Here is a 114,943-nt window from a genome sequence, read left to right as displayed (position 1 = left end):
GATGCTGTTGGTGTTAGTGGTTGTTTGTTTGTGTGTATGTGTGTTTGGAAGTGAGGATCCGGATGAATGGAAACACGAATGCGTGTATGCATGTTGATTGACATCAGTTGACGAGTGGATTGGTTGAGGCTGATGAGACTGTAAGTGACCTTGGAAACCGTGGTACCTGTGTTGTGATGTTATCGGATCCACAATTCATAATGGGTTGGATCGATCGTTTGGCGAGACATTGAGCATGGCAGTATGGAGAGATGAAATGATCACATGTGAATACCTGAGAGCAGTATGAACACGAACGTATGCGTATTGGGTGTGTCACAGTTTTAACATAACGAATTACCGATTCGCAGTTTACATACATATTAACAATTGCACTGAGATTATATCTATGTCAATTCACCAAGTCAAGTTGGCGCCGATACACACATACATACATATATACATAAGCACGTACAATCACACATGCACGCACAGCAGATTCCATATAGTGACATTGTGTGACAGTAACTATTAACTCGCATTCATTCATTGGTGGAGTAATAAGATGCATGTTGTGTTTGTTGGTGTGGAATCAGTGTACCTATGTGAGACTGGTTATTTGAATTTCCGTTTGTAGGCCAGCTGGATTGGTAGGGTCAACACTGCCTCTCACCTCAATGAATAAGATGATGCCTAGTGATATGTCGAGATTGGCAACAGCAGTCCCTGCATCGTGAGTCATGCTCCCATTTTTGCTGCCTTACACATGTACCACTCACATGGCTGTTTTCTAACACACTTTGGTTTTTTCTGAAAACTTCACGCTTTACTGAAGACGGATCACAATGTATGGTTGTAATAATTAACATGATTACTGTTGTAAAAAGTAAGGTTGTCTAATGGAATCTAATGATGAATAAGAGATGTTTGTAAGAGCTGAGTAATTTGGCGTTGAATCCGACTGTGCTGTTCGGTGGTTCCGAATATTGTGAGTCAGTGGCCAGTTGTTTGTTACACTGATTTGTAGATCAGTGTATGAATGAGAGCTCGGTATATAATTGAGTAATTGGTGACAACGATGGTGAGGGTGATGCTGTTGGTGTTAGTGGTTGTTTGTTTGTGTGTATGTGTGTTTGGAAGTGAGGATCCGGATGAATGGAAACACGAATGCGTGTATGCATGTTGATTGACATCAGTTGACGAGTGGATTGGTTGAGGCTGATGAGACTGTAAGTGACCTTGGAAACCGTGGTACCTGTGTTGTGATGTTATCGGATCCACAATTCATAATGGGTTGGATCGATCGTTTGGCGAGACATTGAGCATGGCAGTATGGAGAGATGAAATGATCACATGTGAATACCTGAGAGCAGTATGAACACGAACGTATGCGTATTGGGTGTGTCACAGTTTTAACATAACGAATTACCGATTCGCAGTTTACATACATATTAACAATTGCACTGAGATTATATCTATGTCAATTCACCAAGTCAAGTTGGCGCCGATACACACATACATACATATATACATAAGCACGTACAATCACACATGCACGCACAGCAGATTCCATATAGTGACATTGTGTGACAGTAACTATTAACTCGCATTCATTCATTGGTGGAGTAATAAGATGCATGTTGTGTTTGTTGGTGTGGAATCAGTGTACCTATGTGAGACTGGTTATTTGAATTTCCGTTTGTAGGCCAGCTGGATTGGTAGGGTCAACACTGCCTCTCACCTCAATGAATAAGATGATGCCTAGTGATATGTCGAGATTGGCAACAGCAGTCCCTGCATCGTGAGTCATGCTCCCATTTTTGCTGCCTTACACATGTACCACTCACATGGCTGTTTTCTAACACACTTTGGTTTTTTCTGAAAACTTCACGCTTTACTGAAGACGGATCACAATGTATGGTTGTAATAATTAACATGATTACTGTTGTAAAAAGTAAGGTTGTCTAATGGAATCTAATGATGAATAAGAGATGTTTGTAAGAGCTGAGTAATTTGGCGTTGAATCCGACTGTGCTGTTCGGTGGTTCCGAATATTGTGAGTCAGTGGCCAGTTGTTTGTTACACTGATTTGTAGATCAGTGTATGAATGAGAGCTCGGTATATAATTGAGTAATTGGTGACAACGATGGTGAGGGTGATGCTGTTGGTGTTAGTGGTTGTTTGTTTGTGTGTATGTGTGTTTGGAAGTGAGGATCCGGATGAATGGAAACACGAATGCGTGTATGCATGTTGATTGACATCAGTTGACGAGTGGATTGGTTGAGGCTGATGAGACTGTAAGTGACCTTGGAAACCGTGGTACCTGTGTTGTGATGTTATCGGATCCACAATTCATAATGGGTTGGATCGATCGTTTGGCGAGACATTGAGCATGGCAGTATGGAGAGATGAAATGATCACATGTGAATACCTGAGAGCAGTATGAACACGAACGTATGCGTATTGGGTGTGTCACAGTTTTAACATAACGAATTACCGATTCGCAGTTTACATACATATTAACAATTGCACTGAGATTATATCTATGTCAATTCACCAAGTCAAGTTGGCGCCGATACACACATACATACATATATACATAAGCACGTACAATCACACATGCACGCACAGCAGATTCCATATAGTGACATTGTGTGACAGTAACTATTAACTCGCATTCATTCATTGGTGGAGTAATAAGATGCATGTTGTGTTTGTTGGTGTGGAATCAGTGTACCTATGTGAGACTGGTTATTTGAATTTCCGTTTGTAGGCCAGCTGGATTGGTAGGGTCAACACTGCCTCTCACCTCAATGAATAAGATGATGCCTAGTGATATGTCGAGATTGGCAACAGCAGTCCCTGCATCGTGAGTCATGCTCCCATTTTTGCTGCCTTACACATGTACCACTCACATGGCTGTTTTCTAACACACTTTGGTTTTTTCTGAAAACTTCACGCTTTACTGAAGACGGATCACAATGTATGGTTGTAATAATTAACATGATTACTGTTGTAAAAAGTAAGGTTGTCTAATGGAATCTAATGATGAATAAGAGATGTTTGTAAGAGCTGAGTAATTTGGCGTTGAATCCGACTGTGCTGTTCGGTGGTTCCGAATATTGTGAGTCAGTGGCCAGTTGTTTGTTACACTGATTTGTAGATCAGTGTATGAATGAGAGCTCGGTATATAATTGAGTAATTGGTGACAACGATGGTGAGGGTGATGCTGTTGGTGTTAGTGGTTGTTTGTTTGTGTGTATGTGTGTTTGGAAGTGAGGATCCGGATGAATGGAAACACGAATGCGTGTATGCATGTTGATTGACATCAGTTGACGAGTGGATTGGTTGAGGCTGATGAGACTGTAAGTGACCTTGGAAACCGTGGTACCTGTGTTGTGATGTTATCGGATCCACAATTCATAATGGGTTGGATCGATCGTTTGGCGAGACATTGAGCATGGCAGTATGGAGAGATGAAATGATCACATGTGAATACCTGAGAGCAGTATGAACACGAACGTATGCGTATTGGGTGTGTCACAGTTTTAACATAACGAATTACCGATTCGCAGTTTACATACATATTAACAATTGCACTGAGATTATATCTATGTCAATTCACCAAGTCAAGTTGGCGCCGATACACACATACATACATATATACATAAGCACGTACAATCACACATGCACGCACAGCAGATTCCATATAGTGACATTGTGTGACAGTAACTATTAACTCGCATTCATTCATTGGTGGAGTAATAAGATGCATGTTGTGTTTGTTGGTGTGGAATCAGTGTACCTATGTGAGACTGGTTATTTGAATTTCCGTTTGTAGGCCAGCTGGATTGGTAGGGTCAACACTGCCTCTCACCTCAATGAATAAGATGATGCCTAGTGATATGTCGAGATTGGCAACAGCAGTCCCTGCATCGTGAGTCATGCTCCCATTTTTGCTGCCTTACACATGTACCACTCACATGGCTGTTTTCTAACACACTTTGGTTTTTTCTGAAAACTTCACGCTTTACTGAAGACGGATCACAATGTATGGTTGTAATAATTAACATGATTACTGTTGTAAAAAGTAAGGTTGTCTAATGGAATCTAATGATGAATAAGAGATGTTTGTAAGAGCTGAGTAATTTGGCGTTGAATCCGACTGTGCTGTTCGGTGGTTCCGAATATTGTGAGTCAGTGGCCAGTTGTTTGTTACACTGATTTGTAGATCAGTGTATGAATGAGAGCTCGGTATATAATTGAGTAATTGGTGACAACGATGGTGAGGGTGATGCTGTTGGTGTTAGTGGTTGTTTGTTTGTGTGTATGTGTGTTTGGAAGTGAGGATCCGGATGAATGGAAACACGAATGCGTGTATGCATGTTGATTGACATCAGTTGACGAGTGGATTGGTTGAGGCTGATGAGACTGTAAGTGACCTTGGAAACCGTGGTACCTGTGTTGTGATGTTATCGGATCCACAATTCATAATGGGTTGGATCGATCGTTTGGCGAGACATTGAGCATGGCAGTATGGAGAGATGAAATGATCACATGTGAATACCTGAGAGCAGTATGAACACGAACGTATGCGTATTGGGTGTGTCACAGTTTTAACATAACGAATTACCGATTCGCAGTTTACATACATATTAACAATTGCACTGAGATTATATCTATGTCAATTCACCAAGTCAAGTTGGCGCCGATACACACATACATACATATATACATAAGCACGTACAATCACACATGCACGCACAGCAGATTCCATATAGTGACATTGTGTGACAGTAACTATTAACTCGCATTCATTCATTGGTGGAGTAATAAGATGCATGTTGTGTTTGTTGGTGTGGAATCAGTGTACCTATGTGAGACTGGTTATTTGAATTTCCGTTTGTAGGCCAGCTGGATTGGTAGGGTCAACACTGCCTCTCACCTCAATGAATAAGATGATGCCTAGTGATATGTCGAGATTGGCAACAGCAGTCCCTGCATCGTGAGTCATGCTCCCATTTTTGCTGCCTTACACATGTACCACTCACATGGCTGTTTTCTAACACACTTTGGTTTTTTCTGAAAACTTCACGCTTTACTGAAGACGGATCACAATGTATGGTTGTAATAATTAACATGATTACTGTTGTAAAAAGTAAGGTTGTCTAATGGAATCTAATGATGAATAAGAGATGTTTGTAAGAGCTGAGTAATTTGGCGTTGAATCCGACTGTGCTGTTCGGTGGTTCCGAATATTGTGAGTCAGTGGCCAGTTGTTTGTTACACTGATTTGTAGATCAGTGTATGAATGAGAGCTCGGTATATAATTGAGTAATTGGTGACAACGATGGTGAGGGTGATGCTGTTGGTGTTAGTGGTTGTTTGTTTGTGTGTATGTGTGTTTGGAAGTGAGGATCCGGATGAATGGAAACACGAATGCGTGTATGCATGTTGATTGACATCAGTTGACGAGTGGATTGGTTGAGGCTGATGAGACTGTAAGTGACCTTGGAAACCGTGGTACCTGTGTTGTGATGTTATCGGATCCACAATTCATAATGGGTTGGATCGATCGTTTGGCGAGACATTGAGCATGGCAGTATGGAGAGATGAAATGATCACATGTGAATACCTGAGAGCAGTATGAACACGAACGTATGCGTATTGGGTGTGTCACAGTTTTAACATAACGAATTACCGATTCGCAGTTTACATACATATTAACAATTGCACTGAGATTATATCTATGTCAATTCACCAAGTCAAGTTGGCGCCGATACACACATACATACATATATACATAAGCACGTACAATCACACATGCACGCACAGCAGATTCCATATAGTGACATTGTGTGACAGTAACTATTAACTCGCATTCATTCATTGGTGGAGTAATAAGATGCATGTTGTGTTTGTTGGTGTGGAATCAGTGTACCTATGTGAGACTGGTTATTTGAATTTCCGTTTGTAGGCCAGCTGGATTGGTAGGGTCAACACTGCCTCTCACCTCAATGAATAAGATGATGCCTAGTGATATGTCGAGATTGGCAACAGCAGTCCCTGCATCCTAAGTCAGATTCCTTTTTTTATTTTTGTATTTCTCTTTTCGATTAGCGAATTTTCTATGCATTACTTTCATGGATCGACATACTTTTATGTAATCGATCATTTAAGCAATGATGTTTATACTTTAATAATGAGAGTTTGATTGTAAGCCAACGCTCCATAGCAAATATACAATTAATGTCACACTAATATTTCTAGAACTCAGAGTTTGTGAATATTTTACAGTCTGAATAATATTTTCTTGACCACCGCTGAGAACTAGTTGCCTCTGGAAAGCGCTCGCTTTCTGGTATGTACTTCCTCTAAAATACGCATCCACAACAATAAATCAGGGTATACTGGGAACAAACATCTGTTACGTGTTTTCCATTTTCTAGCTAAGTTCAGTATGTGATTTGAACTATACGTATCCTTCAGTCTTAACCAACTATCTGATATCAATCATGTGCTCACTTGTCTCAAGATACAATTCCTAGAGCTCTAGTAATAATCTCTTATCAGTGAAGTTCAACGATGTCGAGTATGGGACAGTTATCTAAGATAGTCGATGGAAAACGTTCACGTAATATCATGATTTGAATGGATTCATACCCAGTGCTTTTGTAATTAAGCGCTGACGGACAGAACTCATGGTCCTGAATTTCAGCCTCGGGGACTTCGTGGATACGCAGTGTTTTGGAATCTTGTAAGAGCAAGTAATAACTGTAGGTTGTTTCTTAATGGTGATTTACAAACTATGCAAATCCAATTAGGCTGACTTACCGGATTATTAGGTATGTTCATATAAATCACGGAATACTAGACAAGTGTTTTGACGTAATTTGAGACTCTTCAATAAAGCATACCATAGATCCAATGTTTAAACGAGTATAGATTTTATGAGTATAATTGATGATTGTTAAATGAGCATAAAGAACCATCTCGCCGTTTACTTTTATAATACGTCAAAAAGGTTTAGTTGATTGTTACATTCGTTCCCACAAACGAAAGTGACTACTGAGTGTACACTGTTCAACTGCTTTAACACTTTAATAATATATTGATCCATAATGATAAAGTGTTGTTACTGCAATTCAGCAGAAATTTAGATCATTGACAACTTTTTTGAGGGATCCATTTCCTGACATCTCTAGAAAGAAATCAACTAACATTGAGCTTGATGGTAAACCATATTATTATTCCATCGACTTGTATAGAATGCAAGACAAAATGACCATTCACCGTTTACCTTAACAGTAACTGTTTAGGACTGGTTTCTTTGTGGCTAATGCTGAAATTTATTGCTATTTATTTGAATATAAATTCGACTGTTTGGAATAACGATAAATTCATGAATAATGATACGATATCTAGAGAAATCCAATCTTTTCAACTATCGTCCTCAAAGAGAATTGATCAGTTGTTTCTTTACTCTTCCATTGATGCCTTTATTATCAATACTTACTTCAATTAATTGTTGCTCTAGTTGTCAGAAGGGGCATCAACTTCATGACTTCTAAATGAACTCGGCTTTCACTAAGAGGCGTCATAACTCTTCTAAATGAAGGCTTTCTAACTCCCAGGGCAAAACTTAAATGGTTTGAATTATTTTTTCTGATTAGTATTTTACGCGATGGGGTCGCTAACCCCATACCCAACCCTCCTCCTTCATCCGGGCTTGAGACCGGCAGTAGCCCCAGAAGGGTTATTCAGTAAACCTCACCTTTCCCCCTATCTAATTTACTTATAGTCGTGGTATTCTCTTCTGTAAGATTTATTAGAATGTTCAAATGCTTCTTGATTAGTTATACATATATAAAATACTTTTGTATAGCTGGCAGCTATCAGTTAAGATGATTTTAAACCTACCTAGTTCTTAAATTAAAACAAAACACTTTTCGAGTATATGATAATTTGGATCAACTCCTAAACTTGAATCTATTAGGTAATTCCTTTCATAACTAGAATTCAACTGTAGTGTGTGCTACTAATGTTGACAGATATAAGTAGTATGTAACATCAATCGAAAGTGAAATACCTGGTGACAGAAGGTTAAGAAGATCGAAGAAAAGAGAATAAGCACAGAGAATGATTGATGTGAAAATGAAGGAACACTCAATTCAGAGACGATTGATTGACATTTTGCAACTGAAGTATTCATTGTATGATTCTCAGATTGTACTAAGGAGATTCTGTAGTTTTGTATTCAAATTACTTTCAATTGTCCCCATTTGTGTTCTTATTCACTAAATAACTTGTTACTTTAACTAGTGAATTTGAATATATTCCATTCAAATATGTGTATACATTAAGGTACTTAGTATACTCTTAAGACAATTCAAACATTTTACTCTTATTTTTGAAATGGTTTCTAACAATTTCGCCTAGTTGAACAACAGAAACTATTTAGCTGTTGATGAGAATGGAACGATTGTTAATATAATTCTATCTGAAATAGCATTTACGTCTATATGAACTAGATGATTATCATATTCTCCAAAGTTACAATGAAAGCTCAACAAATCAACTATTTAGCTCTAAGAATTCAACACTATAAGTTATGTTATTTAATAAAATACCAACATGTATGTACAAAGAGATTATTATGTAAACAACTTCAAGTACTCGTCAGTAATTTCGTAGGATACTTACTTACGCCTGTTACCTTTTATGGAGGAGCATAGGTTGCTCACCAGCATTCTACATCCTACTCCATCCCGGACAATCCTTCCCAGTTCTTTCCACTTACTATTCATTTCTTTTCACATCTGCTTCCGATTCTCGATGCCGTGCATTCTTCAGCCTTCCTATTTTTCGTTTCCCTTCAGGATTTCATATTAGCGTTGTCTCGTGATGCAGTTTGATGATTTTCTCAATGTATATCCTATTCACTTCCAACGTATTTACCTAATTTCCTCTTCAGCTGGAAGTTGGTTTATTCCATTCTCACAGTAGGTGGTTGCTGATTGTATCTGACCAACGGACATCGAGTATATTACGTAGACAATTGCTTATATATACTTGTACCTTTTTGATGTTAATAGTTAGTAGAATTACCATTCAAAATTTTAAGATGGTAATATAATAACTTTTGCTATATGATTTCAGTCAAATGTTATTAACAAACATGCAAATTCCTAAATCTCCAGTTATAACCAACATGTTAACCAATGCATCAGGCAGTTTACCACAGAATTCTATGATGTAAGTTATAATTTAATGGTCATCCTTGTATTTACATTCAAATAACATTGTTGGCTTTTCTATTGAAATGTTCTTTCTACTCATTCTCAGAGTTACGTTACGTTACTTACTTACTTTACTTTACTTCCTTACGCCTGTTACTCCTAATGGAGAATAGGCCACCAACCACCATTCTACAACTCACTCTATCCTTAGACTTCCTTTCCAGTTCTATACAATTGTTGTTCATTATTCTCATGTCTGTCTCCATTTCTCGACTTAATGTGTTCTTTGGTCTTCCTCTTCTCCTTTGGCCCTCAGGATTCCATATGAGGGCTTGCCTTGTGACGCAGTTCGGCGCTTTTCTCAATGTGTGTTTTATCCACCTCCAGCGCTTCTTCCCGATTTCTCCCTCCGCTGGGATCTGATCTGTTCTCTCCCATAGTAGGTTATTGCTGATAGTGTCTGACCAACGGATCTGAAGTATTTTGCGTAGACGGGTGTTAATGTCAAAGCTTTCTTGTGGTCAATGAAGTTGATGTAGAGTCATTAACTCCATTCAACTGATTGTTCTACAATGATCCGTAGTGTTGCGATTTGGTCTGTACACGATCGATCCTTACGGAATCCAGCCTGTTGGTCTCACAGTTGGGTGTCAACGGAGTCCTTCATTCCGTTTAACAGTAGGCTGTTGAAGACTTTTGCTGGTACTGAGAGGAGAGTGATGCCTCTGTTGTTATCACACTTGCTGAGATCACCTTTCTTTGTTATCTTGATCAGGTGTCCTTCTTTCCAGTCACTTAGTACATTTTTAAATAAATTTAATGGTAGAAAATAATTAAATTCACTTGGTATTGTTTACGTGTATTTTCCCATTGATGTTTGGGACTGATAAATCTCTTATTGGCATATCTGATTTGTTTAAACGAAGATGATCATTTACAATGGAAATGAATTGCTTCAATTTTTATATCCTAATTGGATTATTACCAGAATGGGGTTTCGTTAATAATTTAGTAATTTTTAGTGGTTAAATTGATGAGTTGAATAAAGCTAAACCACCATGGAATATCTGGAAGCACTAGATGGACGTTTCGTCCTAGTATGGGACTATTCAATAATAGTGATCATCCACGATCCCGCTAGCGGGACTCGAACTCAGGACCTACATGAGGTATTTCTTGGAGTTCTAGTGAGAAGCCGTGATCAGTGAAGTTCAACCGTGTCTGTTTTTGAGACCACTGAAGACATTGGTGGACGGTCGCGCAATATCCTGCATTGGTTAAACGTAGACATTAACAGCGTTGGTTCCCGGCTAGCTCAGTGGTCTAGAGGTTAAACATTCGCTCGAGGAACCAAAGTTCCTGTACCCAAAACCCGCGAGTGGGATCGTAGATGCGGACTACTACTGAGAAGTCCCATACTAGGATGAAACGGCCATCCATTGCTTCTAGACTCTACATGGTGGTCTAGCTTTAATCGACCCGTGAATTCAACTAATTGGATTAGTTGATTTGTTCCTGTCAATGAGAAAACTTTACACTACGAATAGATATCATAAGTCGTAAATCTAGTAATGATAGGAGTTATCTTAATCTCTTATATTCTAGTTAATTTCAAGCATAAAGTATATAATAACTATAAAGCTTATAAATCTAAATATCAGATAATAAACTAATTTTTTTTAAGCAAATATAGATAGTGGCTAGCAGTAGAATCCAAGACGTGCATTTCGTCCTATTTTGGGACTCGTCAACTGAACATATCTGCATATCAGAGTTGATAGTCACTCTGAGACTTGAACCCAGTATCATCGCGTTATTCACTTAGTTACTAAGTTCTGATAAACCTTTATATATTACTATGATTGTTAAACAAACCTTCCTTTTCTATGATATTTTTTTATTATTTTAGTCCTTCAACAACAATTCCACAGAATAATCCATCAACCAATTCGAATATTTTCAATTTTGAAAATTTAGATAAAATTTGAAATGATGATAATGTAATAAGAATATTCATCTTATTGTTTAGTATTCAAAGTTCAATGACACTTTCTATTGACTCTATAACAGTAAACATTAAACACAGATACGATGATAAGTTTATTTTTATATACATACATATACACATTATATATATATATATATATATATATATATATATATATATATCACATTTTATTAAAAGCATGAGTATAACTATCAGTGTGCTTGTGCGTGTGTGTGAGCGCGCATGATTACCCATTTATTGTTACACATTCATTTTATGTTATCTATGATGATAAAAACTAACAATAATAATAGTTGCTAATGCATCTTGTCATTTGAAAGTGATAATACCTTGAATAAGTTTCAAGTTTTATCTCACTTGAATGATAATTTCAGTGTAAAATATATCAAATATATATGTGCACCATACAAGTCACTTGATTTGTATGTGAGCTGTGATACGGTTCAAGGGCCCAAAACAGAGGCAGTTAGTCTACTTAAGGGGTAAAACCCGGAGTCTTCGACCTAAAGATCTAATCCATAAGGTAGTGGAGCAACCTCAGGAGATGCAGTCTGTATGTAACCAGTGATCAACGATTGGTTCATACGTCATTTGTACACTCAGGATACTGGAGCCTAAGTGTGCCATTGGTTTGTAATTAAGGTTTCCCAACTCCCCTAGGTGAACTCTCCGTGTCTACCAACCTGGTTAAAGCGCAGGACATTCGCTTTTTGTCCTCTAAATTTCGTAAACAACACCCTAACCGAACGAAATTAAAAAGTTATTCATATGATAAACAAGAATCTGGTACATTAATTTTGATTTATTGTAAGGCAAAGTTAGAATTGATTGAATTTATAAAATAAGTAGGTTTGCTAACTTACGTGATATTTAAGACAAGTGAAATGTTTATTGGTCTATCTATCTTTGGATGTCGTCCAGAAATTGATTGTACTCAGCGGGAATACGAATCAAGTAATATTGAAGTATGTTATTGAGATTAAATGACACTCTTTGACAAACATGATGATTCCTAAGAATGACAGAAATACGAAAAAAAGGACTTATTTGACGTTATGATTCATGGTGGATTCCCGCAAAAGACGATGTTTCATAACCAAAGTTCATATAACAGCTAAAACTCTAGTCAGTAGAATATTTCGAGAGTGAGATAAGAAGATGAAGCTGATCTGCTTTTCAGTCATAAATTAAGTAAAAAGAAGTCAATATCAGTTAGACGTTTACATTTCATTAATCAGTTTAAATCGAACATTATTAGGATGAATAGAATTATAAGATGGATAACGATCTGTATTCCTCATCTACACGAATGGGACGCTAATTTGCCTTACACATATATCTATACTACATACCATTCCAATGTCTACTCTACAGGACTTCAATACAATTCAGATCAAGAACACTTGATTGGCCGAACTAGAACATAAGTATATTTTAACACCAAAATCCGACAACAATCACAATAATAATAATAATAATAATAATAAGGGTGGGGAAATATCGAACTCGTCTAATAAATATTAGACTATCTCTACTGGTCTGATTAAGCAAACAACCAATTGTTATCTAATGACAAATTGTTTCAAAGATTATTTTTAATAATTTCATCAGGTGAGATCAATTGAGTCAATTGAAGCTAGACCACTATGGAAAACCTGGAACCACTGGACGGCCGCTTCATCCTAGTATGTGATTCCTCAGCAGTGCGTACCCATGATCCCGCCACGCACATATATGCGTTGGTCAAACTTGCCATACCGCATTAGCACAACATGATGAACACTGGATTCATAAACAGAGTGTTTATACACCTACACCATTGTGATCGATTCTCAACCATGTCACCCACACTCTCCAACCATTGGTAATGATAGTCACCTGGACCCCAACCAAGTAGTCTGCATCTACCAACATGAGTCAGACTAGAAGTTACCATCATTCCCTAATACCCTACGTCTAACCTCACTTTTACTTACCCGGTGATCCCAGCAGATGAGAGCAATACTTCTAAGACATCTGTGGTCAAACACTAGTAGCTTACGAACATTTTCTACTCCTAATGGTCACGTTTCGCAGCCGTTAAGTAGAACAGAACAAACTGCCGCGAAGTACACTCATCCCTTAATCTATAAACGGATATCTCGCCTTCGTCATAGGTCACGTAATTTGTCGAAAGCCAAACGAGCCTTTCGAATCCGTGCTGAGATTTCGTCAGACACCAACCCATTAGGGTTGATCAGAGTTCCAAGATAAATGAAGTTGTCAACGCGTTCGACTACTTCACTCCCTATCCCTAGTTCAGGTGTTGACGCAGACCAGTCCTGAAGCAACAACTTGCATTTCGAGAGAGAGAGAGAGAGAGAAACACATCTCAAACATTCTGCCATTATTGCTCAGTGTTATCAAAAGACTGTGCATTTTATCAGCGTCTTCACCAAACAGGACTATATCACCTGTGTATTTTAAGTCGATGAGTGGACCTCCTGGTAAGAGATCGATACCCGAAAATTCAGTTGGTGAGAGTATTATTTGCATCAGTAGGTCTGTGACGACGTTAAAGAAAAATGGAGAAAGTGGACAACCTTGACGGACACCACATGAGGTTGTAAAAGCAGATGACGATTCCCCATAAGCACTGATCTGACTAGTAGTGTTCGAGTAACAAGCCCTCACAAGTTTTATGTATTTCTGAGGTATACCTTTCAATGACAGACAATGCCACAGAATTTCGCGGTCTACCGAGTCAAATGCTGCTTTTAAGTCAAGAAAGACCATCATTGTCGACGCCGGTAAGCATGCATGTGTCCTAGAACCTGACGAATGGTGGACATGTGGTCGATGCAGTCACGACCAGGGAATGAAGCCAGCTTGATTCTATCGTGTTTGCAGTTCACGAATCTTAGTTAGGCGTCCGATAATTATTGAGGCCAGTATTTTAGATGCTATGTTGGTCAAACTAACCCCTCTACGGTTATCACAGTATGATTTTGACCCTTTCTTATATATCGGACAAATTAGTGATTACGACCAATCAGATGAAATTACGTCTAACTCTCAGATTTTAGATAAAATATTAGTTAACCTAATCGCTAAAACTAGACCACCATTCTTAAGGGCATCTGAACCAGCTGCTCATCCTCGTTTCAGATTAGCTATAGCTTTCTGAACCTCAGCTAGCGTTGAGAGACCTACTTCAATGTCCCAGTCACGCTCTCTGGGAATGGTAGGTAGTTGTTGAGTAACTGAAGGCCAGTTGAACTGCTCCTTAAAATATTCCACCCATCGTTCTAAACGTCTGGACTTGGAGTAGATAAGTGTCGTCTCTTTCCAAAATAGTCTCACACTTGACTTCTTAATTCGTTTCTTTTATCAGTCTGTAGAGCTGTCATGTGCTAACTACAGCCGCCGCCTTTTCCATCTCTTTTGCTTTCGTTGCTCACCACTGCTCACGGTTGTTCCTTAGACTCTTGCTTAACCTAGATCTGATTTGTTTTCGCTCTTCATCGTGTTCAGAGCCTGATGGGATGAGTTTACGAGAACCCATCAGTGCAATAGACTTAGTAGAAATCCATTGATTTTTTTGTAACTCTTTGGTTTAAGTTACTAATAGATGTCACTGCTGTTTCTACAGCTGTTTGTATAGCTTTCCAAACGTCTGGGTCAGCCTCGTTTCCAGGAATACCAAAGTATGACCTCAGTTGTTCCTGAAACCTACTTTTGGTTTTTTCATTACTCAATTCAATTTTAATGGATCTTTTTGGTATGGCTTTTCTGCATCCAGTGAGGCGCAAGCAGATGTGTGCTCGCATTAGAACATGGTCGGAGTCCAAGCAGGTATTCCAGAATGAGCGGCAATCTTCTATCGACCCTCTCCAACGATGACTGATGGTAATATGGTCTATTTGAGTCCATCATTGGTTTGGTGCACTGGATCCGCCATGTTAGACGATGTCTCTCCTTATGCTTAAAATTTGTGTTTGCTAAAAATAAATGATTGTCTGAGCACAGTTGCAGCAGACGATCACCATTATCTGTTCGTTGTGCCGGAATACTAAAATACCCACCTAAATGCCTTTCTGTTTGGTTTAAACTACCTATCCAAGCATTAAAGTCACCCCCTACGAGTACTATGTCTGAACGTTTAGCTTTCTGAAGTTCAGATAGCTTTCTGTAAAATTCATCTTTCATTTCATCTGAGCTGCAGTCGGTGGGAGTGTAGGCAGAAACGACAAAAGAGCAACGACATGTGTCCCTATCCTACCACAATCATACGGAGCCGTTTAGCCGAACAGCACATAAACGACTGTTAACGGGGATCCACTCTAATAGTGCTTGTTGCGTCCTCGTACTTAGTGCTATGCCTACACCTGCCAGTCCACGAGAACTAGCCATCGGGACGTCAGATACACGGAGGGCTCTCCGTTTTGCCGAGGTGAGGTCAAGTGAATAACCACACTAGGATCCTGTATGCGTGTTTCGGAGACACAGCATACATCAATGGTACGAGATTCTAGGGTTCTAGCCAAGGAAGCCTGCTGAGCGATTTGACATAGGGTGCGTACGTTGAAGACTCCAATGTGCAGTTTGGAGCCAGGTTTCAGTAGACCTGGGACAGTGATTTGCGCACTAGAATCGTTGGCTATGGTGACACTTGAGAAAGAAGCAAAAAGAGGAAGTTTAGAGTTGAAATTCGATGTAGGAGGAATAATAAGAACTAAAAAAGAGGTTGATTATAAATATAATGGTCTCGAGTGCTGTTGGAAGTATGAGGGCGGTTATCACTTCCCGGTTGCGCACACCGTGGAAGATTCCTTCCGAGGGCACCGGAAAGGGAAATTGGATTAAATGTGAACTTAAAGACCTGAGGTCGGTCACACGAGACCTTTCTATGAGTAATTCTTGTGTTTGCTTCGTACTTGTTGTGACCTTATCGCCGAGGACGGATATCCGCGGGATAAGGCGTTTTTTGCATTTTTGGGTCGACATTTTCTAACCCCACCCGTCCTTGTGAGAAGGCAGCATCACTGTCATGCTGGTTGTCTGAAGGAAACACCTTACTGCTGTCACATCTCTGTACAGTCAGAATTACGACTTCGCCATCAGATCTTTGGTTCGCTGCTTTTTATCTTACCGTTCTCTGGCATGGTAGGACCCTGGAGAACGATTGTTCCAGCTAATATAGCTCGATTGGTTCGTCACAATAGGCAAGCCCGACCACCACATCAAGGTAGCAATAACGGTTACATAACTAAGAATCCATGTTCTAATTTAATTGATATGTCGATTAGCGACAAGAACTAGATGAACACTAATCTGTTTTACTTCGTAGCTGAGTTTTACAAATTAAATGCTTTTTTCAATAAAAAAAAAGTACAAACGACAAAATATCACTCATTTGAACATTGAACTCATCAAAAAAAATAATGCTGAAAGAAAATTATAATTAGCAAAAACAAGAAAAGCATATGCTTAAATGCAGAGATAGAGAGAAGAAGAAATAAATAAATTATTGCACAACAACGATGGCAACAATGACGACAACAACAACAACGATGATAACGGTTGAAGATATATCGACATCAATAATAATAATAATAATAATAATAATAATAATAATAATAATAATAATAATAATAATAATAATAATAAAAGAAAGACACAAAAAGGTCCTTCATTGGAATTGTGCTCTTTTATCACAAATATTAAATTGTTTTATCAAATTGATTTATCATTGACAATTGGTGTTTAAGTCAAATCAGTACTAATCTGATTAGTAATAGACAAAGTGATAGGAAATAATCTATGCACAACAGATGAATATACTTTAGATAGTGTAAGTTCGTGAATACTCAATGTTAAAATGTTTTATTTGAATGTATTGAGAAGATTCACTATCATATCATGATAGTAAATAGAATTAGAATGAACAGAAAATATATTTGTATCAATTATATTGTTGTTACGAGAAATTATCCTATAAAGCACGTTGAACTACTTTTTAGTTTTTTAAGTAGTATAAAGCTGAGAAATAAAGAAAGTGTTTTGATCAAGATAAATTGAGAACAGTGATAATTTGAAATATTCCCATATTGTAAATTTAGAACAACATATATAAGCGAACAATATTGTTTTCGATTAGATCCTCATCAGGCTTTACTTCTAATATACAGTAATGTATTTATATGCATATATGAAATTATTAAAACAATCAAGGTAGTTTATGATAACCGGTGCACTTGTTATCACACTATCAATTTATACTTTTCACTTATTATGTAATCTATTCCATTATTATCATTGACTCATAAACTACCTTGATTGGTTTAATAATTTCGTATTTGCATATAAATACATTACTGTATATTAGAGTAAAGCCTGATGAAGATCTAATCGAAAACAATATTGTTCGCTTATATATGTTGTTCTGAACAATGATTATTTAGATAATTTAATGGGATAAATCGGTTAGTCTCCAAACAATGGCATGAGCACCTGAACCCATTTGACGTGAACGATTAACACGAATCCTCATGCTAGAAACTGTATAAATATAGAAAATAAATAAGAAATGATGTTTGGTTAACAAGATAAATTTGTTAGAAACAAAACTATAAAACTATAAACTATCAGTCTGATCAGATGTAGTTATGAAATAAGTTATAGTTACACATTATCCTTTACTGACTCACGTTGAATGATACTTTATGACGTGAAAAGAAATGTTTCTCGATAAGCCACTTGCCTACCTACCTACCTAACTGCACAAGAACAAGAGAACATGTATATATTGATCGATCAAAGTAACGTGTTCTCTCCAAAGGATGGGCAACATGCAGAAGACAGTTTAAAATGTCTGTAGAGGTGTTACGTATAGTGCTTGGTGTGGTTATTTAGCAGCTTTACTTCTTATGATTTTGTCGAAGTCATCACCGTTGCATTTAAGTTTATGTAGTATCATATTTAGTATATTCGTGACGTTCATACCATTTCCTTCAGTAAACCATTAAGGATGGTCATTATCCATGAAATCAACTGTAATATACAGAATTTGCTGTTCTATTTTGTTTCCCGTGAATATTTATGTGATTCGTCGAATGAGCAGTTTTTTTAATGCAGTAATAGTCTTTGTGTAGCACATACCACCCAAAACTCTGATAATAATTATGGTGATTCGAAGTCTCAATGAGTTAGATTTATCTAAAGTGTCATCATATTTGGCGTGCGCCTAACTGTGTAATAGAAACCGACCGTTTCGTCCTGTCTGGGATTCATCAGTGAGATGTAATGAATTTCAGAGTTGATATTCATATTGAAATACATACCCAGTCCATTCCATTTCAAACACCCTCATACTCGTTAAGCACATAAGTGACTATCTGGACTTAATAGCTCTGTAGATAATGCGTTGGGACTTTGAAGCGAAGGGCGATGGTTTCGAATCGCAATGTGAACATTAAAGTTAGGGTACAAGTACATCCAACAGAAAAGTTTCAAATAGCATTAGAGCTTGCGAAGGATGCGCATAGCTCAACAAAGATGGTTCACAACGAGTTTATTGTATCCCGAACCACTGGACATATTTTCGCTAATTTAGTAGACAAATATTGCACAATAAAGTGTAATTTCGATGACAGACTTCATTTCAAGTAATGAATTTCACTGGGTTTTTTTTTTGTTTCGTCATACATATTGGCTTAAGATACACTAACTTATTCATAATAGGCAACTACGAGTAAATTCAGACATGCTACATTCACTCACAATATGAACAAATTGGCAGAAAGTCCTGGATATAGAAAAGTACAGTTATTGAACATTGAAAATGATATAAAGAATTTTAAGCCAGGAAATTAAAAGTACATTAGTACAACGTTACAAAATTGAAAAAATAAACTTCATAAAAGAATTACTTTGATCAACTGGAAAATGAGTTTGTTGTTCATCTTTCTGTTCATATTGTTCTTGAAATTGTCTCAGATCAACATAATCATGTCCAACTGATACAATTAAATAACTCAAATCTTCATTGTTAATCGCTTTTTGACAAACTTGAAAATGATTTGAATATTGAAAACAAGAAAATATTTAAACAGTTAAGAAGATATTCTCTATTGTATAACTTAATCTTTCAATCAATAGGTTTTTAACCTCACTACATCGAATTAAGTAACCAACTAGAGCTACTCAATATTACATATACAAACAGTAAGGCTCATAGTTAGATAAATAAACTTGCAACTAGTGAATTAATTGTATTGCAACGATTCAACATCTTGCTCTTTAACAAACGTACATCTATCTGGGGGCTGAACAAGAACAATATTATCACAAAACATTACTACGTTCCATAAACAACGAAATTTCAAGTTTCATTAGAGGTGCGTAGATGGTTCTTACCCCCGGATTACTCACAACATAAAAGAGTACTTAATCTTTAAGGTGACTGAGAAAGAAAGTAGGGTAGGAATGTTCTAACATGAGAAAGGCCAGTTACACACGTCCACTTTGTCACTTTGGATATATGTGTTTTATACTTCCAAGTTATTGCTGACAGATACGAAAATAAATAAGATGAAGGTGTGTTAAGTCAAGCCACGAGCTTTTCTAATTAGCTCTATCCTTTATGAATACTTGTCTCACAGAAACAAATTATTGCTGTTACAGTTCTGTACAACTGAGCGCTTAGATTCTACATTTACTGCTTTTAATCCTTCCCCATTCAAACCGATCTACCTATCACGGAAGGACCTAAAACAACGAGTGTCCCGGTCAATATAACTCGATTAAGTCATCAAGACAAGCTTTAATCCGACGTGAAACACCTAGGCAGTAGTTATGATCAAATTTCAAAGGATCAATATTTGTTGTTTTAGTAAAAATCAAAATAATATTGATCATTATTTTCATTAAATAGTGTAAGTAGTACATACTTTGATGAATTAATAGTAAATTGCATACAGGACGTCGATAACCATGACAACTGATTGTTATTGAAGAAGTTTTGGACAATTCAACCTCATTTGATGAATGTTTATATTCTACATAATTATAAAATTATGAAAGAAAATTTATTAGTTTATACTTAAATATCATATTCATGATGTTACTTATTAAAATGTGAAAAGAGTTAACCATAGTAACTGGCTATTCAAAATAACTGAATCATCAATATCCAAGAGACAAATTTCTAATCTTTTAAAGGTAAAACAATTAACTCGCACTAATTATATAATGGGCATGAATACAGATTGTGTGTTTGTTTTAATTTCACTAGTACTTTTAAATATGAAAAATAATTAATCAAGAATAGAAATGTACTGATATAACCCCCTTGTGATGAAATAAATGAAAAGTCAACTTCTACATGAAGTAATAAAATGAAGTTGTTAAGACTGATTAGTAAAGTTGCGCAAGTAAACAATTGTTTATCTCAGATTTAGTACAATATCGTATTAAAAAAAACAACTAGATTTCAATTCTTTGTAAAGTTACATAGTAGTGTCGGTTACTATGTTAAGTCCAGATAACATATTCTAGTTTATGGACAGGTCAACTTATCCATTCTTCCTGAGTTACGCTTTGACTCTGTTAATTATTCACTTATCAACCTTGACTGTTTTTCTATGAGCGCATATGTTTGTACACTTCTTATTCTATTCATTACATGTCTGTAGCTTATTTTTATCTGGCTATAAATATAGATTAACGACTTAATTAAATGGAGTTGGTTCACACGCCTTTCCTGTGCGTCAGTTCGCTTCGTTCCTCTGAATATCTGTCCAGGACAATAATTGTACAAAATATACGTATTCGAAATCCATTCTCGTCTTTGATTTATTTAATTCTGTTATTTACTATCGCGGTTTAAGTCGATGAAATATACGAGAAATTATGATCAATCATTTTGGTGGAGTTTTGTTCTCTGAGCTGGATGGTTTGGTCGTGGAGCTTTCATCGTTCTTCTGAACAACATCATCAGCACAAACTTCAGATAGAAGTGAAGTGTTTGAATTCCTCCATATGTGTCTCAAAGCTTGTTCTGTGCACCTCGACGTTGATTGGTTCTTATTGACCTTAAATTTGTCGTTGTTTACTTCTTTGTTTTGGTTGTGTCTCCCATTGGTTTGATTTTTGTTCTTATGTTTGTGCATGATTTTTCTGATTGGCTGATAAATTGGATTGATTTCAATATGCTTGTTGATTGCTAATTGACCTGAGTGCCAGGCTTCTAAAAATTCTCTGGTGTTTTTGGAGTTTCCTCTGTCTAAGATTTCCACATTTTTCCAATCGAATGAGTGTCCGCAGTTGTCCACGTGTATTGATATAAGTGAAGAGATATCATGCCGTTTGACTGCTAATTGATGTTCATCCCTGCTGCTCAACAACGACACAAACCTCACCAAATACACGAAGCTTCAAATTCAAAGTCTACAGGAACTCATCAATTTATGCCTAACAACATACTTTCAATTCAACAACAAGATCTACGAACAAACGAAAGGGACACCAATGGGATCACCAGAAGAAGAACGATGAAAGCTCCACGACCAAACCATCCAGCTCAGAGAACAAAACTCCACCAAAATCATCCACCTGAGCTACAAATCTTCTCCACCATCTCTATGATCAATCATACAATCTATTTGGAATCAGATCCCGGGCCACTAAAGCATCACTGGAACCTATTCTAGCTTTAAAACGTAATGCCTGTCCAAGAATAAGCATTCGACAATAAATAGTTGTCGACCAAAAATCGGATCAATACAAAATGTTGATATTCGTTCATTTATTCATATAAAGTTGAGAAATATTATAACATGCACCTTGATAGATTTCAAAAATGACACACATAGAAAAGACATTTCCGAAATTCTGGTGAAAATCTGTGACTAATGGAGTTCAACCAAGTTGAGTGTGACAAAAATACTCTCTGAAGATAGTGAAAAGTAGTCGTGTAATATTCCACCAATGTATCCCCCCATTCAGAGTTCTACAGGTTAAGTGTCAAAGCATAGGCATGGTGGCCCTAATTCAGTTCCCGATTGTTGGTCATAAGTGTATATCACTAAGACGCAACGAGCGTTTAGTTCTCCCAGCTTTCTAATGGCTCTATAACCTAGATAGGTTTGTAAACATAATGAAATTTGAAATTTTATTTTGTTATAAAATCCTTATGACATCAAACATACTACTATCAGTTCGCTAATGCAACTTAGTATATCGACTGTACTAAAGTAAACAATTAAGTTGCAATATGACGAAGACTAGGAAAGTATGACCTTGGTCACTACACAACCAATTGTAAATATTCCAGTCCTACAGAAGGCCAGAATAATTTAACGATACAGTCTCAGGTTGTGAAGCTAGTCAACTCATGTGTTATTCATAAAAACAGCACCAGTTCCTGTAAGGTAGCAGATATACTTTGCTGATGACAGCCACGAAAACCAAGTCCATACAGGATTTCCTGCCAAACGCCATTAATCACTTAATAAACGATTAACTACTTATAGTTTTGTTTTTGCTCGCTTAATAATTTTAATAATTATCCAATTCTGTTAACATGATTCATCGATAGATAAAAAGTCAATAAATAATTACTGGAGTAATCCAAACGTAAACGAGCAATAAGACCAGAACGAGTAGCAAACCATATTTCATGATCACTAGTCAGTGGTATAATAAGTAGACGACATATAGTTAAATCAATCGGATCTGTAACATTTTCCATATCTATAAAGAATTAAGAAAAAAACGCATTATAAACAGATAATAGTGAGAATTATATTAACTCCACCTGGAGTCCCTCCGGGGGCTACTGCCGGTCCCAAGCCCGGATAAAGGAAGAGGGTTGGGCATGGGGGTTAGCGTCCCCATCCCGTAGAAAACAAACTCGCTAAAAAAACGTTAACCAGAAAATGTACTACTCATAAGTAACTAGTATTTCATAGAACAATTCGTCATGAACATCTCATTGCTTGATTCGTAAACTAACAACTGATTTATTTTCTTACTGATTGATGCATAAACTTTATCTCTGTTGTCTGTACTGAGTGTTGACTGCTGTTGTCAGTTTGAATATGAATTCTTTTTTGCCTTGAGTTAACTGTTATTTACTTTAGCAATGAGTTTAATACAGAAAACAACTATCTAACTTTAACCGACCTAAAATGCAATCATTCACATAAATCTCAATAACAAGTGAATTACTTTACGCTCATCGATGATGTTAATCAATAAACGTTTCCAGCTTCCAATCATTACCGGTTGAAAACTCTAATCCTGATCCATCTACAAACCAATCTATTCATTCATCTACAGTAATACCTACTTTTAAGTAAATAAAGTATGTTGCTCATGTTCGGCAACATAAATTTGTACTTTATTATTGAATTACAATATGACAATAAAAGAAACGTATGACCGAACCACTTGACCAACTGTTGCACATAATGAGAACGATTAAACCTTTAGAATATGGTATAAAATAACACAATGGAAACGGATGTATGAAAGAATACAGAAATTCAAGATTGAGAGGAAGAAAAAAAGTTAATCTATCTGCATCATTCTGAACGATTCTAAGCCACAGTATCCAGCATCACAAACGGTCAATGATTATGATTATCAGTTTGACCACAACCAGATATGTCTGCATCTACAAAACATGGCTTAAATCTACAATGCAATGATAATTAAACTATGTACAGAATAATAATTAATAATTTACCCCAAGCTTACCTAACATTGAAGACAATGAATTGGTTAAATCAATTTGACGTAGAATACACTTTTGTTTAGGACAACATCCTAATAGACGTGCCATTCCAACACTTACTCCACTATTTACATTATGTTGACACTTTTTCTGATTAACGATAACATCATCATCAATGTCTTTATTATCAATATTACTACGATTACTATCGGTTGTAGATGTTGAAATTTTCTCACATGATGCACAAATTGTAGGATTGCCAGATACAGCTAACCAAACAATGTCGGACAATCCTGTTGTAGACGGTTTAATGCATATTGCATGTAGACATGGAGTTTCATTTGGTAATGCTAAACTGTACATGTTAAAAATATTTATGAAATAATAATAATAATACATATATTTCTGTAAATTAAGAGTAGAATAAGGAAAAATGTAAAATATCACCAATAAAAAGGAACTCTGAACTGAGTTACTCCGATATAAGGTGGGTATCTTTTCTCAGTGCGATAAATTATATGAAGAGTAAGATGGAAAAGTATAATATAGTGAGTAAAAAGATTATTCACTGAGTCAGTCAGTCATTTAGCTACAACGTAGGACCAGACACATATGTACATCAGTCTAAGTTGCCACACCTCATTAGCACAACAACATGAACACCGGATTCATAGAAGTAGTCACTTCAATGGTAGTAATATTTAAATGAAAAATTGTGTATAAGGAAGAAAGAATTAGTTCGTAAAAAGAAAGATATAAAGTAGTTTTAATCTCACGGTATAAGGGAAGACAAAGAGTGTATACACCTACGCCATTGTGATCGATTCTCAACCATGTCACCCACACTCTCCAACCATTGGTAACGATAGTCACCTGGACCCCAACCAAGTAGTCTGCATCTACCAACATGGTTCAGTATAGAACTTAGTGACTTCAAGCACTGATGCCATGTTTTGGTTTGGCCACCCCTAACTTTCTTACAACCATCCCCTACACTAGTCAGCATTCCGCATCGTGGTAATCGGTGTTCAGGCATACGCAACACTTGGCCCAACCATCTCAGTCGGTGAAGATCCACAACCTCATCAACTGATTTACCATCATTCCCTAATACCCTACTTCTAACCTTACTATTACTTACCCGGTGATCCCAGCAGATGCGAGAAATACTTTTAAGGCATCTGTGGTCAAATACGAGTAGCTTACTGTTGATATGCGTCTATCATTTAGTAATCTCTCCATATATATATAGAATCGTCTGACAGAATTTTTTCATTAAAATAAGATTAAAATGTAAAAATGAGAATTTGCACATGCAATGAAATCAGTTTATGCTACAAAGATGAACAAATTATTACAGGCAACAAAATGTTTATTCATTATCATATGAGCACAAACTTTCAAAAGCAGGTTAACTAACCACTTATTTGAAATCATGAGTCAATTGAAGCAAGACCACTATGGAAAACCTGGGAGAACTGGACGGCTGTCTCATCCTAGTATGAGACTCTTCAACAGTGTGCATCCACGATCCCGCCCCCCGCGAGTTAAGGGCCCAGGACCCATCGGTCTCGCGCACGAGCTCTCAAACATTAGACCACTGAGGCGGCATCCAACGGTGTCAATGTCTAACTTCAACCAATCCACTTAATTTCTAAAATCTCCACAAAACCCTTTCTGATAATAATCACTTATTTCTCAATTTTTTTAACCATACCGAAAAAGTTTTTATCAATAAGGACGTCAGGAAACCCAATAACCGTGCAATGATGGCCACACTATAATTACTTACAGTAAAAGTAGAAACTAAAATATGATTTGGAAGGCAGGAGGTAAACCAATACAGATCTACACTGATAGTAAACTTGAAGAATTATTTCATTTAGCGTACATCACAAGTAAAAAGAATACGGAAAGGCAAAATTATAATGTATAGACGAACCAGTCGTATTTAAAATTGAACTTTGGAGTTTTGGTGTGAAATTCATTCATCCATATGACTAAATTACACTTGAGCATTATAGCTTATATCAATTCGAGATGTAAAGCTCTAATTCTTAACCGCAAATCAATTCCTTACACTAATTTGTAATCTCAATAAGTGATTAAATTTTCTCGAAACCACTACTTAAGTATTGCTCAAACGTCATCCATAAATTATAGTCTCGCAGGGAGAGACGATATAAAAAAAAAAACAAATACACATACATAACTAACCTTGTTATAAAATCACCAGATTGGACGGCTAAACAATAACAATGACCACCACCAGCTGTACCAAGCCAAATATAGTCATTTATTGAAATATTATTCTCAATCACAGTAGAACAAGGATTAGAAGAAGACAAAGTGGAGGATGAAAACGAAGAAGCCATAATTAACGGACCAGTTGATAAAGATTCATACGGTAAATTAATGAGTTTATGTTTTGTTTGTATTTTGTTGGATGTAGAAGTAATCATTGAAGATGATGTATTTACGGTATGATTATGTTGATTTTGCATAAATGTTAATGGCCATTGAAAGCAAACAATATGAGTTGTACCAAGTGAATTGAATAGACCAATACACACATAATTATCACGTGAACTATAGAAGAATGATATGAATGTACAGAGTGAATAAACGTGGATGAGTAAGAAATAAGTAGGTGGGATAAAGAAGGAAGATGAATATAAAACAATTCGATCGACGATGATAAGAATAACAGTAAACAACAATCGATCAGAAGTGAAGAAATACAAATATCATAGCATAATGGATGAACCCTTATATACAAACCTGACTTATAATAAAAATATGCTAACATTCATGACCGGATTAAATATCCGAATTATACAGAAAAAAGCCTTCGTTAGGATTAGACAATTGATTCATCTGAAAATATTTATTTATTTATTTTAACACAAACAGTGGCACAATGGAGCACCAAAATATATATGCGCCGCACAACATCCATGAGGTTGTGAAGTGACAGAGAAGGTGAAGTGCGTAATATAAAAAGAACAACAACGAACAGAAATTAGTGTACGAGAGGGAAATAATAATAATGGGAAGAAAACAGTTCAGTTAACAAAATTATAATCAGAAAGAATCCTTTCAGTTAAAAAAAAAAGTTACTGATTGAGATTATGAATCGATAAATTTTAGACCACCATTGAAAACCTAGAAGCAATGGACGGACGTTTCGTCCTAGTATGGGACTCCTGAGCAGTGCGCATCCACGATCATGCAAGTGGGATTCGAACCCAGGACCTTCAGTATCGCGCTGGCACTGTGGTCTCGAGGTAAGTTTCCCTGAGGTGATGGAAGTTTTACAACACATATCCTGAATAAATAAACTTTAGAGGAGATCTTGAACAAATTGTATCAACATGGACATTTACTCTATGTATTAGCATCGGTTAAAGAATAGATACAAACCTTTAACTTTCGTTTATCTTCATGGCATCAAGAAATTGGATCGAGAGTTTTCTAAAGTTTATTTATGTTACTTATTTAAACACAGAAAAACTGGTACAAAGGGGCACCAAATATAAATTCGCCACACTTTATCATTCGATTTTTGTGAAGACTAGGATACTGTCCGGACGCCCAAACAGAAGCAGGTTGTTTTCTTAGGGTGCCACATTCCGAGACTTTGACCTAAAGGTCTAGTCAACAAAACAGTGGAACAACGTAAGAAGAAATAGTCTCATCGAAGCCGGTAACCACCAATACGTTCATACGTCATCTGTTCCCTCACAATTCTCGAGCCAATGTGCACAATTCATTTGGAATCAGAATTTTCCAACTCTTCCAGATGGCTACTCCATACCCAACAACGCGGTTAAAGCAACGGACACTCGCTTTTCGTCCTCTCAATTTCATAAACAACACCCTCGCCACGAGAAGGCAGTGAGTAAGATTTCCTTGGCAGTGGCTATGTACGCGTGACCGTGGGAAAGCATTTAGAGAGAGAGTGAGAGAGAGGTCTCTTCTCACTCTCGGCCATACCAGGCCATTTGAGGGTTTAGTTTAAGTTCGTTTAATCAGTAATGTACGTTGAGTACACACATGTCGAAGTTTATTGTTGCCTTGGTATTTCGATTTATACACATAGAACGCGTCATCAGAAGGCCAGATTCGTTCGATTTCGCTATTTTCTAAAATAAGTAACAATAATTATCAGTAGATTTCGATAAAACGTAGATAATCACAGGTACCCATTTGACATCACTTCATCGATTTCAAAGAAGTTTAAAACAAACCCAATTGTTGTGTGAATCAACTACATTAATTTTGATTCAACTGCAGATCAACTGATTTCATGACAAACTTTTCTTTCGACCGAGTGAGGTTACCTTATCATTATTACTAGTTTAGATTATAATACTAGAAAATATCCCATTCAATATGTTATATGATTCATTTACGTTGATTCTTACTAGTTTTAGTCAAACGGTTGTATTTCTTAATATCATTGATCAGTGTTGAACGAACATATAAATGTATGAAGGAATAAAATTATGACGTATTTTGTTAGTTAAATGAAGTTATGTTGGGTTTATTTTGTACTAAATTATTTCTGTAACAAATGACCTATGGAAGTAAAAACATAGATAGGTTGAGGGCTTTTTGATCATACATAACTTTGACGCATGGCTCGTTTTTCGTGGAACAACTGAGTGAGTAATATTGAGGTCAAGCATAATGTACTAGGCAAAGGTGGAAAGTCGGTTGATGAAGTTTTATACTTTCATCAACTTGGATATGGTGTTATGTTTTCCAGAACACAATATTCGTTGAAGAGTGAAGTTGACTGAAGTAGAAGCAGGTTGGAAGAATTTGTAGAGTAGCCGACACTAAACGTAGTTTCAGTCTATAAAGTCAATGAATGTTGATGCGAACTATTCCGATAGATGCAGAATACCTGGTTAGGATCAGTGCGATAACCGCGATTAGTAATTGGAGACTTTAGGCGAAAATGCACAAAATTGTTCACAATGGAGTAGATGTATTCACCATTTATCTGGCTTCTGATCTAAAATTTCAATATGCTTTCATAGATTCTTATTCACTATGTCTTTTAAAAACATACTCCCGATATCTAGTCTCTTTTATTACCATTGCAACTTTGATCTCTTTTATTCCTTATCTTGTTATTTTCATCTCATCATTCTAATTTAATATTGGCAATTCGAACCAACGTCCATTGATAACAGGCATTACGCTGAAGAAGACTGTACTCATAATTTAACACTCTTAATCGTAACATTAATTATTAATTGAAAACAAAACAAGCAACTCATCATCAAATTAACATAACTTACATCATTCCATTAGCCACTAAACCTTGACTATTTGTTTTAAATCGATATATTAATTGTGGTAAGCCAACAACATTGAAATGACTTGAAACAATTTGCTCACTATAATTACTATTATTATTGTCATTATTTCCGGCCACATCAGACGAACTGGTTGACTTCATGCTATAACATAATCTATAAACTAGAAATCGTCCATCATTTGACGCTAAAATTACGCAACCATCTGAGAAAAAACAAGTTTTTAAAAATGTAGAAATTGATAGAAGGAACTTGTTCAATGAAAGAGAAGAATTACAGAAACATGAAAAAGCAACGTCAAACTAACAAAGATTAAATGTGACTGAAAAGGTTTTTGTGTACATTGTTTTAGTTTAAAGATTGTATTCATCAAAGCAAAATTTCAATTGGGGTCGTCCCATTAAAGTGCAGAAGGCACCAGACAACTGCTTCATCTTAGTATGAAGACTCTCTACCTTAGTAGCATGCACACACGACCCTGCTAAATATCAAAAGTAAGATTCATCAGTCTTATTCATTATTATTCTAATTGTTACTTGCCATCAAATCCTACAATCATTTAAAACGACTGTTCATTTACCCACTACAGGTAAAAATCAAAATCTAATCTTTCATACTGTAATTGTGCCTTTAACTATCATTACAGAGATTTTTGGAGATTATTGAATATTATTAATAATGCGAACTAACCTAAGTTAACATTCATTGAAACCTTGAAAGAACTGTGCAGCTGTTTCATCCTAGTAAGAGACTACTTGGTAGTCCGTACACATGACCCCATCATAGGAGGTCGAACCGAGGATCTTCGATCTCGTGCACGGACGCTCAACCTCCAGATCACTGAGCCAGAATTCAATAGTGTACATGTCCAACGTCTATCAATTCAGGATATTAAGCGACCATCTTCCATTGTCTACACTCTTTAATTTTTCCATGTTCCAATTAGTCTACTTTCTTCTCTTCACTACTAAAAACTACACATTCCAAGGAATTCAGTTCATTATAAACAAACAAACAATAGAATGCATCTATACTGTTAATCATTTATTTGATTGATTGTAAAGTGATTGAAAAAATGAAGCCACTGTCACAGGTGAAACATTTTCATCCTAGAAATATTCATTCTGTTTTTCTCTCCAAAATCTAAATTTATCGACACATTTTTTTCTTTTGCCAATAATTCTCAGTTCTGATGAATGATTAAGTCAATCAAAACATCAACATTATAGTTACCACGTTGACTTTTGAAATTATTCTCGGATTGGTCACTTTCACTTTGAATATATTATCTTCTTGTATGCTTATAAAGTCATCATTGTTATTGTATAGGCAGTATTGTTTTCTCAAAGTGTTGACTGCTTTAATTGAAACAATAAAATCTCCTTTTTTTCAGTAACTGTCTTTCCTATCACTCTTACTGAAATGTCGAGGAAATTATCACTGAACCAATGTTACTATGTAGTTGTAGTTGTTAGTGGACGTGAAAAATAAGAGCTAAATTTCATCTTAATCATGAATTATCCTACAAGTATGGGTAATTGAATTTGGAAATAGGGATAATTAATTGGTATCAAAAGGGGTTTTGCGGAGATTGTAGTTGTAGCTAGATCACCATGGAAAGCCTGGAAGCACTGGACGGCTGTTTCGTCCTACTGTGTGACCTCTCAGTAGTGCGCATTCACGACCGCGTCTCATGGGATTCGGACCCAGAACCTATCAGTCTGGTAAAAATTAAAAAAAACTCTACAACTACTGACTAGTTAAAAATAAATTATTAGCCTAAATTAACCAAGAAATAATATTGACATACCATTATTCTTATTACAAATTGTCTCATTCATATTACTACTATTATTATTATCATAAGATTCATTGATATCCCATGTAAATTCAATGTATTCATGATTTGAGGTTAATTCCATTGAGGATGGATCAGTTGATGCAGCTGTAAAAAAAATTTATTTTCATGAATAAATAAATAAACGGAATTATGAAGAGGATTTGCTAAGAACAGAAGTTAAATGTTAAAATGTTGAGAGCAAGAGAATAGTAGTTGAATAGCCAGTTTATAACAATGTTGAAGTTGATCGGTACGGTCTAGTCAACTATTAAATATAAGATAACCATCAAGGGACCTTGAGCAATCACAAGTGAATCACTTATTCAAAACATAAAGATGTATCAATGGATAGTTAACAACGGTTGACACAACTGGTCCCAATTTTGAAACCTGTTCAATTTATTTCAGAATGCATCGCTGGGTAGTAGAAGGCGAACGTGTCAACTCTGCTTCTCACCACCTCTCAATGTCAGCACCCATTAGTGGATGTATGAAATATACTTCTCCGAAACAGTATTAGTATTTCGACTTTTGATATATCACTCTAAACATAAATAAAATATACATGAGCTCCACGTAGTTCATGTGTATCATACAGGTCTTTTGATACCAATAAATGAATATATCAAGAATTAAGGATTGTTCCTTCTATCACCATGGTAGGTTCATTGTTTATGGGTTAACGCCGTCGAGGATTAACTGGTAAATCGGAGTTTTGCAATAAATCGATACTGACTATAGGTACTGGTACGTCTACCACAACAAATTCCCGGAGAAATAAAGTTCAATATCAGTTCGCGATCTCCATGCGTCTTTACATAGAACGCACTTGCTATTTGTAGCACTGCAAAGGAGGTCACAAGGATAGTCAAGGTGTGTTAGAAATGCTAAAATCTCTTTGGGAACGATACCTGCACGCACAATTTCTGACTATTCGATTTTCCGCATGACCCTTGCCCTTTGATTGGTTGTAATTGCCGCTTGCCTGAAGGTCATACTCTGCCACGATAGTAACAACTTTTGTACCGATTCCGGTTGTGTTGTTTGTCCTATTACAAATATCAAGTTATCTGCGGTTCCTTCTTCTTCCTGTGTTAACCGTTGAGGTTTGATATGTTGTGTAAATGGCTGTTGTCGATTGTGAAAATAAAAGGTCGCATTAGAGTAGTTCAATCGTTTTTGTTCCCAAATCCGTAACATCGTAGGTGTATTAAACCATAATAACAAGACACAACAAGTGCCAGTAGTATATCAGTGTCTCATCTCTCTTCACCTAAGGATGACAGAATAATTATTCCCGCTTTGGTGTTTATTAGAAACCTAATAAATAATAAAGCCTAACGAACTCGCCTCACGAGTGTCTAACCTTCAGACTGTTAAGTAAGTATTTTATGTGCCCATTTAATAAGAGTTCACTACTAAGAAAGAACAGTAATCCGATTCCTCTTGACTTTCAATGTTTTTTTTAGTTAAAATCAGTTTGTGATGTAATGATGAATCTAATAAATTACAATAATAGTAGTAAAAATAATAATAACAGAACAAAATACCTTCATTGTATTTTACATAAACAGCTGCTGTCGGCAAGAAACCATTATCTAAATCAAAACTATTAATAGGTTGAGTGAATTTTGTTGGTTCAAATATGTGCACTTGTCCAAGATAACCACGATTTACTGATAATGAAGAATCGTTGGAATTTGAATAATCTCCTGAACCACCACGACCAATCAGCCATAGATGATACTATATATTTATTTCAAAAAGAGAAGAAAAGAACTGCCACACTAACGACAACATGAAATTGTCAAGAATGAATTTGTGGGACAGAAAAAGTTAAAAATAATTTTGAAACCGGAAATTCATGGGTAGATAAACAGTGAATGCATCTGCACCCCGAGCCTTTGACCTAAAGGTCCAATCAACAAAACAGTGGAACAACGTAAGAAGAAATAGTCTCATCGAAGCCGGTAACCACCAATACGTTCATACGTCATCTGTTCCCTCACAATTCTCGAGCCAATGTGCACAATTCATTTGGAATCAGAATTTTCCAACTCTTCCAGATGGCTACTCCATACCCAACAACCCGGTTAAAGCAACGGACACTCGCTTTTCGTCCTCCCAATTTCATAAACAACACCCCCGCCACGAGAAGGCAGTGAGTAAGATTTCCTTGGCAGTGGCTATGTACGCGTGACCGTGGGAAAGCATTTCGAGAGAGAGGGCGTTCTCTTTTCACTCTCGGCCGTGCCAGGACATTTGAGGGTAATAGATTCGATCTGTAGTGAAGAGATTATATACAATGACTGTCGGGAAGTCTCTATACCAGGATGGAACAGCTATATAATTAACAACACAATGCCGAATAGTGTGAATATGATACGATAGTAAGATTGAGAACATTTTGTTGAAGTCAAACGCATAAGTGTTGGTTTTTAAAATAACCATAATGTAAACAGATGAGAACACCTGACAATCAAAATTTCTAGAACTTTGATAGATACTGTAGTAATTACAACATCGTTGAATATATTAGACAAAAGATGAATTAAACATGATAAATAAATCCATAGTCAAATGATGTTCTCACTATCATTCCACATATTTAGATCGTTAACATTAATTATCATGCAATTTCCACTAGCATAAGAATGATTGTAAACAAACAAAAATGATATGCTTTATACAGAATGAGAACTAATAAAATCCGAGGTGGTATCTGTCCTAGTTATATTAAAAAGAATTTAAGGTGACTAGATTGATCAGATGATAATTTACAGATTAAAAAACAACCACGATCAATAAGAGAATAAAAGATGGATCTTTTATACAAGAGATCAATCAAACAGAGGAAAACATTAATGTGTATATGTGCATCAGCCTTAAGTTACATAGGAACATCATTTTATTTCGTGCACTTGTGTAACGTTTTGCAGCCATTCACTCTTACACCTTTATAAACAATGAATTATTGCATGGTCGCTCATATTGGCCGTAAGATGGTCTGCAGTTAGCGTTGTAATTTTCATTATTTATGATCTTGAAGTCGCTAACACAAATCTAGTTGATTTGTTGCTACGATATTGTTTTTTCTATACATTACTATTTTGTGTCACCTGTGTTCTGAGTGGCTAATAACAAAGAGCCAACTTCCACAATATTATTCATGGGATCTCTAGGTAGTTCAAGGTTTGTAGATAATCAATTACAAAATTCTCTAATTGAAATTTCCCTTCATCTAATCAATGAATAGTAGGCATGTTGTCTTAGTTATACTCCATCAGTTTGAAATCTCCTTCTTGTGAACACTGTATTAATCTCTATAATAGCTTCATCAAGTTTAGTGATAGAATCTCAGTCAGTCAGTCAGTTAGTCAGTAACAACGTCGGACTTTGTACCTACGTACGTACATCAGTTCAAGTTGCCATACCACATTAGCACAGAGATGCAGTTGTCGATTCAAATCCCATAGTGGTAGATGCAGTAAGAGTATAAGCAGTAATCGGAAACACTAGGGTTTGAAGATTTTATTCAAGAAGTATAATCCAGTGAAATAAATTTGAATAGCAAAAAAAGGACAAGAAAGATCCATTGAAATGAAGGTGTGGCATTCACTCAATGCATATTACAAATTATAACAATATTATTGAAATTAGTGTTTTGTAGTTAACTCTCATAAACAGAAATCCACACCAGTGCTTCAAGGCGAGTAGTAGTAGTAGTAGTACTTGTGATACGTTAGTAGTAAGTAGTGGGTGAGGTAATAACTTACTTTAGATTTGGAATTACAATCCAAGGATGTGGTTGGAACAGTGAGTGCTGTACATATCTGTGTAAATAATAATTTAGAAAAAAAATTCAAAAAACGGTGTTAGGAATATTCAATGTTCAATGTAAAATTGTATTCGCCACTGAAAAAGTAAACAAACGAGTAGTTGCCTGTACAAGATTTATGCTGATGGTTTTTTTTGTGATAACCATAAAAGAAGTTAGTTTGACTTGTAGATAGAGTGTTTAAGATTTCGAATTCAATAAACATTTGATACCATCTAACTGGAGCTCGTGAAACAAAAAAAACAGCGAGGGACGAGAGAGGATTGAAAACGAGCACACATCCACTAATCATCTTGCATTGCCTTGTTGTTTAATATAAGCAGAAAACTGTTTTGATTAGCTCAGTCGACGATAAACAACATCGAATCTGGTACACATATATGCACCGGTTCAAGTAACCGTACCATGTAAACATAGTAAAATGAAATTATCCGAACATATGATCAAGTTGTAGATGTAGATGTAGCAACAATATCAGTGATACTCGTGGGAAAAGATGATTATAGTGAATCATGATCTACATATTCAGATACCCAGGAAGCGGAAATAAATAGTTTATAATTTAATTATAATCACTTCTATTCCCTCTTAAATATCAGACACTAAGCACAGTTTCATATATTATTAGTTTTTTTGAATTTATTGCTTCATTTCTCTAAAAGTGTTTTTCATATCAACCAATACTGGTATTTCCTAATGATGGTTAATTGATTATTTCCATTTTTCCAAAATAATGATGTGAAATGTTGTAACTTGGGTATATTCATTTAGATTTTTGCCATATCTAATGTTGTTTACAATATATGCTTAGGGACATTGATTATATATAATATACACATATCAAAAGACAAGCAGAAATAACTAATCCCCGATAATATACACTTTTCTATGTTGCTATCATGTTAACACATTTGAAATGCCATCATTCAGTTGTTATTCAAAAACAAAAGTCCGTGACACAATGGCTGTTAAACAATTGAACTTACCTCTAAGTTTTTTTTATGCAAACCACCAATTGTTCTACATTGAATGGGGACTGGTACATTAGAATGTGCATTATCATCAACAAAATCATTGTTACTTTGAATAACACCACCATTATTATTGTTATTATTATTACAACTGAATTTACGGTCCGATTGTTTTCCAGTTGCCCACCCATAAATTGGGGAATTAGCACATGTTGTTGACAATGTAATCCATGATAGGGAATTATCTGTGCTGTGTTTTTATTACATCATTTCAAGAAATCGAAGAGAAACAAACATATAAGTACTTGGTAATTAACTGTTTAAAAATAATAAAACAATAGTATTTATGCTATGTTATCTAAGTAAATTACACAATTTTCCGAAAGTGTGTTTTATTGATTAAATTAAAAATATATAGTCTATATTCGTCACAGACTGGTTTCAGTTGTGGTATCATGAAAAACCGGGGAGCATTAGACAACTGTTTTGTTTACGTATGAGTCTCGTCAGACGTGTACACAAACACAACGCGTTAACTGATGAATCCAAGACCCCGTTGACATAGTAAATAAGATTTAGTTTGCGAATATCTTTTTGCTAACCATCGTTTTTTAGTGATTCCCACCTAATATTCATAGATATTATTATTAACTATAAAGTGTTGTTTAAGTCATTATTTTTACGTCCTTGATCTGTCCACCCACTAATATGCAGAGGATAACTTGTCTTAATCCAGATTAAAACCTTGACGCGATAAAGCTGATTTATTTAACCTTGAAGCTAGTATGAGTGGTTTCGAATTGCGACTAACTGCTTGGGGTAGAGAGAAGGAAACTATTCTATCACCTGATTGACTGACAAGCGTACAAAAAAGGAAAGACGAGTTAACTGGAACAGTACTCAATTTATTCCCAATTCCGATTCACAATCCGATCTATCTCCATTCTCTTGATGTCTGCTTCCAAATATCAAAATCAAATAGGTTTCAACCTGTAACTTCACAAACCTCACAGATTAAATTAAACACATAACAAAATGAAATTACCCATGAATTGACAGCTCATTTCCAACATTGTGAATTAATTCATTTGAATTTTCAGAACGTTGACCAGAAGTAAATGATGAGAAGCTTTTTAAAAAAAAGTAGTGCGAAAATGTATACTAGTTACACACCATAAACAAAACATCGCCTTCAAACTTCTAATGAAAGTATTACACTACTCAAAAGAATATAAGTAGCAAGAAAGAGGTGCCTAAAAATATAAAATATATATTCAAGTAAATGTTAGGTTTTTAAAAATAAAAGTTTATTTCATCATAAATACTTATAAATCCCCATTCATTTACTCTTTTTTAACTGTATAGCCATATAAAATTTCGAAAGTGAAATAATATCAACAGTTATTTGTGAGTTAATTGACTGCCAGTTGTGTACACGCATACACACACACACACAACTAGTGATAACATTCAACTGATTAAAATTTTATTTAAGTACTCACCATTAGTAAGTTAACTGAATTGGAAAGTACAAAGTACACGATTCCACAGCCAATCCATAAAGAATATAATCATAAAACTATGAATTATTACAGACTCAAACTTCAAAACAAGAAATTTTAACAAATTGTCATGTAAAGAGTTCCTAATTGTTTCATTACGTTATTAGGTCGAATACAACTGAGGTTAACTTTTAACAAGATTTGTCTGATAAAAACATCCGTCAGGTATTAATATTATAGATATGTTAGTGTAAAACTATTGAGTATCAGACACAAACAAAAGCAAATACAAAATCTGTTGAGATGTAAAAGACTGCAATAGTGTAAAATGGTTTATTGACTACCGACCCCATCAAAGGTTCACCTTAAGAAAAATTAGTTTGTATTACTTGAGATTATCCCCATTCTAAAATAAAACTTATTGTTATTCCTTCCGTAATTTATGTTGTATTAACACGTCAATCGAAAATATTAACCAAAGGAATCAAGTGAATGCGTCTTCGTAAAGCTAGTGTATGCAAATCAATAAAAAATTGGGATTTCAACGCTTATCGACATAGATAGTTATTTTTTTATACCAAGAAATCCCCAATAATTTTTTTCTAATTATCGTAGGCAACATGAAAATAGCAGAAAATCATCCATTATCTCAACAAATCTTGTGAGAAAAATTTGTACAAACCAATTACTAAATATTTACCCAAGAAAAACCAAGATATAGTTACAAAAAACAAAATTTCGAAATATGGTTCGCCATGAAAAGATGATATACAGTTTAATGTTTACCTATTCCAATCCATAACACTGTCTGCTTTTACACATTTATCTAACAATGTCGTAGAAACATTTTTAACTTGTCAATTATCAAATTCCTGTAGATTACCAATAATGACAACAAGAAGCGATAACAGTTTTTCCAGCCAGATAGGCTGGTAACGCCTTTTCTGGGAAGCTTGTGTATTCACTTCTAGAATAGATTCCGTATTTTTACGGCTCACGAATCCACCATGTGGATGTGATTTTGTGGGGAACCTCGTCCCCACAGGCCATCGCGTGTATCTCGGTGTCGTAAGGAGAGAAAGTACAGGATTTCTGAAGTGTTTACTTACCCTCGATAGGTATAGTCTACATGCATACTAGTTAACACACGGACTTTCATCCCAATATTCCTTGGTATATATACAGGTATACCTACCCTGTGAGAAAATATACGTTACATGCACACCGATAACACACAGGTTTTATCCCATGCATCCCATAGCACAGATATAAGTATATTCACCCACCTAGGGGGTAGATGTTCACCACTTCCTTAGAAACATATTTGCTACACCAGACGATCTCTTACACATTACGTGCATATAATTAGGCCCATGGCTACCGCCTCAGTACTTCCGGACACACATATAAGCATAACCATTCTCTCAACAGAGGTTGCTGATTGCCTTTCCCTAGTACTTTTTAACCGTATTTTTTTATTGTCTTCGATCTAATAGATCGGGTCGCTAATTTTATTAGACATTTTCATATATATATATATATATATATATATATATATATATATATATATAGAAAAATCGATTGAGAAGACAGTATCACACAAATCGTAGGTTCAAACATCCTGATTCCTATCTAATCTATCAATGTCGAAAAAGATATTATTATTACTAATATGCATGCAAGTTGATAACATAAGCCTTTGTATTTATCACAATTATGTTAAGTATCATCACATAATAAACGATTAAATTTTTGATACACTTTAGTAAAAATTTCAGGATAAAAATTAATATCACTGGTCAAAATTACAGAAATGATAACAATTTATCTTGCTAAAAGGAGAAAATATGAAATTCATTGTCGATTAAGACAAGAAAACAATTACGTAGATGCCAACCACGACAACGAAGAGTGAACGCTAACAAAACAAGGAGAAAAGTTGTCACTATCAGTAAGTATTAGCAAGAGCGATCTGAAAATACACCTATCGTAAAAAAAAGCAACACCATTGTGGTTCGGTCAGTAGAACCAAAAGAAAAGACAATACAAAACGAAAGTAGTACACATATCAACAACAGTCTGAACACCTTGAAAATGGAACAGATCCATCACGTTTGTTTCGATCCAAAAGAAAGAAATCAGAAAACTACGTAGTCTGATTTAAAAAAACATTTTCCCGAATAGCCAAGCCCTTTTTCTATGAAAATAGTAATGGAAAAAACTCCTGAATCATCAATACATAACAAAAATAAATACACTTGGTTCAACAGTGTATATATTCAATGTGTAATGTGAGCACTGAATTAACCGCGTAACAAAAATGCACCCGTTAAGTACATAAAAACGAAAAAAGAACTTTCGAAAAACAAATTTACACTACTCACTAAATGATTAAGTAGTATAAAAATAAAACTATCAATAACGAAGACTGTAGATTTGAGGATGCTCAAGAATAACATAATGCTTTAAAAACGCAAGCATAATTCGAAAGAGGAAATTCCCAATTAAACAGATTAATTATATTAATAATAATGATACCCTTACTTTATTATTTATGGTTAGATGAATAAGTTAGTTAGCAAAATCTCAGTCAATTATGTGCATGTATGAGAATATTTTTTTAGTGCAAAGATTATGGTAAAGATCAAACTAAAAATACGAAGTCAAAAACGAAAGAAAAATAACAAAACAGTATTACAAAAATAAACGAAAATAATAATAATAATAAACCAGTTAAATACAAGTACAGAAGATTAAAAAAATTATGATCTCAAAAAGTCAATCAATCAATAAATGCGATGTTACAGATCCCAAATAGGTGTTGTCTTCAATTGAAGACGTTTTTCTTGAAGTCTTTTGTAACTAAATAAAAATAGAATTTAAAAATATTAAAGAGAAAATGAAAGATGTAACAAATAGAAATAGAAAGAATGGCAAAATTATTGTTTTTTTCTTCAAGACAGAAAAAAAAGGAACAAGAACACTTATATCAGAAAGGGTTTTGTGGACATTATAGTAATTTCAGTGTTTCCAGGTTTTCCATAATGGTCTAGCTTCAACTGACACATGATCTCAACCAATGAAATTATTAAAATATCCACAAAACCGCTTCTGATATTAATCAAAATATGCTCACTAGTGACTGTCTCCAAGAATAATTTACTGGATTTCTAGTGATAAGAAGTGAATAAGGGAGTACAATTGGGTCTGTTGTGAGATAATAACTCACTGATGACAATAGTGGATGCGTCGCCCAATTTCGTGGATTAGCTGAAGTTAGACATTAACACCGTTGGATACCGCCTCAGTGGTCTAGTGGTTAAGTGCTCACGTGCGAGACTGATAGGTCCTGGGTTCGAATCCCGCGGGGGGTGGGATCGTGGGTGCGCACTGCTGAGAAGTCCCGTAATGGGACGAAACGGCCGTCCAGTGCTCCCAGGTTTCCCATAGTGGTCTAGCTTCAACTGACTCATGATTTCAACCATTTAAAAAACATTTAAATCAAGAAACTGATATTCATTCTCTTCTTCGTATATGAAAAACTACTGTGCTTTTGAAGTGTTTAAAGTTTGGGTTAAGTGAAAACATACTACGTCAGTTTTATTGTAAAATGACCATGATGTTATCCATGTACTATTTATAAAAATATTTATGTCCAACTCAGTCGTCAGCTATTCTGGTTAGAGTCTTTTTTAGAAAGGTTATTTTATACGAAATGGGGGTTTGCTGACTTCATGCCCAACGTACCCCCTTTTTTACCCGGGCCTGGGATCGGCATTAGCCTAACGACAGCTACAGGTGGAAAAGAGGAAAACTAAAGAACACACTACAATGAGAAGTGAAAGCAGACATCAAAAGAATGAATAAATACTGGAAAGAATTGTCCAGAACAGAGTTCGATGGAGAATGTTGGTGGGCAGCCTATGTTACTCTACGAGGGATAACAGGCGTAATAACTAAGAGTCTTCAGTTAAACTTTCAACATATAACATGAACATATTGTTGGAAATTTGGTTCCAAACTCAGTTGAACATAATAAGTACCTTTATAATTGATATGTGGATGACATATAGTCATTTGTGACAAATCTAAAAAAGCAAACGGTCTTCTAAAAAACATTAACGTATTTTAAAAGTACATTAAACTTTCCTATGAAAAAGAGATGAATATATAATGAATTACAATCGTTTTCATTGCTACACATTTAGTTGAGACAGTTCATATCTAACTGATTATACTTTAAAACGGAAACTCCTTCAATTACCACAACGGCAAGTGAGAACACAAAAGACTGGTGAAATGAATATTTATTGACTTTCCAAGAACATATCCTCAAATAATTAGGAGTGAAACTTGTTTATCCGAAGGGCTTTACAGGGTTCTTGTAATGCAGCTGATCTCACTTCGTAAGCAAAATACTAACCCTAACTCCTCACCTTATTCACTAACACTAATTCCGAAACATATCTTGAATTAGAGAGATAATTTGGATTTAGCAAGATTATTAGACAATCGCCTAATGTTGTTCCTATACTTTAGTTTTACTTCAACTTCCTTAAAATTTGTCTAAATACAGTTATTTTTACAAGTTATCAAGACTTTAAAACTTCAAAGAATGGATAATCGATGAAATCTCCATCAGAGAATAAACAAAATATACTTCAAAACTACTTAGAATATATCAGAGAATGGAACGCAGAAAGTTGTAAAATACTTGGATTTGACACTTAACATAACATTAGTTAAAATGGATACCCAAAGTAAAATTCGTCAAACTTAAAGATAATAATAATAATGAGAATCCCACAAGCCAATTTCCTAACTAGTTATTTAATTTATACTCAATTCATATCTTTACATTCTACCTTTTTGAAATATATTCTCAATGTTTAGTGTTTCTTATTATTACCGAAACTATAATTATTTCAGCTCTTTTTCTATTGATCTTGTCAATTGTATCTCATTGTTTTAGTGTCAGTAATGACAACCTGACCCAAGGTATATTTATGCCATGCGGTGTCGATTACCACGAACTGATTGAATGCTAGACGAATTCCTTTAAAACATATATTTACATATATCAAATAACTGACAGGAATACAATTCAATCATTCCTTTTCACCCCTTTTGATAGTATAGCATCAATTATGGATAGTGGCTAGCAGTGGAATCCAGGACGCGCGTTTCGTCCTGTTTGGGGCTCGTCAGCTGGATGTACCTGCTTATAATGCTTGTAAATTAAGGCAATATCGAGGCATACGCACAATATGAACATATGCCAATAAGAGACTGATCAATTTCAGTCCTAAAACATCAATGTGAAGATTCAAGTAAAACAATACCAAGTGAATATAACATCAATTGTTTTCTAACTATTCGAAAAAAAGGAAGAATTACGATGGGCATCACAATAACAATTGAGATCGACATTCAATTAATGCAAAAGAAAAAAAAACAAAAATAGAAATTGTGATGTTGTGGAAATTGTTGAGTCTTAATTGCGATCATGAACCAGTCAGTGTTAGACCACCATTGGAAACCTGGAAGCACTGAACGGTCATTTCGTTCCAGTATGGAAGTCCTCAGCTGTGTGCAACCACGATCCTATGTGTGAGACTCGAGCCCAGAACCTTCGGTCTCGCGCATGAACGCTTAATCTCCATATCACTGAGCTGGCATCCAAGGGTGTTACTGTCTAACTTCAATCAATCCACGATATTGTGCGACCATCTTTCATTGTCTTCAATGAGTAACTGTCTCACACCCGATACGGATAAACTCCACTGGTCACAGCTTCTCACTAGAACTCTAAGAATTACCTCTAGAAACTAGTCACTAGTGAGCACATGATAATTATTAGTATAGGGTTTTCAATAGTGGTTTAACATTGGTCGGTTCATGATCTCAATTAAAAATAGAAAGACTGTTTCTAGACCGTTGATTATTCACATTCATTTGATAAATGAAGATAAATTTGTTGAAGAACAAGAATATCAATCAAACAAATATCTGTCAAGTTCAATGCTTTCTATAATTTTATCCAAGATTCAACACTACATCGGTAGGAGGTTATAAATTCAAAATAACAATATCATTTAAATAGAATATTTCGGTAACTGATTTATGAAAGTTGAAATACAAAGGAAATTTATCATTTTTTTAATTAAGAACTTACAACTTTTGCAGACTTTGTAATGGACCACTAACTGGACTATTTGAATCAAATTTATATTGTTGTATTGTCGGTGTTTTAGTCATGAATAGTTCACGATGTCCTTTTTGACTGACACGTAAAGTTTCTGTAAAACGTACAGCATCTTGTAATTCTAATAAACGTTCTTTATAATGATTACGTTCAGCTAGAATACGTGCCATTTCGGATCGTGTAAAACGTTTAACTTGAGCGGAATTAGTTGATTCCTATGATAAATCAAAAAGTTAGTTTTATTTTTCTATTCGATTACAGAAAGTAAAACAATTCACACGAACAATAAATCTGTGCCATTTCCAGTTTTCTTTTAAACTCATCTCGATTAATGTTGTTATGTTCAAGGGATTAAAATATCACCTAGGACCAGTGAACGGAACGGAAGTCAGCAACGCAACAACATAACAAGCTAAGCTATTCCTCTGAGCCTCAGCTCTGTTAACTAGAGGGAGAAGACCAGATTTAGACGGGAAAAGATATATATATATATATATATATATATATATATATATATATATATATATATATATATATTCCACAAGCAACCCGGAAGAGCAAATGAACAAGCACAGATCTCATGCGTATATATACAACACAAAAACGTCACAAAATAGCACACTAAAAAAGAAAACGAACCAATGACATTTAAGGTCTTTCCAGGTGATAAAAATGGGAACTTTTGGAGCAGAAATGTGAGATACGAATAAATATAATTAACCTACAAAAATGAGTCTACCAAGTGCTTTCTAGGGACATAGCATCCCCAAACAAATTTACCTACACTTGGCATTGCAAATCAAATACACATTACTTTACCAATAATATAAGGAGGAATTCAATTTCTTTTAAGCAAATAGATATATCTTGACAGGTAAATCTTTCTCATTTAACTGTTCTCTAGTCCAAGCCTATTCCTAAAAATGACCATTATCTATTGTAAATCTATTGGAACAATATTATATGAATAATTCCAAATGAGTTGACAACTGTTTCAAGGTAATTTTATGATGAACATGAAATCAGGTCAAAAATTAGATTTATTAGCCCAAAAAGTTAAATGTTGTTCGACGCAGTAAAAGAACAGAAGAATGATCCCGGTGATTATTTTTGACAAGGGTGAAAACAGCGAAATAAGAAAAAAACATTCATTTATTTGATGATTAGAAAAGATTTAAATTATTCTATTTTTGATAATCTTGACTAAATTTTGATCAATATTTGATAGAACATATACATTATGAGCTGATTGTCTCGATATAACCAATTAGACACAAATTTTACACTAAATAGATTAATTTATGGCTAGCAGTGACATCCATGAAACGCGTTTCATTCTATTCAGGACTCCATATAAGGATATACCTGTATCCTAGTGTTGATCTGCATAATGGGACACAGACATATCTCACTGAAGAGTATCAAATAGAGAGAAATGTGCGTCTTCAATTACACTGGTAGCCACAAATCTATCTGTTCTATAAAAACAATGATTAGCAGGAAAAAAAGCTCAACATCAATATTTTATTTTTAATCTTCTTAACTTGTGGTAGGTAGATAGAACTTTAAAACTAACGTCCGAATTACATATATGAGATACTAACAACCAGTTATTCGAACTGCAGTCGATGAAATACAGGATTCAAACATCCACTTCCCTAATCCAATAGAGTGATTAAAAGTAGTATGAAATACGCTTACTTTGTTTGATCTTTAATGTAGTGGCATTCACCTTTCAGCCACTAAATCCTAATTTAAAACCTTACCTCAACTACTTTGGTTTAGGCGACCAGATATTAAGTATCACTAGTTTTCATTCAGGCCCCCAAATGCTCTTATACGGCCGAAGGTGGGGAGAGTCCGCTCTTCATCTCTAAATGCTCTCATATGGTCACACGTATACAGCCACTGCTAGGGAACTCCTACTCACTGCCTTCTTGTGGCGTGGGTGTTGTTTACAAAATTGAGAGGACGAAAAGCGAATGTCCAGCGCTTTGATCAGGCCGGGAGACACGGAGAGTTCATCTAGGGAAGTTGGAAAACCCTTATTCCAAAGCACTGGTGCAAATGGGCTCCAGGATCCTAAAGGAACAAACAATATATGAACCAATCGTTGGACACCGGATGCCATGGGATCGCACCTCCTGACGTTACTCTACTGCCTTGTGGATCAGATATTTAAGTCTAAGGCTCCGGGTGTGACTCCCTAAGAAAACCATCTGCTTCGGTTTAGGCACCCGAACAGTATCATAGCCCACACACAAATCAAGTGACTTGTATTCAGTGCTCCTTTGTAATAATATTTATGTGTTCAAATAAATAAATAATAAATAAGCTTTCATAGGTGAGACTATAATTTATGGACGAATCAATCAGGTATAAACCAAACAGGTTTCGGATTCATTCATCCATTTAACTAAATAGAGTCTTGACATTATGGCTGATATCAGTTCATGATGAAAACCCTAAATCTAATTTCAAACCCTAACCATCAACTGTAAATCATCATTCAAATTCCTTACACTAATTTATAATTCTCATTTGATCTTAGTTATTAGATGGACACTCTCAAGTTCAATCTAACATCATTCAAAGGTTGTCCATAAATTATAGATGTAAAAACCTTTACGTATTTGGGCAGCATCATTGATGAACAGGGTGGATCTGATGCATATGTGAAGGCGCGGATCGGCAAAGCAAGAGCAGCATATTTACAACTGAGGAACATCTAGAACTCAAAGCAACTGTCAATCAACACCAAGGTCAGGATTTTCGATACAAATGTCAAGACAGTTCTACTGTATGGGGCAGAAACCTGGAGAACTACAAAAGCCATCATCCAGAAAATACAGGTGTTTATTAACAATTGTCTACGCAAAATACTTCAGATCCGTTGGCCGGACACTATTAGCAACAACGTACTGTGGGAGAGAACAAACCAGATCCCAGCGGAGGAAGAAATCAGGAAGAAGCGCTGGAAGTGGATAGGATGTACATTGAGGAAAGCACCCAACTGCGTCACAAGACAAGCCCCCACATGGAATCCTGAAGGTCAAAGGAAAAGAGGAAGACCAAAGAACACATTACGCCGAGAAATGGAGATAGACATGAGAAAAATGAACAAGAATTGGAAGGAACTAGAAAAGAAGGCCCAGGATAGAGTGGGTTGGAGAATGCTGGTCAGCGGCCTATGCTCCATTGGGAGTAGCAGGCGTAAGTAAGTAAGTAAGTACGATAAATTTTCCTAATCCAGAAGCTAAAATAAAGTAATATGAGCTTAACATATCAAACGATATTACATACTAAACAAAATAAAAGAACTTACTACATTTGTTTTATCTTGATATAATGATAATTTTTCAGTTAATTGACTTAATTCTGAACGTGCATCATTTAATAATTGATCAGTATTAGTTAATTCACTTTGTAAACGAATACGTGAATCAGTTAACATATCTACTGATTCACGTAATGATATATTCTCACTAATAATAATTCAATATTGAATAAATAATTATTACTATAGTGATTAATTAATCATTATTATTACCATTATTATTATTATTATTATTATTATTATTATTATTATTAATCAATATTGAACAATAAAATACAGAAATAATTGAATTAATCAAATAATTATTATAAAATAGAATTTAATTATCTAGATTTCATTATCACACATATTGATTGATATTAATTTTGAAAATAGAGAATAAGTGATGTGAAGAATTGAGATCAGTATAGGATTGTGGAGATTATTACGTTTTTTTTTATTAAGATCAAGAACCGATTGATGTTAGATCACCATTGAAAACCTTGAAGCACTGAACGGCCGTTTCGTCCTATTGTGGGACTTTTCAGCAGTGCCCATCGACGATCCTGCTCGTAGGATTCGAACCCAGGACCTTCAGTCTCGCGCGCGAACGCTTAACCTTTAGACCGCTGAGCCGGCATCCAATGGTGTTAATGTCTAACCTAGTGATGTAGGGAATTAATAATTAACTATGTATTGTTGTAAAAAGCATTGATGGTGTTTGATGGAAAAGTTAAACAAATAATCCTAAAGTTAAGCGTAAGGTAGTTTTATACTAGATTATGAGTTTAGTGAATATTTACTAACTACTGAATTGAGTGTATTAAGTGTATACCCAACCACTGCCTACATCGATACACAGCGGGATCATTGATATAGGAGAAGGTTGAAAGAGATGTACAAACTCCCAAAGTAGGAATCGATATCAGCCCATGGAAACATTGACTTTTAAACAAGTCAGATTGGTTTTAATCAGGTAACTAATGAAAACCAAGTCATTGGTTCGATGACTGAGATTATTAAAGCGTCTGGTATTTTCCTGAGGGGACAAATAATGTATGAACCTATTGTTAGTCATCCGGTACCATGGGACTGCATCTCCTAACGTCGCTTCACTACCTTGTGCATTAAACCTTTAGGTCAAAGGCTCGGAAAATGTCTCCCTAAGAAAACCACTTGCTTCAGTTTGGGCGCCCGGGCAGTATTCCAACCCTCGCAAAAATTGAATGATGAAGTTAGGCGCGTTCATATTCGGTGCCTTCTCGTACTAATGTTTGTGTTTAAATAAATAAATACAGTAAAGTCGTGATGTAATTGACAAAACAGAACAATCTCAGAGAACGCATTACACTACTAATCCACTGCAAGTCATTCATTCCTAAAATAATGTGCATCATTGTGATGGCTTGAGACAATCAGACATATCACATCGAGAACAAATGACAAGTGAAATATGTTGACGGTTGCACACTCAACTGGTCAACGTTCAATTTAGTTTTCCAAGGGAGATAAATATACGATATTGTTTGATAAGCTCGTTTAAATTTACCGAGAACGCATGGTCATATTAAGTAATGAGATTATGCGCATATTTCGATTTGGTTAGCCAATACAGCTTCATGTTCTCCTTTCGTTTTCCTATTCAATTAGTTGATTGAGCTACAGTATAGGAAGTGTGTATAACGGTAATATAAATGGGACAACCGCCAAACACAATTTTCTGACAATAGGTCAACTCAACACATTTTTATGTTGAGTAGTGTGAGCGTAGAATAAACAGAATTCATTTAGTTTGAACAGACTAAAGAGGCGAGTATATAAATAGATATTATTAGAGCGCCTTTTACATATAAAAAGAAGTAAGCATCGGTCATCGATTCCAAATGTCATTGTAGTTGTAAGCTAATAAAGTTTCATACAGTAGAGAAAAGAATATGTCCAGTTACTCAGTTAACAAAATCCAACATCAGTAATAACAAAGATAGTAGAACAATAGTCACAAATACTCTGTAGATTAAAAATAAGACCGAAAAATCTGTTAAACTTACGATGTTAAATGGTCAATTCTGGCTAGTAGGTCGTCTTTCACAACATTGAGAGCATTTCTTTACACACACACACACACACACACACACACAAACGCAAGCATCATAGAATGTTTAATATGATGAAAACAAAAGAAGAAATGACAAATAATATGAAATGTTATCTCTGAAAAAGTTATTTACAAGTTTATAATTCTCATTGTAGTTAATTAATAATCTTGAGGACATGATCTCTATTTCAAGGTAAGTTAGAAAAGACTACAAAATTAATCGATCAATAGATTCGTCCACATGTGATGGATTTGTGTACTCTCATACAAATCAAATTCAGTGGAAAAAAACACCGTTATAAGTTGGAGTGCACTGGTCATCAAACCAATAATTTAACTTTCAGTCAATGATTACAAAACACTTAAGGACGTTTGAAATTTAAAAGATAGATTCCCGAAACTTATTTGTCATTATAACCGATTTGGACATATTCAGCATAGCGTTAACCAGAGACCTGGTACTTGATTACATGATTCATATTTTCTACGGAATGACCTGATGTTCCAGTCTAACCATCATAAGACTTTTCAATTCCCATTTTTATTTAGACTATATAGGTTTATGTCAATGTAACAAACCATCTAGCTACCTTAGGTGATAGAACCTTGTAAATTTACTATATAATTTGTCAATTTACCTGGTACTTTAAATTTTAAATATGTACTCTTTAAGAGATGGTTTCACTACAGGCAAGTGATATATTAAGATGGAATATATATACAACCCAAAACCTGTAGAGTATTGATACCTACATTCCGTTTTTAAAGACGGCATCCTATACCAGATAATAATACGTAGTCCGTCCAATGAATACGCGGATTCAAGTCATAAATTTTTTAATTTACAAAATTTATAGTAAACTAATCTTATCGTCTTCAAAGTATTCCCTTTTGTGGCAGTAAGCTCATCCTTTCTTCGATTTCCCTGTTTGAAATATAAATGAAAGTCCTCAAAAGCCGGACTTTACAACTACTTCGTTATTTCTTAAACACGGACGTTTAGCAAAAATAGTTTAACGCAGACAATTTCCTTTAAATCGGCGACAAATGATGTCGAAGGTTGCCCTAAACTCATATCGTCCTTCCAGTTTTCATCACAATTTTCGTTAAAAGACTTGGTACAATTTATAAAGAGCTGTTTTTTCAAATGTGTTGTCGCTATTAACAGTGCTTAATATTTGATGAAGTCACTTGGAGATTTTTCGAATTTTCATTAAAGCATCGATGTGAGGTGTTCACGTATCGATAGGATAGACCACTCACTAATTATCCATCTACATCATATCAAACAATAGTGTATTTGAGTCTTAAATAGAAATGAACAATAACCAAATACCATACTTCTTTGGGACGAGCATTAACAAGCGCCCATTCACCACCTACTTTGATGGGCGATGTTAAATGATGGAGCGGTAAGTAGGGAGAAAGTTAGGGGCAGCTAAACTAAAATGTGAAATGAAAACTACTCGACTTGGTTTTCACATGTTTATTCATGGATTTATGAATATTTTCGTAATATACACCTCAATATTCACTCTCTCATTGAACAACTTTGCGTTATACATTATTAAGGTGGTAAACAAAAGTATGAGAACTGTCTGGGACCCTTCCATACACATACTAAGTTATAAGAATCAATTGAAATGAGTTACACCGAGTTATATCTTCATATTCTGATATTGATTGCCTTTAGTTAGACAAACATAGGAAATCAGGAAATACTGAAAAACAGTCAATAATTCCAACAATATGCCATGTGGATAATTATTATGTTCTTACCAGTGGCTAATTTCGAGGTGTAATTCTTGAAGTTCTAGTCAGCAGCATTCATCAATTTAAGTTCAACCATGTCAAACGTGAGATAAATATAAATAATGACAATTGATGATGGATTGCATAATATTAGGAACGAAATGTAAGTATATCAATCCGGTGATCCAAAGATTAAGCGGTCATCTCGAGCACTGAAAAACATGGGTTTGATCCCAGTAGGAAGATTCATGAATGTGCACAACTGATGAGTCGAACGCTATCTAGTGACTCCCGTGTTTATATGATAGTCAGAATTAAATCAGTTGGTGATATAAAATTATAAACAATACAATTGCTGAACAAATACTAATCACAAGTACTAAAAATTAGTGTATAATTGCCATGACAATTATCAGAAATAATATTTCATTCATTAATTCGACAAAAATAACTTAAATAGTGTGGTGTATGCTACTTATGTCTGTCGACATAAGTAGTAGGTAACAGCAGTGAAAAACCTTGCAGAAGAAGGCTAAAAAGATAGAACTGAAAGGAACTGAAAGAAATTGCGAATAAGAAGAATCATACAGAATGTGAAGGGCAAATGATGGAAATTTGTAAATAAAGTATTCAGTGTATGATTCTTATGTTTTACCACGGTACCCTGTAATTTTGTACTAAATACATTGGTTGTCCTAAATTGTATTCTCGTTTACTGATATGATGGGTCATCGTCTTGTTTTGGGGATCAATAAATCTTCACTTATACCAGTCTTTGTGTTTTTACTTTCGCGTCGTGGGAATTGCAGTGGTCCCTCGTTTCGAACATAGGTGATAAGAGTTTCCGACATAACAATCAGCGACGAACAGATATAACAAATAGCATTCAATTGACAAGTTATAACATTTACAATAATAATAGACGAATTAACTTACTTCATTTCAACAAGTTCCATATTCTCTTTGATTAATACATCAATCTCTTTACGCATACCAGCTAAATGAATGAACAAGAAAACGTAAAATTGAAAACATTTCATTTCAACATGCAAAAATCAAATATTAAATTAAAACTAATTCTATGATTGATTACTAATTGACTGGATCAACAATAAAAACAAATCAACTATATCATAAATTAAAAACTAATGACTAGGTAGCAGTGAATAAGCATTTCTTTTCAACAATATCATCTTTCCTGTAGTTGCACAAATGTATTTAACATTCATGGTAATAGTAGATCGTATCTATCGTAGATTGATTTTAGTTAATGTGTCATTAAAAAAAGGTAGCACCGGACAACTATCTCATCTTAATATGGAACATTTTGACGTTGGACACCAATGACTTCATCAGGAAGCAAACACAGGACTTTCACGTCTCATATAGAGCATTTCAACATTCAGACTTAACTAAGTTGATATTTTATGGCTTACATTTCAAACTTCAATCAATTTATGAGTAAATTAGGGATTGGATCATAAATAGCATGGAAATACTGAATATTGAATGATGATTATGTAACGATTTTAAAAGGTAGTGAAAAAACTAAAAAGATGGAAATAATTTTGTAGATGAGAGAGAAAGAGATGGATAATAGTTCACATTGGATGAATATGCAGAGAGTAAAGATGGAAAGAACAATTAAATGTCACGATAACAATAGTTAAGAAGAAAAAACTAATAGGAAAGAATAATAAAAACAGTTGACTATTATTAATAATATTATTATTATCAACAATGGAAGACAAAGAAGAAAAACATACGATATGAACTCAGAAGAGAAAACAAGAGGGTTAAGGCAACTATTCATTAATTCAATATGTACATAAAATTAAACTACGATAATGATAACCCATGAAATACATAATTCACTACTATTATGATGTGTACTACTAATGTCGACAGATATAGGTAGTATGCATCATCAATCGAAAGTGAAGGTTAAGATAATTGAAAAGACGAGAAAGAGAACATAGAGTGATTGGTGTGGAAACGAAGAAACAGTCAATTCTGAGAAAATGGATTCCATCAGAGCTGAGAAGGACCTGACGTAAAGGACATTCAGTTACTATCCAATGATCAATCAATTGTAAAGCCAATTTATGTATTACCTATTTGTTTTGATAACGTGATGCGTGATAAACTTTGTCGCAATAAACATTCATACCAAGATCTACACTAATGATGGTGATGATAATTTTTAATAATCTGAAAGAATTGTGTAATATGGATTACACACTGATCTGTCAAATCTTCAAGATAAATACACTTTAATGAATTACTGAACACGATTAATTATCCCAACTGGTCTTATATAATATATTTCAAGATTTTATTGATACAAGTATGTTCCACACGAAACAAAGAGAATATTATCATAGTTGACACCAATAAAATAGATGAATTAGACAAGTATAATATATGCAAATGTAAATGTGAAACACATTTCAATTATTGTTAACAAAACAGAACAAAAAGAAGTGCTGTAGTGTATATTTATTTGTATGTGTGTGTATGTGAGGGGAGGGGGTTTGTTTGGATATACAATAAGTACATAGAAAGTGTAAGATAATAAGTACTCAAACAGTGAACTAGATCACACATGCACATTGTGTAACTATTTTTTCTCTTGTCCGTAAGACAGCATGTGAATGAAGTATTTCACACATTGATACACACTTAAACACTAAACTAAGATAAAAGAAGAGAAGTGCTAAACACTTTTTTTGTGCAGAAAGTGAATGAATGTGAGACAATAAAAAAACCAGATAGAATACAACCATTATCCATTTACTAGAATTAATTTTACAACAGTAGAAATATCACCTACCAAATTCAATGATTTCAAATTCTGAATTAATTGTATTAGGATAATTGTCTAAATATGAAGTCATTAATTTAACAAGGGGACGAATGAGATAGATGTGTACAAAAGAAAATTATATATATATATATATATATATATATATATATATATATATATATATAAAGTAATTAACTTTATACAATGTGTATGTGCAAGGGAAGGGTTATTCAATATCTACTCATCATAATGATCTGAACAACAGAAATCAATTAAGAATAGTTTACAATGTATGTTGACATGATTTGAAAGTAGTATGGGTAATCGAAAAAAAAAATAGTGGGATATTTTCTTTTCATTTATATTCTAAGATATTAACAAGTACAATTGTTCATCAGTATTATATTATTCATAGTTCTTAGGGTCTTTAGATTATATATTACTGACACAGTTTATTGCAAGTTCAAACAACACAGTTTCATAAGTACTGTTTTTCATCTTAAACATTATGAATGTGATGTCAGATGAAAAGTCATTACTCACCAAAGTAAACAGAATGAAATTCGAACATAAGACACAGCAACTAACCACTAAATCTCTAAGGTACTGATCTCTCTATTGTTACATTCATTCTATCTTACTATCAACCATTACAACAGTTCCTAAGACTGATAGATTATAATTAGTCTCGCATTTGCAAAATATCAACAAATGAAACGGGTATCCTGGATTCCACTGCTAGCTACATTTCATCTATTCTATATCAACATTTTTTACCGGTTATCTTTCACACTCATGTAATAGAACAGTAAAACATTACCTTATTATATATTCATTCATCCATTCATTAAAGAGACAAGATATTTTGAAAACAATATTACTTAGTGTAAGTCAATTAAATCTACAAACTATAAAATCTCTCTTATGACGAAAACAAAACGATACTACGATCAGTTTATTCAATACAACTAATAGATTGACAGGTTAATCAATAAAAGATATCACAATATTATATGATGTATACACTTTTAATTCTCAAATAACATCAACAAAATACCGAAAAACGTTGACAACATTTTCAAATAAACAAGAAATAATCAATTAAATAGACATAGAAGAACACTAACAATAATGTACTTAAACGACATTTTAATATCTAGAAATTGATATTTATTAACAATAGAATGTTAGCGACTTGTATTTAGCCTAATTTTTGATGATATTATTTGTATATCTGATTACAGAATATCTATTTCGAGTTGATTGTCAATTACCATTCTTTAGTAAATAGTTAAACTGTGTCCAATTTGCTTATATTGAAGATTTAATAGTGTTCTGGAATCTGAAGAATTGCTTAATCAAAACCAACTGTTCGAGTTTAACTGACAATGTTTTACATAGTTTACATCACAGACTGAGTTAAGTTAGATAAACACTGAAAGCCAAGAAGCAATGGATAGAGGTTTTGTTCTAGTATGAGACTTCTCGGCAGAGTGAATGCATGACCATAAAGGTTAATTGAACCGAATACTTCTGAGTATAGCGAGTACTTAACAACCTTATTGATAAGTTGGTATTCAACAGTTCACATCAACAATTTTAATCAATTCGGAATAATGTCCAACCAACTTCTAATGCCAATGATTAGGTACCTCATACGCGAAATAGTTGGACTCCACCGGTCACAGTTACTCACCAGAACTTAAACAATATTCTCATAAAATTATTCACTAGTGAGCATATGATTATAATCAGTGTAACACAAATGACATACACTCATTGGCTACTCCTAAGAGATGATACATAATACATAGTGTAGATATAATACAACTATTTGATTGTAATTTTATTCAACACTACATTACTCATTATATATATATAAAATACAAAAAACAATGTATAATTATAAAGGCGTGGCAGCTAATATAATTTGGATTAAACTTGTGATTGTCACATCACAAGCTGAATACATATTGATATAAGTAAGAATGAGAAAAAGTAACATGACGAAAGCTTAAGGACGAAAAAGGAAAGTACACAAATATGTAGTGAAACAAATGCGTGTTGTTACTGTTACGCCTTTCACTTGATTACGGTAAATACGGTATACAACGCGTAGAACCCCACAGTCGCAAATCAAAAGACGGGAAAAACAGGGGAAGCAATCATTAGGTAAGAATCAAAAATGTACAGAAAAAGAAGGATATTTATAGTTTTTAGTATAGGTTATAACGTGATTATCATACAGCTCATCCATAATTAGGAAGTTATGCAATTGTCCAACCACTGAATGCCACGTTGATATTCTAGAAGGTTCTACCGTACTCCGATGGAATGGAAACTCTTCGGCTCCCATAGAACCTCCATAGGCTCCGTCGTGCTTTATTGGGAACCGTTTCCAAGAGATATTAAGTTATCCATTGTATAGTAGAGTAGTATTAGAAAGTGCAATTTAAACATAACGTATCGACTAGTAGTGTATTTTGGTTGAAATTGAGCAACAAAAAATAAGGTTTATGAAGAGTGAAGAGTCCCTACTCAAGTACTATGGGTTAATTCATATCTTATAGAGAATTGTCATCAGAATAGTAAACTTCAAGTGTTATTCGTTATGGTTACTCCCTAACTCACTTTCTATTTAGTTGCGTCGCAGATGTTCTTCTAGACATTACACTTCATCTAACTCTTCAAAGACTGACTTCTCACTAAGAGATTAGTCAAACAAATTGGAATGGGTAGATAATATAATCTAATTTGATTATGATAAAGGGGTCCAGGGTTTCCTAAGCATTTAGGACGCATTCCCCTACCTATAAATGCAAATTTTCTCTGTAGGTCTAATCTGAATAATCTTCTAGACTGGTCGCAGTGAATGGAGTAATTGAGTGACTTGACTAATGGTGGAATGTACTAGGCAATTGTTCGTTTTGCATTACTCTACGACTGTGAAGGATGGTTTGTTTAACCGGCTTACGATAGTATGAGTCTTCGAAACAATGTTCGAGTATCGCAAAACGACCGAGTTAGTTATATTAATGCCCATACATAGAGTACTAGGAAAAGATAGCAAATCAATTGATGCGGTAATAAATATTCCACAAATGAAGTGGTTGACAAATGTGTTGCAGTATTACCAACTACAATCTACCTAGACGTGCAGTCTTTGTCGGTGTAAGAGTAAGAATTCTAATGCTGGTCAAATCAAAGTTTGAAACCAGGCTGTGAACTCATTGACAGCGAATCTAAGCCATCACAGTTAAAGCGAAATAAACAAGTATGCATTAGTGAAGTCTCGTTAAATATTTTTCAACCGAAAATTGCATGGAGGAAGTACAATCTATTCCTTAAAAAATATCATATTGAGCTTCTGCATAATAACTATATATATGCTTAATTTGCATAATGATTAACACGTAAATAAAACGAATTCTTTAAGTCTTTATACAAATACATATGAAATTAAAGTATTTCTTATGATCAGAATGAAATGTGATCAAATGTTAGTAGAATGAAATTCATTGATTTCACAATTATTATACACACATTGCATAATTATTCCAAATAAAAAAATACCAAATTTACGTGTAACATACAATTGAAAACCTGGATCTCACTCGCGGAATCGTGTATGCGCACTGCTGAGGAGTCCCATAATAGGACGAAACAACCGTCCGGTGCTTCCAGGTTTTTAATGGTGGTCTAACATCAATCGGTTCAAGATCTCAATCAATAACTTAATAATCTCCACAACCCTATACTGACATTTTCCAAGTGTTGAAAGCTATTTATAGAAGTGTAATATTGCCCAACATGTTTCTGAGATAGAACAAGTACTTCAGTGACAACCGGTAAAGATTGAAAGGATTATACAAAATCATAATGACTGCAGACCTCGCGTTTTAATGAAAACATCAAAAGTGTACAGTATATTGTCTATTATAATCACCGATCCACTATTTGAATGGTTTATAAATTTAGAAAACATCCGTGGACAACATTAAGGCAATGCAATTTATATTTATATTTATATAGTCTCTTATTCACAGTGAAATGTCAACCTATTGTATTTTTAACCTAGATCATATTAATAGCTTTATATAGCTGTTATATCCTAGCGAATGATGGGTAACTTCTGAGGACTATTTATGAACTAATATTATATATATATTCCTACTGTATAACTATTCAGTAACTAGATTACGTATATTCATATTCCTCTTATTATAAGCTTTATTTTGACTAGTATCAGAAGGGGTTTTGTTGAGGTTGTAGTAATTTCAATAGTTCAGATCATGAGTCAATTGAAGCTAGACCACCATGGAAAACCTCAAAGCACTGGATGGCCGTTTCGCCCTATTGTGGGACTCCTCAGCAGTGTGCATCCACGACACCGGATTCGAACCCAGGACCTATCAGTCTCATGCGCGAGCGCTTAACCACTAAACCTATAGATTATTATGATACGATTTACCATTCTTAAGTTATGCCCAGTTTATTAATTACAGTGCCCCACAGTCACAACCACTTTTTGGCTTGAAGTTTTACAAATGTTGTTTCCTATTTTATAGTATGATGTAGTCTCTTTGGCTTGTATATAAACCAGGTATGTTTGGAATAAATTATTCGTATAGTGGGAGGTGGTTTTGGCGTTCTGTTCACAACTAGCAGAGCTACGAGGAAAATAACCAATAAGGACGCTAGGCTGTTCATACCGGTCGATAAGTCATTAGTTTGGCACAATGCTAACATTGTATAAGTCGTATTCCGATCGGCGAATAAGTCACATGATAATTAGCCGGGCTAAAAGATATAACAGTAGAAAACTGCCAAAGAATTTGCAAGACGAATTAACTAAGAATTGCAAATGATAAATAATGCAAACAGTGAATCAGTTATACGATATATAAATGATATGTATTATTCTTACCAGGTAGATCATCGTCGACATTTAGACCACCACCTTCCGACTCCAGAGTATTTGGGAGTTCATCAAACTCAAATCCACCGCTAAAAGAAGTAAGAAAACTATTTAACTTATAGATTTAATCCAATTAGATAGAAAGTTTACATTAACATAAGCCTTTTGTAAAAATAAAAGAACCTATTTGAAGAAAATGATCAAAAATAATTAATCTAATTAGATTCTCCCCCTAAAAATGCAAAATGTTGATTCAGGATTTGGTTGCATCGACACCCGAACCAATGATAGGGAGTGAAGTAGTTCAGCGTGTCGACCGTTTCACTTATCTGGGAAGTCTCATCAGCCCTTGTGGTCTAGTGTGTGACGAAGTCTCAGCCCGGATACAGAAGGTTAGACTAGCTTTTACCAACTTGCGTCATTTATGGCGTATGTGAGATATCCGTCTACCAACTAAAGGACGGGTCTACTGCACAGCAGTCCGTTTCGTCCCACTTTATGGCAGTGAAACATGGCTGGTAAGAATAGAGTATATTCATAGGTTACTAATATTTGATCATAGGTGTCTTAGAAACATTGCTCGTATATCCTGGGACCACCGGATAAGTAACGCAGTTGTTAGGAAACGGGTACTAGGTAAGGATAACAAATCAATTGATGAAGTAGTGAAACTTCATCAGTTGAGATGGCTGAGACACGTGTTACGTGTGCCCAACCACCGACTGCTCCGACGTGCGATGTTGTATGGTGTAGGAGTAGGTTGGAAGAAAGCTAGGGGAGGCCAGACCAAAACATGGCACAAATTCATTAAGTCATTGACAAGTGGACTGAACTATGTTGGTAGGTGTAAACTACCTGGTTGGGGACAGCGAGATGATGGCGACCGATGTTAAGAGACCCTGAATGACAGGGTTCAAAATCATTTGCAATGGCGCAGGTGCATCCACACTTTGTGTTCTCCAAAATTCTAATCTTCTGAATTCTTCATGTCTCTTTCTTTTTCCTCTCTCCAAATCTGCTTCACTGGATTATACTTCTTGAATAAAATCTTCAAATCCTAATGTTTCCGATTACTGCTTATACTCTTACTGCATCTACCACTATGGGATTTGAATCAACAACTGCGTCTCTGTGCTAATGTGGTATGGCAACTTGAACTGATGTACGTACGTAGGTACAAAGTCCGACGTTGTTACTGACTGACTGACTGAATGAGATTCTATCGCTAAACTCGATGAAGCTATTATAGAGATTAATACAGTGTTCACAAGAAGGAGATTTCAAACTGATGGAGTATAACTAAGACAACATGCCTACTATTCATTGATTAGATGAAGGGAAATTTCAATTAGAGAATTTTGTAATTGATTATCTACAAACCTTGAACTACCTAGAGATCCCATGAATAATATTGTGGAAGTTGGCTCTTTGTTATTAGCCACTCAGAACACAGGTGACACAAAATAGTAATGTATAGAAAAAACAATATCGTAGCAACAAATCAACTAGATTTGTGTTAGCGACTTCAAGATCATAAATAATGAAAATTACAACGCTAACTGCAGACCATCTTACGGCCAATATGAGCGACCATGCAATAATTCATTGTTTATAAAGGTGTAAGAGTGAATGGCTGCAAAACATTACACAAGTGCACGAAATAAAATGATGTTCCTATGTAACTTAAGGCTTCATAAAACAATAAAGGGCAGATTCCTTCTTCAGTGATTCGACGCTTAAACTTAAACCGATAGTGCAATTAGTACTTCAATGGACTATAGATACAGATGTAATTACGGCTGCAGCTGTAACTGAGGTTTCTAGCAAGAGAAGCACATAGAATAACTAAGTGGTTTCTTTAATCTAATTGGTTGTTTCTTGGTGCCCGCTATACAAGTCTACAGAAAAAGACAGTTTCAATGCTTTCCCAATATACTATCTTCCATACTGATCCCTTCGATTCAGCAAATATGATCGGCAGTCAGAAGAACAAATTTTTATACCGAATTTACTTTGATTTTAAAAGGTAAGAACCTATCAGTAAATTTGACAAGTTTAGTAATCATGCTCTATTTGCATCAAGTGACAAGAAGTTGAATAATTCATCGGTTCAGATGACTTAAAACAGAATCACATAAATTTGTATTATTATCAATTCGGCACTGACACATCACTATTTGACTTGTACGTTGTATTATTCTATGTTATACAAGCGTAATTCCAATTTTCTTTTAGTGTATGCATTTATCAAAGAACTATACAACTTTATTTCATTCTCAATGTGTACATGAATACTATAATGTAGTCACGACTTCCAAATAGAATTAAACACCAATCTTGAATTCTACAAATAGCTGATATTCACATTGGTTGTCTATGAAGGGATTAGGCTGTTTACAACATTGACAATACTTAATAAGTTTCTCGTATCCAAAATTACATTATAATATAGAACACTCATTCATTAAATGGACGTAAAAATAACTAACAGTGCTGGGTACATAATATTCTGAATAATGTCATCAACAATTCCAAATATTCTCAAAATTTAATTTAGCTTACTGGAAAGATAATAAATAACTTATTTTATGTGTACTTTAACAACTGATAATATTACATACAATTTAGTTATTATTATTATCATTATTATTATTATTAATGGCTTTATTCAACACTATAATTTTGGTACTATATAGAATTCTCAGCACAAAGTATTTCAACAAGTTTCCTTTTCTTATTTCATGATCGATCATGACAATAAATATTGATTGATCGCCAGCTAGATGTTCAGTCAGTCAGCTACAACGTAGAACCAGGTACATATATGCCATCAGTCTAAATTGCCATACCTCATTAGCACAACAAGATGAACACCAAATTCATAGAAGTAGTTATTTCAATGGTAGTAATATATAAGAGAAAGATTGTGCATAAGGATATAATACAGGAAGGAAGAATTAGTTCGTAAGAAGAAGAGTATGAAGCAACTTTAATCTCATGGGTTAAAGGAAAACAAAGAGCGTATACACGAACAGCATTGTGATTGATCCTGAGCCATGTTACACAGAGTCTCCAACTGTTAGTTACAATAGTCGCGCGGACCCAACAAAGTAGTCTACATCTACCAAAATGGCTCAGACTAGAAGTTATTGACTTGAAGGATTGATACCATGTTTTGGTTTGGCCGCCCCTAACTTTATTAGATGTTAGCAGTTGAGAAATCCATATTTGAATAATGTTCATTCTTTTCAAGGCTCATAACCAGCCACCACGATGCCTCTGATTGTACTTTTTTGTACCTTAGACGTATACGCGCCTGAATATGTTATGATACTAATAGATATAACAATGTGTTAAAACAAACAAAATCAGACTTGTTGAAATATCTAAATAGATGACAGGAACGGGTAGCCCAGATATTCAAGCAGGCCACCAAGATGTTTGAGGTCAACTATCGTTTTTTCAATGATCAATAAAAGTAAAATGTCTAGCATTATCTGCCACTTTTCCGTTTGTTTAGCTTGTGAGTGTAGCATATAGGGCTATAATTCTCACTGAGTATTTCATTTCTGTCATCTAAAGCTATTTATGTATATCTTTTAGTAACATATCACAGTAGAATATCTCAAATATCTAGATGAAACAAACAAATTAAATGAAAGTTAGAGTTTGAAATGAAATTCTTAGTGAAAAAGTATACTTTCATATTCACCAAATGAACGGAAAAATATCCGACAATACGCAATACATTTTGTATATTGATCAATGAAAAACGAATAAGTTACAAATTCACAAACGTATATCCTGTCATTTCTCTATGAATGCTTTAAAACTAACTTATAAACCAACCAAAGAAGAAAGACAAACAATCTGTTTTGATAGGAAAACTGAAAATTTAGTTTACAAGAGAGAAACAAATGAGAAATAATGACAATTATAATAAAAGAGATGATGTGAACATTATCATACAGAACAAATTCTAACCTGTAAGAATTATGCTTAAAATCATTTCAAAAGTTGAAATACAACTCTATTTCTCAAGAATTACTTCGACAAGTTTAATTTACCGACAAATGTGTACTATATATATATACACCAAGATTTGAACCAGCCATCAAAAATAATTAACACGGTCAAGTTCAATAAGTAAACATGATTGAACAAGTGTGTTTAGTATGGATTTGCCTGTTAAAACCTTATTTTATGTCTTTAATTTCATGAAGTTAGCTCAGACTAGTCTACTGAGTGAGATATTGGAATTATTCGAAAATATCAATCGCTAAAATTATTTTATATAGATAACTTTTACATCTCTGGAATAACCTACCACAATCTCTCCGTACGATAAAATCACTCCCATTATTTATTCGCTGCATCGATGCATACTGCTCCTCTGAAAATGCATTGAATGGTCTAGCACCTGTAAGTGTATCTCATTCCACAAGTAGTATTATAGGAACTTTGAATATTTAGCCATTTTTATTAGTGTATTCCCTAAGTAAAACCACCTACTTGCTGTCACTTTATGTTAACATCGTCCCTAGCAAGTTTAACTAATTTGAATAACATCAACAGTATATCACTGTGTCACACGACACACGCATTTAGGTAGACCTGATTGATATATTTTGATAATTACTGCTTTGTTGTTCCATGCTCTCTGTTTTCGTTTTAATTTCTTTCGTTGTAGATAATTATCATTAATTCGATCTGGCACACGAAATGATCTTAATTACACCGTTCATAAATCAACGGGCTGTCCATTTAAGAAATATTAAAAATTCCCGGCTGATGCATTGGATCGCTGTAATACATGTGCTGCCTAAACAACTACTGAACTAGTGTACTTAAAACTTTCTTCTATCACATGTTTGTTCTGTACATCTAATGTTACTATTTATATCAAATTGATCATGCCTGTAAACTGGCGTGAATTCTGTAATTATTATTTTCAGAATATAAATTACTATTATTATCTGTCTGTTACTGATTAGCAGATAATTTGAATGTTACAACATTTGCGGAAAAAGCTACTACAAATATTAAAAGTTATACGAGAAAACGAATAGACAGAGAGAAAATAACCAGAAATACATCATTCATTGAGATGTTAGATGGTTGGAGGAAATCCTGTTTGAAATAGTTTCCGCGTTGGTTGACATTTGTCGTGGCGAGGTATATCTCCAATATCGGGGGAACGGATGCTTCTCTTAGGCTTTTAATCCGAGTCCCTTAGCTTCAAAGTTTGAGAAGTTATCAATGAGTTATTCAGGCAGTAAATGTAGTAGGAGTGAGATATTTACAACTGAATAATGACCGAGTAGTGACCACTGTCATGCTTATCCAGTGACTTAGCACTGATCGAATCTTGTCGATTAAATAGCCACTAGATAAGTGGTACTGCTTTAGAATGTGAAGTTGGATGATGCAGGTTAGAATTCCATCCATTTCCTCGAAATTACAGGCACGCCATGTTGGCTAGCGCCAACTAGCAGAAAACCAAAGTCAACCGAGGTTTCCTGTTCACTACCTCTGAACAACAAACACTAAAATAGTGAATGAGATGTTGGGTCACTTAAACTGGTTAACGGACACATTGCAACTTGATCGATCGAATCCGATCAACACTTTAAGGACTAGATAGGCATGATAATACTTACTCCTCAGTCCTTAATCAAAAATATACACATCATCCGCATAATTGTATCATTAATCACTCGATTTTATATATTTTTTTAATACTTAACTGATATAGACTTACCCAGTAGTATCATAGCCAACACCAAGTGAATTCGAATGAACTGCTGAAATATTAATGTACAATAATTAAAGCTTATGTATAGAGATTGAAATAATGGAAACTAACCATCACATTGAAATGATAGAGTGATATTTGATATTAACATTGTTTTTAACATGCCGTATACCAAGAATCTGTGGCACAATTGAGGTATTCGTTTGCTAAACAAGAGGTGGGTATATCATGTATTGTAGTCTGTTATGTTTTAATTTATGACTGTGAAATTAGGAGAAACTTCCACAGACTATAGTTATTTGATTATACAGAGATCTTTGGGGCATAGCCCACATTCGAAGGAATCACTAAGTTAGTAACGCTGAAGTTACACGTAGTGTCAGGTAAAAAGACAAATCGATTGACGATGCTGTTGAGGCGTTCAAGACATGTATTACGCACGTCTAGCCAGCTCCTACTCTGACCTTTGGGCACTAAATTTGCATTTAATGGTTTGTAGTTTTAACTTCAATTATATGACGAAAGATTAAAAGGAATCGATTCAGTAATAAAAACTTGCATATAGATAGTTTTTGAAACTAAAGTTGCCTAGAAGATTTATAGGAAAAAATTAACACTGTTTGAAGTGAATAGTGATAAATTCTAATCTCAAAGTGAACATTGACTCATTAGGATGCAAGTAAATTCAGCTGACAATCTACCAATAGATCGAAACTCGCGGCCTGTATTTTACTGCTACTAATAATTTATCTATTCTATAAAAGTGATATACATATGAAATCAAACAATCTATCTCTTAGCTAGATGATCTAAAAAGTTTCAAATACTACAAATTACGACAATATTAATTTTAACCTCCTAACAAATATCCCAATAAATCCAAAAAGGCAAAGAATAAATATAGTTGAATATAGATATCAATATAAACGTTAAATGATGATAAAGGGTGAAAAACAGAATAATCAAAATAAGAAAGGATATGGTCTATGTTATAATAAGATCAAACACCACTTACTAGATGATCCATTTATTGTTGAGCCTTGATCATGATTAGTTGATCCAGTTAAATTATACTTAGATGAATTCATTGATAATTTACGTGGTGAATTTCTCTGAATAGAATTATTCAATGTATTTCTTGATTGTTCTTGACTATTGTCATTATGATTAATAAATTTGATTTGTTCAGTTAATTCAACATTAGAACGTATTAATTCATTTAGATGTTCATGTAGACGATTCTCTTCTTTTTTCCATTCTTGTTCTTTTACCTCTAAACGTGAAACTGAAATTGAACCAATTTACAACAAAAATGTATCACCAGTAAAAGATTGTTTTAATGAACAAAAGAGAGCAGAGCAAAGAAGATAAAATTAGATTTAAAAAAAGACGAAGGCAATAGATCACAAATATAATGCCGTATTATACGCTATCCGATTCTAATACTGATACACATACTTCTTATCAGCGAAAACTCGAACTAGCTACTAAGTGAGAAGTCTGAGAGTGAGAGGAAAGCATTCTATTAGGTAATCAAATCGATAAATAACTGTAAACTCATTTATATATAATGTTCCGCAGAAATCTAAACTACACTTTCTTTTTACCTATAATGTGTTAAATTCCTTAGAAAAGGAAGCCAAATCTTGCTCAATCGCGTGTGCTTATTATCTGCACGACGTCTGACTGGTCCATTGTATCATATACAATGAGTTAGAAACTGTAATACAAGTGAGTGAGTGGATAAACACCAGCTGAATTGATCTAGTTGAGTAGTGGCTCAGTCGTTAAAGCATTTGAATTTTAGCCGTTAGGTCACTGATCTCAACCATAGTCCACCTATTTAGATTTATGCAACTGGATAGTGTATCACTAGCCCATAGAGTAACAGTGTGGCTCGAAGGCGAGTATAGGAATATGTGCCTAGTGAGCGAGTTACATACAATTTAATTGACTATCAGTGAATATAACATAAATTGTATCAGTATAATCAATAATGTAAATAATTAGATATATAAGTACAAATTTATGTCACTAGGCTTTGAAGTACACTAGATGAAGGCTAACAGTATTATTACGCTGTTTAAAGCCAATATAAATGAACCACATTTCTAATCTGTAACTTAATGGTCGAAAAGCCACCTTCCAAGACAGTTTATTGGTTAATTCGTTTAATTTTTAACTAATAAATTATAGGCTTACATCCTGTTTCATTTATTTTAATTTAGATGTCTGAATAGGATCCCCAGTCATCAAAAAAGCAATAAAGCCCACAAGAAAAATTACATGAAACAAAACTGAAGATCTAGTAAAACTGACCAGTTAATGGAAGTGAAGTAGACAGAATAAAATATGAACAATCAACTTGAATGACTGCAAATCGAATGTTTGAACTTATTATATCACAGCTTCACAAGATACGATATTCACAATGAAACCTATAATATTTATTTATTTTCTGCCATAAATAATGAACCCATCAACAATATGTTCATACGCCACTGATTCCCTCGGGATCGTGGAGTTCATGTGGAACCATGGTTTTTCAACTCCGCTAGGTGGATCCTTAGTACACACTAACACAGTCTTAGCTTCTCATCCTTTCAATTACATCAATAACACCACCGCCGTCAGAAGTCAGTGAGTAGAATTTCCTTTGCAGCGAGTATATACACGTGGCCACGTAGGCACTATATGTATATAAATTGCATTCATTGGTAGTTATCATATTTCCTTTAATAATATACTTGAGGTGATCAGTAATATTTATTACACGATTTCAAATAGTTTAACGGTCAAAAAATAAATCAAATGACTTCAACCATATATTTATAATACTAAATGTAAACAATGTGAGTTAAGGTGGTCACGAGATGTAAGCTTGACAAAAAAAGACACTTTTCTATTTCATCAGACAATTATTGAATACTTAAAATCACATGTACACACTGGAACTGACATACAGTACGTAATGATATATTATCAAGTGTTATTTTTGTTGTTTATTATTCAATAGTAAATTTAAATTAATCTAAACTGATAATCAAGGATAAGTTTATGTACTTGAAGATTTGAAACAGATATTTATACCTAAGAAGCTAATGGAGTAGTGTATAATAGTTAAAGCGCTCAAGTACGGGTTCGAATTCCGTTCCATTCACTTTGATTCCCAGGATATTGGTAATATCACTAACCTTCCATAAAACCACTATGGTTCAAAGCTGTGGACGTAAATATTTACTTCTTAAATGTTTTAATAACATCAACTGGTTACCTAAATTGAAGTAAACAGTTGAGATAAGATTCCATGTGTAGTTGAACAAATATTACCTTTAAACAGTAAAGGATGTATATCAATCCAATTAGTATGTACAGTCAAGTTAATAAATAATACTTTAGGTAAAAGACACAAATCAATCGATGAGAATGTAAACTTAGTGGGATATGGTAGTACATGTATGTTCAACAGTAAAAAAGTACTTAGTGCCCTACAAGATTCCGACTTCCACAAACTAGATCAATTTCCAGTTGTATCAAGTGACAGACAACAATCTAAATACTCAATCATATTCTACCCTGAAGACGTGAATAATGCACACATCAAGCGTAGATTAACTTAAACGATATTAAGTAATCTACAATAAAGACTGTCAAATTATTCCTTGTGTGTGATGAGATAACTCACTGAAGAATGAGAGGATTGAATCACTTTGTTAGTTATATCCATAACTAACCAATCAAATCGTTGCTTAGGCTCGCACCACGTCAGTCTGGTCTGATGTATCTGCAGACTATCCCTAATGCATGTAACCTGTCAATTGAAGGACATTATTATCCTGTTATATTATTGTGACTCAATTTTTATTCGTTTCGATAAGACAAGCAATACTGGTCGAAACGGATAAAGTTGTCCTTGTTCTGACTATAACTTTGACATAGACTCTGGGGTCGCCAGGATCGCATTTACAGTCCTAGTAGAATATCTGTACAACAAATTAAATTCTACAACTTCACAGATTTGATAGAACTGTTGATTTGATGCAACTCATTCACTAAGCAGTGCACGTTTTGGGGATTGTTTTTCAGATACTATTCGTGTGTATGAAGGTCAGTGATGCTACTCAATTATCCAGACCAGAAATAAACGGGACGAGATTCAAACCTGTAATCTACTGGTTGAGAACGGAATGTATTAATTACGAAGCTATCACTATGCATTATTGATTCCAGAATCTCAAATTGTATGTTCTTTGATATTGTAAAAAGAATCTATAAACACACGATGCTGAACCTCTCAATTACTAGCATGGTGTTGCTGCAAGATGTCAGAAATCCTTCGGATACAATGATAATCAAACACAGAGTCGTCTAACATTCACAATTCGGAGGCCAGATCTCACAACCATAGAGCAAAACTCGCACCGACGCGTTGTAGATCAGAACTTTTACAGCCAGACTAACATCACGAAGGCACCAAAGGTGGCCCAGATTGGAATAAGCCAATCTGGCTTTCACTATACGTGCATTGATCTCATCACTTACACCCCAACCAGCACTTATGCAGCTACCCAGATACACGAACTTCTCGACTACGTCTATCTGCTCATCATCCAGGGTGAGTACAGGATTGGAATCCTGCCAGTCTTGTAGAAGTACTTTGCACTTCGAAGGTGCAAAGCACATACCATACCTACGGACACTGATTGCCAACTGATTAAGTGCGGATTGCATGCCTTGGGCATTATCGCACAGTAAGACAATATCATCCGCATACTCAAGGTCGAGAAGTCTTTCTCCAGGCAACAGATTCACACCACCATTAATTACATCCATCAGAGCTGTTTCCAGAATGTCATCGATGGCAAAGTTGAAAATGAATGGTGAGATTGAGTAACCCTGCCTAACCCCACTGCTCGAATGGAACAATAGAGAGAGGTGGTTGTATGCCCTCACTCTACCTGACGTGTTTGTATAAAGGGCTTCTTCAAGATGTTAATGAATTTCTCAGACACACCCTTTTTCAATAGACAATCCCAGAGAACAGTCCTGTCCAACGAATCGAAGGCAGCCCTGATGTCAAGAAACACTACGATTGTTGGCAGGTGATAAGTATGACAATGTTCTAACATTTGGCGGAGGGTGAAGATATGATCAATACATCCTCGACCAGAACGAAAACCAGCCTGCTCCTCACGAGTCAATCTTTCTCGGGTTTTGAACAATCTACCAAGTATGATGGAAGCCAGTAGTTTGGACGCGATCAGAATCAGACTTACCCTCCAGTAGTTGTCGTAGAAACGACGTGAAGATAGGGACAACTATCGGCTCGTTCCACGGTGTTGGAATACTCTCGGATTCATGGACCTTTGTCAACAACTCAGTCAGTTCCTTAACCAGAAAGTCACCATCGTCTTTAAGAAGGGTCGGAGTTCTTTGTAGACTGCTGCCTCATCAGGTGGATTAGTCCTCACCGGACATGGATGGTAGGATAGTCTGATCGATGTTGTCGAGGTAGCAGACTAGTAGAACGGTTCCTCGAAAAACTCTGCTCATCGTCCAACACGTCAATGGGTGTTATAGTTTAGCATCCCGTCAGCTCCATGGATTGTTTCACTCACAACAGACTTCTTTATGCAAGTGACTTGGGTGATTTGAAAGAGCTTCCGGTAATTACCGAAGGCAGCTGCTGTTTCTATCTCACTAGCACGCTCCGACCACCAGGCTTCTCGGTCCCTACACAAGCTTTGCACAATTTCATTACGTAAACATCTTTGTTAATGGTCAACCTCACATTCAACCGGAGTATACCGATGGTCTTCAACCAGTTGTAAGCAGCCTGAAGAAATCCAGTGCTTATAAGCAAGACGTTTCGCGAAGCGGCAAGCGACTTTACTCGCCGTTTTCATGGCGTCATGTAATTGCGACAAATGCCCATCTACACTTTTCGGTGGACTGACAGCTAGCCTTGAACCTAGCTCGGTTTGACAACTAGTTGCAACATAAACTGCAACCAATTTTCTGACATCGATCCGTTTAGGATGATAAATTTGTTGTCCACTGAAACGTAATATCAGCGCAAACAAGGACATGACCACAATCCCGATAGGTACTACAAAGGGAGAGGCGGTTTTGTACACAACCACGTCAATGGTAGCTGATCGCGAGGTGATCAACCTGAGCCCAGATTCAAGATGCTGAGGAAGAACGCCAGGTAGCACATTGGCGATGACTGTGCCGAAAGTTAGTGCTAGCCAGAAACATGTTGTGGTCTGCGCACAGTTGAAGTAGACGGTCACCGTTATTTGACCTTCGACCACCAACAAGTACCCATCCGCCACCCAAATGACTCTCTTTTGTGCTTAGACGCCCGATCTGAGCATTCAAGTCTCCGGTAAGTACTACAATAGCTTTCCGACACACTTTCTGTAGAAGAACTGTTAACTAATGGTAAAACATTCTTGATCGCACACTATAAATGTGAGGGCTAGTTGTCCAAGCCGAATTAGCTAGACTGAGGGGTTCGAATCCAAAAATTAGTGGCTAAACGTCAAAAGAATCAACAAGTAAGATCCTAAAGTAAACCTGATTGTAATATCATAGTTTAAGATTACACGTAAGAAAATAAAGGTAACGCGATTTGACTCAATGCACTAATTCACCCCTTTTATTGATGGTACCACGTCCACTTAATTATTATTTAGGTACTAGTCAGCTTAGTTTATACAGTTAGACATTTAGTTAACAACCTTAACTGCAAAGTACAACTACTTGATCATAATTAAATGGTACCAATTTGCATCAGTCAGTAACAATACCACGACATAAAATGTCACCGAAAAGGTCGAACATATCTAGACAGATTTTATTGCTTAAATATAACTTCAATGTGATTATTTATGATTATTTAAAATATGTACATAGAATGTGAAAAAATATAGGTATAGGAAATAAATGAAAAAAACAAACCTTGATCTTTAGCCAACTGAAGTCTCAATTCCGTTTGCCGACAAGATGTGGATAATGACTCATTTTTTGCCTCATTCACCTTTCTCTCTTCATCAAAAGCATCCTCTGCATTTAGTAAACGCTAAAGTTTCAAATTTGCATCGAAAGTAAGTTTAATGAGTTTAAAATTGAGCAGAACCAAGTGAAAATTTTATCACAAAAATATGATATTTGAAATATGATACACTCTTTTAAGCCCCTACGAACGGTAATCATGCTACAGCTTACACCCAGTTCAGAGGTAAAAATAATGATGTATGATGTGACAGTATACGGTCAACCTTCCAACACCAGCTTTGTGATCATTGAATAGCACAGAAATCATTTACTAACAAACCGTATACACTATGTCAGTATACAATGCCCCCCAAATGCCCTCGTACGGCCGAGGGTGAGAAGTTCGCTCCCCTTCTCGAAATGCTCTCACATGGTCACACGTATACAGCCACTGCCAGCGGAGTCCTCGCAGCGGGAGTGTTGTTTATGAAATTGAGAGGACGGAAAGCGAATGTCCAGCGCGGAAACTGGGTTGGTGGGCACAGAGGATCCACCTAGAAGAGTCGGAAAACCACAATTTCAAACCAATGGTGTACATGGGCTCCAGGATCCTGAGGGAACAAATGGAGTATGGACCTACTGTTGGTCACCGGCTACCATGAGACTGCATCTCCTGACGTTGCTCCACTGCCTTATGGATTAGACATTTAGGTCTAAGGCTCCGAGTGTGACTCCCTAAGAAAACCATCTGCTTCAGTTTGAACACCCGAGCAGAATCACAGACCACACACAAATTAATTGACTTGTGTAGCACATATGTATTCGGTGCTCCTTTGTACTAATATTTATATGTTCAATAAATAAATACAATATTTTATAATATGGATGCATACAAGACAGTCGACAGTAAACGAAATTAACTATATATATATATATATATATATATATATATATATATATATATATATATATATTGTAGAATGATTTTTCCAGTTTCTTTCGTGCACAGTGGGGACACGCGAACACAAGATGGAGGACAATGTCGAACTTTAGCATGGAACTACGGATGACAAAGAACCCAGTTTTGAACCTGTGTTAAGTAGGGTGAATGTGTAACAGGCTACGTATATCCGAGATGCTGGCTGAGAAGTTTAAGTTTACACAAACCATAAGGTGTGACATTATGCCGTAAAAGACCAAATAGATAACCTTTTATGGTAGTAATATTTATTATCTGATTTAGTAATTATTAAAGTTCGAAACATCAATTGGACAAATTTTTTTCTTCAAAATTCACTCACCATTTCGGACTGTTTTCGAGCAGCCTTTTCAGCAGTAAGTTGGTCATAAATATGCTCATTCTCTTCACGTAATTGTCTGACTTCAGCGTGGTATGCAGATTGATCTTTATATAGGTCATCCAAATTTTCTAGTAGACTAATTATTAATGGCATTAAACGTTCAACAACGGGTAATCCATAAGCCTCAATCATAGTTTCAAACTCTTTGTATATACCAGAAGCTATACACTGAACTCGTTCCGACATGACCACTGAAACATGTGAGCTACGATCTAATTCGTTGAAGTTTGAGGATAAATAAACATCGTCAATATCATTAAAAGGAGGCTTCAAGTTGAGTAATTTCTTTTCTAATTCAGTACCACCATTCGCAATATTTTCATGAACTATTGCACTTTCAGGAGAATGAGACATTCTAACTGGAAATATTCAAAAACAGTAATAATAAAGACTCGGCAAAGTGGTGATCTTCCAATTTAATATTGTAATGAGAAGAAAATTTGAAGTACAATTGCAAATGGCAAGAAAAAGATAAACCGTGATAATAAGAGCAGGTAGTTACCAACAGTGATTCGGCGCTGAGTACATTAACCTGAATTGGATAAAACAGATTACACAAAAGACAACGGAATTAGCACGAATATGTATTGGTTTAAACTCCCACACTTTACAGTGGGTATAGTAATGGAGTGAAAATAATACTCATGTTAGTCGTAAACTAAACACGGAAAAGATAAAACAATAAATTCGTGTTAACATTACGCACTACTGTATCATTTAACACTGCATATCCTTAATTTGTAGTCATCGTTCTAAATAAACAGCCAGAATATATAGTGAACTGTAGTTATCTTCCCTTTACTTATGTTGACTATACATGGAAATAAGTATATGTGAACGATCAACGACTGTCTGGTGGTATGGTAACAGTCAGTTTTACTCCACCCTAAGAGTTACTATATTATCGAAACTACTTTGCCATAAGTTATTACATATAATGAAATTCAACGGCTATTTGGTCATTGTTAGCTAATCTGCAAATAAAAATTGCAGCTTTCACTTTGTAGATAAAACTGTGTGTATTTAAGAAGCAAATCAAATTCACTTGTGCTTTTCAGGATATATACGTATATATACATGAATATATTCGTGTATTATGAAAGCATATACCTTTGCATAGTTAAAGGTGTACACCATCAGTGTCAACCTAATAGACTATAAACTAAACCAAAGAATTCACTTATAGCTGTAGCTTTCCAAGTTGAGTTAGAAAACAATAACGCCAAGTTTACCTTGGAACGACTAACACTGTAACGATGTATTATTGGCGTTTGTTTGAAAGCAGGAGAGATTTAAAAACAACAACATGCAGACCAGGGCCAGTGAATATCGGAGGAAAAACATGACGTGCCAGCAATAACGTATATATTTCAAAAATCGGATAACGCGGTTATGTTACAAAAGAGAAAGCTTGTTTACAAAAGTCTCATAAATTATTTGCAAGTCCAGTTCACCCAGGCCTTGTTTTTCTTGCAGCACATATGTAAATATTTACCCTTTGTTGCCCTGTTAGAAAAAAACAAACTCACATTAATAACATTGCACAATGATTTCGAATATTTCCACACAACCTCTCTCTCCATGAGGCACTGTCCTCAGTGTCTGACTGTGGACATGGACATGCTATGTCTTCTTTTGATGGTATTTCGTAATAACTGGTGACAGATGAGGGTTTACAAACTGGGTACCTGAATGCACCATCTTTCGGTCTGGTTCCAACTGGTTATAGTGTACTGTTGTAACGTAGTCTTAAGGCCGATGACGGTTGTGTAAGATAAAGGTAGTGGGAGGTCGAATAAGCACAATTTTGTAAGGCCCTTCCCAAGGATGGTGGAAGTTGTTACGTGCTCTTGGTGGAGACAGGGAGGTGAGGCCAAACACGATCGCTAGTTTTTACACCAGCCCGTCAATTCCTCGGTCGCATAAGTCCTCCTGGTTTTGACCAGGCACTACGCGTCGACCAGACAGCTACGAAGATTATTATTCATATATGAATGTATGATACGTGTTCTTGAGCCTCATATAGTAACGAGGGCATTTGTATCCCTTCAGGTAGACGTAATTCATGCGCCAAAGTAGGGTGACGATTGAAAACCCTGTAGACCCATGCAATGGTGTGCAATAAGCTAAGAAGCATTGTAGTAACGCATTATCCCAACATCCAGTCGACTCACTGATGAACGATTGTAGAAGGGCCTTAATGGTCCTGTTTGTCCTTTCCGACAGGCCACTACTCTCTAATAGGTACGCAGTGGCATGTGCTTCTCAGATTTACAATATTTATGATACTTGAAAGACGAGATGACCTCCAGAGTGCACCGAAAAGCAATCAACTTTCAAACTTCCCCGCGCTTTCTTCTCCACGACCTTGAGCGTCCCAGATGATAGCATTCATTCCGTATTTCAAGTGTCGGTAGCTAGCATGGTTCTCAGATATTTGTATATTTACGTAGCCCGCTTAGATCTGAAAACCACCAAAGTCGTTGTTAGCATCATAAACTACGTTCTTTTTCATATTTAGCGTCTTTTACTGCTGTGTAGCACTTTTGAAAAACCGGTCGAACAATTTTGTTGGAGAGTCTATTATAACCGGGTATTTAAATAACATAGCTGAAAATAATCGCAAACTAATCTATAGACTGATAATCTGTGTGATAAATAGTTCTTTTTATTGCTAAATAGAAGATGACTGACAGTCAGTGAGTCTAGATATGTTGTCGTCTTCCATTAGTATTACCAGTACCTTCTGCATTGCAGTTAATAAACTTTCTCTGAAATAATCAATTTTTGTCTTGTTTCTGCTAACTTAGTCCCAGTTGTCGTGGTTCACGTTCGATAAATACATCAGTTGACTTGGCCGAAGCTTTTAGGTATATCAAGATGATCAGTCGGCTCATGAGTTAGAGGAAATTTCAAAAGGCGTTGGATGAATTCCGACACGCAGGAGAAACATATTTGTACGTGCTGCAAACTTCACACACTCACTATATACATATGGGAAAAAGTTTGTAAGTGATATTGGATTCAAGTATACATGGGTTGTACGTTCGGCCAGGAAAGTAAACCACAAGATTTTGGGACAAACAATAAACCGTAAGGACTACAAATCTAAAGTGACATTTCAGACCAAGTTTCTGAATGAACAGTCAGTATTCCGCGTGGTTCCACTACAGAATGAGTGTGTGATGTAGTCATGTAGGGTGATGTGTGATCATCCTTGTGAAAGTTTGTGGATGATTTGTGATCCATGAAGTAGACGATTGGCTTCAGAGGATAAGGAAAGTTGGAGGACAATACTGGTCCAGTCGTCACCCTTAGGTTGAGCGACCGGACGAGTTAGAAAAAAGACTGACTATAAAGTCTTCATTACTGATTTGATCACAGGGAATGCGCAAATATTTGCAGGTAAGCATGTGCTCTCATTCTTTTAAGCTGTGAAGTAAAGGTATATGACGTCAACCCTCCTTCGGAGATCTAGGATGGTCTTCCACCTGTCTGACTCAGTCAGAAGGTTGATTATATAAGACTAACCCTTCTTCAAACTGTGCTGTGGGGGTGAAGAGAAGTTAACGGATAGTATATAACCGCGTAGTCCACCTTATGTCAGGGACCACATAATTTTTTAGGGTACTGGAAGAAGTGCTACCGGCTGGTAGCCTGAAGCTTCGCTACGTCTGGCTCCTTTGAAAATTATTGGAATGTGAGCCGACTTCTAAATATATGGTAACGCGACTTGGCTTAGAGAACGTGCGAACATCATGCCAAGCGGTTTGCAAAGATTGAAGTCGCCTCCCTCGACGTAATGAACTATATCGGAGCCAGGAAAAAATGCACTTGCATGGTTGCTACGGTTTCTGTTACGCCATGTTAGCTCTCATGTTTACCTCTGAGAGTACTATCGAGCTGCAAGTGAAGCCCTCGTCGACATAATTTGCATGTGACGGTTGAAATGATTGAAGGTTGACGGTGTCAACATCGTTGTTGGTTGGACCATTAGGACTTAGAAATCGGAAAACTCTGGATTTCCCTCATTGTAGACCGGCTGCATGATGGATTAAGCTTTCGGAAAATCTATCGACCAGATTTTTTTTATATTGAAAACCATCTGACCTAACACAGCCCTGTTGCAATGACTCCTTGCTTGTTTGAACTGCCTATATGTGCTGTTGTCACTAGTTTGATTATGTCCCGTCCAGTATGGCCCTGTGAACCCAAGGATTCGAAGAGTGGGGTTCTCATTGACTGTCCGCCGCCTGTTATTTTTGGTAACCGTTTGCGGGACAGACTGTCTTGTAAGATATAAGGTCGTGCGCAGTAGGAAATTCCGATGAGCATTCACATCAACTGGCGGTCAGGCTGTCCAGTTCGCCTGCTGTAGACTGACCTGCAAAGGTGACACTTTCAAATATTTGAAATCACAGTGCTTGTAAGGCACTGTAATCGCTCTTACATAGGGGGACCCAGGATTGAGAGGTTTTCAATTAGGAATCCTTCGTTTATGAGTACGGCGTCTGGGCGTGATGGCGTTCAGCTGCTTCTCCAACGAGTTGCTGACTTGACACCCTTAAATAATCCCAGATCTTCGATGAGTTTGAAGAACCAAGCCTCATTAGAGTTGTCATCTCCACTGTACGTATGTTCAGCGCAGTTGACTTTAGGATGATTGAAGTCGCCAATAATAAGGATATGAGTGTTACCAAGAAGAATGGACAATCTCACTGAGCACTACACAAATTTATGAAGACCTATAAACTCTTGAGTGTACACATGATGTTCTACCACACAAAACCGTAAGTACAGAGCTTCTCCGCACCACATTCCTGTTTTTCTGTAGTTTCACTTAATAACTGTACACCTTACCTCCAAAATTCCTTATTTACCAATAGCCACTGATTTCAGTATTAACCCCATTCCTAACTAACAATAACTATATACTCATATATTCTATCTAGTTAAGTGGGCTCTCTACTTACTCAAATGCCAGTTATGACTAGTAATCCCATTAAAAGAAGAATTTTACCTCAACAATCTTAAAGGTCAATATCTGTAACCCCTATGTCTGATGAATCAGTGCATGACGAAGTCACTTTCATCTCCTGAACTATACGCTTCTTATCCACAAATATAACTATCACTGTCTGATCACCCGCGTGAACACCCCTCCAGATATTCATGCAGTGTGTTAACAGTAGGGCTGATTGATATCAACGTTATAACACTCACACATACGGAAAAGTCAACGCAATTTAGCTATCAATATAGTATACTAAAATCAGAACCCAAACATTCAAAAACCAATGAGCCTAATATTTCGTTTGGCACACACCAAACTACTGCTCGCTTTAATAAAGATATAAGACAGTTACAAAACTCACTCGCAGGAATTAAAAATGGACCTAATGAGCTAACACCCCTCACGCATATATCCGCCCCGAGCAGTCACAAAAACCCAGAACCGACTGGGACCGAATGTATTTTAGAGTTTGTAGTTAGTAAAGTAGTGGAAAGAGTAATGTCTTTCTGCAACGCGGTTGTGTACAATCGCCCTGACTCTACATTACACAATATGCTGAGGGTTATTTGCCTTTAAAACTCCGCCTGTAGCTCTTATGGGGTTGCTGCCGGTCCCAAGCCCGGGTAAAGGAGGAGGGTTGGGCATGGGGTTAGCGTCCCCATCCCGTAGAAAACTAACTCGCTAAAAAAACGCTTACCAGAAAAAATAATCCAAACCATTTTAACTCTGCCCTGGGAGTTAGAAGGTCTTCAGTTAGAAGAATTATGACGCTTCATAGTGAAAGCCGAGTTCCTTCGGAAGCCACGAGGCCAATGCCCCTTCTAACAACCAGAGCAAAAAATTTATAGGTACATGGAACGTTCGAACAATGTGGGAAACCGAGAAGACCAGTCTAAAAGCAGTGGAAATGAGGAGATACAACTTAGCAGTATTGGGAATCAGCGAAACCCACTGGACCCAAGCTGGACAGAAAAGGCTAGCTACGGGAGAGATGCTGCTATACTCCGGTCACGAAGAGGACAATGCTCCACACACTCAGGGAGTCGCTCTTATGCTGTCCAAAGTAGCACGAAACGCACTTGTAGGATGGGAACCTCACGGATCCAGAATCATCAAAGCATCATTCAAAACAAAGAAGGAGGGGATTTTAGTGAATATTATCCAATGTTATGCACCCACCAATGATAGCAACGACGACATTAAAGATCAGTTCTACGAGCGGCTACAGTCAATCATTGAGAAATGCCCAAGGAAGGACCTAACTATTCTGATGGGAGATCTAAATGCCAAAGTCGGAATAGACAACACTGGATATGAAGATATTATGGGACTACGTGGACTGGGAGAGAGGAACGAAAATGGAGAAAGATTTGCAAATCTATGTGCATTCAACAAATTGGTCATAGAAGGCACAATATCTCCACACAAGCGTATACACAAGGCTACATGGATCTCACCGGACCACACTACAGAGAACCAAATAAATCATATTTGCGTCAACAAAAAATTCCGAAGGACAATGGAAGATGTGAGAACCAGGAGAGGTGCTGACGTAGCTTCAGATCACCACCTAGTTGTAGCCAATTTAAAACTGAAGCTAAAAAAGAACTGGACAAGTGGACAAACAGCACAACAAAGGTTCAATACAGCCTTCCTTTGAGATACTGACAAACTCAATGAATTCAAGATAGCTCTCAACAACAGATTCCAAGCCTTTCAAGATCTACTGAAGGAAGAAGAAACTACCATGGAGGACAACTGGAAAGGCATCAAGGAAGCATTAACTTCAACGTGTCAAGAGGTTCTCGGTCTAAAGAAATACCATCGTAAGGAATGGATCTCTACAGAAACACTGGACAAGATCAAAGAAAGGAAGAACAAGAAGTCAGCAATTAACAACAGCCGAACACGAGCAGAGAAAGTCCAAGCACAAGCTGAATACATAGAAGCAAACAAACAAGTGAAGAGGAGCATTAGAGCCGACAAGAAGAAATACGTGGAAGAACTAGCAACGACGGCAGAAAAAGCTGCTAGAGAAGGAAATATGAAACAGCTTCACGATACAACGAAGAAACTATCAGGGAAATACAGTAAACCAGAGAGGCCGGTCAAAGACAAAGAAGGCAGGAAAATCACTGAACTTCGAGAACAGCGTAACAGATGGGTAGAATACTTCGAGGAACTCCTGAATAGGCCGGCTCCAATGAATCCACCGGACATCGAAGCAGCACACATAGATCTTCCTATAGATGTCAATCCACCAACGACGGAAGAAATTAGAATGGCCGTCAGTCAAATCAAGAACGGGAAAGCAGCAGGACCCGACAACATACCAGCTGAAGCACTGAAATCAGACATCGAAGCAACCACAAGCATGCTATACCTTCTATTCAAAAAGATTTGGGAGGAGGAACAAGTGCCAATGGACTGGAAAGAAGGACACCTCGTCAAGATTCCAAAGAAAGGAGATCTGAGCAAATGTGAAAACTACAGAGGCATTACACTACTGTCAATACCAGGGAAAGTCTTCAACAGGGTGTTGCTGAGCCGGATGAAGGATGCAGTAGACGCCCAACTTCGAGATCAACAAGCTGGATTCCGTAAGGATCGGTCGTGCACAGACCAAATTGCAACACTACGGATCATCGTCGAACAATCAGTTGAGTGGAACTCATCACTATACATCAACTTCATTGATTATGAAAAGGCATTCAACAGTGTAGATAGGAGGACATTATGGAAACTTCTTCGACACTACGGAGTTCCTGAGAAGATTGTCAATATTATCCGGAACTCATACGACGGACTACAGTGCAAAGTAGTGCATGGAGGACAGCTGACAGATGCATTCCAGGTAAGGACTGGAGTCAGACAAGGCTGTTTACTCTCTCCCTTCCTCTTTCTTCTGGTGGTCGACTGGATTATGAAGACCTCGACATCTGAAGGAAAACACGGAATACAATGGACAGCTCAGAATCAATTAGACGATTTGGACTTCGCAGACGACCTAGCCCTCTAATCACGTACACACGAACAGATGCAGATGAAGACAGCCAGTGTAGCAGCAGTCTCTGCATCAGTAGGCCTCAGCATACACAAAGGGAAAACCAAGGTCTTCAAATTCAAAGCGGAGAACAGCAATCCAATCACTCTTGATGGCGAATTTCTGGAAGATGTAGAATCCTTCACATACCTGGGAAGCACAATCGGTGAACAAGGAGGTTCAGATGCAGACGTAAAGGCGAGGATCGGCAAAGCAAGGGTCGTATTCCTACAATTGAAGAACATATGGAACTCAAAACAACTTTCAACCAATATCAAAGTGAGAATCTTCAATACCAACGTCAAGGCAGTTCTACTGTATGGAGCTGAAACTTGGAGAACTACAACAACCACAATCAAGAAAGTATAAGTATTTATAAATAGCTGTCTACGCAAAATACTCAACATCCATTGGCCGGATACCATCAGCAATAGCCTTCTGTGGGAGAGAACAAACCAACTTCCAGCTGAAGAAGAAATTAGGAAAAGACGATGGAAATGGATAGGACATACATCACGCAAATCATCAAACTGCATCACGAGGCAAGCCCTAACTTGGAATCCTGAAGGGAAGCGAAAAAGAGGAAGGCCAAAGAACACATTGCGTCGGATAATAGAAGCAGATATGAAAAGGATGAATTACAACTGGACGGAGCTGGAAAGGATTGCCCAGGACAGGGTTGGATGGAGAATGCTGGTGAGCGGCCTATGCTCCTTCACGAGGAGTAACAGGCGTAAGTAAGTAAGTAAAGTATTTGCCTTTAAGTACGTGGTATCGTGGACGTCAACTTCCAAGTCACTCGATCCAGGAAAAAATCGGATAAATCAACATGCTCAACCCTGATTAAGTTTAACTGTTTTGGCAATGCTAAATGGTTTATTAATTCTGATCGAAAGCCTCAGCCCACTGACACTATATACAGACATAGAGGTTGCTCGACGCTTAACACCCCCCCCTTCGATGTCGTAAGAAAATGTGAGGCGATAGGGTCGCAAAGTAGTGTTATAGCAAGTAACCAACTAGAGACAAATTCAAATAACATTAAGAGTATCGAAGACATCTATCTTCGGCATGATGTGAATACTCCAACCGTTAATAATTCTATGGGTATAGACTGGTCCATAGACTAGGAATTTTTAAACAGGATACAAATTCCAACGACCACTAACGACGTCTACAATACTAATCCAGGCTTTTCTCATGGTAAACTGCTTGAATATGATCAATATGATGACACACAACCAACCAAACCTAATCAAGCAGAAATTAGTCCTCCTATGTTTATTACACAAGATGACCTGGATGAACATGAATTCACTTAACAGACCATCCCTAAAACACCAGGAATCTCTCTAGGCCTGGCGACGAAGGGTGAACAGACTAAATCCTCGACAACGAATAAAGAAACAAGTAAGCTGAACCCGACGTCTCTGTGGCTCTCCCAATAACAGTGAACAGACTCTCCCCCTTGACATTATGCGACGCGCCCCCCAACCACTCTAAGTGGCAAAAAAGGTGTTAAGCACAAGCGTAAATTACTTCTGAGCACTCATACTAATGAAAATTATCAAAGTGCTGGTCACTCTACTAACCCTCTAAAGCCTAGAACTAATAACTATAGTGACAATAGGTTTATCACCATATACCCCATCTGTAATCTTTGGATCACAAGTGTAATTACTCTCATAACGTAAACTTTCACATTCCACATTACCAACTGACCCTATAACAATGGAAATCAAATATAAAAACGATCATAACAACTGCCAATTACAACAGCAACTCCTCATCAAGCTCACATCAATGCAAATAGCTGTAACTACGATTGGCGGTACATAGCACAGTTGGCGTGCTCATGATTTTTTAGAATACAGCTCCTAGTGACACACATATCATGTATCCGAGGGTAATAATAACTCAGTTACCTAAAATTCATTAACGTATTGGATCATTTGGTTAATATACGTTTTATCAACGCTCTATTTTTTCTTTAATAAACGGACAGATTTAGTCCCGTTTCCATCTCTTTATCAACCGTCACTTATAATAATGTATGAAGCACTGATTATCATTAATATTTCCTATCTAATTATATTTGATTATGACTATTGTCTATATCGAAGTGATAGATTACAAAGACCAGGTGGGGACTGAATTAACCAAGCACATTCTGGCTCAAACTCAATTTTGTAATATGCTGTAACTAAACAAACTACGATATTTTGTGTGATTTGTTCTGAATCTCTCAAATTCAGCCTTTCCACTGTCCAGATATATTTACCGTACACGTAATTTATCAACGGGTGAAATACTAATACCACCAAAAGTATTCATATAAAATATCCCCGATATTCATAGGCAAGCTTATTTCAAGGGACTTCAGCATGCCTGAAATTTATTTGTTTTCATTCTGAACATCAAAAGGTTTAGAGCCATTAATTGAGACCTCAGAGATTAAACAGTGGACCCAGTTTATCAGTAGACCAATTAGACACCAAAATGTCTGAGATTTAATTTCACTTGTAACCTCACCCACGACACAGTGCATATTAGAAAACGGCTTCAAGGTAGTGGCCATATTACTGTCATCCATGGTCTCAATATTAACATTCTATCCAATTAACGTAAGGACATCAGAAATTCTCCCACAACACCAGTAATATATCTCGCAAAACAGCACTCTGAAGGTGCTGGAACATTCTACTGGACCCACTGGAAGTCACTCTCGAAGCAACACAAATATCTTCCGAAGGATATCACTCCACCAACAATCGAAGAAATCAGCATGCCCATCAGACAAATTAAGAGTGGGAAGGTAGCAGAACCAGAAAGCATACCAGTGGAAGCATTGAGTCCCGACATGTACGTAATTGAAAAGATGCCTCACGTTCTATTCAGGAAAATTTGGGAGAAAGAAACAGTTCCACCAAACGGAAAATAGTATAACTCGAGATACTGAGGAAAGGAGATCTGAGCAAATGTAATTCTATGAAAACGTCACACTAACATCAGTACCAGGAGAATTTTTTAATAGATTATCGCTGAACCGAATGAAAGATTCAGTAGACGCCCAACTTCAAGATCCATAGTCCAGATTCGCTAAAAAACGGCCGTATGCAAAACAAGTGGCAAAACTACGGATCACTGTTGAACTATCAATTGAATGGGACTCATCACTATACACCAACTCACTCAACCATGAGAAACTACTTAACATTGTGGATAAGAAGAAGGACCCTATAGAACCTTCCTTGACACTATGATGTACCTGAGAAAGTCGTCAGCATCATATGGAACTCATACGATTGACTACACAGCAAAGTCGTACATGGAGGACAGCTGGCAGACGCACTCTAAGTGAGGACTGGAGTCATACACGACTGTTCACTCCCCCTCTTCCTCTTTCTTCTGGTGGTTGACTGGAGGATTATGGAGACCTCTACATCACAAGGGAAGCACAAAATTCACTGGATGGATTGTATGCAAATAGATTATTTGGACTTTGCAGATGACAGAGCTCTTCTGTCTCACTCACCTCAACAAATGTAGGGGAAGACAGACAGTGTAATAGCAATCTCTACATTAGTGTGTTACGTCCAAATTTTGCTCGTTCCAGTTATTGAAGTATGGACTATCGATCTAATTGCAAATTACGAACCCAAAGTAACAGTAGAACCAAACTCCAATTTAGATACCAAATTTATTCGCAATTCACAAATAGTCGACCAAATGTCGTTCTAACAACAATGATTATAACAATTACAAAACAAACCTTCAATTTTGTAGGTTCCCGGAGCAAAACTACCAAATACCAAACCAACAACAAAGGGAAACCAAAATGTCCGAAATAATGATATCAACAAACAAGTTCAAAAGTTAAGTAAAACAAATACATCCAAAAACACAGTAAATTATTAATATACAGTAAAAAGATTTTAACCCGCCAAATGTCTTTAGTCCTCCTGTAACAAGTGGGCCTCAACATTCACAATGGAAAAAGAAAGATCACGAAGTATAACGCAGGAAACGCCAACCCAGTTACACCTGATAAAGAAGCTCTGGAAGAGGTGGAAAGTTCTACGTAGTTGGACAGTATCATAGACAAACGAGAAGTAAACACAAGGATTGGGAAAGCAGAGGCAGCATTCCTACAGTTCAAGAACATATTCGACTCAAAATAACTGTCAATCAATACCCAAATCAGATCCTTCAGAATAAATGTAGAGACAGTCCTATCTAACGAAGCCCAAAATTTCAGAATTACTAGGACTACCATCAAAAATGTACAAGTGTTTATAAACAATTGTCTACGCAAGATATTCCATGTTTGTTCTTCGGATACCACCATCAATAACCCACTATGCGAGAGAAAAAACTAGCTTCCATCTGAAGACGGAATCAAAAAAGACTCTGGAGGTGGACGGGACATACATTGTGGAATTCATCAAACTGCATCACGAGGCAAGCCCCAACTCAGAAACCTTTAATTAAAAGGGGAATAGGGAGACCAAAGAACAAACCACGTTGGGAATTCGATGTAAACATTAAAAGAGTGAGTAGCAATTAGAAACAACCGGAAAGTATCGCTTAGTACAGAGTTGGCCGGAGAATCCTAGTGGACGGCCCATGCTCCTTCACAATAGGTAGCAGACCTAAGGAAGTATGTCTCACGGTTTCAGCAAGTGGGACTCGAACAAGAGATTTATGAGTATTCAGTTAAAATGTGAATGTGGCACATTAAAGATACGATCTGAGTTGAAGGGAAACAAATAAATGGCAGAAAGCATCAATTAGTATGTCAAATAGAACAAAATTGGTAAGTTCGCCAAAAATTTCCACTAACGATACATCATCACGACAATTTACCAACGAGAAAAAACAACAACATATTGAGTATAAGTAAACCAGACAAAGTAGAGAAGGTAATTTTTATGGACAAAACAGATTACGTTGGCAAAATGATAGACAGACAGGCAGGCATCAACATAGACCCTGGCACAGATGAGCGTTGGTCCAAGTTTCCATACCTGATTATTTTTCGCCGGTGATGTGAGACTGTAGAGGGAAGTTTTCAACCAAGATGATAAACTGGTACTTCAAGAGGATCTGCCTCGACTTCGAATTTTGGCAGATGACAACGGACACTCTGAAATGTATCAAACGGCGAGGACTCAAATGAGTCTTATGAAGAGCGCCTTCAATCACTAAATATTTACCCATCAGAGTACAGGCGTCTTAGAGGTGACCTTATAAAGACTTACAGTATCCTTAACACTTCTGAACATCCCCTTAAACACCTACTAAAGTTTAGCTGCAACACAAACCCAAGGGGTAACACCCAGAAACTGGAGACACAACACATCTGAACGGATTGTAGACACACCTTCTACTCTTTAAGAGTGGTCAAGTGCTGGAATTCACTGCTGATTGAGCTAGTTCAAGCGCCTTCCCAGGAGTCCTTTAAGAGGAGACTTGACAAATTATCAAGGACTATGGATAGTATCTTACTATGATTTACCAATTTCTTTTCCTCTTTTATCGTTACTATAACTAGGTTCCTGCCTGGATGTATTGGTGATCCACTGCTACTAGACACGGAAATTCGTTAAGTGAAAGCTTTTTCTATTCTATCTACATCAATTTGAATCATATTTTTGGCGAGATTGTAGAAGACACTGAGATCTGAGAATGCTTAAATAGAAAGTAAAGATTCTAAATATAATATGTAAATCTAATACCGATGCGAAAACGTTTTTACTATAGAACGAAAACTTTATGATATAATATCAGTCCAAAAGATAAACCACCAGCTGAACTACAAGTCCACTCACCTCGAAAATATCTTCTAGGTGAGTCGTTTGCTTTGTATTAACCGGAATGTCTACGGTACTTGATGAATTGTGCTAGAAACCGACGTACATGCATGATAGGCACCCTCTTCGCTAGAGAGTTGTTAAAAGGGCTAAGACTTTAGGCTATTGGGATTCTAACAATAAACGACGTAAATGGTCTTCTTACTAAAATACGAGTAGTATTTGGACCTTCAAAGCATCCTGTTTTAATATTAAAACAGTTTCATAGAGCTAAAAGATTTGAAGGAGAAAAGTCAGCTTCCTCAATCGGACGTCTTCAAGAGCTGGCAACTGCAGCATCCCCAAATTATTCATCAACGGAACGCAAGAAAATCGTTCTTAACCAGTCTAGCGATGACATGAGCCAGTAACTACTGTAATAGGAGTTTATGAAATAAGCTTCTGGAAGCTCAAAATCTGCTCCTTATGTAGGAACTTTAGAAGAATGGGTATCCATGATCTCAGGTTTTTAGAAGTTGAACTGCTATAGTAGTACAAAGGTTTCCAGGCTAACTGTTTACTACATGAATTACCAGGAAGTGAGAAGCTTTCGCTCAATAAGTAATCGGTATTCGTACTGCGAATTCAGCGGATACCATACTAGATGGTACAAGGAGAATTCAAAGGCATGTATGTTAAGTGTCCCGTTAGTTTCGTTTAGTGAATATGAACCGTTTGTCCCAACATTATGTTAGGAGTTGTTTAGTCGTCCATCTAATACTTTGCTAGATTTGGGTGCAGTATGTTCTCTGGTCAGAAGTGCCCTCGTTCTCAACAATGTATGCCTATATGATATTGCGCTAACATACCATTACATAGTTCTGACAATCTTCATCTTCTTATTACACTATTGAAATTTATCAAATGGACTATTTGCTTTAAACTGCAATATCCGTATTTCATATGATTTCAACGGGTATGCTTCCCAATTACGTAATCAAGAAGAGTTTATCGATTCACATATAGTGATACTGTTCAGACTGATAAGTCATAAAATTGAGTGTATTTTTAAACATTAGTGATCTATTAAGATATAAAGCAAACTAATCGATCGGGGCATTACATTCATTTTTGATTATCGAACTAGTATATCATGACATTTTAGGATAGTGTAAAACGTATGTACATAATACAGATAGATGAATTATCGTACAAAAATATTAACTATATTTAATAATCTGTCTGATCAAGATATTAACAACTACTCATTCCAGTCTTCAGTAATAAGGATAATAGGTTGGTGAACCTGTGTTAATCCTGACAGATTGCCTTCTAGTGAAGGTCCAGTTTCTCCTTGAAAATATTCACTGATGGGGCTGATATCACTTGTTCGGGTAAGGCGTTCCAATCATTGATTACTCGATGAGAAAAACGGGACCCCACTTTAAGTTTATTAGATCGTGGTTTATGAACCTTCTTGCTATGACCTCAGAGATTATTAGTGCTGGAAGGAGCAAAAAGATAAGACATATTACCACCCAAATCATAATTAAAGATACGAAATGCCAGTATGAGGTCATCTCGCGTCCTACGATACAACAAGGGGAAAGGGTTTAGGCGTTTTAAACGCTCATCGTAAGGGAGTTTAGAAAGACTCTTCACTAATTTCGTTCCCACAAGCTGGACACGCTCAAGTGAGTTAGTAACAATAAAACAAACTTCAGTATTTGTATAATAACAATAATCAAACATAATTCATTAGAACATAATATTTAACTAGACAAAACTAATTGCATAATTCATTTCAATAATGAAATAACTTTCATCGTCATTTATATATTTTTATGAACAAATTCATGTTACTTAATAATAGTGAGTAGTATATCTTAATTAGTTAAATTTATGCCAATATTTCATTCGTGCCCCCCCCCCCAACACACACACACACACCTCATAATCGAATGATAATGTGAACATTTTATTTTTATAACAAAGAAGGTAAACTGATAAAACAAATTGTTTTTTTTATACATTCACAATCTAAGTAAAATAAAGGAACTTTGTGATGCTTTCAATTATTGATTAAATGGATACTCTATTTTCAATAGGTTAGTTATTTTTTTATCTAAGATATGTATACAATAGCTACTAATTATTACGAATAGCAACAAAAACAAAACAAAAAACAAAAGGAATTCATTGTCTTATATACTTCTTGGACATGATAATACAGGTATACAACAATTATCTACATTATCATTGAATTGATTAGTAGTAGTTGTTAAGGGATTATTATGTAACCAACGATTTAGTGTTTGATCAGTTGTAGATATTGAATTATTAATATCATTGTTGTTGTTAGTTAATTGATTATGTAATATATTATCATTACTATTATTATCATTATTATTATGATTTAAATATTGTTTATTAATAAATGAATGATGTAAATGAATTGGTAATTGTGATGGATTAATAATTGAATTTTTAATTTGATCATAATTTAATAGATTGATTTCATTCGAATGTATTGATTTCATTGAATTTATTGATTTTAAATGATTTGAAATAAATGTAGATGATTTTTTTAATGGAATCGATTTGATTGATTGATTATCAATATTATTATGAAATTGATTGAATGGATATTGATTATTTATATTAAAATAAAAAATATTATTTTGATGTATATTTTCATTTTGTTCATTATCATCACTTAAACTTTCTTCATATGAACTATCATTATTATTATTATTATTATTATTATTACCGCTATTATTATTCATTAAATCATTTTGTGTATTATATAATTCTAACATAATTTGATGATCTTCATTTGGAGACCATACTGTTGTATTATTATCATTATTATTATTAGGATTTGTATTCATAATACTATTCTGTGTTGAATGTGAAGTTATAATATTAGGAATTAGTTGATTATTATACATGGAATAATTTATCCAAGGATTGATTTGTTTATTTAAATCAATAATATTTACATTATTTTCAATGGTATTTTCAAAGTTTAATCTTGAAAAGGTTGACGGTGCTGTTGTTGTGTTGGCGGTGGTGGTGGTGGTGGTTATTAATTTATCTGGATTTAAAGTATATAAAGAAGAAAAAGAACAAGAACAAGAACAAGGACAAGAAGAACAAGAATAACTAAGGTTGTTCGTTAATGATTGTGTTGTAAGATTTAAAATATTTTTCTCATATTGATTTAATGATGGAATATCTTGTATTAAATGTGGCTTATCATAAGTATTGGACATTGAATAGATAGGTGGATAATTTAAATTAGAATGTTGTTTATTCATTACATTTATCATTTCATTGATATTATTCTTATTATCATTATTATTATTATTATTATTAATATTATTTAAATAAGATGAAGTGAATTCATGAAAATGAAGATAATTATTAACATTTTCTTGTATATAAGGATTTATTGAAGATTGTTGACCATAACAATATCCACTAGATGGAATATTAAATGAATATTTATTATTATTATTATTTGTTTGTTTTATCATATCTAATTCATTAACAATCATTAATCGATTCATTTTTGGATGATCGGTGATTATTTCATTATTTTGTTCATTATCAAAATTCATTTGAGATATACATCGAATAGGATGAGGATTGGAATGAGCATGATGATGGATGTATTGATTTTGATTGTGATCATTATTAACTATGTGGTATGGATCAGATAAATAATCTCTTTCAGATTGTAAATCTATTCCACTGAATAATTCTCTAAAATGTTCGATAAAAATAGTCATTTAGATTTAAACTACTTAAAAGTTATATAAGTAGCATTAAAACTAAGTAAAAATATTTTGACCCCGTAATACGTACCATGTATACAATTATTATCATTATTATTAGCATTAATAATAATGATAATAATAACAAAATTCATATCACAATCTGATATCAGTGAATAACCAATGAAGACATAAAATTGCTTTATACTTAATTTGATCATTTAATAAATTCGATGACAGTTTATAGTTGTAGATAGGACTAAGTAGTTAAGTGAATAACGAGATGGCGTTTGAAGCGAACGATACTGAGTTCAAGTCCTGGAATGAACATCAACTCTAGGATGTATGTACATCCATCTGACGATTCCTAAATAAAACGAAACGCGCGCCCTGGATTCCATTGTTAGCCACTTATAATTGTAGACCAAGACAAGACAACCTGAAACATCTGAATGGTGTACAGAGAACAGATTATTTTTAGGTCTTTAGGTTTATTTAAAATGAAGTTTTCTTCCATACATACAGTATAGTTTAAAGCCAAGTGTATAGGTTTATTCTTTGTAAGTGAGCATTAATATCATTACTAGTAGTAGTAGTAGTAGTAGTAGTAGTAGTAGTAGTAGTAGTAGTAGTAGTAGTAGTAGTAGTAGTAGTAGTAGTAGTAGTAGTAGTAGTAGTAGTAGTAGTAGTAGTAGCAGCAGCAGCAGTAGCAGCAGCAGCAGCAGCAGCAGCAGCAGCAGCAGCAGCAGCAGCAGCAGCAGCAGCAGCAGCAGCAGCAGCAGCAGCAGCAGCAGCAGCAGCAGCAGCAGCAGCAGCAGCAGCAGCAGCAGCAGCAGCAGCAGCAGCAGCAGCAGCAGCAGCAGCAGCAGCAGCAGCAGCAGCAGCAGCAGCAGCAGCAGCAGCAGCAGCAGCAGCAGCAGCAGCAGCAGCAGCAGCAGCAGCAGCAGCAGCAGCAGCAGCAGCAGCAGCAGCAGCAGCAGCAGCAGCAGCAGCAGCAGCAGCAGCAGCAGCAGCAGCAGCAGCAGCAGCAGCAGCAGCAGCAGCAGCAGCAGCAGCAGCAGCAGCAGCAGCAGCAGCAGCAGCAGCAGCAGCAGCAGCAGCAGCAGCAGCAGCAGCAGCAGCAGCAGCAGCAGCAGCAGCAGCAGCAGCAGCAGCAGCAGCAGCAGCAGCAGCAGCAGCAGCAGCAGCAGCAGCAGCAGCAGCAGCAGCAGCAGCAGCAGCAGCAGCAGCAGCAGCAGCAGCAGCAGCAGCAGCAGCAGCAGCAGCAGCAGCAGCAGCAGCAGCAGCAGCAGCAGCAGCAGCAGCAGCAGCAGCAGCAGCAGCAGCAGCAGCAGCAGCAGCAGCAGCAGCAGCAGCAGCAGCAGCAGCAGCAGCAGCAGCAGCAGCAGCAGCAGCAGCAGCAGCAGCAGCAGCAGCAGCAGCAGCAGCAGCAGCAGCAGCAGCAGCAGCAGCAGCAGCAGTAGTAGTAGTAGTAGTAGTAGTAGTAGTAGTAGTAGTAGTAGTAGTAGTAGTAGTAGTAGTAGTAGTAGTAGTAGTAGTAGTAGTAGTAGTAGTAGGAGGAGGAGGAGGAGTGTAAAAACTAATTTAAAGCAGAAGTATAGATGATAGTGAACCATATATATTTGTCTTTAAAGATGTTCTTTTACCTTAATAGTCTAAGAATTAGCGTGACTACATAAGTGGTGACTTATTAACAGTGGAAATTATTTAATAAATTATTAGTAGCTTCAATTTGTCTAAATAGATAAATTATCATTCTCTTGAAAATATTCACCGTTTTGTTTTTTTTTGTTTTAGCTGGACGCTTATTCAATCATTATTTTCATCGTTCAAAACATTCATGAAACCGAGAGAGAGAGAAATAAAGAGAGAAAAAATGAGAATGAGAGAGAGATGAGAAGAGTTATTTTTATTATTCATGAAACTTCAGAAATTAGGTTCTTTAATTAACTCATTTATTTCTATACTTCAAATACATTCCATAGAATTATATGAATAGATGATTTTCCAAAATTCATTTTATAAGAAATTATCATGACAATCAATTAGTTCATAAGTTTTCACAGATCGAAATCATGAGTCAGTTGAAGCTAGACCACCATTGAAAACCTGGAAGCACTGGACGGCCGTTTCATAAGTGTACTTTTATAATCAATATTAGGAGATCAATTACAGTATTGAGTATTCATTCATCAGTTTCTCCAGTAATTATATCAGTTTTTATGAAATACTTAATTGACTTGAAAATATCTGTCTTTCACAAATATCCCATTTTCGTAACTTAATAGTTGAATTCATGAGTCAATTAAAGCTAGACATTATGGAAAATCTGGAAGAACTGGACGGCTGTTTCGTTCCATTGTGGAACTTCTCAGCAGTGCACATCCACGATCGCGTCTCACGAGGTTCGAACCCAGGACCTATCGGTCTCGCATGCGAATGCTTAACCACTATACAATTGAGTCAGTAGGTGTTAATGTCTAACTCCAACCAATTCACGAAATTTCGCCACCGTCCACCGTGAGTAGTACAATTCAACCAGGTCTGTTATGAAATAGTAACTCACTGAAAACAATGGTGGAAGGTGTTGCGACTTCTTTGATTGGTTGAAGTTAGACATGAACACCATTGGATACCGGCCCATTCAGTGGTCTATAGGTTAAGCGTTCGCGTTCGGGTTCGAATATCACGAGACGGAGTCGTGGATGCGCACTGCCACTGAGGAGTTGCATGCAATCATGAAACGGCCATCCAGTGCTTCCAGATATTTCATGGTTGTCTAGTTTCAATTGACTTATGAATTCAATTGTTAGATCATATATTGATAATGAATAAATATGAAGTTTAATATTGTACACCTTTCAATCATTATGAGAAATCAAATCAAACCAATGACATTTTATCATGAAATATACATCATAATTGGTGGGAATATTTATTATTTGCTTTAAGTAAACATGTAAATAAATCTATATTAAGTAAATGTATAAATGAATCAGTAAGCGTATAAACTAAAAGCACAATCCATGAATCGGTATGTTGATTTTAATTATTAAAATGATTCAATCAAATTCAATTCAGTTTTTTTTTTTTATTTGTTTATATAAATCAACAAAACTTGTTGAAACCGGTTTGAATTAAAAAAGAAAAGGAAAGAAAAAAAAGAGAAAAAAAGAAAGATTAGAAAATAAATAACTAAGAATAGAATAGTGTTTATTTACTCATTTGTTTAATCAAACTGAGGTATAATTATTAGTGAAACTCAGAACAAATTACGACAGATAGATAGATAGATGTGTGGATAGATAGATAGATAGATAGATAGATAGATGTGTGGAAAGATAGATAGATAGATAGATAGATAGATAGATAGATGTGTGGAAAGATAGATAGATAGATAGATAGATAGATAGATAGATAGATAGATAGATAGATAGATAGATAGATAGATAGATAGATAGATAGATAGATAGATAGATAGATATAGATAGATAGATAGATAGATAGATAGATAGATAGATAGATAGATAGATAGATAGATAGATAGATAGATAGATAGATAGATAGATAGATAGATAGATAGATAGATAGATAGATAGATAGATAGATAGATAGATAGATAGATAATCTTTGTCTTGTAGGTGAATCGTTCCAATTAACCTCCATACTATTATTAAATTTGTGTCGTATTCTCAACTTTAACAGACTGTTCACATCTTACTTTGAATATCATTCTTGCGATGAGTCCATGCAATATGGGTGAGATATAATCGTATTTGCGGAAATATATTATATCAAATGTTAAGTAAAATGGTTAAAATATAAAGCTAGTGATTTAAACTTCATAACTCAGTGTCATTTTAGATACTTTGTCTAGGTTCACTTGACCCATGAATTCAACTATTAAATTGACTTCGGTTAAGATACCCCTGAAAACCGGGAAGAAAAAGATCGTTTTTTATCTTGGTTTAGAACTTATAAACAGTGTATATTCACAACGATTATCGGAATCAGATTAGGAACTGTACAATACTCTCTAGTATTTATTAATATCTCAACTGAAATTAGTCTGGAAATTCTAATCGTTTTAGTTCATCATAAAACTTTTATTTAAATATATTTTTCTTGCACAAATGAGTGACTATCTAAACTCAATAGTTAAAGCGATAATGGATTAAGAGTTTAAAGCCAATAGTGTTATCTTTGAACAACTCCGCCTAGAGCCCTTCTGGGGCTACTGCCGATCTCAAGCCCAGATACAGAAGGAGGATCCGGTATGGGATTACCGACCCCATCCCGTGGTGAACTAACTCGTAAAAATCACTAACCAGAAAAATTAATTCAAACCATTTAAACTCTGCCCTGGGACTTAGAAGATCTTCATTTAGAAGAGTTACGACGTTTCATGATCAAAGCCGAGCTCCTTCGGAAGTCACGAGGCTGATGCCCATCCTGACGACCAAAGTAACCATTAATTTAGGTACATCGAATGCTCGTACAATGTGGGAAACCGGGAAAGTAATCCAAGTTGCCACAGAAATAAAAAGATACAACCTGGAGGTGCTTGGAATCAGTGAAACACATCGGACCACAAAGATTAGCTTCAGGGGAGCTTATGTTATACTCCGGCTATGATGAAGTAAATACTCCACCTATACACATTATGTTTAAATTGTGGACGTAACATCAATCCTAAGATTCAAATGATGAATTCTAAATAAGACAAAATATACACCTTAGATCCCATTGTTTTAATTGTAATAAATCTCTTCCATCGTAAATTGTATTTAACACAATTATTTGATTTGAAAATATCTATTTTTTACAAATATTCCATGAGATCTTTCTAAGGTTTTACTCAATATTTTCATAACTTAACAGTTGAATTCATGAGTCAATTGAAGCTAGACCACCATGGGAAACCTGAAATCACTGGACGTTTATTTTATCCTAGTATATGACTCCTCACAATTGCATATTCACGACTTTCTCTCATGTGATTCGAACTCAAGACCTATAGATCTTGCGCAAGAACGCCTAATATCTAAACTACTGAGCCAGTCGGTATCCCACTATTAACTGTAATCAATCTCTTCCATTAAAAATTAATCCTCAGTATAGCGGTTGTGAAGATTGTTAAGTTTTTGATTGAGATTATGAACCGATTGATGTTAGACCACCATTGAAAACCTGAAAGCACTGGACTGCCGTTTCGTCCTATTGTGGGACTCCTCAACAGTGCGCATCCACGATCCCACTCGCGGGATTCGAACAATCTCCACAACCCCCAAACTGATAATTACCACGTACTCACTAGTGACTAGCTTCGTGAGAAAATTGTTGGAGTTCCGGTGAGAAGCCATGACCAGTGGAGCTAATCCGTGTCGGGTAGAAACAGGTGTCTACCTCAGTACAATGGAAGATGGTCATGCAATTTCGTGAGTTAGTTGGGGTTAGACATTAACAGCATTAGATGCCGGCTTAGTGGTTCAGTAAGTTAAGCATTCGTGCACGAGACTGAAGGCCCTGGGTTCGAATCCCGCGAGTGGGATCGTGGATGCGCACTGCTGAGGAGTCCCACAACAGGACGAAACGACGTTCCAGTGCTTCCAAGTTTCCCATGGTGGTCTAACATCAATCAGTTCATGATCTCAATTAAAAATTAATCCATCATTCTATAAAATATACACTGACATAAATTGATTATACATAAAATAGATTAGATGAAATCATTGCAAAAACAAACAAACAAACAATTAGTTACCATGGTGAAAAATACAAAAAAAATTGATCGACTTTCTACAATATAAAGTATATATACTCGAATAATATTTTCTTTCATCTTTAATTCATTTACTTTATTATTTACTCACGTTTTTGTTTTTCCTATTTGTAATACTTAAAGATTATGTAATCACATGTTATGTAATCATTCATAATGTAATAGTCTAATGGATTATTATCTTTCATGGTCATCATTTTCACATATATTCCCTCTAATTTTTTTTTTAATTTTTTGCTTGTAAACAATCTATTTCTGTTTATCCAATACTTCCAAGTTTTCCATGGTGATCTATCTTCAACTGATTCATAATCTTAACCATTACAAAATATTCTGTTGATGTTGATCATTTTAATTAACTTAGTTATTATTTTATTTTATAAATAAAGTGTGCTCAAGAGTAGAAAAGTATTATCCATTAAGTCATTAATTAGTATAGAGTGTTAATAATGATATTAGTAAATAAATGATTGATTAAATGTATATTCTCCCTTCTTTATATTGTCCACTATCACCCCCTATTCATCACCCCTTAACCTCCACCCCTATTTTCCGTTCAGTTTTAGATGGATAGATACATAATCAAACATTTAATTAGTAAACATGGGTTATGCTAAATTTGTTTTTTTTGTTTTTTGCTTTTGTTTTTGAAACTTAAATCAATAAAAGTTAACATAATAGTTTGTGTAAATATTGTTTAACCTAATGACAGTCTAGTTTGAACTTGATGTATTTCAGATTTTGTAGTAATAATATGAGTAGTATTATTTATTATTTATTTTAATACATAGATATTGATACAAGGAGGCACCAAATACATATGCGCCACGCAAATCTCGTTTGATATGTGTGAGGGCTGTCATATTAACCGGGTGTCCAAATCGAAGCAGGTGGTTTTCTTAGGGGGCCACACCCGGAGCCTTCGACCTGAAGATCTGATCCACAAGGCAGTGGAGCCTCGTAAGGAGATGCAGTCACATGGTAGCTGGTGACCAACGATTGGTTCATACACCATTTGTTCACTCAGGATACTGGAGCTCATATGCACCATTGGTTTGGAATCAGGGTTTTCCAACTCCCCTAGGTGGACTCTCCATGTCCACTAACCCGGTTAAAGCGTCGGACATTCGCTTTTCGTTCTCTCAATTTCGCAAACAACACCCCCGCCACGAGAAGGCAGTGAGTAGGACTTCCCTGCCAGAGGCTATATACGCGTGTCCATGTGAGAGCATTTCGAGAGGGAGAGTGGACTCTCCCCACTCTCAGTCGTGCCAGGGCATTTGGGGGCTATGAGTTGACTCCTGATGAAAAGTACTATATAAAAATTTAAAGTAAATGTCCAATTCTATCTCATTATCTCGCTATTTCTAATACGTAATCTAGAAGACGTATCAATATTGAACAAATTCCACGAACCACTCGTCCCAATTAATGATACTACTAATTATTATTATAAATCTACTTGCTGTTGTTTAACTTGTTGACATCTATGCACCTTGTACGGATTGCCTCGATATTGACTGAAATTACAAGCTTTTGTAGCAAAGATAGATAGTGGCGATTAGTGGAATCCAGGACGCGTGTTTCGTCCTATTTAGGACTCGTCAACTGGATATACCTGCATCTCAGAGTTGATGTTCATTCTGGGACTTGAATCGAGTACCGTTTGCTTCAAATGTCATCGCGTTATCCACTTAGCTACTGAGCCCTAGTAATAATAATAATATGGACCATAGAATGTGTAACTTAGTAATATGAAGAATAAGAACAGTACTATAGTAACGAACCAATCAGATTTAAGATAATATCCCTTCAACGTTTTGAGCTCAATTCAAAATCCAATAATAGTTAATAAGGATTTTATAAAGCGCTCAATTCTATAATGAAAAGTACTCGTAATTCAGTGGGGGAAGGGGGGGATGAAGGGATATTTTAGACAGTGTTTTTTTTGTTCTTTAAACTCAACTACCTAATTATGAAGTTTTGACTTTAGGGGAACTCAAAGAATTTTCTTGAAGCAAATGATTCAGATCAATCTGAAATCAATGATCATATCAAAATAGATCCTTATTTTATGATGTCTATACAGATATAGTCAACTAATCATATTGTTATATGCCAATCAAACAATACAATGATAAATGTAATTGATAACAACCTCTCAATGATTGACAACCATAGATGAAAACATCAGAATAGGCTAACTGATCGCTAATAGAACATCCTAATTCTATTGTAGTGAACAAGAACAACGGTGCAGACAATCGAATGTATTTGACACAATATTACAGGACTTGTTAATAAAATCTAACAATCAAATAGTAAATATGTAGCTTGCAAAATGTCCACCAATTGTCTCATAATGACTCAGATTTCATTGTTCTTGCATTTTTATACAAATTACATTCTGTTTCCATTGTCTACTGTTCGATTCTCTTGTCTCTTTGCTGTCAGACATTCTGTTCCTGACTAACATCATCTACTACTTATGTCAATATAAGTAGCACACACTACACTATGTGTTTAATAATTCCTGATGAAGTTTAATTAGAACTAAAGAGAATTTTTTCATGATTAAACCATAGAGATTATAAAGGAATACAATCTAAACAAAAAATTCTTGATATAAATTAAACTCCGCCTGGAGTCCCTCTGGGGGCTACTGCCGGTCCCAAGCCCGGATAAAGGAGGAGGGTTGGGCATGGGGTTAGCGTCCCCATCCCGTATAAAACTAACTCGCTAAAAAAAACGCTAACTAACCTGTTATATTCATATTAATTACAGAAAATAATGATCATACTATGGTGTGTATGTGTGTGCTACTTATATCGACATAAGTAGTATATAACGATAGTTAGGAATAGAATGTCTGACAGCAGAAGTTCAAGAAGATCAAAAAGGAAAGAACAAGAACAGAAATCAATTGGTATGGAAATATAAGAACAATGAAATCTGAAACAATGGACTGATATTTGCAAAAGAAACAGTCAAGTTTAAGAAAATTGTTTGAAATCATGAGTCATTTGAAGCTAGAAAACCATGGAAAACCTGGAAGCACTAGACGGCCGTTTCATCCTAGTATGGGACTCTTCAGCAGTGCGCATCCACGATCCCGCACCCCACGAGATTCGAACCCAGGACCTATCAGTCTCGCGCCAGGCGCTTAAAATTGATCGATATATTGCAAATAATGTATTTACTGTAGCTCACATCATGACTCAACATTATGTATGTTATGTTGAAATTAGACAAACATTCTATAACTAGAAGTTTTATTTATCAAGACTACATGTATGCATTATATCATTATTATTCAAGGTGTACAATTATATTTGAACTTATTTTTGTTCAGATCAATAATTGTCTCTCTCTCTCACCTTTTTCCAAGAAAAAAATTTTAAAAAAACAATTATCGTCATTATCATAGTAACATCAGTTCTTTTTCAGGATATCAAACTATTACTAACATTCCATAGAAACGTAAAAGTTGAATTCATGAGTTAATTGAAGTCAAACCATAATGAAAAACCTCGAAGTACTGGATGGCCGTTTCGTCCTATTGTGGGACTTCTTTGTGAAAGTGCGCATCCACGATCCCGTTCGTGGGATTCAAGCCAAGAATTAATCGATCACGTACGCGAACACTTAGCCTCTAGACCACTGTGTGTACGAGACCGATAGGTCTTGGGTTCGAGCCCCACAAGCAGGATCGTGGGTGCACACTACTAAAGAGTCCTGTACTAGAACGAAACGTCCATTCAGTACTTTCAGGATTTCTATGGTAGTCTAGCTTCAATTGACTCATGGATTCAACTATTAAAAATGAATAATCCAAACATTTTTAAGGAACTGAACACTTTTTTTCTCTCTCTCTAAAAGATACGAAACATGGCAAAATTTGACGGTTTTGTTATTAATGATAAGCAAAATGCACAAAGATGTTGATCAAAATTAATTATTCTGTATATGAACCAATTATATAATATCCTACTTTAGATATGACAGGAATTCCTTTCAATAAAATATATACCTGATAACATCATTATAACTAGCTTCGATTTCATCAACATATTTATGATTGGTTGACCATTGAACCATGAAAAATGTTGTGCCTAATTAACTCGATATCACTTGAACTATGTTGAGATATTAGTTGGCTAGATGAGATCACCTGAAAACTCCAAGTTAAGGCGTTGTGTTAGACTTGAATCCCACATAGAATATAATTTAATCAAAATTGTAGGTATGCCTAATTGATGAATATCAAAACAACATAGAACCAAGATTCAGGGTTTCCTACAAACTGCCTCTAACTAATCAAGACCTATTAAAATATGTTTTTTGTTATATTTAAAACACAGATCTTTCATCATACTTCAGGGTTCATTATCAGGACGCATCAGGAAACTCTAATTTGCACGGTGCAAATGATAGTTTTAAACCAATGAGTGTAGAACACGATTCATGATATAAGTTGAAAGTTATTCAATACTATTGTGGTGCGTGCTACTTATATTGATATAAGTAGTATATGACGCGAGTCGGGAATGTAATGTCTGGCAGCAGAAGATGAGGGAAGATCAAGAAAGGAAGAACGGGAATAGAAAGCAATTAGTATGGAAATGCAAGAACAATGAAGTTCGAGACAATTATTGAATATTTTGCAAATTAAGTATTATAGTATGGTTTTTCGATTTTATTGAGTAACTCTATAAATATGTGCTGAACATGATTCGATTGTCCCCAACGGTGTTCTGTTCACTACAGTATCAGTGACTACTATTTCATTCTTGAAATAGTTTATGTCTCAGATTAAAATCATGAGTCAGTTGGGGCTAGACGACCATGGAGAACCTGGAAGCACTGGGCTGCCGTTTCGTCCTAGCATGGGACTCCTCAGCAGTGCGCATCCGCGATCCCGCACCCTACGGTATTCGAACCCAGGACCTACTGGTTTCGCGCCCGGGCACTTAACCACTAGACCACTGAGCCACCTGAGGAGTCCCGTACTAGGAGGAAACGGCCGTCTAGTGCTTCCAAGTTTTCCATGATTTCATGATCTCATGATTTCAATCTGTGAAATTTCTAAAATCTCCAAAAACTCCTTCTGATAGTTTATTTCTGTCAGTCATAAATTTTCCTCAGAACTTAGGAGGGAACCATCTGGAAGTTATTGTTTAATAATAAAAAAAAGAACAATATTGTAAATAATCAACCATTAAATTAAAACTCGATGGTTAATTACTTCTATGTTTGCCATGGGAATTGAATAATCATAAATCGAATAAATGAGTAATAACGTCTCTAGTTATAAATCTGGGTTACAGCTGGGTAACATAGAAGTATCAATTCCTTCAATATTACAAGTATACCTTGGTGATAAGTGTTAAATAGCATAAACCTAGGTCAAATAGAGTTTCCTATTGACTATCCTTAATCATTACTTGTATGAATTCAATGTTTTTTTGTTGTTAGATCATAAGTTGGTTAGTAGAGAAACATTTCTAGAAAGCAAACATCGTGATGTATCTACATTTCAGAGTTGATGTTCACTTCGGGAATCAAACCTAGTACCGTTTACTTTAAACGTTGTTGTATTATCCACTTAGCTATCGAATTCAGTTATCCACCAGTTTGCGCAATAGGATCAAGTCTCAAAGTGAATATCAAATCTAAGATGCAGGTACATCCAGTCGACGAGTCCTAAATAGAACAAAACGCGTGCCCTGAATTCCATTAATAGCCACTATCCATCTTTGTTTATAATGCATGTGAATTAAGGCTATATTGAGGCTATTCGAAACAGGATGTACATATGTCAACAAGAGACTGATCAATTGAAGTCTTATACATCAATGTGAAAATTTAAATAACCAATACAAAAATGAATTAAGATGAAAACATAGTTTGTGAAGGAAAATTTCATAAAAATACAAATATTAACTTCAATCGTTAAGATCATGAGTCAGTTGAAGCTAGACCATTATGGAAAACCTGGGAGCATTGGACGGCCATTTCGTCCGATTGTGGGACTCCTCAGCAGTGCGCACCCACGACCTCGCCCCTTGCAAGATCCAAACCCAGGACCTACTGGTTTCGCTCGCGAGCACTTAACCACTAGACCACTGAGCCGGCATCTAACGGTTTCAATGTCTAACTTCAACTCCAACTTAAACATCTGAAAATTGTATATTGATTACTACTTTTAAGTAGTACTATAAGTTATTATTCATCAAGCTTAATTTTGTGCTAAATTCATAACAATTGAACTCTATATTAGTCATAATCCTATATGTTTAGACACATTATATAACGTGTTATTTTTAACGTATAACCTAATCATAATCACAACCACTTCTTTCTTACCATCATAATGACTATCCTAATCTGGTCGCTTGGATATATAATCGTCAACTTTAGACAATACTCAACAAGTGATCTAATTGCAAAATGCTTTACAATAAATATATGAACTAAGCTCTTAAATTCTTTGAAAAACTTGCGAAAATTACTTAGAAACTTTCTGAAATGTTGAAGGATGTTTATGAAAATAATCAATACAAGTTTTGTAAGTGATGACAAATTTCATTAAGTAGATAGATTATAGCCATTCATGTAATATAGAGTGACCATTTCATCCTATTTGGAACTCGTCAGGCGGATGTAATTGTGGTCCAGTGTTGATGTTCATGCCGGGACTCAAACTCGAAATTTTTCCCTTCAAAAGTCTTCAAACAACTTATCCGTTGAGCTACTGTACCTAGATAGTAACTAAATTGTTCAATGTGCGATAGCAGCTTACAACTATTGTTGATCAACTGTATAATCTCGTTGAAAATATGAAATCATGTCATTTTAAGTATTTAATGAATGTAAGTATCATTTTATATTACAAAAGTGTATGTGGCTCCTCAGAAGTGCACATACACAATCCCACACGTTGGACTCGAACACAGGTTCTTGGGTCTCGCGCGTGAACGCTTAACCTGTAGACCACTGAGCTGGTAGGTATCCAACGGTGTTACTGTTTAACTTCAATAGATTTACGATCTTGTGCAATCCTCCATCCATTGTTTGAAGTAGATAACACGCTTCACCCGACACAGATTGGACTTCATTAATCACGGCTTCTCACTAGATCTCCAGTGAATCCATCTTGAAGCTAGTCACTAGTGGGCACATGAATATTATCATTATGAGGAGGTTAAGCGTTTTCGTGTGAGACCGAAGGTCCTAGGTTTGAGTTTCGCGTGTGGGATCGTAGATGTGCACTGTTGAGGAGTTCCATACTAAAACGAAACAGCCGTCCAGTACTTCCAGATTTTCCATGATGGTCTAGCTTCAATTGACCCATGAATTCAACTATAGAATTACTAAAATCCCCACAAAACCTCTTCTGATAATAACCCATTTTTTGTTGACCATTTCCCTGAAAATATTTACAATGTTACATAGAAATAAGTCTGTAGTTTCCAAATTATTTTAGTAGTCCGATAAGAGTGTGGTGTATGCTACTGATGTCGACAGATATAAGTAGTATGTATCATCAATCGAAAGTGAAATATCTTGCGGCAGAAAGTTAAGAAGATAGAAGGAAAGTGAACGAGAACAGATAATGATCAGTGTGGAAACGAAAGAACAATGAAGCTAGAGACAATTGCTTGACATCTTGTAAATTAAGTATTGACTGTATGATTTGCAAATCTTATTCTGTAGTTTGTATTCAAATACATTTTGTTGTCCCTACTGTTGTTCTAGTTCATTACAAGAGTATAGCATAGGGATGAGCTTGTAATAACCACGACGAATTCTCAACTATTTCATAACTAATCGAAATATATATATATATATATATATATATATATATATATATATATAGCCTCTGTTAATGAATAGTTTATGGAAGAGAAAATAAGAATATCCCTAGGTGAAGACAAATTTCAATGAATCAATTCAAATCTTCTACAAATTACTCTACCTGTGAATCGATGAAGCAAGGATCTATATATTCGTCCTTATGGACATAGACTACCTATCGTCTTGAACCCTTATAACATTTTTAAGGATCTTCTCATTGTCCATAGTTAAAATTAAAGATTCCATACACAAAGTGATAACATTTATCATGCAAAAATGTTTTATGGTTAAATAGACAAATGAATCTTCGTGGAAAACTACAAAAGACGTAATCTGGTTAGTTCGTGCCTACAAGTTAAGGTTTATTCCAAGATTAAGAGTTTAAAATCATGATTTCAAGATAGTAATCATTTGCCTTTTATAGAAAATTTACATGGAGGTGTTAAGCATTTAATATGTTCAACATTTGGGAGAAAACATATCAGCTTCCAGTTGAAGAGGAAATTAGGAAAAGACGATGGAAATAGATAAGGCATAGATTACGGAAATCACCAAACTGTATTACGAGACAAGCCTTAACCTGGAATCCTGAAGGGAAGGCGAAAACAGGAAGACCAAACAACACATTACGTCGGGAAATAGAAGTAGATATGAAAAGGATGAATAACAACTGGAAATAACTGGAAAGGATTGCCCAAGACAAAGTCAGATGGCGAGTGCTGGTAAGGAGTAACAGGTGTAAGTAAGTACTTTCAATATTATCAGTTTTAACATTCCGAATGTTCTGGTACTAATACTGTAAGTTATATATGATATTAAAATTTTGTACTAAGAGAACAGAGCAAGGATAATGACAAAATTGATTGTTGAAATATTCGGTAGAACTCATGAATGTCAATTTAAACAAGAAGAATTTGTTCAATAGACTAGTACTAAAAACTAAAGATCATTTTAAAACCGTTTCATCCTTGTATCAAACACTACAGTAGACAAATGATGTATAGCTTATAGAAATTAGATTTTTAAAGGTTTATTAGTCAACTCCATATTCTTAGACCAATTAAAAACCTAGTGCACTTCCATAACGTCCCAGAGAATCGAACTCAAGACTTTTTGGGTCTCGTAGTGATTACTTAACTATCAGACCACTAGGTTGGTACTAGACGATTTACACTTCTAACTCTAATTAGTTCATGACATTGTTTAACTGTTTGCTAATGGAATCATCAAACTGATTGAATTTAGAAATGTAGACCATCAAGTGCTAACTTAATGGTCTGAAGTTAAAGTGATTGCCACAAGTTTTTCAGGTCCGGAATACTATCTTTGTTTGGATGGTCATAAGTGTGACACACTGAAGAGTCATTATACTAGGACGAAACAACCCTGAGTTCTTTATAATTCTCAATAATTATCCAAAATTCAACAGACTTCATAGCCTCCTATACTAAAAAAATAGATGTACATTAGATTTTACTAGCCGGACAAACCATTTTTCGTAAACTTCTAATCCTTCAATTTTGTATTCTACCAATAACAAAGTCAGAAACTTCAATACGAATGTCAAGACAGTTCTACTGTATGGAGCTGAATCTTGGTGAACTAATACAACTATCATCAAGAAGGTACAAGTATTTATAAATAGTTGTCTACGCAAGATACTCAACATCCATTGGCCGGATACCATCAGCGACAACCTTCTGTGGGGGGGAACAAACCAGCTTTCAACTGAAGAAGAAATTAGGAAAAGACGATAGAAATGGATAGGACACACATTGAAGAAATCACCAAACTGCATCACGAGACAAACCCTAACATGAAATCCTGAAGGGGAGGGGAAAAGAGGAAGGCCAAACAAGACATTACATCGGGAAATAGGAGATATGAAAAGAATTGCCCAGGACAGGGTTGGATGGAGAATGTTGGTTGTCGGCCTATGCTCCTCGACGAGGAGTAACAGGCGTAAGTATGTAAGTAAGGCTTATCATTTACATTTGTTGTAAAACAACAATAGAAAGTGATAACAGAAAGTTATGTTCCACTTTTGAACACATGTTCTTAGTAAACCGTATGTAAGTTATATTTTATGTGTACAAATTATAGTCATAGATCAAATTTCTTGATTTTAACCAATAATTAATAATTACATAACAGTTAGTCACTTAGCTAAGTTTCACTAACTGAAAGTCATATGATGGTAAGACGAAATAATGAAATCAAATTAATCGATAATCACCATAGTAATAATCATATCAAGTTTCAATACCATTTCTAACATTGAACTTATAATAACCGTTTCTATTTATATAGAGAGATTTGCAGAGATAAAAGAATTCCTTATTGTTTCAAGCAAGAATTGATCTTAGTTAAACTACTACTGAACATCAGGAAGCACTAGGACAACCTATACGTCATAATATGGGACTCTATAGAAGTGTGCATATATGACCTCACATCCGGGAATCGAATAAAGTGTCTTCGGTCTAGCGCGTAAACACTAACCTTTAAGATCAGTTCATAACTTTAACTATGAAAATTCTATAATCTTATGCTCTGCAGTGACTAGCTTCATGACACAACTGGTGGAGACCTAATTAATAACCGTAATCAGTGAACTACAATTGTGTCGGGTCTGAGACAGTTATTCACTACAGGCAATGTATGAGGATTGCACAATATCATAAATTGATTCAAGTTACAATTTCTTTTAAACAAGGAAACTTGTCATTGGTGCCAATTGTTGACTCGAACTAGACTGAAATCAGGAGTATGAGATTTTACTGATCATTATCATGTTGTTAAGTAATTAAAATAAAATCTGATGTTTCAGTCACTTATGGTTCATCTATGTAACTGAATAATGGTTGTCTTAATCAATCAGTTTATCAGTTATAAGTGATATAAAATCTGGCACAAATGTTCGTTAGCCTAAATTCCTGTAGTTGATTAATACGATGAAATAAAATTAACAAGATTTGTAACAAACGAGTCATCATCTAAAGCTGTTTACCACGACGCGCAATGCTGACTAGTGCTGGAGAAACGGGTGGAAGAAAGTTGGGTGCAGTCAAGCCAAAACATGACAACAGTGCTTGAAGTCACTAACTTCTAGTCAGAGCTATGTTAATAGATGCAAACTACTTGGTTGGGGTCCGCGTGACTATAGTTATCAATAGTTGGAGACTGTGGGTGACATAGTTCAGAATCCATCACAATGGCGTAGGTGTATACACTCTTTGTCTTCCCTTAAACTGTGAGATTAAAACTACTTTATACCTTTCTTTCTACGAACTAATTCTTTCTCCATGTATCATATTCTTATATGCAATCTTTTTTTGAAATATATTACCACCACTGAAGTAACTGCTTCTATGAATTCGGTGTTCATCTTGTTGTATTAACAAGGTATGGTAACTTGGACCGACGTATATATGTACCTGGTCCTACTTTGTAGCTGACTGAGTAAATGACTGACTTGCATATATATTCTGTGAACATGACAATGCAGTGCATACCAAACTACTGGACGAAAAATGTAAATAACATGAAAGTTAGAGCTTGAAATGAAATACTTACTCACTAAGTGAATGGAAAAATGACTGTGAATGCTTGATATCGAATATATTGAATAGTGAAGAACGGATGCTCTAAAAATTCAAGAACATGTATCCTATTCCAAGTACTGCATGAATTCATATTTAAAATTGGGGTTTGAAATGAAAATGTTAGTGATAAATAAACAATAATACTCAATATCTTGTCACTAAAAAGGCTTTAATGAATGAAAAGATGACTAAAACTATTGGATACAACACATGTCTATTGAATGTGGAGAATGTTGTAGATAACCACAGTCTACAGTCATTTTATATAAAACAGGTACCCTTGGTTAGAAAATAATGTTAAATCAAAGACAAGTGAACTTCTTAAAGAATAAATGCCATTTCATGAGTCGATTTAAGCTAGACCATCATTGAAAACCTGAAGTCACTGAACGGTCGTTTCATCCTAGTACAGAACACCTCAGTGGTGTGAATTCACGATCCCACACGTTGGATTCTAACCTAGGACCTTCGATCTCGCACGAAACAGCTGTTCAGTGCTTCCAGATTTTCAATCGTTGTCTAACTTAAATCGGCCCATGAATTCAACTATTAGATTTCTACAATTTCCACAAACCCCTATTCTGATAAATGTCATTCCCTTTTAATTTACCTTATATCTCAAATTATGAACCAAGTCACATTTTTATGGATTACCACAAATTGATATATCTGGTATATCATTAAGACTCACAGTAGAGTTCATAAACACTCTAACATATATTCTACTTAAATACTGAAGTAATATACTAAAATTACTTCAAAAGAATTTCTACACAACACCATCAAAGACTTATGATTTCGGATCTAATCATCAAAGAGAACAAAACAGTGATATAGTATGATGTTATATTTTTATACACGAATATTCCTATTAATAGATGGCTAAAGTTTATCAATGATTAACTGGAGAATGATGATATTCTATCTAGTAAATATCTACTAAGTATTAGTTGAATCATGAAAACTCTTAAACCATGTTTGAATCCAATACTGTTCACCATTAAAAGAACTTTATAAAACCAAATGAACGGAGTGGTCATGGATTCTTCAGCATGTCTAATTTATTTTTCATTCATTTATGTTACATATTAAGTTGCTTATTTGACCCGATACCTTCAGACAATATATTTGGCTCACATATGCAGATGAATGGATAAAACTAGTAAGAACGGCCCAGAACAGAGTGGGTTGGAGAATGCCGGTCGGCAGCCTATGCTCCATTAAGGTAGCAGGCCTAAATAAGTAAGTAAGTAATGTAGATGAAATTTATGTCAACATGAAAAAGACTCTCTTAAGAAAATTCTCTAAACTGATAAATACTTTATCAGTTAACATAAAATTCAACTTTGAAAATGAAAATAAACTCATTGAATTACCAATTCAAATAATAGTCTATATATGTAAACATCGACAGTAAACCGACACACTCAAGTCAATATATTAAATTCATTTTGTATCGTTTGTTTGATAAGTCAGACTGTGATAGATCAGTCTCTTATTAGCATATGTGCATCCTGTATCGAATTGCTTAGATATCGCCTTCATTCACAAGCATTATAAGCAATGATAGATGTTGGCTATTAATGAAATACAGAACTCGCATATTTTCCTATTTCGAACTCTGAGATGCAGATACATACAATTGACGAGTCTCAAAACAGGATGAAACGCACGTCCTGGATTCCATTGCTAACCACCAATTTATATGTTGGCTCAATATTTTGATTTCAATTCGACATAACCATTCATTACAACAATCTCATTGGCTTCAACCTTATTAAGATTAGCATGAAAAAAACCTATTACATAAGATGAAAGATATCACCAACATGTTACAGTTTAATAGTTCTCCAGTGAATAGTACTACAAATATGTTAAAACGAGTTATCCAATTATTGAATAATATACTGAATGAATAATGATGAATTGATACTGTAGTTCTACTATACATTGTCATAGCACAACAGAAGAACTACAATGAATCTTTAGATCACAGATAACCGATACTAATTATGTCAGTTGATTAGGTTCCTGTAGTATAATAAATGTATTTCCTAAAGCATAGATTATCCATTCTTATTCTAAAAAGAAGAACAGTTCAAATTTGTTACTACATTATGACAGTATTATTATAATGAGAAAAAATAAACCATGATATAAACAAAACCAATGGACTTTAAACGAACTCCCGTATATCATTTTAATCTATCAGTATTTTAAAAGTTTTAACAATGAACTGAGTTCAATTAGATTACCATGGGAATACAATACACATTTGACAGTTATCTCATTCTCATATTACACTAATCAGTAGTATTCATCTACAAACACATCAATGACAATCAAATTATGGAAATCCTGTCATCCACACCAACTTTTAATATCTACATCATTAAACTAGCATCAAATCACATACATATCTAACTACAATTAATTCACCAATTCACACAATGATCATACATCACCCGAAATGAATAACTATTTCATACTCGATAATGATTGAATTTAAACAGTCACTACTTCTCATTCTGAAGAAGTGACTTACATTGAGTCACGAAACATCAAAAGTACAATTTTTCTACTCACTGAAATGTAACACACACAGATACCTATATATTTATTAGTAAATAATCGCACTGGTTAAGATCATGAGTCAGTTGAAGCTAGACCACCATGGAAAACCTGAAAGCTCGCGCGCGAAACCAGTAGGTCCTGGGTTCGAATCCCCCAAGGCGAGGTCATGGATGCGCACTGCTGAGGAGTCTCACAATAGGACGAAACGGCCTTCCCGTGCTTCCAGGTTTTCAATGGTAGTCTAGCTTCAACTGACTCATGATCTTAATCATTGAAATTACTATAATATCCACAAAGTCAATCTGATATTAAATAACCGTTGGTTCGAATCATATAGTAACTGGAATCAATCTTTTTATTTGTCAACTCTAATCATTAATAAGATGGAATGTTAATAAGAACTGTTAATTGAAGTTGGTTCATTATCATTTTAGAAATATATCAACCAAGGAAACATTAAGTAAAAGATTTGATTTTAATATAAACAGTTTTAATGATTCATTAGTTTACTAACATTTAATATAATAAAACTAACTTAAAAATTTAGTGAACTTATGGAAGAGAAACACTGATGAGTCTCATAATGCTAAGACGAAACAACAATCTATTGATTTCTGATTTTCTTGACATGTATAACTACAGTCACTTCATGATGTAAACCGCGTCATTCAAATACACTGATTACTAACCAGTCATCTATAATTCAACACACTTCACTAATTCACAACATTCAATTATTAAAGAAAATTATCTCGTAATTTAACTAACTAACTGATCAATCAGTCAGTCAGTTAGTGTCATTGTTCGATTTCTATATTTCAGTTCACTTGTATGATAATGAGATTTGACGAACACGATAATGTGGCTACTTGTGATTGGAACTATGAAAATTCTACACTCTCTACAGATCTCGTCACCATACTGATAATATTCATGTGGTGACCATTGGATAATAATGTGAAGATGGAACTGGTGGAGTCCAAGTGAGAATTTTTGATAGTTTAAGTTCAATGAGTGTCGAGTATGAAATAGTTATTCATTTCGGGTGATGTATGATCATTGTGTGAATTGGTGAATTAATTGTAGTTAGATATGTATGTGATTTGATGCTAGTTTAATGATGTAGATATTAAAAGTTGGTGTGGATGACAGGATTTCCATAATTTGATTGTCATTGATGTGTTTGTAGATGAATACTACTGATTAGTGTAATATGAGAATGAGATAACTGTCAAATATGTATTGTTTTCCCTTGATGGTCTAATTGAACTGAGTTCATAATTTAGACCATGAAGATTCTATCATCTTTCTGAATTCCCTATTCTAACATAAAGTAAACATTAGAAATGCATTTCAATAAATGAAGAAAACACAATCACTTACTTGTTTATTTTATTATATTGTGTATTCAACTCATTCATTGGTAAAATATCTGAATTTTCATTGATGATATCCGATTGAGTAATTCCATTTGTTGTTATTGTCGACAACTGATAAGTTGGTGAATCATTTGACATAGATACAACTGTTGGTAACAATGTCATCATTGTTTTAACCGATATTGGTGACATAACTGGTGTTTTAGACATTGTTGTCGTAGTTGTCACAGTTGTTGTTGTTGTTGTAGTTATAAGTACATCAGTAGCACGATCACGTTGTCGACGATTTTTAAACCAATTTGATACTTGAGTTATAGTTAATCCAGTAATTTCAGCTAATTGTCTTTTATCACGTGGTGATGGATATGGATTTTGATGATACCATTCACGTAAAAGATTTCTAGATTTTTCTTTAAAACAATAACTTGTCTCTTCACCATCCCATATTGTATGTGGTAATGGAAATTTACGTCTTATACGATATTTAGCTACAGCGCCTAATATTCTACCTTTAATTTTTTCTTCTTCTGCATAATGTGCACGTAACCATAAATTTTGTAATCTAGAATGATAGATAGGTGAGAAATTACAATTTTCTAATATATGATATAATTGAGTATATTGTTCATGATGAAATGCAATCAGTGCTTTAGCAACTTGTATACATTCTAAATTATGTAATTGTATATTCCATTTAGGTAATGTTTGTAAAAATAATTCCAATCGGTCAATATCACCACGTTGTTGTAATGTTTCACAAATGCATATAATTTGTATTTCATTAAAAAAACCATTATGATTATGATTATTATCATTAGAAGTTGTAGTAGTGGAAATATATAGACTACTACTATTAGTTTTATCATTGTTATTAGTAGTATGTACAGTTGAAATGATTGGTGTATAATGATGATGTTGTTGATAGTAATTATGATGTTTATTATCAAATTCTTCATGATTATCATTTACATAATATTGTTGTTCATAAGTATAATTTAAACTTGGACGAGATTGATGAAGACTACTAGTAGCATATGAAATATAATTGGATTCATTTATTATTATTGTTGTTGTTGTTGTTGTTGAAGTCGATGATGCTGTTGTCAGTGATAATGATGTTGATGATGACAACGATGATCCCGAAGAAGATGAAGATGATGATGATGTGTATTCAGTAGACGGTAGATTAGGATACTTCCCATCATAATATAGTTCATTAACTTGAATAGATAATGTATTACTTACATCTACTATAGTATTAGTAGTATTCTGATCGTTGCTATTACTGACATTTATACTGTACATTACTTCCTTTTATCGTATTCTTAGTTAATTTATTACTAATACGTTTTTTTGTTGCTTTAGGTAAGTCAATACTCTTTTTTTTTACTAGAAAAACTGTTCACTATCTCGTATTTCGCATATCGTCTTCCAATTCTTGCTTTTCTAATATAACATAGATGTAATATAATACATTAAAAATTGAATAAATGAATAATACCAAGACACTAAGTGGATGGTGATAATGATGATGACGATGATGATGTTGATGATGTTCAATGTGGAATGTAAAATGAGAGTATTACAACAAAAATTGATAATATATCAAACAGTGTTTGTATATTTCTGTATATACGATGCTTGTATATGCACAAGTTTTTTTTTCTTCAATATTTATTCTTGTAAAGTGAGATGTGTACCGGCCTGTTTCTCTTTGTACGTGTGTGTGTGTTTATTTGTTTAATCACACTTGTTCACCATAGATTTTAAACATGTGTACACACGCGAATACGTATACAGATAGATACACTTTCTTCGTTAACTCCTATGACCAATTATGTTTACGATTCACATTAAAGAATAGCTTAAAATGTTTCACTAACTCTTAGGTTTCATTTTCTACATCACATTTCCTTTTGTTGCTCCCTTCTTGTCTATTCCAAAAATAGGTGATGTTGTGTTTGCATGCATGAAATAATGTGCTTCTATGTATCTATATATGTGTGTATGTGTCTGTGTGTACATTAGTAATAATGATAAATTTGTTACAATCTAAAATCAATTTTCAGATTTTTCTTTTCTTCTTAGGAATTGGTTTTAAATTTCTATATTTTTTTCCCTATTTTTCTATCTTTAAGTTGCCTGGGCAACAATATAAAAGAATTGATGTTTCACTTGTTACTTCTGTATACTACTTTTACCATATGCAACGATGGTATGAAATATCTTGTTTGTGATTGGATAATTTAAGAAAGACCACAGGATGAAATATGCGTAGTATCAATTTGTATATAAATATTTATTCCACCCCTTTGTCACTTTATATTTCTTATCTTTTGATTGGTTATAAGTAAAAATGATTGCGTGAATAGCGTTTTTTGTTTTCCTTTCTCTTGTCAAATTCAGTAGAATATTGGCATTGATTAGAAAACTGTAAATAAGCAATTTATTTGTTTTATAATTAACGTACAAATTAAAATCGTTTTGATCACAATTCATATCAAAGATGGATAATGGCTAATAGTCACAATTGATTGATCACCGGGTGGTGATCAATGTCATGCTTGTCTAGTCCTTATTAGTGCAGATCGAATGCTATCGATCATGTTGCAATGCGGCCACCAGTCTAGGTGACTCGACACTGCGGGCACTATGTATTGAAATTTAGATGGTGGTTGGAGGTAGTCAACAGGAAACCCTGGACCCGGGTTTCGTGCTACTTGGCACTCGTCAGCAAGGTGTACCTGTAATCTTGAGGGAACTGATGCTCTCTGGCGGATTCGATCTCGTGTTACCCAGCTTCACAGTTAGAGACGTTACCACTGAGCTATCCGAGCCGTGTCTAACCTCCTGTAGGACTGAGATGTAATCACAATTGATTGATCACTGGGTGGTGATCAATGTCATGCTTGTCTAGGCTAATAGTAGAAATCAACATGTGCGTTTCGTTTTATTTGAGATTCGTCAGTTGGATGTACTTACATCTTAGAGTTCTACTTGAAGTTTGTGCTGATAATATCGTTCAGAAGAACGATGAAAGTTCCATGACCAAAACCATCTAGCTCAGAGAATAAAACTCTATCAAAATCATCCATCTGAGCTACAATTCTTCTCCATCATATCGTATTCATTTATTTCATTTTAATTAACTCAATGATATCTCAATAGTTCTTTTATACTTAAAGTATAACTCGAAATCTCAGTTATCCGATTTTTGATTCAGTTTTCTGGAGATTTCAAAAGTGAAGATTAGATATATTGATTATAATTACTATTAGTGGCTTTATTCAATATTATATATTTGGTACAATATAGAATTGTCACCACAAAGTATTTCAACAAGTCTCCCATTTCTTATTTCTTGATCGATCTTCATGTTAAATAATGATCGATCGCCAATTAGTTAGATGTTAGCAGTTCAGTCAATCCACATCTGAATCATGTACATTCTTTTTAATGCATATTGCCAGCAAACACAATGTT

At 35.3% G+C, this 114,943-nt stretch overlaps 3 protein-coding genes across 4 annotated transcripts; all 3 read right to left on the bottom strand.

Annotated features, from left to right (window-relative positions):
- Window positions 1–15,863: 15,863 nt before the first annotated feature.
- On the bottom strand, window positions 15,864–74,987 carry UNC16_1 (JNK-interacting protein). 2 transcript variants are annotated; one of them, XM_051217321.1, is made up of 21 exons: window positions 72,576–74,987; window positions 71,239–71,359; window positions 65,288–65,557; window positions 64,279–64,321; window positions 58,527–58,606; window positions 51,730–51,790; window positions 48,995–49,051; window positions 46,956–47,115; window positions 43,601–43,845; window positions 36,969–37,052; window positions 35,939–36,173; window positions 34,891–34,947; window positions 32,665–32,860; window positions 31,085–31,219; window positions 29,257–29,479; window positions 26,162–26,533; window positions 23,968–24,299; window positions 22,828–22,959; window positions 20,157–20,264; window positions 19,137–19,274; window positions 15,864–17,766 (listed from the first exon to the last, which is right to left on the bottom strand). In XM_051217321.1, the coding sequence occupies exons 1-21, from the start codon at window positions 72,987–72,989 to the stop codon at window positions 17,675–17,677; spliced, it is 3,555 nt and encodes a 1,184-aa protein (XP_051064706.1). In that variant the 5' UTR covers window positions 72,990–74,987; the 3' UTR covers window positions 15,864–17,674. The 2 variants fall into 2 exon arrangements, with proteins under 2 accessions (XP_051064706.1, XP_051064705.1); XM_051217322.1 differs by lacking the exons at window positions 15,864–17,766; window positions 19,137–19,274; window positions 20,157–20,264; ... (7 more) ...; window positions 35,939–36,173; window positions 36,969–37,052 and adding an exon at window positions 39,002–40,287 and having other exon boundaries at window positions 72,576–74,290; window positions 74,324–74,987.
- Window positions 74,988–88,688: 13,701 nt separating this feature from the next.
- Window positions 88,689–90,278, bottom strand: ASH2L_7 (Set1/Ash2 histone methyltransferase complex subunit ASH2; the record flags this gene model as incomplete). The annotated part of the gene is made up of 1 exon (XM_012946162.3): window positions 88,689–90,278. One exon carries the CDS (start codon window positions 90,276–90,278, stop codon window positions 88,689–88,691), a length of 1,590 nt encoding a protein of 529 aa, XP_012801616.3.
- Window positions 90,279–90,794: 516 nt separating this feature from the next.
- MS3_00011107 (uncharacterized protein) lies at window positions 90,795–112,765 on the bottom strand (the record flags this gene model as incomplete). Its single annotated transcript, XM_012946163.3, has 2 exons — window positions 90,795–91,842; window positions 111,465–112,765. 2 exons carry the CDS (start codon window positions 112,763–112,765, stop codon window positions 90,795–90,797), a joined length of 2,349 nt encoding a protein of 782 aa, XP_012801617.3.
- Between the last annotated feature and the right edge of the window lie 2,178 nt (window positions 112,766–114,943).

Source organism: Schistosoma haematobium, chromosome 5 (assembly GCF_000699445.3).
Source record: "Schistosoma haematobium chromosome 5, whole genome shotgun sequence".
NCBI lineage: Eukaryota > Metazoa > Platyhelminthes > Trematoda > Strigeidida > Schistosomatidae > Schistosoma > Schistosoma haematobium.
This window is presented reverse-complemented; position numbering and strand designations above follow the sequence as displayed.

What these genes read in the sequence shown, in the direction of transcription:
- UNC16_1 (XM_051217321.1), bottom strand. Translation starts at nt 72,989, where the DNA reads ATGTCTCATTCTCCTGAAAGTGCAATAGTTCATGAAAATATTGCGAAT. An exon ending in TTATGTAAAATACAATGAAG is followed by an intron (nt 31,220 to 32,664) that starts GTATTTTGTTCT and finishes TTTTTTTTACAG; the next exon opens with CTGCATCAACTGATCCATCC. An exon ending in TTTACTATTAATTCATCAAA is followed by an intron (nt 19,275 to 20,156) that starts GTATGTACTACT and finishes ATCATTTTCAAG; the next exon opens with TTTGTCAAAAAGCGATTAAC.